The 116,558-nt window shown below is 34.9% G+C and overlaps 5 protein-coding genes, 3 long non-coding RNA genes, 1 other non-coding gene and 2 pseudogenes across 9 annotated transcripts; 5 read left to right on the top strand and 6 right to left on the bottom strand.

The window, feature by feature from the left end:
- Positions 1 to 3,297: 3,297 nt before the first annotated feature.
- LOC120154927 lies at positions 3,298 to 5,281 on the top strand (annotated as a pseudogene).
- A 748-nt stretch (positions 5,282 to 6,029) lies between these two features.
- Positions 6,030 to 24,037, bottom strand: LOC120154919 (delta(14)-sterol reductase-like). Its single transcript, XM_039166544.1, has 14 exons — positions 24,032 to 24,037; positions 11,156 to 11,269; positions 10,932 to 11,049; positions 10,771 to 10,841; positions 10,140 to 10,196; positions 9,631 to 9,722; positions 9,155 to 9,202; positions 8,851 to 8,971; positions 8,710 to 8,756; positions 7,956 to 8,037; positions 7,227 to 7,303; positions 7,022 to 7,141; positions 6,426 to 6,500; positions 6,030 to 6,332 (listed from the first exon to the last, which is right to left on the bottom strand). The coding sequence occupies exons 2-14, from the start codon at positions 11,201 to 11,203 to the stop codon at positions 6,179 to 6,181; spliced, it is 1,110 nt and encodes a 369-aa protein (XP_039022475.1). The 5' UTR covers positions 11,204 to 11,269; positions 24,032 to 24,037; the 3' UTR covers positions 6,030 to 6,178.
- LOC120154911 (enolase-like) lies at positions 14,955 to 18,337 on the bottom strand. The gene is made up of 16 exons (XM_039166536.1): positions 18,193 to 18,337; positions 17,830 to 17,893; positions 17,687 to 17,751; positions 17,561 to 17,608; positions 17,192 to 17,278; positions 16,999 to 17,079; positions 16,733 to 16,834; positions 16,499 to 16,654; positions 16,329 to 16,391; positions 16,161 to 16,238; positions 15,860 to 16,054; positions 15,706 to 15,756; positions 15,507 to 15,595; positions 15,360 to 15,411; positions 15,218 to 15,274; positions 14,955 to 15,128 (listed from the first exon to the last, which is right to left on the bottom strand). The coding sequence occupies exons 1-16, from the start codon at positions 18,259 to 18,261 to the stop codon at positions 15,048 to 15,050; spliced, it is 1,338 nt and encodes a 445-aa protein (XP_039022467.1). The 5' UTR covers positions 18,262 to 18,337; the 3' UTR covers positions 14,955 to 15,047.
- A 13,251-nt stretch (positions 24,038 to 37,288) lies between the features above and the next one.
- On the top strand, positions 37,289 to 39,799 carry LOC120154902 (the record flags this gene model as incomplete). The annotated part of the gene is made up of 9 exons (XM_039166531.1): positions 37,289 to 37,436; positions 37,555 to 37,633; positions 37,711 to 37,790; positions 37,904 to 37,970; positions 38,358 to 38,417; positions 38,737 to 38,775; positions 38,887 to 39,092; positions 39,170 to 39,354; positions 39,475 to 39,799. Coding segments are annotated over 9 exons (870 nt in total), but the record flags the coding sequence as incomplete, so codon positions are not given.
- Positions 39,800 to 42,918: 3,119 nt separating this feature from the next.
- Positions 42,919 to 43,949, top strand: LOC120153120 (peroxiredoxin-2E, chloroplastic-like). Its single transcript, XM_039165120.1, has one exon. The coding sequence runs from the start codon at positions 43,046 to 43,048 to the stop codon at positions 43,721 to 43,723; it is 678 nt and encodes a 225-aa protein (XP_039021051.1). The 5' UTR covers positions 42,919 to 43,045; the 3' UTR covers positions 43,724 to 43,949.
- Positions 43,950 to 50,066: 6,117 nt separating this feature from the next.
- Positions 50,067 to 58,107, bottom strand: LOC120154894. The gene is made up of 3 exons (XR_005518917.1): positions 57,983 to 58,107; positions 54,084 to 54,093; positions 50,067 to 50,077 (listed from the first exon to the last, which is right to left on the bottom strand). It is a non-coding gene; the product is annotated as an uncharacterized LOC120154894 (long non-coding RNA).
- Positions 58,108 to 59,340: 1,233 nt separating this feature from the next.
- Positions 59,341 to 78,255, bottom strand: LOC120154322 (annotated as a pseudogene).
- Positions 78,256 to 79,273: 1,018 nt separating this feature from the next.
- LOC120154888 lies at positions 79,274 to 79,794 on the bottom strand. Its single transcript, XR_005518916.1, has 3 exons — positions 79,733 to 79,794; positions 79,562 to 79,660; positions 79,274 to 79,287 (listed from the first exon to the last, which is right to left on the bottom strand). It is a non-coding gene; the product is annotated as an uncharacterized LOC120154888 (long non-coding RNA).
- Positions 79,795 to 94,134: 14,340 nt separating this feature from the next.
- On the top strand, positions 94,135 to 95,137 carry LOC120154054. Its single transcript, XR_005518849.1, has 3 exons — positions 94,135 to 94,200; positions 94,549 to 94,704; positions 95,058 to 95,137. It is a non-coding gene; the product is annotated as an uncharacterized LOC120154054 (long non-coding RNA).
- A 504-nt stretch (positions 95,138 to 95,641) lies between these two features.
- Positions 95,642 to 95,714, top strand: TRNAR-UCU. Its single transcript has one exon. It is a non-coding gene; the product is annotated as a tRNA-Arg (tRNA).
- Positions 95,715 to 96,943: 1,229 nt separating this feature from the next.
- LOC120153109 (MATH and LRR domain-containing protein PFE0570w-like) lies at positions 96,944 to 98,684 on the bottom strand. Its single transcript, XM_039165111.1, has one exon. It carries the CDS (start codon positions 98,375 to 98,377, stop codon positions 97,076 to 97,078), a length of 1,302 nt encoding a protein of 433 aa, XP_039021042.1. The 5' UTR covers positions 98,378 to 98,684; the 3' UTR covers positions 96,944 to 97,075.
- Positions 98,685 to 116,558: the final 17,874 nt, after the last annotated feature.

Here is a 116,558-nt window from a genome sequence, read left to right as displayed (position 1 = left end):
AATATAATCCAAAATATAATATTAAGTATGACTTTAAAAAAATAATAGTTAAATGAAAAAATAGAAATTAAGTAATAAATGAGTGACCTAAATAAATAATTTATCTTTTTTCTGAATATGAGGTGAAAGAAGGGATTGTTTACGCTTTACTAGGGTAAAACATACATTTTGATAATATCGTAGTCTTCTGTCACATCATGGAAAATTTTATAAAAATTGTTACAGATGGAATGCAAACAATGAAAATACTAAAGATGAAAATTAACTCAAAAAAATTTAAACACTAAAAAGGAAATATTTCAGGGATTTATTTTTTTATTAATTTCATATAAAAAATTAAAAATGAAGGGGTAAAAGTTAAAAGTAAAAAAAATATAATTAAATATTTTAAATAAATTTATACTTAATTTAACTCTTAATATTATAATGAATAAGTGATTAAAGCGCTTTATTAACAAATATTATTTTTGACTGGTCAAGTCATTTACTAAGTTGTAATGATAAAGAAAATTTTAATATTGATAATAATATATAAGGATGGGCATGGGTCGAGTTTCGGTCTACCCGACCCGACTCGAAAATTTTACATCCTTCACCTGACCTGATCGACCCAAAAATTTTACATCCTCCACCCAACTTAAACCCAACCCGACTTTTTGAGAAAGAAATCTGAACCTCACCCGACCCCACCCAAAATAATATATTTATTTAAAAATATCCTTTTTAATAAAAAAATAGGGATGTAATTAAAATAAGGGTAAAGTATAGTAATGGTCACTGAACTTTTTTAAAGCTTTCATTTAAGTCTCCCAACTTTTAAAAATTATAATACAGTCTCCCCACATTTAGTTTGTTGCAATATGGTCCCCCAACAGTTACATTGGGGACCATATTGCAAACGGACAAAATGTTGGGGGACCATATTATAAACGAACTAAATGTTGGGGGATGTATTGTAAGTTTTAAAAGTTGAGGGACCTAAATGAAAGCTTTAGAAAAGTTCAGTGACCGTTACTATACTTTACCCCATTAATTAACTCTAGTGATAGTTTAATTCAAATATTATTTATTTTATATTTTATTTTATAATATATCATATTCAAGTATTAATTAATCTTATATTCAAATTTAATTCGAATGATTAAAAATTTCTTGGTGATTAACTTTATTACGTAAGAATTCAATAATTTTACCCAAACAACATTCTTGCCCTCACTCTTAGAGGGCGACCTCAATAGCCCGACGTGGTCGAGTGTCTACTCAAGAAGGTGTCAGTTAAGGCTGTAAAATCAGGTAATCAGTCAGGTTTCAGTCGGATCCTGGCAGGTCGGGTAAAATCGGGTACATGTCAAGTCGGATCAGGTCGAGTATAAGTCAAATCAGTTCGGGTTATTTTCAGGTTGATTAACACCAGATCCATATCGGGTTCAAGTCGGGTCATTTTCAGTTCGGATCGATGTCAGTTCAGGTCAAAACAATCCAGGTCCGAAGCAGATAAAGACCATTTAATTCAGGTTCAGGTGGACTTCAGTCGGATCTCACATCATTGATAGATAAAATTCAGGTTGGTTGTTTACCAGATACAAATTGAGTTCAGCTCGAGTCATTTTTAATTTTGGATTAATTATTTTGTCATCTTTCGTGATTGTTGAATTCCAAGTTGTAATTATGATTTCGAGTAAATTACAAAAAAAATAATCATGGATCAATTTTGTAAAAAAATATAAATTTAAGGACAAAATTGAAGAAATGTAAAACTACAAATAAAATTTTAAATAAACTAAGGGTAAAGTATAGTAATGATCATTGAACTTTTCTAAAGTTTTCATTTAGGTCCCCAAACTTTTAAAACTTGCAATATAGTCCCCCCAACATTTAGTCCGCTTGCAATATGGTCCCCTAACATTTAGTCTGTTTGTAATATGATCCCAACGTAACTGTTGGGGGATCATATTACAAACAAACTAAATGTTGGGGGGTTATATTGCAAGTTTTAAAAGTTGGGGGACCTAAATGAAAGCTTTAGAAAAGTTCAGTGACCATTACTATACTTTACTCTTAAAATAATAATATATAGAGGTGTATTATTGTAATTATCTCTAAATATATAAGGTAAAATTATATTTTTTGGGTCAGGTTGGGTCAGATATTTTTCACCCTAAGCCCGAATCCGACTTAACCCGAACACAACCTCTAAAAACCTGACACAAGCCCAAAATTTTTAAAAAGCCCGACCTGATCTGGTTGAGTCGGGTTCTAGTATCATGCCCATCCCTAAATATATGTTATAATATGGAAGAGTTTTAAAGGGTAAATTACACCGTTCCTCACTATACTATGCTCTCTCTCCTATTTTCCTCACCCAACTTTCAATTTTTCTATTTTGCTCACTGAACTTTACAGATTGAATCATTTTGCTCATTCTGTTTTTAACTTTTTAACGACGTTATGACATGGCACATGAATCAAAATGACGCCATTTTGAAAAACTCAAATATACTCTAAAACGATGTCATTTTGGTGAGTAAAATATGAAAGAGAGTAAAGTTTAATGACTTATTGTGTTATTTATCATTTTTTCTTCTCTTCTCCATTTTCTTTTCGCTGGCCACCAAGTCATTTTCATTTCGTCCACCATCGACCATCGTAGATGGTAATCGTTCGATCCCAAAATTGAATGGGTTGGTTCGTCTTGACCTCTTAAGTCCGAATATGGTAGCTATTTCATCAGAAAATATCCCAAAACCCGTGAATTTATACTAAAATATTTTAGTTTCCTCACTTTCAAACTGAAATTCATAGACTTCGGAGCAACTTCCAATAAAATGGAGGTCGGATTCAAACTCACGATGTCGAGGAGAAGTAACACATCCCATTTTGGGACCAATGGCTACCATTTACGGTGGTGGCGTCCGGCCACCTTCTATTTTTATTTTATTTTTAAATTATTTTATATTAAATAATAATAAAAATGCCACATCATCATCCGTTAAAGAGAAAACGAGGGAGTGAGTAAAATGATTCAATTTGTAAAGTTCAGTGAATAAAATAGAAAAATTGAAAGTTGGGTGAGGAAAATAAGGGAGAGAGTATGGTACAATGAGGAACTGTGTAATTTACCCTTTAAATAATTGTGACCTTTTATGTTAATTATTAATTAAATATAAATTATAAAAAAAAACTTAATAAACATGAAAATAAAAAACTTCAGTCGGGCATGACCCGGTTTAGAGTGCGGGCCTATATGCAGCAATGAAACCCATATATTCAGCACTAAAAATCTTAAACCCTATTTCAACAAGCTTGTAAGAAGAAGAAGAAAAGCCCTAGCATCTCTATAACCAGCAAACTCTCCGCGTTTTCTCTTCTGTAAGTGACGAGCTCTTCCTCTCTCTATTGGTTTAGAATTTGGTTTCTAACCCAATAGATTTGTTTATCTTTATTTGTTTTTTTATAGGCAATCATGATCAAAATTAAGACCCCCAGGAGTGGAAGAGTCAAAAGGGCACTAGAAAAACGAGCTCCAAAGCTCGTACGTATTTAAGGAATTCTCCTTTTAATGGAGATTTATGCTATAAAAATGGGTTTTTCTTTTTAATTAAAACTGTGTTTGGCAGGTGGAAACGGGGAAGAAAATACTGATACTGCAAGGTACAAAGACGAGCGGCACATTGAATGAAGTTTTGAGTGAAATTTACCATTTAAAGAAGGGTGGAGCTGTGAGGTTTGCGAGGAAGAATGACAATATAAGGCCTTTTGAAAGTGGGGTGAAACTTCTTTGGAGTTCTTTTCTCTTAAAATTGATTGCAGCATCTTTGTCGTGAGTATACCAAACCCTAAAGTTCGATTTTCAACTTTATGTGCTCTTTCTCGGCTACCATTGTTATAAACTTATATTGCGTTGTCTTGGCTTGTGGAATGCTAATTTTGGTTTAGTAAACAAGGTTTAATGCTTTTAATTCCCCCGATTTGAAGACTTAAAGCTCTTTGAGATTATATTTTAGGATTGCCCTTGTTTTTGTTGGTTTAACTGTTTTAGGATAGCACTCTAATTGAAAAGTGCTTAATTAGTTTTATAAACCTGGATTTTCTAGAGGTTCTTACTTTAGGTGCTAGCTATTTTCTCATTAATTTTTGTTGATGCATGCTTTTATGTTGGCAGTATGGTTCACACTCAGAAACGACCTAACAACCTAATTTTGGGGCGGATGTATGATCACTATGTATATGATCTAGTCGAGGTTGGGGTTGAAAATTTTAAATCCATTGAATCATTCACTTATGACAAGAAGATGGCACTGCAGGTGGGATCAAAGCCTTTCATCGCTTTCGTTGGAGAAGGATTTGAGAATATAGATGAGCTGAAACATTTGAAGGAGGTTTTGCTTGATCTTTTACGAGGAGAGGTTTGTATGCACGGCTTTTAGCACTTCCTTTGTCTACTTTGAATTTTTTTATAAAGATGTCTGTAAATAATTCAGGTTGTGGAGACTATAAACCTTGCTGGGTTGGACCGTGCTTAAGTATGTACAGCAATTTCTTCAAATTAGGTATACCTTACACATTGTGCCCTTCGGTTGAAAAAGTCTGGCTCTGTAGTTCCAAGGATGGAACTCGTAGAAGTAGGCCCTTCCATGGATTTTGTGGTTCAGTGACTGTACAATAAATCAACCAAAGAAGTCTTGAGGAAAGAAGCTATGAAAGCAGCTAAAGATCAACCAAAGAAGAAGGTTCGATGACTATATACAATTAATCAATCCTTCTTTTAGTGTTTTCCGGTTAATTAACCCATTTTGTTGTTTCAGATTATAAATGTTAGCTCAGATGCAATAGAAGGTACAATTGGCAAGATCTACATTCCTGATCAGAAGGTAAGCCGATAGCTGATTATTAAGCTTATAAGATGTCAACCTGTATGTACTTGTTTTTCCCCACTAGTAGCGGCGATTATTTGAACAATACTTGTGGGTTATAGGTCGGAGATGTCGCCCTACCAAACAAAGCCAAAGGTGTCAAGAGAGAGCGACGTGAAGCTAAGAAGAAAGAGGCTAACGAACGGGCCTCAAAAAAGCAGAAGAATCGGAGTGAATGTATGGTATAGCCTTGAGGAAATCGAATGCTCTTTCCGTGGCTGGGACTAGCAGTCTCCTGAAGGGAAAACGAATGGAAGCTGATATTTTCAATGGTGTTTCAAGTATATAATCTATTAAATTTGTTTTAGGTTTCAATGTTGGATTGTTACATCCTTAAATTTTCATGGAAAAGAGAGAATTTTGTTCGATGTTTATTGTGTCCGATTTTGAGGCTGTTAAAGGCCATAAAGCTTTTACACATTTATGTCTGCTTTGACTACAAACTTGTGTATTATTAACAGAAGCAAAAATTATTGTACTCACGAATTCAAAGATCTGAATTTGTTTGAATCTGTTCTGTTTGTACCCGTTTACTATTTGAATGTTAACAAGTTCAAAAACAATATCCTTACTAAATGAATATCTAAAAAGCAAAAAGTTATTGAATAAGTGACGGTTATTTTACGGAAATTAACATTCAAGTCAAATTTATTTTATCATACTATTCATATGTTTCAAACTCATTATATCATCTACATTATGTCATTCGAGTTATTTGATGGATCAACACTCAGTTTACATTATGTCATTGAACAAGTGTTTGAAACATTACAACGTCGAGCTAGTACTTAAAAGTGACAGTGATGCCAATAGACAACATTAAAATGTGATTTTATCATATTCAGTCAATAGGTTAACATCCAGCTCAGACGATCGCTAATTTTTTTGACTAAATAGGATGAGTTTAGAATATATTAATAGCCAAATGACTATTTTGTAATTTCTAATAGCCGGGAAACTCAACAAAACATCACCCTATAATTATGAGACCATTTGAGTACTTTATACAATAATTAAAAATATATATAATTTAAACACTTCTTAGTCAAGTCTTTTGTCTTTTGTCTTGTATTTGTGTCTTACTCATATTGCTAGTATACAGAAAAAAATCCCTGACCCTCCAAATGCACGCAAAAACTTCTTAAAAGATCAAACAAACCAGCTGATATTCGACAAGTAACATAGTTTGGCAACTAATCCAATATTAAGCTACATTCATGACACAAGCTAAATCCAGCAAGGCAGATATTGCAGCATTTTTGTGACTAATACAGATATGGAAATATTCTCCATGGAACAAGTCTGCAATATTCAGCCCATATGTCTCTGTACTTCTCTGCGCATCGGGCTTCATCTCTCCTTTCCCTCCATAGCAATAGAATGAACAGATAAATCGGGTAAAAGTATGGAATCGGGGAACTGCAAAAACAACACGGGAAAGGGTTTTCACAAAACAGTCATACAAGACATAGGGTTCCATCGGCTTATCAGGCGAGGCGCTCGGAAAGTTACCTTATTCCACAAGGTAAACTGAAGGACAAAGCCAGCAACAAATCCCCAAGGTAATTCGAGTGCCTTGCAATTCCCCTTTAAAGAAATGCAAAAATCAGCATCACTTGAGAAAGATAGTTCGAGGGTTGTATTTGGTTATGTTTGGAAATGTCAATGGCAATAGTATAATGCAAGTGAAAAGGTTGTATTTGAAGCTTATACAGTTATATACCCCAAATACAAACTCGTTTGAGCTGTCCAACAAAGACTCACAGCTACAAATGTTATATATAACACTTCATCGAAAAAAACTCACAGCAACTAATGTTATATATAACACATTCATCGACAAAGATTCATTGCAACTAATATAACACATTCATCGACAAAGACTTACAGCTACAAATGTTATATATAACACATTCATCGACAAAGACTAACAGTAACTAATGTTATATATAACACATTCGTCGACAAAGATCCACAGCAACTAATATAACACATTCATCGACAAGGATTCACAGCAACAAATGCCATATATAACACATTCATCGACAAAGACTCACAGCAACAAATGTTATATATATAACACATTCAAGGATGATCAGAAATCTTACCAATATCCAGAAGCAAGCAGCTTTCCCTCGATAACCTTTGGAGGCTTACCCCAAATATTTGCTTTTGGATTCTGTTTGAAAATATGCTTTTGCTTATTCGCTCCTCTAAATACAAGATACCTGCCATATTCAAAGTCTCTGATTAAGATGCGGTAAAATGCCCCACAAACTGAGCAAATATATCCCACATGCTGAAGAAAGTTACCCAATTAGAAAAACAAAACAATTTGCTATCGCAGCAGCCATTGTCAGCTCCACTTTCTTATTCAAAAGCCACCAACCCTATAGCAAAGGTGAAGATGAGAAAATTACCAAAAGTTGAAACTGATTTTGCTTTCTTGATACAAAATAAAAGAAATTTCATTACTAATTTATCCATAATGGAAAAACCATTGGTAGAAAAATTAGATAAAGATTAAAAAAAATCTATCATTTTCTTGACACAAAGCACCGAGTGTATCCTCAAGCTGAATTGAGAACATGGTTTTCACTGCAAAGTTTCTTTTGTACAAATCATTTCTATGTTAAAAATCAACTATTGATCCACCGTACAGCGGGATAGCAGCTTTGAATAGCTGCAGCAATAATAGTGAAAGGGGAAACTGCTACAAATTAGCTTCTCACATGCCCCAAATTGGAAGGAACATGGTGATTACATGATATATACAGAATGAAGTTAGATGCCTTAGAATAGTTATTGGAATTCTATAAAGCATGAAAAAAAAATACATTAGCACCCATGAACTATATGTCTAAAGGCATTATGATACCATCACTTAAAGCATCCCAACAAGGACCAAAATGATGAGAATCCTAGATATACATTTGAGTAATGTATGGAAAGGAACCGTTCATTAGATTATGAATATCAGAGAGACCAATACATGACACAACTTGCTGATATATTTTTTTTTTCTAATTCATTGTTACATGCCTGGATGCTAAATGTGAAAGGAATCCACACAAGATCACCTAACACCAGCATGAAGCCTAATCTCTCAGCAATTATGTCCCAGCTGTAAAACAGAAGCAAATATTGATGGGTCAATTAAGTGAGATTCTCATATAGAAATGGCCAAATCAAAAACCTTACATAAATTGTTCAAAGGACAGGAGACGAGCATGCACAAAGAAATAACACAAATAGAACAAGAATGCACATGTGTCGAAATCTATGTAACAAAAATTGTTACCTTATCAAAATACATAAAATGATATTAATAAATAATTGTGACGTGAAAATACATTAAATGGTATAAATAAAGGGACTGCCAGGTCAAAACTAATATGAAGAAGGACCCTACTGAGAGAGAGATGGTCAAGAATGGATTTCCATCTCTGACATTTAATCAGACTAATGAGTTGCATGTGTTAAAACCTTCACTAGAAGCCATGTGAAGCATTGTAACAGTTGCTTAACAAGAAACTAAAAGACGAAGATATAAAAAAGAACAAGAAACATCAACAGAACTTTATTATTTGATAAAAAAAAATCTGACTCTTGAATACAAAGAATGTCCGTTTATAGTTCATATAGGATGATTAACAGACTTCTAACTACTATCCACCTAACTCTTAACAGATTGTACAATGAACTAATGTACAGAGAAGTATAACTCTTATAGCATGAGTCCTAGGAAAGAATGATTATTTTACAATAATTAAAGCATAAGGTTAATAGAACTTACGTGGAGAGCATGTACTCCTCGTGAACAAAATAGTCAAGGATGTATAGCTGGAACAAAGACATGTGAAACAAAAGCTACTTAGATTTGGTATAAAACATGTAAGATATTTTCTCAGCAACTTCATTAGAACAACCAGATTACATCACAGAATAACTGGTAGAGGATCATTGATTGGCTCAAAGAGCCGTCTTGAACACTTTTTGCAAGAACTGATAGGTTGATAAGTAGCCATCCCATCATCCCAGCTCTAACAAAGAAGAATCTATGGAGATGATTCCCCCATCAGTAAAAAGGAATATATTCATCATGGAATAGATATATAGATAGTATAAAGAGGCCAAACAACCAAGATATCAAATAATCAATCTAATTTTGCAAAGGAATGACAGCTCTAGTCCTATGAAGCAAAAAACATGTGGAAAAAATTGAAAAGTGAATCACATACTTGAGATCAATAGCCATAAACTGAGGATTTAGCTGTATCCCATACCACCTACAAAATAATATAAAGGCATGCATATCAAGATTACAATTGCCATGTTTTGTTTCTCAGAAGGCCACAAAGAAAAAATAAAGTAGAAAGACTTGAAATAGATCAAAGAACACAAAACCCAAATATATCATATTCAAAGTAAATTTATTGTATTTATTACAGAAACATAGATCCATAGTAATTTAATGGCAGTAAATAAGTATAAGATGAATGTGATAAATGCTAATTATCCTATCAAGTACAAAACAAGAAGGGTTTCAAAAATCTCGTGATCATAAGAAGCCTAGTATTTTATTTTTCAAGGGACATCAGAATCATAAATGAAGGAAATTATGATGGAAAAATAAAAATATTCCTTTCATGCAGGCTGTAAAAGAAGCTAAAAGAATAGACAGCAAAACATTTATGTTACTTGCTAACAAGAGTACCAGTCATGTATCAGGTTTCCAGTGATGTGAGGCTTTAATGAAGAACCTTTACTGCGTGACCTGCAGCCAGCAGCATAGAGTACTACCATTGTCTGAAAAACAGGGACAGAATGGTAAGTGGAGAGACAAAATGGAGAAAAAGAAGAAAAAATAGTAACTCTGAACTAAGGAAAAGAAGGAAACACAGAAGTCTAAAGTATAAACAATATAATATAGTTACACTTCAGAGGCTACTTTACATTCTATGCAACAATAAATCATGCCAAAGTCTTTAGGTGATCTATTTACACATGGAAATGATCTCCACACGTTTGATATTGTCGCTCTATAGGGAGGATCTCAGCAAGACAAGAAATTGAGTACAAGTCTCAAGATTCAAAAACATAAACCAAGTAGTATTTGAATGGATGAATGCTCCCAAAGTTCTATCAGTAGTTTTCAGTACTTCATGCAAATAAAGGCTTACTGTACGCCTAAAACAACCTATCAGAAAATCGACAGCAACTTACAAGAAAACTGAATATGAAAGTTGTTGATAACAGCTCAAGTCCTCTGTCTGATATTACCTGCAAAAAGTTTCATAACAGAACACGTAAATGCAGTCACATTAGAGTGCAAAAAACACCCAATGTAAAATTTTGCACTGTTTTAAATCCCAATAAATGTGTCATTTAAAACTAAAAACAGAATATCTCAAATATCTTGCTTGCAGACTTTAAAAGCAATATGTCCAGGTTAGCAGTTCAATAACATACAATGTGAAATGAAACAATATATGACCGTATACATATGAATCCCAAGCCAATCAGTTTTGATGCATGCCCTCCAAATCACTCTAAATATACAAAAATGGTGAATCCATGAAAAAAATTGGGGGGGGGGGGTTGGAAAAAGAAAGGTCCATATCTTTAACATTAGGTGATGAAAGGTAAATTCTAGCCTCAATTGATCAGTAGATTGCATTATAATCTAAAACAAAATTCACTGAAAGGGCATACTTTTCCGCATACTGATATTAAACAATATACACAGATAGATGCTTAATAAAACATCATTCAACCAAAAACAAATACATCGCAAACAGAGGAATCAGATTCCATTAAGAACATATATAAATTAGTAGCAGACAAGTATACATACCGTGGGTGATACTAAATTCATCTTAGACCCAACCCCAAGAAGCCCAACTAACAAAAGAAGTGCTAGCATTCCTATTAACAATTGGGGAAAAAAGATCAATTAGAAAAATCATATTGCATCAAAAATTAACTGTTCTAATGGTAATCAGCATATAAACAGACCATTACAGCGGTAATGGAGACGAGACCCGTCTTGTAAAATGACTCCAGGAACAAGTTTTCCAGGTAAAATGGATACAGAAACAGCTAAGTAAGCAAGGAATATTACCAATACAACAACCTAGAAAAAAAGAGAGAGAATAAAAAAAGTTTTTTTTATATATTTTTCAAAAGAAAAGCTAAAACATATTGAAACAAGGAGACTTAAGAGGGAAAGTGCTGGTTACAGAGTTCCAAGAGGGAATTAAAGCTTGTAGAAGAACACCCAGATCCATTTTTTTCTGTTGATGAGTGTTGAATCTGGTTTCGAAAACTTTTGAGCTCTGCTGTAAGTTTTTTGTCTGTGCTACTGCTAAGCTGCGTTTCTGCAACTGATGTTTAAATAGTGTAAACTACTCGTCGTGCTTTTTATATTTGGGTAAACTACAAAAATGACCACATAACTATGGGTTGGCTCGCGAAATGACCACTATTTTCAAATTTGTGTCAATATGACCATTAAACTATTTAAATAGTTTCAATATAACCCACCTACCGTTAACACTTAACGGAAGTGTTTACATGACAGTTAACGAAACTAGGCACTGGAACTCTGTTTTATTTTCTTCCATATTGGTCACTATTTGTGTATGATTTGTTTCTTTGAAATTTTATTTAATGCAATTTGATCTTGATTATGTTTTTTTATTTGTCTAATGCTTTAATTGAACATTAACTTTAAAATCTTTTATTATAGTAATATATTAAATTTGTAGATTAAATCTCCTAGGTTTTGGAATTAGTCAATTTGATCACCAAGATTAACTTTAGTTTTTAATTCTTATTTTGGTCCTAAATTCAATTTAATTTAATAAATTTATTTCTCCAATCAAATTGTGACACAAGTCACAACTTATAATTATAATTTGAATATTAAATATAATATATATTTTTATCATTAAATATAATATATATATTATAATTTGAATATTAAATTATTTTAATGGTTTCATGTATATAATATTTAAAAAATAAATATGAAAACAATAAATTTTGTTTAAAAATATTAGAACCTTAAATCAACTATATATAAACTATTAGATTTATTTTAATGATTTAAGTGTTGTCATATTCTCAATTGGCCTAATGTAAGTTCTCACTTATCCATTTTTATTATCATTAACTATAATATATATATATTATAATTTATTCCTAAATATTAGATTTAGCTTATTGGTTAAGGCTTGCTTGATTACTAATTAATTTTGGGTTAAAATCCAATTAAGTTATTTCAAATTATTGCTAAACTCGAACAAGTTATATAACATATGTATTATCTCAATAACAAGCGTGAGAATTAGTTCAATGGTTAAGACACGCACATGTTACCCTTGGGACCCAAATTGGATTCCTTTGGGTGTTAAAATTCATCATTATTTATTTTCACTTCAATTCAAAAAGGTGACATATGTCACCTTTTGATTAGATTAAAAACTTATTAAATTAATTAAATTAAAATTAAAAACCCTCTCATTAGATTGTGACATGTGTTACAATTTGATTGGAGAAATAAATTTATTAAATTAAATTGATATTAGGACCAAAATATGAATTAAAATTAATATTGGTGATCAAATTGATTCATTCTAAAATCTAAGGGATTTAATCTATAAATTTAATACATGACTAGAATAAAACGATTTTAAAGTTAATGCTCAAATTAATTCATTAGACAAATTAAAAATAGAATCATGATCAAATTACATCAAACTATTGAACTTTTAATTTTATCAATTATAGCATTGAATTTTGATTTTCATTTCAATTATACCAATTGGCGTTAATAGTGGGATTAGAACGACGTTTTGGTGAGGTGTTTACGTTGACAGATGTCAGCCATATCATGAAGTTAAAGATTTAATAGTTCAATGGTATGATTGAAACGAAAATAAAAGCTCAGTGCTATAATTGGAAAAATTAAAAATTGAGTGGTATAAACGATATAATACCTAAAGTTTGATAGTATCTGATGTAGTTTACCCTTTTATTTATATTTTGGTCTTTGGTCATTTAATTTTTGTTTATACGTCACTTTTTTTTATACTTTAGTACAAGATTAATTTATCATTGTTGTAGTCGTTTCTGGATAAATATTATTTGATACTTTTGTATTTAATGAATATGTAAATAAAAATAAAAAGTAGCATTTTTACTTCAATCATTGTCAATGAAATAATTAAAATAATAATTAAATAAATTTATATAATTATATGATCTTTATTATTTATATTATCAACTTAATTATAATTTTTAATTTAATTTAATAAAGTTTATCCTTCAATACAATGGTAGAGGACACGCCAAGCCATTAGTCTTGAAATCATTTGTTAACATCATCTATTAGGTTAGAACGATCTAAGGGCTCATTTTCTCAATTGTTTTCTCTAATTTTTAAGCGGTACATGCTGTGAGGGTCGTCTTAATTCGATTCATTATGCTTATTCTCATCTCTCGGATTGTTAGAAAATCGCAATTTGTTTTATCCATAGCCGTCTCATATATTTTCGGGACTCTGAGCGAAACTGAAATTTTTGTTCTTATAAAATGAAAGTATATTCTATTACCTTGAATAATTAATTTACATTAATAAATCATAAAAATGATTAAATTAAGGGCTTAAACTATAAAAGTAAAAAGTATGATTGAAAAATTAGAAACCTTACTTATAATGGTAAAAAGTTAAATTAAAAAAAATAGAGACCTCAATTTAAATGCTTAAAAGCGAGAATAAAAAACTTAAGAGACTAAATTATATTAGTAAAAATAGAATTGAAAAAATTATAGGACCCAATTATAAAAGTAAAAAATAAGATTAAAAAAATTAAGAGTCTTCTTTATAAATGTGAAAAGTAAGATTTAAAAATTAGTAGCTCAATTATAAAAGTATACAATGAGATTCAAAAACTTAAGATCCTCATCAATTATAAATGTAAAAGAGTGAGATTTAAAAAATTAAATACCTTAACTATAAAGATAAAAAATAAGATTATAAAAAATAAAGACCTCAATTATCTAAAATTAAAGAAAATTAAAAGACTCAATTATAAAAATAAGATTAAAAAACTTAAGATCGTCATCAATTATAAATGTAAAAGAATTAGATTTTAAAAAATAAGTACCTTACTTATAAAGATATAAAAATATGATTAAAAAAATTAAAGACCTCAATTATAAAAAATAAAATAAAAAAAATTAAAAGACTCAATTATAAAAATAAAAAATAAAATAAAAAAACTAAAAGACTCAATTATAAAAATAAAAAAATATACTAAAATAAATTAGAGCCCTATAAAAGATATAAGGCCCTATAACCTGATTTTATCGCGAGGCGCATCTTTTCTTCAGCTCTTACTCGTAGTTAGAGGTGCACAAAAAATCTGAATATCCGATTTTGGGTAAAAAATATCCGAAATCGAATTTTGGAAAAATCGGTTTTTTTAAACCGGATCGGATATTTAAAAACCGGATAGTATAACCGATTTGAGAAAAAATTGAACGACCGGTTTTTTACCGGATTAAAAACCGGTTTTTTTGAAACCGGATAAAAAATCGATTTTTTATCCAGATAAAAAATCGATTTTTTTAAAAAACTGATTTTTTTATCCGAAAAAATCCGGTTTTTTTTTTAAAAACCGGTTTTTTACAAACCGAAACCGGTTGTACCGGTTACACCATCCGACCCTCCAAACCGGTTAGGATCCGAACCGATTTTTTTAAAATCCAATTTTTGGGTTGGGAGAAAAAACCGGATCGATTTTTATCCGATCCGGATCGGATTGAAATCCGGCTTCTGTGCATCTCTACTCGTAGCCTACTTTCCCATGCAAGAGTGCATTCAGTTTATAGGGAAAAACAGTATCATTTAGTTTATGGGAAAAAGAAAATATCATTTAGTTTTATATGAAAGACGATTCATATTAGACAAAAAAAGGCCCATCATGTTTCTGAAAACAAGCAACAGTAACCGGGATCCAAATGAAAATAACAGAGAGCATAACAAAATTACAATCAAAATTATTGAGTATTGGTTTGGGTTCAACTATGGCCATAAATTAATTCAAATTCAAGTAAATAAAACTCTTAATAGGGTTCAACAGGCGCACGGAAGCTTGCTCCGGCATAGATGGCTTCCGCGCCAAGCTCCTCCTCGATACGCAAAAGCTGGAATGCAAGCAATAATGTCAGTCATTCATTTTCTTTACTTTCGAAAAGTTGTTCATTTATGTTCGTTCCAAGTTTGGCATGTTAACCTGATTGTACTTTGCTAAACGCTCGGACCTGCAGGGAGCTCCGGTCTTAATTTGGCCCTGTTTTCAAAAAAAATGTACAAAGATGTCAAGACATTTGTAATGATGACAATTTTCGATCTGGATCTCAAAGAGTAATTATTACCGTGGCCAAGCCAACTGAAAGATCAGCAATAAAAGTATCCTCAGTCTCACCACTGCAAGGAAAAAATTAAAACATTTAATGAATAACTAGAATCTAGATTTTGCGGATCATATCAATAACTTTAGCATTTAAAGGTGAAATTCGAACCTGCGGTGGCTGGCCATCACACCCCATCCAGCTTTCTTGGATATTTTGACAGCTTCAATACTTTCGGTAACAGATCCAATTTGATTCACCTGTTTGTTTCCCAGCAAAACCCAGAAAGAACCCAGATTAATATCAAAGGAGCGGTCCCCAAACTAATAATAATAGTAACAAATGACCTAAAACAGAGAATGCTTGGTACCTTGAGAAGAAGGGCATTGCATGTTTTTTCAGCAATAGCCTTTGCAACCCTCTGCACGTGTTAAAGGAATGTAAATGCCATGTTTCTTCAAAGAAATACCTAAGAGATACTTCCACTATAACTTGGGAAAACACAAGAAAATGCCAATTCCAACCTTAGGATTGGTGACCAAGAGATCATCTCCCACAATCTGAACTTTTTCTCCAATTTCATTGGTTAGTTTGGAGTAGTGCTCCCAATCATCTTGGTCAAATGGATCTTCGATTGACACAATGGGATACTCGGATACAAATGACTTGTACAAGTCTTTCAGAGCATCTCCCGGGATCTTTTGTTTGCCGTCATTGTTCTGAATGCACCAAACAACAGATACAAGTGAAGAAAGAACAAAGCAAGTGTAAAACATATAATGACAAAATAATTGAGAACATTCTGTGAGTTGCGACAGAGGTCACCTCTTCCTTGAAGTTCAGGTCGTAGGTTTTATCAGTTCCATAAAATTCAGATGCAGCAACATCCATTCCAATAACTACCTAAAAGCAATGGAAATTCAAATTTAATTAGCCATTTCCTCGCATTAGAAAAGGGGGGAAAAGAGATGAGGGTTACTAAGGGGCACTAACTTTGCCTGTGTAACCAGCTTTAGCAATGGCGGTTTTTAACAACTCGAGTCCTTCCTTGTTCTCCTGAACATGCACAAGAAAAAATTATATCAATAACTAATGATTAACAGAAATTAACACTTTAACCGGTATAAATGAGTAACCAAGAATTTCACTACAGAGGACTTGACCTGGATATTAGGAGCGAAACCACCCTCATCACCGACATTGGTTGCATCTTGACCATACTTCTTCTTTATCACAGCTTTCAAGTGGTGATAGACTTCAACGCCCATTTTCATGGCCTCCTTAAAGGATGATGCTCCTACAGGGAGAATCATGAACTCCTGCAGACATGGATGGAGGATACCATCAATATCAAGTGATGAACTAAGTTAACCAAAAAGGAATCTAAAGATCCATACCTGCATGGCCAGTTTGTTTCCTGCATGTGAACCACCATTGATGACATTGAAAGCAGGGACCGGAAGAACTAACTTCTTGTTGCCGGCAAGGTTTGCAATGTGCTGCATCAAAAAGTGGGTTCAGGTAACATTAACGTAAATCACCCATAAAAGATGAAGTGGTTTCAATACCACAATAGAAATCATTCTAACATTTACAAAGCAATAATCAAATACTTACATGACTCTACAAAGGGAAAAAAAGGGATAAAAATGACTAAATCTACATTGTAAAGGGGAATGTTCTTGACTTCAGCTCCAGCTTTGCAAACGGCTAGAGACACAGCAAGAATGGCATTTGCACCGAGCTGAAGGAAAACACACACGCACAAAACAAAATTCCATCAAATGAAAATGATAACGAGCTTCAGAAGAAAAAAGTCATTTGAAAGACATTAAAGAACCAAACGGATAGACTACCTTTTGTTTGCACCAACCCCACTCATTTTGTGTTCCGTCTAGTTGTTGAACCATGAAATTGTCAATGTCAGTCTGCTGAGTTGGGTCCTAAAGAATTCAATTAAAAGAACACTTCAGAACTAAGTATAGCATGAATAATTTCCTTGCTCACCACAACTAAATCCCAATCCATTCCTCTAACGCATGATTCTACTTGTATATGCAACAAAATTTACATATATTATATATACTCTAGTGCGAGTAAAAAATCCAACAGTCGCAAAGAAAAATAAAAACGGAGTTACAACTTGAAAGTTAATTAAAATAATATCATAGGTTCATGAACCTCAAAGAACATGAAATGAATGTTGAAAACAGTTAGGGACACACCTTTCCAACCAATGCAGGGCCGATGATTGTGTTAACATTAGCAACAGCCTATATATTAGAAAGAAGAACGAATTGTTAATAAATAAATTAACGCCAGTAAAGAGAAGAGACATTCGGATAACTGACCTTTGATACACCTTTACCAAGGTAATCAGAGCCTCCATCTCTCAACTCAAGAGCCTCGTAATTTCCTAAAACAAAACAAAACAATTACTAAAAACATAGAAATTTAATTGTTTAGATATTATTAGCGGATAAATCAAACGTACCAGTGGATGCACCGCTAGGAACTGCGGCCCTAGCCTTTATACCATTCGATGTTACCACATCAACCTATCATGTTGAGTCAAATAATTTCATTATAATCGAGTTAAAATGTTCCAAAAATAAGAACACTAAAAGTAAGTGAATAACTACCGGAATAACGTTTATTCTACAAAACGTTGGGAAAATGAATAGAAGAAAAGAAAGCCGCACGACCGGTTCGATTGACAAGTCAAAAAAATCCAGAACGATAAAGAATTAATCAGGAATTAAGTGACGACGATGCTATATACACAGATCGATAACATAACAAAGCATGGAAAAGAGGAATGGAAAATGAAGGGAGAAGGTCCGACGAGATGTCGTACCTCGACCGTTGGATTTCCACGGCTGTCGAAGATCTGCCTAGCTTTGACGGAGACGATTGTAGCAGCCATGCTTTCTTTGAGATCTGGAAACAGAGAGGAAGAGAGGGGAAGCTTTGATATTAACGACGGAGTTTGTGAGGAACGTGATGTGTTAATAAAGAGGAGAGTAAATCAATGAGAGCCGTTGATTCTGAGGAAAATGTAAAAAGAGCCGTGGGATTTGAGTTTTACCATGTCTCTAGAAGGGAAGGATGAGAAAAACAACGGCAGCAGTGTGTGCGTTTCGATGGATGCCCACGGCCTTCGGTGTCAAAGTAGATGGTTTAGTTTTAGTACCCACCATCATGAAAAACGATTTGAAAAATAAATTTTATTATTTTTATGATCTTTTTCAATCTAAATTTGACGTATAAAGCATGAGAATTTAGAGCATTGTAGTATTTATTTATTCAACTGATTTGTAACTCTAGTTAACGAGTATTTAAATTTTTAATTTGAATTTTTAATCAAACACAAATATTTAAAACTATTCGCTTAAGTTTATTTTTGCTAGTTAAATAATTTTTAATCAACCAAGTTTATCAATTAAACAAGTATTGTAGTTGTGAAGGGAGTGTCCGAAATCATTCTTCATCAATAGTGTTGTAGTTGGTGGTGATTTTAACAATATTCTTAACAACTCGAAAAATTAAGGTGGTCGGAGGAAGTCAGGGGTCCAAATGGAAGAATTTCGTCTTGTTCTTGAGCAGAATGGTTTATTCGAATGTAAACCGTCTAGAGGATGGTTCACATGGCAAGATGGATGGATGCCTACTCATTCAATTCGGGAGCGACTTGATTGTTTCATTGTTAACCAGACTTGGCTTAGTTTTTTTTTTTCCTGAACAATAAGGTTTTTTCAGAGTTTACTGAGGCTTCGGATTATTGTTAGTTGTTAATGGACATTTCTTGGGTAAGAATGTAATACCCCAAGTTTTTGCTAGTGATCAAAATGTAAGTTTTGATAGTTTAGTGGTCAAAGTATAAACTTTGTACAAATTCAAGGATAAAAAATGTAACTTTTAGAAGTTATATGTTTTGGCTTGTAAATGAATAGTTTGTCCCGAAATAAATATTTTCATGGGAATTAGAATTTTGATTCGGAATTGTATTAAAAGCTATAAAACAGTAAAGTCAATTAAGAAATCGGATAATCAGATCAAACCGGAATTTCACGAAAATTTGAAAGATGCTAGATAAAGGTTGAAAATATTATTTCCATATTTTAGAACAGTGAAATTTAACATGGATTAGTGGAATTTAAGTTAATGTTCCCTATTTAGCAGAAATTGAGAAAAATTAGTTCATCTTTGACTATGGAATATTATAATGGAAGATATTTCAATGACAATTGGTAATTAACATGATTCATTAATGACAAAGTTTTATTTTTTCATTAATTGAAATTTAAATTCAATTATATTAAAGTTAAGCCATGTATATTAGATATTATTTAAGAAATTTCAAGAAAAGTTTTAGCTCTTCTTCTTCTAGGCCGAAACTCGATAGCTCCAAAAGGTGAGGATTTTGCTTTGATTTTTGAAGCTACATGGTTGGTTTTTGGATTAAGCTATTAGATAGAGAATTAATCATCTTGAAATTCTCTATCATGCTTAGATGTTGAGTTTCATAAACTGGGTGGTTGAAGAACATGTTTGATTTTGAAGATTTGATGGAGGATTTTTATGTTATTAATGTTGTAGATTAATCCTAAAGCATGAGTGATGATTAAATTCAAGTGAAGGGGCTTATATGAAATTCAATCATACTAGGGTTTATGTAGTTAATTGAATTTTGATTGAATTTGATGTTGTGATGATTGAAATAGCATGAATTTAATGTTAGGAAGTTGAATTCCTGTTTGAAATTGAATGATTGGAATAGCATGAATTTAATGTTAGGAGGTTTATATCATGCTTGAAATTGAATGAAAAGTTTACCATAGTATGTTAAGGACATTCGGCCATAGGGAAGAAAATATGAGGAACTGTTAAAAATTTTCCTATGGTCTAGAATTGATATTAGATGTGTTCTACATGCTTTGGAGATTGAATTGAATCAATTTGGAACCTTGAGATAGTAGAAGGACCATTTTGCATGTTTTGGAAATTATGAGACATTGATGAGAAGTTGTGCAATTATGGGTATTCAATGTTAATATTTAATAATGGAGTGCTAAATTTTAAGTTAGAATGTTGATTTGGGACCAAGGTGCAATTTTGATGAAATTCCATAGTGGAATTCGAATGGTGAGGGGATATAGGGACTTAATTGCAAGTTTGTTAAATGTGAGGGTTCCATTTGAATATGATACTACAATGCTGGAATTTATTACTTGAATGATGAATTTCAAGTAGAAGTATTTAATTAGATCAAATTGTAAGTTTGGTAAAGTTGATTTTTGAATTCGAAAAGAATAAGAAGATTGAGGATGAAATTGCAAGTTTTCAAATGTTAAAGTATTGGATTGAGTGTATTATTTATATACCGGAAATTTTAGTATTTTGATTTGAAGTAAGTAAATTGGTGAAGGACCATTGTGAATTAAATGGAAAAGTTTATGTGAATTCTAAGAAGAATTCATAATTAGTGACTTAAATACAAAGTTTGTAAAAGTTGAAGGATTGATGATAGAAATAAATATTTATGGAATTGAATGGCTATTTTGAAAAGAATGAAGATATTACGAAATAGTGATTTGATTTTATATCGATTGAGTATTGATTTTGATTTTTATAGAAGTATATATTAGTGAGATTAGATTATGTTAGTATAATACTAACACATATTTTGAATATGGTGTTATGAATGTGATGTTGTACATATTACAAAAAATCTTGTGATCCTAGTGACTCAAAAGCGAAATGCAAAGCACCTGAGAAAAGGGATAACATAGAAAATGTTCAGTGATGAGGCAAAGGTGAGTGCAATATATTTATTTAATTATTCTGATTGAGGAACACTTGTGATAAGTCAACCTCACATGATATTATTTTTAAAAGTATGATTTAATCCTGATTATGGATTATTTTCATAATACTTATTGTAGACACCCGTTTTTGCCCGGGTTTTTTATCGTTATTTTATTATTATTATTATTATTATTATTTATTATATTATTAATATTACATTTTACATATTTTGCAGGCCAAAGCCCAATACAACAAGGCCCAACAAGACCCGGTTCAGGCCCAATACTCAAACCAGGCCTGGATTTGGCCCAAGTAATTAGGGTTTCAAAACCCTAAATCATCCAGCCGCCGCCAGCAACAGCACATGGACAGCCGCGCCGCCGTCACTGTTCCGGCCCACTCCGATGGTCCAGCCGCCGTTCCCACGTCACCAGCGTCATCTACAGTGCAAAACATCCCCAAATCAGTCCCAAGTTATCATTTACAGTAACCTATTTAAAACCCCATTTTAAAATAAGTTAAATCCCGATTTTTCGGGATTTAACATAGCAAAATCTGGAAAATCATTTCACCTATGTAGAGGCTTCATCATTATCACCAAAGATCCCACATAAATCAAAGGAAGCAAAGAGAACAGGGGGTCATTCGGTTGGTAAAAAAAAAACGAGAGAGAACAAGAGGATTCGGGTTCAGAGACAAAAAAAAAAAAGAAGGAAAATACCAAAAAAAAACAGAGGAAATCAGAAAGGAATCAGAAAGGAAATCAGAAGGAAAAAAGGAGGAACCGAAGCTTACCCATAACCGACCACCATTGCTTCATCGGGTGATTAGGCTCTATCTTTGGAGGTATTTTTTTACCTTTCGGATTTGGGGGTTTCGGGTTTGTGTGAGTGTGGGGTTTAGTTTCAGGTCTATTTTAGGGGGGAAACTGTGTAGTTTGTGAGACCCCGTGGCCACCGTTCTACGGTGGCCGGGGTCGAGTGCTCTGCTTCGGCAGCGAGGGGGGAGAGATTACAGAAGGGAGAGGGATGGTCGAACGGCTGAGGAAAATGGGGATATGGCAAATGATTTAGGGTTTCAAAATACCCTTAAAAGGGTTATGTATCAGACGCCAAACGACGTCGCGTAGGGAGGCCGAGCGCCTGGGTTTTGGGGTTAATATCCCATTTAGTCCTCGCTCCTTTGTAAACTCTTACCCGTGTCCTGGACTTTAGGGGTTAATGTTATATTTGGTCCTTGTAGTTTGTAAACCTTCGGTTTTCTTTCATGAATGGAAGTTTAATGGCCTTTCATTTTGAGCTCATATCTTGTTTAACGTTGCAATTTAGTCCTTGTCTGTTTTAATTTTTTTTTATGATAGTATTTCAATTTGGCCATACTATTTTAGTATATTTGTATTTAAGTAATGTATATTTTATGTATTTCATTCCAGTCCTTATTTACTTATATTATGGTGTTTTGTTTAAATTATAATGGTGGCCTGATATTTTATATCTTTTCATTTTGATCCCTATTTGTTCATTATTGTATTTTGGGTAAATACTTTGTTTTGAGCTCATAGTTGTAATTATTTCATTTTAGTCACTGTTTTATCTCATTGTGTATTTTTCTGTGGTATTCGAATCTGGCCACCATATTTATAAATTTTTTATTCACATTTTCTGATGTTGTATTAGTTGTTGTTGTGATTTGGGCCCTGTTTATTTTGTAATTACTTTTTAGCCCTGTAATTTCTGCTTTTACTAATTTAGTCCATTATGTTTATGTATTTCTATTTTAGTCCTACTAATGTATATTATGTCATTTTTGTGGATACTTGACTTTGGTCCCAATGTTTGTAAAAGTTTCATTTTAGTCATTGATTTTATATGTTAGGTATTTTTGTTAATGATCAAATTTATCCCCGACATTTGTGAATATTTTATTTTATTCATTTATGTATGATTTTATTGTACTTGTTATTCGGTTATTTGTATTATAAATAATGTTTTTAGTAATGTGAATATTTTGTTTTGTATTTCCAATTACATTTATTTTCATTATATTTTTATCTATGTATGAAATATTCGATTATATTTTCAAAAAACACGTATGCGTAGAATGGGCGTGGAAAGTACCACTTGATCGAAGTGGTGTGATCCGGTACGGCATTTTAACGACATAGAAACTTGAAATAAGTCGAGTATATTTCGTTAATTAATTTGTTCAAACGATGCAATGTGTGTTATTTTAAGTGACAATTTATTTTATTTTATGTGAATGTAAATTTCAAATTTTGCATTTGTATTCAATTCACATTTTAGTTAATCAATTTATTTTGTTGTATGCAAACATCAATTTTATTTATATTCGATTCACATTTTATCAAGAAGGAAATATTCTTTATGGATGAGAAATAGTCGAGTTAGCTTTTCCGATGGAGGATTACTAATTTCGAGATTTCTTTTCGAGTTAAAGAATTTTCTCTAATTAAATAATTCGAAGCAAATTAATTAATGTTCGATAAATGGATCATAAATTAATTTTATATTCGACTCATAAATTCCACCATTTACAACGATGTGTAAGCGACACAGTACCAATTTTGGGCGTTGCGGGGTGTTTACCCTTCCCCGCACGTAACCGACTCCCGAATCCATTTAAATGAATCTTTGGTAATGCAGACCGAATCTTGTCTTAAAAAATGATTTTTCTTAAAATTGTCTTAAAAGACGTTTTTAGGTATTCGACCTACCTAACCCAAAGGTTGATGGCGACTCTTTTTAATTTTATTCAAATCAATTCAAATCACCCATTTTTCCAAATTAAAGTCATAATTGTTCTTAAAAAATAATATTTAATTGTTTTACAAGAAATGGTTATGACAGCTTGGCGACTCTGCTGGGGACTTTTTTTTAGAGAGTCAAGCTGTATGTCGCTTACACATTGTCGTTATGGTCGAAATTATGAGTTCGAGTCTTTAGTTAATTTATGATCCGTTTATTGAAATTTTTAATTGCTTCGTTTTTTTGTCGTACTAACATTTTATTTTTGGCTTTCAGCTTTGTCAGGATTTTATCTTTTTTTCCTTGTTTTGTTTTCCTTTTGGGTCGAAGGTAGGTATGTTCCTCCTCACACACATCACTCGCATTGGCATAACATAAGCTCTAGACACGAGCTTCGATCCAAATTAGTTGGGGTGAATGCTTTACTCTCGTAAGAATTTATTCTTCGTATGAGTGTTAGCAAATAACTCATGGGATACATACCTTACACCTTCGTAGGAATTTATTCCTCGTATGGGTATAAGACAGTGAATCCCCTCGAATTGAACTCGTCCCGTTTGAAACCTGTAATGGGTGAGGATTGAGGGTTTGGCAGCCCAAGGGGGCACCGACATCAAGGACAATTCGAGTCCCTTCTTTCCGTTAGAGCCGAAACCAAGCATATAGTGAACCGTCGAACGACCACCCTAGGTATAGTTATATCGAATCTCTGTCCGTCAGTAGGTGCCCAAACTAGGTGTACACAAAGGAGGAGTGTTTCTAAACCCTTATCTTTTGTTTTAATTTCGTAGAATTTGTTTTCTTTTTGAATAAAAGCATGCGAACTAGATACCATGCGGTTAGGACCAATTTTTTGAAATTATTCATTTTGGGTAGATAACATGTCCGGGTAGGATTGTTATCTATTGAAAGCATGCTCGGGTAGATATCATGATGGGTAGGTGTTATATTCATCTTTTAATGACACTTTTATCTATATCGATTGTCTTACCTGTACTAACTAATTTCTTTTATTTTCTTTGTGTGCACTAACTTATTTATTTTCTGTTGTTTTTGTTTTTTTCATTCTTCTTTACATTGCATCATAACATAATGCGAAAATGTTGATCAGCAAGGGGATATTCGAGAGAAAATTTTCACAAGAAGAGATAAAAGTTTTCAACCAAGCAGTCGCGTACACAGACATGCACCGAAGGCTAAAAAGAAATGCACAGAGTACGAGAAGGAGACTTGCTCAAGACGATCGTGCAACGTTCGAGAATAAAATGATGAGCCACTGATCCGATGAGTGATCCAGCAGTCGATTTTTATCTACGATCATTTCATCGCTATTTATCAAGGAGCGACACACTGACTTCCGCACCACTGGGGTATTAACAGAGTTAGGTTACAGAATGTTTTAGGGGCATCAGTTCCAAATACAAAGATCCGAGACAAAGCAGTGAGCTCGAAGATCGTGCAACATTTAAGACTGAAGACTGGGGATTAATTCAGCAGTATATTATTATTTATGATCGTTCCGACGTTATTCATCGAAGAGTGATGCACTGACTTCAGCATCGCCGGGGCATTAAAAGAGTCTGTTTACAAAACGCTTGAGGGGCATCATTTTCAAGGATGTAGGTCCAAGATGAAGCAGCGACCCATTTCAGACTCAGCATCTAAGCGAATGCATGTCTGTAAAGTGGATTGTCTTGTGAGGCGAAGGCTTTTATCTCTGGTGAAAATTGTTCTAAAATATTCATCGTTGGGATCAACATTTCTGCATTTGCATTTGCATCATTGCATTTTGCACAATATCCATTTAAGCATGTTTACATGCATTAATCATACATTGCGGGAAACTTGGAGGAAGCACTTCTAACTGTGCAACTGCATTCACCAGTACTGAGAATGGATGCAAAATTTGAGGAATTGAAGAAAGAGCTGAACGAGAGTTTGCAAAAGTTGCAAGCAGAGTGGGAGGTTAAAATGGAGCAGATGCAAAAGACCACCGTGGATCGTATCTTGCAAAACCAAAAAGACCTAGTTGACCAAATGGTAGCAAAGATGGCTGAGCTCAACCAAGAAAAAGGCAAAGAAAAGATTTCATTGACCCGTGAAACAGTTAAATGTGTGAAAGCACAGGCTAGTTCGCAACCAATTATCTCGCCCAACAGGATTCCTAGTCACCTAGCGACGAGAAGAGCCAAGAACGAGATCCCAGATAATTTGAAACAGTGGCGCAGAGACATTTTCCATGGAATGAGAGGACAAAACTCTCACAACGGGATGGATGCAACAGAACTAGTACTAGTTCCTAACCTGGTGCTTCCGCCCAAATTCAAGATGCCCGAGTTTGAAAAGTATAGTGGAACCAGTTGCCTTAATGCCCACCTCACGATGTTTATTCGAAGGATGACTGGATACACTAACAATGATCCGATGTTGATCCACTGTTTCCAAGATAGTTTGATTGGACCCGCTTCTAGGGGGTATAATCAACTGAGTCATACTCAAGTCCGCTCCTGGAGGGATTTGGCTAGTGCTTTTCTGGGCCAATACAAGCACATGATTGATGTGGCCCCCGATCGAACAATGCTTCAGAATATGAAGATGAAGAATTATGAGAGTTTCCGACAATATGCTCAACGATGGAGGGATGTCGCATCTCAAGTGCATCCACCAATGACTGAAAGAGAGTTCATCACTCTATTCATCGATACATTGAAGTCTCCATATCGACTACATGATAGGGGTTGCCACTAAGAGTTTTTCTGACATTGTCATGTGGAGAAATGATCGAAAGAGCAGTCAAGAATGGCCAGATAGGAGGCACTAGTCATTCCGACAATGAGGAAAGAGATGATATTAACATTGAAGGATCTTATCTAGCTAATCTGGGGACCAAACCTCATAAGGCATTCTGTCGCATCAATCCAATCCCAATGACATATGAGGAATTGCTCCCAATGCTAGTTGAGAGGAACCTTGTGACTCCAGTTCAATCCAAACCAAGAGAGACCCCATATCCTGAAGGCCATGATATTAACGCCATATGCAGCTATCATGTTGGGAGCTCGGGGCATACCACTGACAACGGCAAGACACTAAAGCACAAAATCCATAATATGATTTATTCAGGGGTATCCTAATACTAAGCCAGAGAAGTCATTGCATCAACCACTTGCATCCATAGAGATTGTTTTGTTTGAACTCGTTTTTGTTCTTTCTTCAATGTTTGCTTAAATATTTTTAATCTTTGATGACTGAAATGATGCTACCTTCTAAGGTTAAATAATTGAACAAATTTTAATCTTTAGTTCTTTGAATATCGAATGAATTACATATTCTTTTAATTCTTCAAGAATTATAGATTTTTGACATATGGCAAGATTAGACCTATTTTATCCTGTCTAAAACCCAAAATAAAATCTCTCGATTTTTTTACCCGAAATAATTCCTGGTCACTACCAAATAACCAATTTTTGACATTCTATCTCTTTGAGACCTTGAAATATTCTTTTCGACCTTGAAACATTCCCTCTCTTTGTGACCTTGAAATATTCTTTCCACCTTGAAACACTGTATTTATTTTTTGAGACACAAAAGTCATACCCATACCTTTCTTTGAGCCAATAAAGTCACCATCGTCTTCTTAGACGTAAAACCAACATTTTCTACCAATAAAACCTACAGACATTGAGTACAAGATGTTCACTTGAACATAAACCTTCCTACAAAGAAGACACAGTGTGGGGCATCTCGCATCAATTTTCTGAAGACGAGCATGAGCAATTGAGACATGTTGAGAGCAAGAAGCGAAGAGAAAAAATACAATTCATTCAAAATAATTCTATCATGCATTAATTACTGTTTTCATTTAAATAAAAATTAATCCTGAAAATCTATCCCCCTGGGATACCTCTTCTGCAAGGACTTCTGTGTATGAGATGATGAACGGCTTTCTTTCTTTATCCCTTCACAAAAGGAGAAAATATATCCCTTGTGTCCCCTTTGAGCCTGAATGATATTTTCTTTTGATTCAACCCTAACCAAGGATCACCCTCCACACTGGGGGTCAATGTGAAGGAAATCTGAGTGAAGAAAATTGATCCAAATGAGATACCGAAAGGTGAACCAGACGCAGAGTGCAAAGATCAAACCAAAGAAAAAACAAAGAGCAAAGAGAAAATCAAAGCAAAAATCAAAGAAAAAGCAAAGAACAAAAAGAGGACAAAGAACACAGACAAAGAGTCTCCTGACTCAAATGACGCATTGAGCTTCAAACCGTGAGATTAATCAAACACAATCACTCTAGAATCGCTTAACTCGAAGATCATAAAACATCAAGAGAAGGACATGCGAGTAGATTCAAATTGAGCAAAACAAGATCGAAGGCCTCAGAGTTAATTGATCCTTGGTTCAAATACCCTTAAAACACATGTTGGGCCTTTTATCCCTTTCTTTCATAACCCTGAACTATGACTTACATTACGTGCCTTACAAGTCCCTTCTAATCATACATGGATTTCTAAGCGGAAGAGACTATCCTCATATTTCATCCCGCCTATCAGGATTAATATTTTACTTATAAAGATTTTCTAAAATCTTTAGTGCATGATAGAGAAAAATAACAAAGGGGGGTTAAAGACGTAAAATTCTGAGTAACGTCTTGAAACCAAAGGAGGATTCGAGTTGAAAACCTGAAAGGGCGGCTCGAATATGAAGATTATTACATAGGAGACGATTGCTCAAATCTCTTGATGAGGCATCACACAACATGAATGAGAACATGAGAGTTGGGAGTCAGAGAACACTTCCAATAACTGAGTACAGAAGCTACTCCATCAGATCAGAGAACATCAAATAAATGAGAACACTATACTTTTGACCAAAATTAACCACTTGAGACTTTTTATCCTTCCTTACTTAACCATCTCTCAAAGATAGCATTGACCTTGACACTTGTCAAATAGCTATAATTTATTGAAGGATTAAAAGAATAATTAATTCTTTGATATCCAATGAACTCTTGTTTTATGATTTGTCAATTGTGAAACCTTGAAAAGAGCAATATTTTCAAAACTTTTGATTAAACATTTTTCAAAACTATTGATATTTTCAGACTTTTGAAAATAAAAGAAGAAGAAAAAACATTTTCAAACAAGATAATCTCTCTGGAGGCGTATCTTGGAATTCAAAAATATCTATCTGAAGCTCAATATCGAAGATGGGGCAAGAGAAAGCCAAATTTTTGGGGCAAAATTTGATGGGGCAAGGGAAACAAATTGTCTCAGGTCTAAGTTTGCAAGAGTACACCCTAGTGGAAATGCATACAAGCTGAATCAATGATAGAGTGAAGACTGCTCTCGCAACCATCCTCCTTACAGATTGAGAAACATACATCAACTCATACATACATATATACATACATCAACACATACATGCATGTTACATGATTTTGCATAGTTGCATTGAACATTTATCATCAGGTGCATTAAAGACATTTTCCTCTTGAGGACAAATTTAATAAAAAAATCAAATAAATCTCATCTTGACATCCATCATAACCTCCAATATAGTCAGTCAAAAATGCATCCTTTTGATCTCTCAGGAAATCAAAGCTCGGAAATGACCAGATGTCTAACTTACAGAAACAATGATTTGGGCTTCCTGAAGTCCACAATCAAGACATTTCCTCAACGTGCATGAACAAACAGACTTTTTATCGCCTTTGAGGGTGTTTTTCTTGAAACAAAATTTTTGTCTCACTTGAGATATTTTTCCACAAATTTTGAGAATTTTAAAACAAATTTTTGTCTCGCTTGAGACAATTTCTTTCAAAGCAAATTTTGTCTCGCTTGAGACAGCTTTCTAAAAACAAATTTTGTCTCGTTTGAGACAAATTCTCTTAAAACAAACTTCGTCTCGCTTGAGACATTTTTCCTTTGAGATACAAATTTTGAATTTGATTCACTTAAAACAAAATTAATCTCACCTTAGATTGTTGTTTCTTTCAAAACAAATTTTATCTCGCTTGAGACCTTTTCCCTTTGAGATCCAAATTTCGGATTTGTTTCACATTAAACAAAGTTGATCTCACTTGAGATCGTTTCTCAAAAACAAACTTTGTCTCGCTTGAGACAATTTCTCTAAAAACAAATTTTGTCTCATTTGAGACTATATCTAAAAGCAAATTTCGTCTCGCTTGAGACATCATTTTCTCTCATAATACAAATTTCAAGGTTGTTGTACTTAAAGCAAAATTAATATCACTTGAGATTTTCAAAGCTGATTTGTCTCGCACGAGACATTTCCCCTCTTAACAAATCCTGAAATTGTTTCATTTGAAACAAAATGAACGCTTTTGAAAACACCTTTGAGATTATTTCCATATAAACAAAATCGACAATATTTGAATCTTTTAAAACGATTTTTTATCTCTTAAAGACAATTTCTTTTGAAAAAAATCTTTGAGTTTGTTTCCTTTGAAACAAAATTTTGTCTCTCGAGACAACTTCTTTTGAAAATACCCACATTTGAGATCGTTTAGACAATTTCTTTTAAAACTACCCACCTTGGAGATTGTTTTTATTAAAACAAATTTTGACTCCCTTGAGGCAGTTTCTCTAGAAATACAAAATCTTCGAGTTTGTTTCACTTAAAATAAAACCATTTTTGAGTCGTTTCACTTGAAACATTTTCTCTTAAAACAAGATCATCTTTGAGTTTGTTTCTCTGGAAACAATGTTTTATACCTTAAAACAATTTCTTTTGAAGAAAAATCTTTGAGTCTATTTCTCTGGAAACAAAATTTTGTCTCACTAAGATACCATTTTCTGAAAAACAAAGTTTTGTCTCTTATGACAATGTCTTTTCAAAAAAAAAAAAAAAAAAAAAAATCATTGAATCTCTTTCTTTGGAAACAAAATTTTATGTCTCTCGAGACAGTTTCTTTGAGAAAAATCTTTGAGTTTGTTTCTTTGGAAACAAAAATTACCATCTTTGAATCTGTTTCCCTTGAAACAAAATAAACATCTTTGAGAACGTTTCCCTTAAAAACAAATTTTGTCTCATTTGAGACAATTCCCTTTAAATGCCATCTTTGGGTTGTTTCCTTTGAAACGAATTTTGTCTCTTTCGAGACAGTTGCTTTTGAAAAACTTATCTTTGAGTTTATTTCACTTGAAACAAAGCAAATATCTTTGAGATCGTTTCTCTTGAAACGAATTTTGTCTCCCTTGAGATAATTTTTATCAAAATTCAATTTTTGAGTTTGTTTCTACTGAAACACATCTTTGAGTTGGTCTCCCTTGAAACCATTATTCCTAAGATGGCCAGTAGTCCTCATCACATAGGAACCGTGTCATCCCCAGACCAGATCTCCTCATCACGTAGGAGTCGTGTCAACCATGGATAACCAGCCGTCCTCATCACGTAGGAACCGTGTTATCACCTTAAGATGGCCAGTAGTCCTCATCACATAGGAACCGTGTCATCCCCAGACCAGATATCCTCATCACGTAGGAGTCGTGTCAACCATGGATAACCAGCCGTCCTCATCACGTAGGAACCGTGTTATCACCTTTAGATGGCCAGAACTCTTCATCACGTATGAGCCGTGCCATTCCCCAGACCAGATCTCCTCATCACGTAGGAGCCGTGTCAACCATAGATAATCAGCCGTCCTCATCACGTAGGAACCGTGTTATCACCTAAAGATGGCCAAGAACTCTTCATCACGTAGGAGAAGTGTCATCCCTCGATCAGATTTCCTCATTATGTAGGAACCTTGTCACTTTTAGACGACCAGAACTCTTCATCATGTATGAGCAGTGTCGTCCCCAACAACCAATATTATCCAATTTCTATGTATAAATGGAAGAGAACCAGACAAAAACGTGTTGTCTTATCATCTTTGCCCTATTCTTGTTAACACAAGAATGTGCAAAGAGGGGCAGCTGTAGACACCCGTTTTTGCCCGGGTTTTTATCGTTATTTTATTATTATTATTATTATTATTTATTATTATATTATTAATATTACATTTTACATATTTTGCAGGCCAAAGCCCAATACAACAAGGCCCAACAAGACCCGGTTCAGGCCCAATACTCAAACCAGGCCTGGATTTGGCCCAAGTAATTAGGGTTTCAAAACCCTAAATCATCCAGCCGCCGCCAGCAACAGCACATGGACAGCCGCGCCGCCGTCACTGTTCCGGCCCACTCCGATGGTCCAGCCGCCGTTCCCACGTCACCAGCGTCATCTACAGTGCAAAACATCCCCAAATCAGTCCCAAGTTATCATTTACAGTAACCTATTTAAAACCCCATTTTAAAATAAGTTAAATCCCGATTTTTCGGGATTTAACATAGCAAAATCTGGAAAATCATTTCACCTATGTAGAGGCTTCATCATTATCACCAAAGATCCCACATAAATCAAAGGAAGCAAAGAGAACAGGGGGTCATTCGGTTGGTAAAAAAAAACGGAGAGAAGAACAAGAGAGGATTCGGGTTCAGAGACAAAAAAAAAAGAAGGAAAATACCAAAAAAAAACAGAGGAAATCAGAAAGGAAATCAGAAAGGAAATCAGAAAGGAAAAAAGGAGGAACCGAAGCTTACCCATAACCGACCACCATTGCTTCATCGGGGTGATTAGGCTCTATCTTTGGAGGTATTTTTTTTACCTTTCGGATTTGGGGGTTTCGGGTTTGATTGTGAGTGGGGGTTTAGTTTCAGGTCTATTTTAGGGGGGAAACTGTGTAGTTTGTGAGACCCCGTGGCCACCGTTCTACGGTGGCCGGGGTCGAGTGCTCTGCTTCGGCAGCGAGGGAGGGAGAGATTACAGAAGGGAGAGGGATGGTCGAACGGCTGAGGAAAATGGGGATATGGCAAATGATTTAGGGTTTCAAAATAACCCTTAAAAGGGTTATGTATCAGACGCCAAACGACGTCGCGTAGGGAGGCCGAGCGCCTGGGTCTTTTGGGGTTAATATCCCATTTAGTCCTCGCTCCTTTGTAAACTCTTACCCGTGTCCTGGACTTTAGGGGTTAATGTTATATTTGGTCCTTGTAGTTTGTAAACCTTCGGTTTTCTTTCATGAATGGAAGTTTAATGGCCTTTCATTTTGAGCTCATATCTTGTTTAACGTTGCAATTTAGTCCTTGTCTGTTTTAATTTTTTTTTTATGATAGTATTTCAATTTGGCCATACTATTTTAGTATATTTGTATTTAAGTAATGTATATTTTATGTATTTCATTCCAGTCCTTATTTACTTATTATTATGGTGTTTTTGTTTAAATTATAATGGTGGCCTGATATTTTATATCTTTTCATTTTGATCCCTATTTGTTCATTATTGTATTTTGGGTAAATACTTTGTTTTGAGCTCATAGTTGTAATTATTTCATTTTAGTCACTGTTTTATCTCATTGTGTATTTTTCTGTGGTATTCGAATCTGGCCACCATATTTATAAATCTTTTATTTTAATCCTTGTTTTACTTTTTGGTTTAATCATTATTCAGCCTTCATGTTTCTGTTTTAATTTCAATCTAGTCCTAAGTATTATTTATGGCTTATTCACATTTTCTGATGTTTGTATTAGTTGTTGTTTGTGATTTGGGCCCTGTTTATTTTGTAATTACTTTTTAGCCCTGTTAATTTCTGCTTTTACTAATTTAGTCCATTATGTTTATGTATTTCTATTTTAGTCCTACTAATGTATTATGTCATTTTTGTGGATACTTGACTTTGGTCCCAATGTTTGTAAAAGTTTCATTTTAGTCATTGATTTTATATGTTAGGTATTTTTGTTAATGATCAAATTTATCCCCGACATTTGTGAATATTTTATTTTATTCATTTATGTATGATTTTATTGTACTTGTTATTCGGTTATTTGTATTATAAATAATGTTTTTAGTAATGTGAATATTTTGTTTTGTATTTCCAATTACATTTATTTTCATTATATTTTTATCTATGTATGAAATATTCGATTATATTTTCAAAAAACACGTATGCGTAGAATGGGCGTGGAAAGTACCACTTGATCGAAGTGGTGTGATCCGGTACGGCATTTTAACGACATAGAAACTTGAAATAAGTCGAGTATATTTCGTTAATTAATTTGTTCAAACGATGCAATGTGTGTTATTTTAAGTGACAATTTATTTTATTTTATGTGAATGTAAATTTCAAATTTTGCATTTGTATTCAATTCACATTTTAGTTAATCAATTTATTTTGTTGTATGCAAACATCAATTTTATTTATATTCGATTCACATTTTATCAAGAAGGAAATATTCTTTATGGATGAGAAATAGTCGAGTTAGCTTTTCCGATGGAGGATTACTAATTTCGAGATTTCTTTTCGAGTTAAAGAATTTTCTCTAATTAAATAATTCGAAGCAAATTAATTAATGTTCGATAAATGGATCATAAATTAATTTTATATTCGACTCATAAATTCCACCATTTACAACGATGTGTAAGCGACACAGTACCAATTTTGGGCGTTGCGGGGTGTTTACCCTTCCCCGCACGTAACCGACTCCCGAATCCATTTAAATGAATCTTTGGTAATGCAGACCGAATCTTGTCTTAAAAATGATTTTTCTTAAAATTGTCTTAAAAGACGTTTTTAGGTATTCGACCTACCTAACCCAAAGGTTGATGGCGACTCTTTTTAATTTTATTCAAATCAATTCAAAATCACCCATTTTTCCAAATTAAAGTCATAATTGTTCTTAAAAAATAATATTTAATTGTTTTACAAGAAATGGTTATGACACTTATATAAAGGTTTTATGAATGATTTAGGGTATGAATCGCTCAAGTAATGATTTTTATAATGATGAGTTGAAAATGATTTTGGTTTGGAAATGTTGATTATTAAATGAATATGATAAGATCTGAAAGCCCATTGTATGTTGCATTGAGAGTCGTAGGTACACTTGGCATGCCATTAAGTTGAGTAATTTGGATTTCGATTTGGTACATTCGTGTACATTATGTATTGCATCGTTGCTACAAATGATATAGTTGCACTTGGAGTGCATATTCTGATGATGATGATGACACCTTTGGTGATTAGTGCACACATTATGTCCGACTCACGCACCTTGCACTCTCTTAAATATACTTTGGGCTATGAAAATGAAATATGAAAGTTCTGAAATGTGTCCGAATTCAAAAGAATATGAAGTGATTATTCTTTCTGATATTGATTATCATGATTTTGATAAAATCATGAGATGATGATTTTCTAGGTTTCTGATGAAGAAAATGGCTTGATTAAATTGGTTTGAAAGTCTAATGTTTTTATTTGAATTATATTTTAATGTTTTGATGTGTTTATGATATTTTTATGTTTTATCTCACATTGAATTATTACTGCCTCACTAAGTTTTACTTAGCGCGTGATGATTTTCATGCATAGGTTCAAATAAAGAAAATAACATGTAGCGAGGAGCCTCTCAAGCATCTTCTCAGAAAAATTGTACTTAATATTAATACCAATAAGACATCCTGATGTTATTTTGGCTTTTTAGTGGCACGTATATTATATTTGTCTGCTTGCTTTACTAAATTTATTTAGAATGGTTTATAATAGTAAACTAGGACTTGTAATACCCCAAATTTTGGTTAGTGACCAAAACATAAATTTTGAAAGTTTGGTGAATAAAATATAAAATTAGGAAAGTTCAAGGACCAATGTGGTAATTTTCCTAAAAATAATTTTTATTTCATAAATGGATAGTTTACTCTTGAGAGTGAGGTTTAATGGAAAACATATGTTTGATCCAGAGAATATGTTAAAAACTATGTATTAAAGTCCGGTAAGAATTCGATAAATGGGATCGAATAGAAATTTTGAAAATAAATTGAAGGATGATAAATTAAGCTTAAAAATATTATTTCCACATATCTAAATGATTGAAAAATAATATTGATCTTTGGATCTGATTAATTATTGTCATGTTTAATTTGGAATGTTGGATGAAAAATGACAATATTAAAATTTTAGAAAGATTGCATGGGCAAAGTTGTAAAGGTTGAATTATTTTGTTCACCTTTGACTTTAGGAAGACGATAAGTGTTATGTAGTTTGGTATTAAGGTAAATATCAAGTTTCATTAATGACAAAATGAATATTTCTCATTAAATGAATATTTTATTCATTTAAGCTTAAATAAAGGTTAAATTAACATGAAATGACTTAAAAATTTCATAAAAGATAGGTCATTTTCATCTCCATTGCCGTGAGGTTCCAACCAAGGTAAGATAAACTTTATTTTTCATTTTTGAACAATTTCCTTCGGATTTTGGGTTAAGACGTGAAACAGAAAATTATTCTATTCGAAAAACGGTATAATTTGGCACCATTATTGCATGCTAATTTTGTTTGTGTTCAAAGATCCCAAATTCTAGGGTTTATGTTCATATTAGGGTTTCATGATTTGGTGAAGGATTTAGATGTTTTTAAGGTTGTAAAATCATTTTCAAGTATGATTGATGATTAAATCAATTGTACATGTCTATATGAGCTTATGAAGTTTCGGCCAAACCATGATCTTGGAGAAAAGATGTGATTTGAAGAAATTAAGTTAGGGGTTTAAATTGTAGAGGTTTTAAAATGAGGATTAGAGGTTGATTTCATGTTCGAATCAAGTGAAAACTATGAAGATTGAACCCTTTTAGCATTCGACCTCAAGGTAATTGTTAGGGAAAAATTGTGAAAAAATTAATGTTGTTTAGAAATTATATTTGGAAGGTTATACAAGTCTTAGAAAATTTTTTGAGCCGTTTTGTAATTTTTCAAAAGTTAGGGGACTTATTCGACAATTTTAAAAAGTTATGAGCTGAATGTGTAATTACTCAATAGTTGATGTATATTGCTGAAAATTACTGTTTGAGTGCTGAAATTGAGATTAGAATGTGAAATTTGGTCATTTTGGAAAGTTGACAAAGTTTAAATACAAAAAGACAAATATTGAAAAAGTTAATGACTTATATAGTAATAAAGAATTTGTTGAGGTACTTGCTGGAAATTTAAAATGTTGAAATTTATTGGACTTATTTAAGTTTTGAATCGAAGATAATTTCCCATTATGAGTAAAAAAAAATTTTATGATGAATTTTAGAAGAAGTTAAAAATATTAGTACATTTATTATGAACAAACTCGAGATACAGACAAAACGAAATGTAAGTAAAAAGTTTAAGGGTAATCGAATATTGACAGTAAAGGTCCGTTTAATTGTGAGAAAATATTTTACGAAAAATATTTTTTCCGTTTCCCCGTATTTGGTTTAGTAAAACTAGAAAGTCAAAGGATTTCATTTTATGGTCAACATAAAGCTCATCCATTTCCACCGTAAAATGAATTACGTTTGGGAAAGGGTAAGGCATTTTCCCTTCAAACGGTCCTTCATTTTCCCTTTCCTCTTTCCATACCGAAAATTCATTTCGGAAGGTCAGGTCCTCCCGATATCACCGATACGTACTCTCTTCTCGTCCTCAACATCACCTTCCGTAAGCTCCCCTATCTCTTCGTCTATTGCTCGTTCGTTAAACAATTTCTCTTTTATCTACGATTTTGTTTATACTGTGATTGAAACATTCGATTTGGTTTGATTTTGAATCTGTTTAGGCACGACTGCTGATGATTTGTTTCCACTCTTCGACAAGTACGGGAAGGTCGTCAACATCTTCATTCCCAAAGATCGAAGGTTCTTTCTCTTTTTTCATCTCTTTTTTGGTTGTTCGGAATTTATATAGATAACAATTTTTGTTTTCTTGATGGTAGGACTAGTGATTCATGCGGCTTTGCATTTGTGTGCTATAAGTATGACGATAAAGCTCAGAAAGCTGTAGATAGGCTAGATGGCACGTTTCTTCCCCTTTTTTATTTTAGCGCTTTTATATGTATTAAATGTGGCATTCTATTAATTTTATAGGTAACTGATTCAGTATGTAATGATATTTCATTGTTCTTTTAGGGAGAGTTGTTGATGGTCGGGAGATAACTGTTCAGTTTGCAAAATATGGCCCTAATGCAGAGAGGATGTAAGTTGTGTGATAGACTGCTACCCGACATTCATTCATTTATATATATTTCACTGGAACATATTTTAAGGCCGATGTAGAGAAGATGCATGCAGTAAGAAGTTATTTGATGAAAATATGAATATGACTCTTGTTTAAGAAGACATATTACGAAGGAAATTGGCTTGTTTTGCTTTAACAGGGAAAATGTCCATTTGCTTAAGTAATTTGTATCTACAATAGAAGTTTGGAATGCTTGTTTGGCATGCTCTATTAAAATTTGAGGCTATACGTGTCCTTTTTTTATGTGGACATCTCCTTATCCTTGTAATATTTTTATATTCTGAATAATTTTACTTAAAGTCTTTGCCTAACGAGTTTCATGTGCTTTGGTAATTTCCTTTGCAGTCAGAAAGAAAGGATTATTGAATCATTTCCAAGGTCAAGAAGCCGAAGTCCTCGTAGAAGGTAAGTTTTTCTGTGCATTTTCTCATTTTATATGATTGATATCATTTTTGTCTCTCTTGTGCCTACGTCTCTGAATGAATTGTGAGAGATATTGATGAAGGTATAATAACCATGGGGATTTTTCACGTATGATTCTACCTTACCAATTGAAGCAATCTATATCATTAGTCACATGAAGATGATAATGTTACATGGTAGTACATTTAAGATTAATTGGTTTACTTTTTTATCTTTCTGTTCCTGCATTAAGTAGCTAAATGCATTGATTGTGGTTTATTTTCCATTTATATTATAACTGTTTATTAGTTTTCTTTATCAGATTTGATTTCCTAGAGGGAACTCCAATTCTTCCTTTGTTGTATGTATAATGCCTTTTAAGCTTGTTTGTATAGCAAAACCCACGTGGATTGATTTTTTCCCTTTAGAGTCTTTTTGATATGTGATGTTTTCCATGTCAAATAAATTCAAGCACCGGGACGACCATTAAAAAGATAGGGATTATAGAAGAAGAGGTCGAAGTAGAAGTTATAACAGATATGAACGTGATTGATATCGTGGGAAAGACAGAGACTCTCGGCGCCAAAGCAGGAGCCATAGTGCTAGTCCTGTTCGTTCTAAAGGCCGGGGAAGAGATCGTTATGATGAAGATCGGCGAAGTAGCAGTCGATCAAGGAGGTTTATACTTTGCAATCCATGATGTTCAGTTTATTCCATTTCCCCTTATTTTCATTCGTTAACTCATTGTGATTCAGTGTTTCTCCTTATCGCCACAGTCCTAGTCCTCAGAAGAGTCCTTCCCCACGTAAGGCATCTTCCCCTAGGGGTGAAAGTCCTGATAGACGGAGCCGTGATGGGCATTCTCCAAGTCCTCGAAGTGTTTCACCACGAGGCCGTCGTGCTGATTCTCGGAGCCTGTCTTCTGGAAACACAGATTGATGTTAGTTTTTCCCCATCTTGTTTACTCACTCCCCTTCTTCTTTAGTCTTTACTTCTTGTGTGTGTGTAAATTTGTTTGTGCAACCAGGTATTCTGACATGTTTGCTTTTGTATTTTGTAGGAATGATCTTTGCAGATGGCATTGGAATTCTTGGAAACTTGACGTAGCATGTTTCATGTTGCTATTTTGTTAATGTTAGAGGACATTCAAATATCATTTGTTTCTTGTATTGGTAGGACTTTTTGGTTATAATTTTCTGTCCTGAACCTTTTGTCACTATTACCTAAGTAAGATGTGTCATGGTATTTAACGTTATGTAGTTTGTAGCTTGATGTTTCAGTACACATCAATGATTCTATGGTGTGAGTCTGTTTTCATATTTTGCTTCCTCTGCCTTGAGATATTATATTTGGCTTTTATTTTGCTTGATATTTGTCTTTCTGATCAACTCAGGGGTCCCAATTTGAAATGCTCCTTTTTAAAATCATTATTATTGTTAAAAACGTTGATTCATCTCAAACTGTCTGTTGGCTTTTATAGCAATGTTCGGGGAAAGAGTGAGTTGAGCAAATGGACATGATGTTGATGTTGCTGTTGATGATGTTTTTATCTATTGATGAATGTTCGTGATTGTGATGCTGGGTTATAGAAGTATGACGCTGATTGCAGGGGCTGTTTGTTAATTGTTTTTAACTGAAAGATATGGTGATTGGTAAGAGATGTCTTGGTTTCCAGAGCACTTTCTATCTTGTTTCTGATGTTTGCATCTGTTTTCTAAATATTGGTTGACGCTTAATTGTTGTGATGGTATTAAAGGACCCAACACTTTGACCCGTGGGATGATGTGTTTAATGGAGCTCTCTTGCATTAGATCTGATGCAGTTACTAAAAAAAAAAAAAAATGTAATGTTCGGTGAAAACCTTATTGCTGTATTAATTGAACATAATAACTGGTTTTAGTTTTAACTAGTTAACAAAGCTCCAATATCCATGTCTTACCGAGCATTAGGATAAATATACTTCATTTTTGGAGAGATTGTGCTCCCGTCGGTTTAAATGTATATTTTCATGAATCCTTTGGGATGTACATTTTGACAATATTATTATTATTACAATATTATGTACCATTGTTGTTTTAATGTGGTGAATTAATTAAACCTAGATAATATTTATAAACTTTTATAATATATTTTTAATAAATTGTTAATGTTATATCAAATAAACCTAAATAATATTAATTATACGTTGAAATTCATTTCTAAAAATACGAATGAATAAGCATCATGAAGATTTTAAACCTAAAAATAGTGTATTTATAACACAATCAACATAAATTATTAATATTATTTAAATATTTAGTTTGACGTACTTATAAAAAATACAATTTTCTTATAAAAAATAATTATATAAAAAATAAAATGAACCTTTAAAAAACTAAAAGGTAAAGAATAAAAACATATGTATGATTCTTTATTAAAAATAGATTCTGAAAATTGTTTTTAGAAAAATTAACTAAACAGTGTAAAACATTTTACAATGTACCATCCAAACATTGGAAAATGTTTTCTGGAAAATGTTTTCTGGAAAATGTAATTCATTTTTCAGATTTCATTTTCCGGAAACTGTTTTCAGTGAAACAAACGGACCTTAAGGCATAATAATAGTGAGGCATACCAGGTGAGTGCATTTATTATGTATTTATATTATATCAGAACGACTTACGATAAGTCCACCTAAAGTGTTTTTATTAAATATGTTTTGATATATAAATATTTTCACAAAGTTTATGAAAATGATTTTACGAGTGATTTTACTAACATTGGTAAGGGGCTTATTATTTCATAAATCGAAAATATGGAAATTTTGGTAGCATTCCGGTTACTAGAGGACAACCCACGCACCCATACGGGCCCACTATGCGTGTCAGACTGTTTTTCTAAAAATTTGGTTGGATCGATCTAACTAAATTGGACTTGAATCGGTCAGACTTGATAGAGTTGACCGAACTCGAATCAGACTGAGTTGACCTGTTTACTTTGACTCGATCCGTTGACTTTGACCATTAGTTGTTGGTAATTGACTTTGACCTTGACACATTGATTTTTTTTAAAGACCTCTACCTTGACTTTTTTCGATGTTATGAGCCCATGTCCTTAGTCAGTTTTGCCAAATTCTGATCCGAAAGGTATGTTTTGCATCTTTTAGTGTTTTACATTATAGTTATGTTAAGTAAATTTTGGAATCTATGATCTTACTCTTATATATTATGTTCTGAAAGTGATCACAAGTCTCCGCACCGCTCTCTAGTAGGTATGATTCATCTTTATTCAACTCAACTTGACTCTGCATGTTCGATTCGAGATATGCGACTAGTACTATTGATCGTGGGATGCGTAAAGCTTAGCCGATATAGATTAACCGATATAGGTGTGTCCTCTTGACATGTATGATGCATTTAATAATTTTATATATTTATGTTGTATGATGTTAACAGTACACATGCTATTATTCTAATTTTGTCTACCTATGATATGTATGATTTCTTATTGGAATTGTATCACTTTTTATCTGAGTATTGATATATTTATGTCATATACGTGGGTTCCTCTACGGAGGTTAACGTTCATGTCCTATTTCTGCAAGTGATCCTCTACGGAGGATAATATCCTCATCCTGTTTCGGCTTGGGATCCTCTTTGGATGGCTATATCCCCACCCTATTTTATGTTTTTGACTGGGATCCTTTTTGGAGGACATTATTCACATCCTAATTTTTGTTTCTAACTGGGATCCTCTTCGGAGGGCATTATCCCCATCCTGATTTCTATTGAGTTCCTCCTCGGAGGTTAACTCAAGCTCCTTTTCGGAGGGTCCATCTTAATTTCTCTTTTTTACTTTAGATCCACCTTTGAAGGTCTCAGGTTTCTTTCAGCATGCATTATTCTCTATTATGTTCATCTATAACTAAAGTTGTGAGAAACACTATATGATTTCCTGGTGATATATATATGTTTTTACTAGTGCTTGATTACTATGTTGTTTTATCATGTCTAAATTATTTGAATTTTTATTGGTATTTGTATTTTGAGGCACGCTGAGCTTTTAGCTCACTGTGTTTCTGATTACACTTTCAGATTGTCTAGATGTATAATTGATTTGACTATCGGTGAAGTAGTCTCGATTTTATATTGTGCAAAGTTAAATATTTGTTTTTTACTTCACATAACTGTGGCATGAGTTACTGGTTTTATAACTAGTAAATATTTTAAAAATGATTCATTAAACAAATTTCATTCGTAAACCATTTCTGTGATCAACAAAGCTATCTTGATTCTGATGTAACTTTTAAATTAGGTTTAAGAATAACAAAAATATTCTAGAAGAAGAAAAATCAAAACGATGACAGAGTTAATTTTAATATGATATGGGTTTAATTATATCTATTTACATTCAAAGATAGTTCACCCAAGGGGGAAAATAAAACATTATCATCGACGGTTATATGGTGGCCATTTCACCCATTACCAACCTCCCAACTAGAAGATCCAAAAAGAAATAATTTGTCCTCACATGTCATTCACCCATTTCTCCTCTCACTCGACTTCCCTTGTTCTTTTCGCCCTCAAACCTCTTTAACCCAACAAATCCCTCAAAACCTTCACCCTCTTGTCCCCTCCCCATCTTCATCAACAATGGTAGCTTCCTTAACAATCTCGAAATTCATCTCAGCAGCCTCCGCCATTTCATTTCCCAAAGCCACTGCCAAAATTTCCTCTAAATCCATCTCTTCAAAGCCCTATATTTCTCCCCTTTCCCTCAACCTCCGCCGCCGCCTTTCAAAACCCATTTCCTTTTCCACCAAGACCACCCAAATCTCCGCCGCTATCTCCGTCGGTGATAAGCTTCCCGACGCCACCCTATCCTACTTCGACTCAGATGGAGAACTCCAAACTACCACCATCTCCTCCCTCACGGCCGGCAAGAAAGCCGTTCTTTTCGCCGTCCCTGGGGCTTTCACTCCCACATGCTCCCAGAAACACCTCCCCGGGTTCGTTGAAAAATCAGGGGAACTTAAAGCAAAAGGAGTGGACACCATCGCCTGCATCTCGGTGAACGACGCCTTCGTGATGAGGGCTTGGAAAGAGGATCTGGGTATCAAGGACGAGGTGCTTTTGTTGTCGGACGGGAATCGGGAATTCACGAAGAAAATTGGGTGCGAAATGGATTTGAGTGATAAGCCGGTTGGACTGGGTGTCCGGTCTAGAAGGTACGCGCTGTTGGCTGAAGATGGAGTGGTTAAACTTGCTAATTTGGAAGAAGGTGGGGCTTTCACTTTCAGCGGAGCTGAAGACATCCTCAAGGTTCTGTGATTTAACATCTTTTGATTCCTCGAAACTCTTTCGTTGGCTAGTTTATAGTTTTGCTTTGCAAAAATGCCAATAAAAATGAGCAGGCTCCCATGAAATGTTGGCAGTGGAGAGACATGAATGATATTTTCCTCTAGACTATGTGTGTTTTTTCTTTTTTGCGATGCAATGTTTCGTGTATGTTATGTTTTCTTGGAAATGTGTTGGAGTTGGATCCATTTATATTTCAGATGCACAAAGAACAAGGTTATTTTGCCAAATTTTGAAGTATTATAAAACCAGTATACTACCAGAACAATACAAGGGAAGAACGGCGACCATTCAGGGTTCTTGTTTTACCAAAAAAAAAAAATGATTCATGGTTTTCTTTTACTTCAGGTCTTATTAGTTCGACTACAAATTGGGTTGTAAGTCCATTACGATGGTTTGGTATTTATGATTCCAAGTCTAACAAATTCCTGTAATCGCTCAGCTGACTAAACCCAACCGATTAACAGCTTAACTGATATCATGTTGAACGGAGAAGCTGCGTTTTGGGTTTCTGCAACCTAGCAGAAGAGCAATTCAAAGACTTGGGTGCAAAGCCCATTGCAAACACTTATATTTAGTCTAATGGCCCAAACCAGTTTGGGAATGCTTCTGACAATTAAAAAAATTGATTTTTCAATCTCACGAGTAATGTAAACACACAAAAATTGACTTAAAATTATAGTAGAAAAAGTGATTTTCAATCTAACCTCTGGCTAAATTTTTTAAATTTCAGGGTGAAATTATATTTTTTATCCTCAATTATTTAATTTTAATTGGTTTTTAAATTAATACACATATATGTATAATTATTTTTATTAATTTTTAAATTGATTGTTAGATATAGATTGATAAAACTTTAAAGATATTTTTACTAGTACATATATTATTTTTTATATCAAAATAAGTATTTAAATTATAACCTCGTAATAATTTTAAGTCTACATATTAAGAAGTATAGCTACATAATTTTTCTTAATAAAAGTTTTTATATATAAAAATATTATTAATGAGTTATCATAAAATACTTTTATATTTTTATTGTAATTTAAGTTGATATATTTAAAAAATCATAGTATTACTAAGTAAAAATATAATTCAAATATAATAAGAAATGCTTTGTAATTGTGATACACACGAAAGGTGAATTCTTAATTGACTTAAGTTTGTTTATATACAAGTTGCACAACCCGCCAATCATAACTGCCTAGCTAACAGACAAGCTAACCGCTTACCTACTCAATAGTAGAATCACTAGGATATTGACACGTGTATCTTTAATAACAGTCTAACATCCCCTACTTGTTCTAATGTTCTTGTTTGAATTTGAACCCGGGCACTACATATATCCTGATGCGAAAGTCTTCAAAAACAACTCTAGACAAAGGTTTGGTGAAATCATCTGCAACTTGATGTACAGCTGGAACATAGTTGACCTGCAGCTGTCTGGCAGCAACCTTTTCCCAAACAAAATGAACATCCAAATCTATGTGTTTTGACTGTGCATGGTAAACAGAATTGACACTTATTGCCACTGCACCTGTATTATCGAACCACACCACTGATTCTTGATCTTGCTGTAACCCTAGATCAGCAAGTAACGCTCTCACCCAGGTCACTTCAGCAGCAGTATCAACAATACACTTGTACTCCGCTTTCATCATTGATCTGAACACTGGTTTCTGCTTCTTAGAGCTCTATGCAACAAGGCATCGACAAACGAACAATCCATAGCCAGAGATGGATCACCTATCATCAATGTTAGCCCCCTAATCAACATCAACAAAAGCTGAATTTGTCAACCCTGTATTTATTGACTGAAACAAGAGACCATAGTCAACAGTTCCAGCCAAATATCACAATATTCTCTTGACTGCAAGCATATGCGTATCTCGCGGTGCATGCATATACTATGCCACCTTTCCAATGCTGTAAGCTAAGTCTGGTAGTGTATGGCATACATAGAGCAGGGAACCAACTATACTACGGTATTCACTAGTGTTCAACAACAACTCCCCCTCTTCTACTGAAAGCTTAGAAGCCAACACCATTGGTGTGGTGCAAGTTGCAACACCTTTCATTCCAGTTTTTTCAAGCAGTTCCAGTACAAATTTCTTTTGACTCGGTATAACAGAACCATGAGACCGATGCACTTCAATCCCCAAGAAAAAACTAAGAATACCAAGGTCCTTTAGTGAAAACCTATCACCGAGTAGTTGCAGCACCTCTTGAATTGCACTTGATGACTGTCAAGTGATGATAACTTTAATCTCAAACAATTAAATTTTAAACTACACTTTTCAAAATAACTTTCAAAAATAGTTTTTAAAAGCACTTTTAAATCACTTTTCAAAAGAAATATGAGTTAGTTTTTTTTGAATTGAAAGAAGCAAAAAAAAAAGGCTAGCGATTACATTGTCTTAGGGGAGACAACCTCCATTACATAGTTTCGCAAGTGTGGAATCAATGCAGCTGGGGGAAAATCGTGAATGAGCAATTGAGAAGAGTGCAATGGTGCCATCTGAGCTAGTATGTCAGCCACTTCGTTAGCTGCACGGGGAACCCAATGTAGTTTCGTCTCCCAGGCGCAACTACGAAGGGTTGCAATCGATCGGACAAGGGAATTGGGGCTTGTGTTGGAAAAGTCAAACAAAGGGGCTAAAGAATTAAACAAAGGGAGCTGCATTTTCAACTAAGGGAGGCCACCGAATTTGGTGGAATTGTGCACCGAATTCGGTGCAATAAATGTGTTGAATTTTTTTAGGGTAATTGTAACTTCAGTCATTGCAATTTTTAGGGTATTTACAAGATTAGTCCCTAAGCTTCAACTATAAATACCCTAGCCTATTTAGCTTCAAAATAATCCCAAAATCCCAAATCATTTCTTTCTCCCAATACTAGAGAGTTTTCTTGTGAGTAGTGAGTGTTTTGTAAACACCTGTAAAATTTCTCTTTAGTAAAAGATCTGCAGCAGTCCGGAGACGTAGGCACAATTGGCTGAACTCCATTATCAATTTCGGGTATTATTTTTCCGCTTTTATTTCACATTCTCACAAATTTGGTTATAGGGAAATTACTTGTACTCAAGTTTATTTCCCAACAACTGGTATCAGAGCTTTTGGTTGTGAATTTTGTCAATTTTTTGCTAGGTTACTATTCATTACTATTCATATGAATAGTGAATTTCGTGAATAGTAAAAAAAAATTTGTCGACGAGGGTGTTCTAATATACAGTGGTTCTTAAGAATTATATGAAACGATCCAAACGAAGCCAAATTCGAGTGGGAACGATGGCTGCAGACGAAGGGATGGTGAAAATTGAGAAGTTTGATGGTGCAGACTTTGGCTTTTGGAAGATACAAATTGAAGATTTTATGTACCAGAAAAATCTATATCAACCCCTCTCAGGAAAACAACCAGAGGGCATGAAGAATGAAGACTGGGCTCTTCTCGACAGACAAGCTCTCGAAGTTATCCGACTGACGTTATCCCGCAATGTTGCTTTCAACATAGCAAAGGAAAAGACCACAACGGGTCTTATGGCGACTCTCTCCAATATGTATGAGAAGCCATCGGCCTCAAACAAAGTTCTTTTGATGAGGCGATTATTCAATTTGCAGATGACGGAAGGGACATCAATGTCTCAACACCTAAATGAACTCAACACAATCAAAACCCAGTTGAGTTATAAGGAAATTGAATTTGATGATGAAGTTCGAGCTTTAATTCTCTTATCATCTCTACCAGACAGTTGGAATGCTACTGTTACAGCAGTTAGCAGCTCGTCGGGAAATAGTAAATAGAAATTCGACGATGTTCAGGATCTGGTACTGAGCGAAGAAATTCGACGAAGAGAATCGGGTGAAGCATCAACCTCCTCAGCCTTGCACACAGACTCCAGATGGAGAAATTCATAAAGAAATTCAAATCGTGGCAGATCCAAATCCAGAACGGGAAAATTAAGAACGGAAAAGAAAGATTTTACCTGTTATAATTGTGGCAAGAAGGGTCACTTTAAAAGAGATTGTCGAGCTCTGAAGAAAGATACCGACGTATAGGATTCTGCCAACATGACAGAGGAGACAGGTGATGCCATGATTCTAAGCGTTAACAGTCTGATTGAATCATAGATCTTGGATTCAGGGGCATCTTTCCACTCCATCCCATACTGAGAAATCATGGAGAACTATGTCAGTGGTGATTTTGGGAGGGTTCATCTAGCTGATGATGAAACCTTGAAGATTGTCGGAAAAGGAGACATCCGATTAAAGTTGCTAAACCAGACCAACTGGATGCTGAAAGGAGTGAGACATATTCCTAGCCTCAAAAGAAATTTGATTTCTGTAGGACAGCTTGATAGAGAAAGATATAGCACAACCTTTTCAGGCTGTGAATAGAAGATTACCAAAGGAGCACTCGTCATTGCTCATGGTAAGAAGACTGATACTCTCTATATAACCTCAAATTTAGAGAATATCATTGCAGCCGCAGATACTGATGGAAAATCAAACCTATGGCACCAAAGGCTTGGCCATATTAGCGAGAAAGGGATAAAAACGCTTTTATTAAAAGGGAAACTGCCAGATCCAAAGAGTGTAGATGTCGGACTATGCGAGGATTGCATCTTTGGCAAACAAAAGAAAGCCAGTTTTGCAAAAATTGGCAAGACAACCAAGGCAGAAAGGTTAGAGTTGATTCATACTGATGTATGGGGACCATCTCCAGTTCTATCTCTTGAAGGTTCGTTATATTATGTCACCTTCATCGATGATTCTACGAGGAAGGTATGAGTTTATTTTCTAAAGAAAAAATCAGAAGTCTTTGATACCTTCAGAAAATGGAAGGCCATGGTGGAAAATGAGACCGGTCTGAAAGTCAAGCGGTTGAGGTATGACAATGGAGGAGAGTACAAAAATAAGAGATTCAGAGATTTCTACGCAAATAATGGGATCAAGATGGAGACAACAGTTCCCATGACACAACAACAGAATGGCGTAGCAGAGCGCATGAACATAACTCTGAATGAACTTGCCAGAAGCATGAGGATACATGCCAGATTACCCAAATTTCTATGGGCTGAAGCTATCAACACTATAACTTACCTGATCAACCATGGGCCCTTAGTTCATTTGGATGGTAGAATACCAGAGGATGTTTGGAGCAAGAAAGAAATAAACCTTTCACACTTAAGAGTGTTTGGTTATATTTCTTATGTACACATAGACTCTTCTGAAAGAAGTAAACTCGATACTAAGTCCAATAAATGCGCCTTTGTTGGTTATGGCAGTGATGAGTTCGGTTACCAGTTTTGGGACTATGAAAATCGAAAGATCATCAGAAGCATATATGTCATTTTCAATGAGAATGTGATGTACAAAGATAGGTCAACTGTAGAATCAAGCAGCTCGAATACCAAAGCTGAAACAAATGAATTTGCTGAGTTCGAGGAGATTTCTAGAAATGATGTTCAGATCAGTCCTGAAGCAGTTCAAGAAGAACCAGGCACACTGGAACTAAGACGTTCCTCCAGAATTCCTAAACTAACCTAACGCTATTCTCCTTCTTTGCACTACTTGTTGCTGACTGACAATGGTGAACCAGAGTGCTATGATGAAGCAATGCAAGTTGAGGATTTAGTCAAGTGGGAGTCTTCCATGAAAGATGAGATGGACTCGCTTATGTCAAATCAGACATGGGAATTAGCTGAATTACCACCAAGCAAGAAAACGCTTCATAACAAGTGGATTTACAGGATCAAAGAAGAGCACGATGGGAGCAAACGCTACAAAGCAAGATTAGTTGTCAAAGACTTTCAGCAAAAAGAAGGTATTGACTACAGTGAAATTTTCTCTCCAGTCGTAAAACTATCTACAATCAAACTAGTGTTGAAAATTGTAGCTGCAGGGAATTTACATCTTGAGCAGTTAGATGTAAAGACAGCTTTCCTTCATGGTGATTTGGAGAAAGAAATCTATATGAGACAGCCAGAAGGCTTCATAGAGGCAGGAAACAAAAACCTGGTATGCAGGTTGAAGAAGAGCTTGTATGGTTTAAAACAAGCTCCTAGACAGTGGTACAAGAAGTTCTATAGCTTCATGAGTAGTAGTGGTTTTACTAGATGTCAAGCAGATCATTGTTGCTACATCAAGAGGTTCGACAACAACTTCATTATTTTATTGTTGTACGTTGATGACATGCTCGTTGCAGGCTCAAACATGCAAGAGATTTTACACTTGAAGCAAGAATTATCGAAGCAGTTTGCTATGAAGGATCTGGGCGCTGCAAAGCAGATTCTTGGGATGAAGATCAAAAGAAACACAAAGTTGGGGACTTTGATGTTATCACAGGCTGATTACATCAACAAAGTACTCTCCAGGTTCAACATGCAAGATGCTAAACCAGTAAGTACACCTTTAGGTGTTCATTTTAGACTTTCCAAAGAACAATCACCAAAGACGGAGGAAGAACGTGCACGCATGGTGAATGTACCGTATGCCTCAGCAATTAGAAGTCTGATGTATGTCATGGTTTGTACCAGACCAGATATTGCTCATGCAGTAGGAGTTGTTAGCAGGTACATGAATAATCCAGGCAAGTTACATTGAGAAGATGTCAAATGGATCCTCAGATATCTGCGGGGTACTACAAACAAAGCACTTTGTTTCAAAGGTGGAGATACGATACTGACAGGCTATGTAGATGCTGACTTAGCCAGAAATATTGACATCAGAAAGAGCACTACAGTGTATGTCTATACTCTAGGAGGTACTGCAGTGAGTTGGGTTTCTCAACTACATAAGATAGTTGCTCTCTCCACAATTGAAGCAGAATATGTCGCTGTTACGGAAGCCAGCAAGGAGATGGTTTGGCTCCAAAGTTTCTTGGAAGAGTTAGGCAAGAAACAAGAAAACAATGTCTTGTATTGTGATAGTCAAAGTGCTATCCATCTAGCGAAGAATCCGTCTTTTCATTCCAGGACGAAGCATAAACAATTGAGATATCATTTTATCCGGTCTCTTCTGGAAGATGGGATTTTGAAACTTGAAAAGATTAGTGGAGCTCAAAATCCGGCAGACATGTTGACAAAGACGGTGACCACAGACAAACTGAAGTTGTGCTCAACTTCAGTTGGCATGCTATAGTAACAAGACCAGAAATGCTGCTGCATTGATCGAGGTGTGAAGACAGATTAAAATCAGTCTTCAAGTGAGAGATTGTTGGAAAAGTCAAACAAAGGGGCTAAAGAATTAAACAAAGGGAGCTGCATTTTCAACTAAGGGAGACCACCAAATTCGGTGGAATTGTGCACTGAATTCAGTACAATAAATGTGTTTTTTTGGGGTAATTGTAACTTTAGTCATTGCAAGGGTATTTACAAGATTAGTCCCTAAGCTTCAACTATAAATACCCTAGCCCATTTAGCTTCAAAATAATCTCAAAATCTCAAATCATTTCTTTCTCTCAATACTAGAGAGTTTTCTTGTGAGTAGTGACTGTTTTGTAAACACCTGTAAATTTTCTCTTTAGTAAAAGATCTGCATCAGTCCGAAGACGTATGCACAATTGGCTGAACTCCGTTATCAATTTCGGGTATTATTTTTCCACTTTTAGTTCGTATTCTCACTAATCTGGTTATATAAAAATTACTTATACTCGGGTTTATTTCCCAACAGCTTGTTCCCGCCATTTCATCTTCAAGAAGTGTGACAGCCTGCATGCAATCCGTTAGGATTTCCAAACGTGTAATACCACTAGTCCAGGCCAGCCGAATGCCTTCATAGATACCCCAAAGTTCGGCTTGTAGGGCTGAGCTTTGGCCTACAAATTTGCTAAACCCGTAAAGCCACGTACCATCATCATCACGGAGCACTCCACCGGATACCCCAACTCCATTTTCAAGATTCATTCCCCCATCAGAGTTCAAACATGTCCATCCCTGATGCGGCTTCAACCAAGATTGCGGCTGGGGAGTAGCAATTGCAGAACCCGAGAGAGCTAATTACGAATTAGTTTGATATTGCTTTTCAAAAATAATTTTGAAAAATACTGAAAAAATAATTTTAAAAGTGCCTTTGAAAAGTATAGTTTAAAATTGCTATTAAAAATAACTTTGGAATGATAAAATATCTAGAAATAATTGAAAATAAAAGTATAACTTCACTCTAAAAGTGATTTTCTAACGTAAAAACTAGAAATTCAATCCTTTAAAATTATGATATTTTAGATATTATATTATAAATTACTTGTTCATAGCAGAATTTAAAAAACTGATCTCAGTTTAACTACTAACAATTTAGTTAATAGCTCAACTTTCGCAGGAGCAAAGTGTAAATCAAAATGCTTCTTCTTCGAACATTTTCATCCATCTTCCTTTTCTTCTTTACAGTACATTCTTCTTTTTCATCCTTTATTTTTATTCTTTGAAAGTTTGGCTGTTAGACTTCTATCCTTGAGGTGCACCTAAAGCTCATTCGCTATGCTATGTGGAAAGCATACCATTAAACAATTTGAACTTTCCCCGTAATTTTTTTCATTCTTTTAAAATTCGGTTTTCCTTTGTTACAACGACCAAGAGAGTTCGACTTGATTCAAAAAAAAAAAAAACTTAATTTGGTTTCACATAATTTCATAATTTTGATTAAAAAATCAAATAAATTTTGAGTTATAAAACATGACTCGTATAAGTCAAAACTTTTAGCAATTAATAGATTAATTTTAAATTTTAAGTAGAGTATCTCAACTCTACACGATATATCTATATCACATGTGAAAAATAAGATTAGTATCATAAAATTATGATATCTACAATTAATTAAAACATAAATTCGAAAAACCGACTCTAAAAAATTTATCAATTTTTAATATTTTCCTAATTTTTAGCTTTTTAGAAATGGGATGAAATTAACACTCAACATAAATGTTGTGGATTAAAAAATTTAAAATTATGACTAGATTAGTACGGATAAAATATGTTATTTTATTAAAGAAACAATTATCCCATTAGCGATTTAATGAAAATAACATAAAAGATAAAATCAACAAACTGAATGGCAATTTTATAGTTTTTATAATTAATTAACTAAAAAGAACTCATAATCAAGTGATTATTTATATATATTTTTTAATATACAAAGAGTTATCGATAATAGTAGAAAACATCATTTCCTAATAGATTTTACTTTGTCTTTGTTTGTGACTAATAATCAAGAATTCAATTAACAGGATGATTCAAGTGATAAGCAATTTAGTATTGTTTAAGTAAGGTCACGGGTTTGAGTCATTGTGTATGTAGAAAATCCATGTTGAGAGATCCACTCACCATAATCAAGTGTGCGACGCAGATCAATCGAATTAATCGAGGTAAAGCCTTGAACCGAGAGGACGTCTAAAAAAATAACAAGAATTCAAACTCATTATTACCAGGCAAAAAAGCGGATTGTGATTAATTTCATTATGGAAAAAAGTTGGCATGAGAGATTGATTACCAAGGACTACAAAGGAAAAAAACTGCAAACAATTCAATCCAAAATCATCCCTATACCTAAACCCAGAAACAACTTTCATTATCCTCTGTATGATGCATTATCATTACAACATTTGTTTTCTATTTTCCCTTCATTTCTTCCATATTCAGAAAGACAACTAACTTCTCGTCCTTAAAGAATAACACTTTAGTTTTTTTTCTGTATTTGTTTTTTTACACAGCTAAAAATTGCAAGAAATTATTGCTAATCACCACATATTCAGTAGCTGAAGTAGAGTACGACCTGCTGATGGCGTTAGTAGCCAAAAGAATTACGCCGACAACGATAAAGTTAGCCGCTCCGCTCCGTGTTAGAAATCAAACTTGAAAGTTGAAAGTCAAAAAATATGACTATGGAAAATTGAAGAATATTGTAGAAACAATCACATGGAAAATGAGGCATCAAGCAAAGTTTTATCACGGCAATCAATTAAGGAAACTTCTTGAATTACTTAAGAATTAAGTATGAATATTAGACGTGTACGAGTATAATTAAAGTAACACAAATTAATGTGCATGAAGGAAGCAAAATACATTACAACGACATTACCCCAATATTACAATACTATAACACTACAACACTAGTTGCAGCTAGTTTACAAACACAACCTCGCTATTCTAAGCTTTACTTAATTCTCTCTAGCTTTTCTAAGCTTTCACTCATTCTTATTTTTTTCTCACTTTCACTTATATTTTTATATACCTTTCATACATCACATATATATATAATAGTGTTTAACCGACTCAGTCGCCGCCTCAAACTTTCCTTCACAACTAAGCATTTCATTTATTTCTTCCACATTTCTTATCTACGTATACGTTGCTTCCTTCATGCACATTAATTTGTGTTGCTTTAATTATACTCATACACGTCTAATATCCATACTTAATTAAGTAATTCAAGAAGTTTCCTTAATTGATTGTCGTGATAAAACTTTGCTTGATGCCTCATTTTCCATGTGATTGTTTCTACAATATTCTTCAATTTTCCATAGCCGTATTTTTTTACTTTCAACTTTCAACTTTGATTTCTAACACTCCCCCTCAAACTTGATTTTCCATTCCGAGCTTTTCTCCGCTTATCATCTCCAATCGATTCTTCATTTTCTGGCAAGTGCATGCTGCTGCGGCTATGTATTCTTCTTTGCTTTTTCGGCACCTTGTAGAGATTTTTGCAAAATCTCTCACGTTTGTTTTGATTTTTCTTGCCATGTCAAACTCAACTTTGCAACAATATGTCAGAAAGAATTGTATAGAAGCTACTTGAATTTGCTTGTCGTGGTGGACATTTTTGCTGCAATCTTATCTTAATTGATAAGCACTTGGATTTGCTCCTGCCACACATTCCTTGTTGCTACCATAAGCCATTTCCCATGTGCTTTTTCTACAAAATTCTTTTCTTTTGTCCCCACCTTTTGTTTGTCACCTTGTTATGATTTTTCTTCCACGTTGAAATGCTTAATTGTTAAGCATGTACCTACTGCCACCATTCTTTGCAAATAACACATGCTAATTCAAGTAGCTTAAATACAATTCTTGCCGACATATTATTACAAAGTTGAGTTTGACTTCCAATACTCCCCCTCAAACTTGATTTTTCATTACGAGCTTTTCTTCGCTTATCATCTCCAATCAATTCTTCATTTATTTGGATTTATTTCCTTGTTGATATCTGCCTCTACCTCGGCCTCTGAATCCTCTTCCACGATCTAATGTTTGATTATTTTCACTTATTTGATTGCTGTCATATGACCAACCACCACGTCCACGAGTTCCTCGTCCTCCTCTGTATCTTTCACGATAACCACAACGATTTCCTCGACCTCGTGTATAGCTGCTGATAGCTTCTCCTTCATTGACATTCATCTTGCTTTGTAGAGCTTGCTCCAAATTTTCAGAATTTTCATTTTGTTTTATTTTCTTCTCATGGGCTTGAAGTTAACCCACAATCTAATCGATCGATATTTGAGATAAACCTTTCGATTCTTCGATTACCACAACCACATAATCGAATTTTCTTATCAATGATCGCAAAACTTTTTCCATCACTCTAACCTCGTCGAGTGATTCACCATTTCTTTTCATTTCATTCACGACCTCTTTTACACAGCTAATATACGATTTTTCTGTATTTTTCATTTTTAACTTCTCAAAGTCAGCTCTAAGAGTTTGTAAACATACCTTCTTTATTTTTTCGGCACCTTGGAGAGATTTTTGCAAAATCTCCCACACTTGTTTTGCGGTATTCACATCAGAAATTTTTTCATTGGTAGATTCATCTACTCATTGAAAAATAAAGAAAAACGCTCTTTTATCTTTTTTCGGAATTCCTTCAATACCTTCTTTTCTTTATTGGTCAAGACTGCTTCTGCTGCTGTATTTTCAGGCTCGGTGTAACCATCCTCGATGATATCCCAACAATCTTGGGAGCCTAGTAACGCATTCATTTGAATGCTCCAATTGTCATAATTCATCTTTGTCAATCTCAGGATTTTTGGTTGAATCATGATGGTCATCTTCTCCACCACGTTAAACTCGAACCAAGCTCTGATTCTACTTGTTGAAAGCGTTGATGGGAACTCAGTAATTTATAACTCGAACTATTTTTAATACGAGGTAAAATATGTTACAACGATGTTACCCCAATATTACAATACTACAACATTAGCTGCGGCTAATTTACAAACACAACCTCGCTATTCTAAGCTTTGCTAAGCTTTACTCAATTCTCTCTATTTTTTTCACTCGTATTACATTTCACACATTAAGCTAGAACAACCATATATATAGATGTAATAAACCGCCTCATATGCTTCTTCATTTTTCTTGCTGCCTTGAATTTTCTTGTCGTGGTGGACATATTTACTGCAATCTTATCTTAATTGATAAGCACTTGTATTTGCTCCTGCCACACGTTCCTTGTTGCTACCATAAGCCATTTCCCATGTGCTTTTTCTACAAGGTTCTTTTCTTTTGTTCCCACCTTTTGTTTGTCACCTTGTTATAATTTTGCTTCCACGTTGAAATGCTTGATTGTTAAGCATGTACCTACTGCCACCATTCTTTGTAAATAACACATGCTAATTCAATTAGCTTTTATACAATTCTTGCCGACATATTATTGCAAGAATTGTATAGAATCTACTTGAATTTGCTTGTCGTGCTGTAATTCCATGCAATTTTGACTTTTCAAAGTCTATTAATTCTTATTTGATAAGAATTACTTGTTGCTAACTATTTAATTCATTTTCCATTTTCCACGTTAAGCTTTGCCGCCTTAACCTTAATCTTTCATATGCCACGCTGCCTTCCATCACATGTTTATTTTCCATGCTTAATTTTTAAGTAATTCAAGAAGTTTTCCATCCATGTTTGTTTCTTGTCATGTCCAGAATTGTACTGTTCTTTATTTCTGCAACTCCATTTTGTTGTGGCAAATGGTTCTGGAAGGAGTTGTTCAAGTTGATGGGATCAAGCTTGAACTTCTCAATTTGTTGACATCAACGTTGCTGGCCAAAAATTGAGTGCACTAGTGAACACCAGTACCTCAGATTTATTCATGTCATAAGCAGTTGCCAAGAGACTTAGCCTTCATGTGGATAAGACAAATGGTTCCATCAAAACTGTGAATGCCGAAGAAGTTCGATTGCGGGGGTCACAAAGGGAATTGAGTTAATCGTTGGAGGTTGGTCCGGAAGGGAAGCCATCAAGGTGATTCCTCTTGATGACTTCAACTTTGTTCTTGGGTTAAGTTTCTTAGACTAGATCAATGCTTTCTCGGTATCTTTTACCGATTACTTGTGTATCCTGGATCTAAAGCAAAAGTTTATTGTTCCAGTGAGCCGAGGGCACGGAGTAGGGGCCAAAATTTTATCCACAATTCAATTCTCGAAGGCGGTGTTCAAGGAGGAACCAACCTTCTTAGCTGTCTTGGTGTGTGATGAGCCAGCCACAACCAAGGAAGTTCCCGACGTGGTGAGTGAGAAACCAAATCATCCAATAGTTTCAAGGTGTCCGATGATGTACTCAAATTCACAAGGAAAAAAGAGAGCATGTTATAGGTAACTTTTAGATTCATTCAACAAAACTGCTATTTATATTCAGGGAAATAAATACAGCCTCATCCCCTGGTAGAAGCTAATTGCCATGCCACTGTAGAGGCAGAGGATTTGGTTTGTTCGTTCATAAACCAACAATATTTTACAGTGTGCCTCGACTATTCAATCGAATTTATGCCAGAATCATTAACACTGTAAAGGCTTCTGGCATTGTAAAGGCTTCTGGAACTCTAAAGGAGAGACTATTTACGGTAGCCTACAATTCCAAAAAGGAAGCCATCATGAATGGAAAGAAAGCATCGCCAATTTGGGACATATTAGTTTTTAACAAAATAAGGGAAAAACTTGGAGGACGAATGCATTTTATGGCATCGGGTGCTTCCCCTCTTTCCAGAAGTAAAACTTGTGGATGTTCCTGAAATGAATTATACCTCTGACGATGAGATGTATCCTCATGGAGAAATTTGTGTGAGAGGTGCTATTGTATTTCAAGGCTACTACAAGGACGAAGCCCAAACGAGAGAAATGATTGATGATGATGGTTGGTTACATACATAAGACATTGGTTCATGATTACCTGGAGGCCGCCTCAAGATTATTGATAGGAAAAAGAACATATTTAAGTTGGCATCAGAGTTTAACGTGGTGGAGAACATGACATATGGAGAAAAAGCTAAAGCTCGGGAGGAAATCTATTATGGTCTTATGTATTATGGGTTGAAACAAGGAGCTTGTGTTGGACTTTATTTTATAAACCAACCTGAGAGGCTGATCGTTGATCATGCTTGTGCATCATATTCATATATCTCAGTTCCTTTATATGATACTGATCTGATACATTTAAGTATGTGGTTAATCATTCCACCATACAGGCTATTTTTTGTGATCGACAAACTTTGAACTCCCTGTTGGGTTTCATATCTCTGATCCCTTCTGTACATCTTATAGTGGTGGTGAGAGAAGTTGATGACCACTTACCTTCACTTCCTTCAACATCTGGTGTTAAGTTCATATCATATTCAACATTAGGTAGTCAGGGTTGCATTAACCTTCAACCATTTTGTTGTCCTAAACTTGAAGATATTGCAACAATATGCTACACCAGTGGCACTACTGAAATACCAAAGTTATATATCCTATCTTCCTCTGGCTCACATCTATGATCCATAGACGCTTCCAACAAGTGGTATCAAAGGTAGATTTTTCTTTGCTTTTCAAAGGTAGATTTGCATATGATGCAAAGACCGCAAAACAAGCGTGGGATATTTACAAAAATCTCTACAAGGTGCCGAAAAAACAAAGAAGAATACATAGCCGCAACAACGTACACTTGCCAAGAAATGAAGAATCGATTGGAGATGATAAGTGGAGAAAAGCTCGGAATGGAATATCAAGTTTGAGGGGGAGTGTTAGAAATCAAACTTGAAACTTGAAAGTAAAAAAATACGGCTATGGAAAATTGAAGAATATTGTAAAAACAATCACATGGAAAACGAGACATCAAGCAAAGTTTTATCACGAAAATCAATTAAGGAAACTTCTTGAATTACTTAAGAATTAAGTATGGATATTAGACATGTACGAATATAATTAAAGCATCACAAATTAATGTGCATGAAGGAAGCAACATATACGTAGATAAGAAAGGTGAAAGAAACAAATGAAATGCTTAGTTGTGAAGGAAAGTTTGAGGCGACAACTTAGTCGGTTAAACACTATTATATATATGTGATGTATGAAATGTATATAAAAAAATAAGTGAAAGTGAGAAAAAATAAGAATGAGTGAAAGCTTAGAAAAGCTAGAGAGAATTGAGTAAAGCTTAGCAAAGCTTAGAATAGCGAGGTTGTGTTTGTAAACTAGCCTCAGCTAGTATTGTAGTGTTGTAGTATTGTAATATTGGGGTAACGTCATTGTATCATATTTTGCTTCGTATTAATAATAGTTCGAGTTATAAATTATCAAGAGCTCACCTACGCTTCCAACAATACAGACTATGTTAGGGAGTCGCATTATGAGTTGGGGATAACGGTGCCAACATATCCGAACCCCACCATGAAAAAGGCGATTGCTTGTGCATAAAGGTATATGAAGTAATGGTTTTACCAAACACAACGTCGTAGCAGCCGCAGAAGAAGAGGAAAGCTCTGACGATAAGCTCCAAGACGTGGAGTCTGCCAGTAATCAAACTTTTAAGCGTAAAAACATCGAATGGAAAACAGCAGATTCAATTTGATAGCCTTTACCTTTCCCCAAACCGAAAACAAGGTTTTCAGGGTGCTTTTACGGCTGTTGCTTTAGCCTTGAGAGCATCTCCGAGTTTCTCAGTGACTATCCATTCGTTTACTCTACCGGCCTCCAACAGACCAATGAAGGTAGCCTTAGTTCGATGTAATGACATGACATTTCGAAGAGGATCCAGAAAACCAGCAAGTGAAGTGACCTGAACAGATCAACATAAACAAATTTATAAGCAAAAGCAGAAACATAGTACATTGGTTACAGATATTCGAACTCAACCGACCCATTGCAACAGATGAACTTGAAATTCGATTTCGAGTAACCTTGGAGTTCCAACAGCATTCAGAAGGGTAATTATAGAAGGAATATAAACGGCCCCCCACTTCGGGACTTCGACTTCGGGGACAAGTACAGTTGCAGGTAAAACAACGCAGTAGAAAATGAATGTAACAATATGTGCAACAAGCTTTCTAACAACAAAGAAGCTGTAAATTACGTGTACTTTTTTCCATGTCGAAACTTTCTGCAATAAAATGTTTACAAACAATCAAGGACCGATTCAACGGATTTTGAGTGTTCATAACTCGTTTTACGAATCGGTTTACGTTTAACTAACGTTGTTCTTTATGATCTCAATGACCATTTTCCTGAAAAGGTTAGCTGGACCACAAGACCATATGTGCTGTTGATATCGGTAAGCTTTCAAGGTACTCGGCAATTCATTTTTCACCTACATAACAAATACTATTAACACACGTCACTGATCGCCGGACGACAATACCTTAAGATTTCCGAGGTAGAGGAATTTCCAGCCCTTGAGACTTGCTCGAACGGCCAAATCCATATCCTCGACGGTGGTTCGATCTTTCCATCCTCCGGCTTCATTCAAAGCAGCAATTCTCCACACTCCAGCAGTATCATTGAAGCCAAAGAAGGCATAGGTGGAAGACCCCACTTCTTGTTCCACAGTGAAATGGTAATCCAATGACATTTCTTGCATTCTTGTCATCAAGCACTCATCAGAATTCACTGTAAATCATGTAAACAAGAAAGCTATCGCCCTTAGCTGTCATTTAATGAAGCAAATCAAGAAAATAAAGAGGGAAATCAAAAATGAAAATGTCGGTCAATCTACCATGGATAATGAGTTGTTGAAGGTCCACCACTTTACAAAGCTAGCACATGCAGCTTGCAGGGTATATGAGACAAGACTAAGATGACATACATACAAGGCACTAGATTTTTTTAAGCCCAAAATATGCCCTCCCAAAGGGCAGTGAAGGATACCATGGGACTCTCTTGGCAGTCTTTTTACAACTAAAAAGTGAATTCCAGATTAATTAGCACACATTTTGGGTCCATTTTTATTGAGTTTAGGCCTCCTTTTGTTCGAGATAAAACTTGTCAGATTAACTCATAAGACTGGCGATTTTCTCGATATATATCATCGGTGATCGGTAATATTATCGATCTAACACCGGTCAGACTATATTTCCTGATCTAACACCCTTAGCAGTAAAGCGCGCCCCCTGCACCGCGCTATACGATGATTTGGCGCCACGTGAGGTATAGCGCGCCCCCTGCACCGCGCTATACGGTGAGCTGGCGCCACGTGGGTATAGCGCGGCCCCTGAAGCGCGCTATACGCCACGTAGGGGTATAGCGCGGATCAGGTATCGCGTTATACCTTTACTGCATAATTTTATATAGCGCGAGGCAGGTACCGCGACATACCTTTACTCTTGACATAATTTTATATAGCGCGGGGCAGGTACCACGTTTTGTATAACTTTCATCGCTATAAATACCATTCTCTGCCGGTTAATTTCTCACATCTCTCATCTCAACTTATAAATTAATACAACAATTCCGTCAACGAGTCAATAATTCTGGCAATCTTCTCATATTTTATTTAGAAGTTCGTGCGATTTTTCGTTATAAGATAATTTTGTTATAATTTTTTATTATATTTATTGTTTATTATGATTATTTGAAAAAAATATTATACTAATTATTTTCAATTAATTTTTGTGTTTGTAAAATTGTAAAGCGGGAGCATACGTCGAAATAGTTTTGCGGTGCAGGTAATAATATTAAATTATATTATTTAATTTATTTATGTTGATGTGTAAAAATTTTATTGTGTTATATGTTCGTTCATATATAATTTATTAAATCAGGTTTGTTTCATTTATTGTTTTTGCAGATATAATAGTGCATCACTTTTAAACTCAAATAATGGCGCGACTTTCAGCTATTGTTTATTATGATGGTGAAATTCAAGAAGATGAAACCCGGCATTGTTTTCGTATCAAATGAGCGTGTTAAAATATCATTCAAGAGAAACATAACTCTTGAGGAGCTGATAACGAAGATTTCGATGAAGATTCATGTTGGAAGTAGTAGAAGAGTGTCGTTGTTGCAGTATAGATTTCCAACATCATTGTTGCCATTAACTTATACAGCGTTCGAACTTTCGAACAATGATGATGTTGAAATGATGGTTGAAGCTCAAAGTAATTATTCAGACGCCGGTATTGAGATGTATGCATATTTTGTTCAAGTGCGTGCTGTTCGAGGTTAATCATTAAGCTCCTATTATGGGCTGACTGAACAAGTTGACAGCCCGTCGACAGTAATGTGTAATGATTTTAATGCCATAATGGGGAGACATTCATCCGCAACTCCTTACGATATGTACCGAGGTAGGTCGACGAACAATCCGTATGGCAACATCGCGTCTAGTTCAAGGGGAAGGCATTCATCTGCAAATCCCTTTGACCTTAATATGGAGATGCCATCGACGCAACCATCTGTGCAGTTTCCATTTGACGCGATGGCTTCAAGCTCTAAGGGGAGGCATTCGACTGCGAGCTTTTTTGATCTCAATGTCAATATGCCTTCCAGTTCAAGGGGAAGGCGTGCAAGTAGTAGGTTCTTCGACCTAAATGTGGAGAGCATGGAGGAACCATCATCTCCACCAGAAGAACCGCTTCGTGAGCCTGGTGCGGATAGTGCTGAGACTGGACTATTCATTGACCCAGAATCACCGCAATTCAACTCCGATGATGATGAAGTTCCAGGAAATGTGGCACAAACTGACCCTCCTGCACACATGTATTAAGCTGATTATGGTGCAATGTACGGGCCAGAATTTGCAGATATGCCTCATCTCGGTGATTATGGGTATTACTCATCAATAAATAATGGTGAGTTATCTTTAGGCATGAAGTTTTCAAGCAAAGAAGAAGCGATGATGGCTATCAAATATTACAATATCCGTAATTCTGTTCAGTCCAGAGTAGATCGCTCCACGACCGAAAAATATGTATGCTACTGTGCCCAAAGCGAAAATGGATGCAATTGGATGGTTCGCGTATCGAAGAGGAAGAGGAAAAACAACAGATGAGTACTAACAGTATACAACGGTCCTCACACATGTTGTGCTGGAGGGGTCAACCAAGATCATCCGAACTTAGAATCTGAAGTGATATGCCAAGCCATCATGCCCATGGTCAAATCAAGCTCTCATATAGCTGTTGCAGTGTTGATTTCAGCTATACAATCGCAGTATGAGTACACTGTCTCCTATAAAAAAGCTTGGTTGGCAAAACAAAATGCCATTGTCAAACTTCATGGCGAATGGGATGCATCTTACAACGAACTTCCAGGTTGGTTTAGGCTGGTGCGAACGTTGAATCCTGGGACAATTGTGGACTTCGAAACCTCCTATGCATACCATAATGATCGAGTTCTTCGCGATCGATGCCAATTCTACCGGGTTTTTTGGAGTTACCCACAGTGCGTTAATGCTGTCAAATACTGCAAGCCTGTGGTCCAGATCGATAGGACTTTCTTGTATGGAAAATACAAGCAAGTTTTATTATTGGCAGTTGTCCAAGATGGCAATCGCAACATTCTTCCAGTTGCTTTTGCTATTGTCGAAGGAGAAGATACAACTTCTTGGGCTTTTTCCTCCGAAATTTACGGGCACATGTTATCACGAGGGAAAACATCTGTGTCATTTCAGATCGCGGAGCTGGGATCAAAGCAGCAATGGAGTCTTTGGGTCCAATGTGGCAACCACCCTTTGTCCAACATAGGTATTGTCTTCGACACATTGCCACGAACTACCATGGAAGTTACAAGAAGAATGATGAGCGTCAATTAATTGTGCGTATAGGTAAGTGAAACTTAGCAAGTTTGTTTTCTTTTGATCGTTTTAATTTTGCAAAGACAGCAAGTAAGTAAGTTATATATTTTTTTGATCAGGTTACGAACTACTTCCTCGAACGTTTGAATCAATGTTTCAAGAGTTAAGGGTGAAGAACGAGGAAGGATATGATTACATCAGCCTCATCGATAAAGAAATGTGGACGAACGCATATGATGGTGGATATCGATATGGACACATGACGACCAACTTGGCAGAGGCAATCAATTCAACCTTAAAGGGTGCACATCACTTACCAGTAGCGGCTTTGGTAAAGACTACATATTTTCGTTTGGGGGCGCTTTTTGCGAAGCTCGGGGGACAAGCTCAAATCTGGATACAAGGCGGTCATGTCTATCACCCTAAATTAGTTGCAGATCTACAGAAAAAAATTGCTGCATCAAATGGAATGTCTGTAACAAGCTTCTCTAGAAGGCATGAAATGTTTCGTGTCACAGAGTTACCGCGACCTCTTCAAGGGATTGAAGCTGTGCCGTTAAGAGTAAATCTAAGGGACAGAAAGTGCGACTGCGGGTTTTTTAAAGCTCTGAAGTATCCATGCTCTCATGTGATAGCAGCTTGCTCGCATACACGTCAAGACTATAACCATTTTGTGGATCCCGTATACCTACTATCTGAAGTTTTTAAGGTATACGAATTTGAGTTTCCCCCCATAGGTAATGAAGAAGACCTTGATGAGGTTCAAGATTGGCTTCCGATTGTACCAAATCCGAGTTTATTGAGGGAGAGTGGTCGTCCAAAATCCAATCGAATTCATTGCGATATGGATATTAGAGAAAGATCTAGACAAGACAGAAGATGTGGGCATTGTAGAAACCCAGGACACACTAGAAAAACTTGTCCACTTCTGTTGTCATCAAGTAACAATTGATGAGGAAATGATGTATTTTATCATCAAATAATAATTATTCTACTTTAATTTGCATTTACTTCAAGTTAATGTGATTTGATAATCACCGTTGAAGATTAAAAAAACAAACACAATCATTAAATTTTAACAAACTAATAACAATAAGTATTAAATGGTAAATGATAACCAAATTACAATAACTGATATTAAATGGTAATAAAAAAATGAACTGAAATACATTAAAAAAGTCCAACAAATTTAACAAAATAAAGTAAGTATTAAATGAGAAATAATAAAAAAATTACAATTTACCAAAATAAAGTAAATACAAATATAATTAAAAACAAAATCTATCGATGCATGAGACGCGAATGTGTTCCGCAGGGCGGTGGCTGTCGATCTCGAGGAAGATTTCTTCGTATCACTGGTTTTGACTCCTCGTTGTCATCATCATCACCATCGTCGTCGTCGTCGTCTTGCGCAGGTACATGAGGAGCTGATGACGATGAAGCACCTCCGTAGAATAAGGACCCTGGAGGTGTATGACTGACTATCCCACCGGCCTGCGAAAACTGGGAAAACTCATAAAACCCAGACATCGCTGAGTGTGAAAACTGTACAGGAGGCGGTGTCTGTGCTGCGGCCATGGGTGATGAGGCTGAACCTGCCAAATATCCAGTATATGAACCCCATGTCAGATCTGCAAACATAGACCCATAATAGCCTCCAGGAGGGGTCATCTGTGACGGTGGCGGTGGCGGGATCATAAAACCAAGTGAAGGCAGCGACATCTGGTAATGAAAAGGCGATGACATCATCATATATGGTTACGGTGGCTGATAGGAAGGTCCTGCTTGTGCAGCTGAGGATGAACCGGAAGCACCTGCTCTCCGTCCACGAGTCGGGGGATGATGGTGTTGTGTCGGTGAACGTCTCTGTCGACGTCGTGGAAATGTCTGCCCTCGTGCATCCTCGGGAAGTAGAAACGGTTTCCCGTTACTGTTGAACCACTCATAATAATCCTCAACATACATCAAGAAGTCAGTAAAAATGGGCTCTCTATGTGGAAGGCGCCGATGTCGATCCTCCCACAACACGACCCACCCATGATGCCTCACCAACCAATCTGTATCTGTCTTGCCGCATCTATCTTAGCTATGCAAATCGTCCATATTGCGAGGTGCTTCCGGAATTGGTTGAAAACAACCAAACTGCCGGAGCACGCGATCAGTAGAGTGCCACTCGACGGTCGCATAACAGATCAGAGAGACCATCGCCATCCAAACATCTAATTGACCCCTCAACTCAGGTGGGATCACTGCCCTCACATCATCAGTAGAATATGACACCCATTCAAACTAAAACAAATAATATATAATTTTTATCAAAATAATAATCTAATTATATAACTATAATCTAAAATCGATTTTTAAACATTAAAATTCATACCTGTGTGCCAGCCTTCTGATCGATTAGCACCCTACTCTTTTCTAAATCATCAGGTAGCTCCTGATGATTTTTCCTATCAGTAGACCACCTATTCAAGGAAAAAAATTTGTTATACGCTGTATAAAATTATTAATATACAAAATCAATTTTATAATTACCTCAGAAGTAGTGGAAATACGAATGGGTTCTTCACAACGGGACATAAAAAGGCAATCGATATCATGCCCAAGACTACAGCAGCATGAGACATCTGCCGATAGCATTACGCCTATAGTCAGTGGCTCCACACATCTCCCTGTACAGCAAAGCCAAAACTACCGAGCCCCAACTGAATGATCCAGCGAGACGAAAGTCGCTAAGATGTCGCAACCATATACAGTGAACTAGGTTGCGCGATTTATCCGGTATCAGCAACCCTCCTATCAGCTGTAGTATGCATGCCAGTGCATACATCTTAACCTCATCCTTAGAGGCGTCTGCGCTCAACTCCCGAAAATTGGCATCTAACCAATTTAACGGTATCCTACCTTCGATAAAATTTTCCGGGACACGTCCTAGACTATCCCGACACAAAGCAATCCAAGAACCGGAAGCTATCCCCGATATCACATCTCCATCCACTGGAAGCCCCAGGTGCATAGAAACATTGTTGAAACATTTTAATATTTCGATATAACAAATTAAGTTAAATGGATTTTAAGATTTTCCAAATGATTTTCTAAGTATATTCGATATAACTATTTCGAATATCAAAACATTACTCCAAATATTTCAAAAATCATTTTTGATCCTTACTTAAGTGTAAAATTAAGTTTTAATCATAAAACAATTTCAAAATATTTTACAAAGTATTTCGAACCAATTCAAAGCCAAAAAATTCCAGAATACTCAGAGGGAACCGATTCCCCCCCATAGGAGGAACCGATTCCCCCCTGAATGGTTTGGCTCCGAGATTTCCAGAATGCTCGGAGGGAACCGATTCCCCCCAAGGGGGTACCGATTCCCCCCTGTTCAACGGTCGAAATATTTGAATTTTACACTTAGGGAACCGATTCCCCATGATAGGGAACCGATTCCCCCCACTGTCCAAGCTGTTTTATTAAATGTTTTCACACTAAAACGGCTATAATATCTTCTCTAATTATCCCCAACGTTCAGAAGTGATTCAAGGTGTATTTAAGCAAGCTTAGAAGCCATTGATCAATAACAAGAAACATCAAGCAACTAGAATCAAGAGAGAATCAAAGAGAAAGCATCAAACCTCAAGTTTGAGCATTTCAAGCCCATTTTCATTCAATATTCATTTTGCTTTCAAGAACACTTTTTGTGCTCAATTGTATTCATCTTTGAGTGTTCTTTTCTTTGTTCTAGAATTGTGCAAACATCTTACCTTGTGAGGTTTTCTTGTAAGTTTGCAAATTTGTAATCTTCTCTTTGAGAAAAGAGTGTTCTCAAGAGTTGGGGTATACTCTTGAGGGAATTGTAAGGTTATCTCTTTGGCCTCAAAAGAAAGAACAAATTAGTGAATTTGTTGGAAAATCCTTAGTGTGGATAGCTAAGGTAGTGGACGTAGACTTTGTTTGAGAAAGTCGAACCACTGTAAATCGCTGTGCAATTGCTTTCAATTTTCTGCAAAAGCTTCCACAAAATTTTTATTGCCAATTCACCCCCCTCTTGGCCAATTTCGTCATTCGATTAACTCAACAATTGGCATCAGAGCCTAACTCATTTGAAGGTTTAATCGCCTCTTGAGTCGATCCGGGAAGAGTTACATCGATTACAAAGTCATCAATGGCCTCCACTTCAAACTTCGACTCCGGTCTTGATTCGATGCCCGTCAACAAGCCTCCTTTCTTCAATGGAGCTAACTATGCCTATTGGAAGAATAGAATGATGTACTTCATTCAAGCAAGTGACATGGGAGCATGGAATGCTGTAGAAGAAGGATACATCAAACCTCTCACTCATCCAAGGTTGTGGAGTGAAGGAGAGACAAGAATGTTCCAGCTCAACTCCAAAGCCATCCATATTATTTTTTGTGCTCTTGGACCAGATGAATACGGAAGAGTTTCATCGTGTACAACCGCCAAAGAAATATGGGACAAACTTCAAGTCACACATGAAGGTACAGATGAGGTAAAGAAATCAAAAATTAGTATTCTAACGCATAGCTATGAAAATTTCAGGATGAAACCAAATGAAGACATCAAAGCTATGACGGATAGATTTTCAACGATTGTCAATGGTCTCAAATCATATGGAGAGATCATCTCAAATGAAAAGCTTGTGAGGAAGTTAGTCTACTCCCTCCCAAAATCATGGCAATCAAAGAAGACGGCAATCATCGAGTCTAAGGACCTATCGTCTTTAACTCTTGAAGAACTTATCGGTTCACTCCTCACTCATGAGATGATGCTTGAAGATGAGGTGGACCTTGATAAAGTTGAAGAGACACCAAAGGAGAAGGAGAAGAAGAAAAACATTGGAGTTGCTCTCAAATCCACAAAAGATGAGAGTGATTCTAATGATGATGATGACGAGGAAATGGCATTGTTTGCCAAACGGTTCAGAAAAATGATGAGACCTTACCAAGGAAGAAAATTCAAACGAAACGAAGGCCTCAAAAATGAATCAAAAGAGAAGGACCCAATCATTTGCTATGAATGCAAAAAGCCGGGGCATGTCAAATATGATTGCCCACAATTGAAGAAAAAGGGTCAATCAAAGAATAAGCACAAGGCTCATGTGGCTACATGGAGCGATGAAGAAGGTTCCGATGAAGAGGAACAAGAAGTAGCAAACTTGTGCTTGATGGCATTCGGGGAAGATTCTAAGGTAACCTCTAACTCATCTGATTTTGATGATTTATCTTATGATGAGCTATTAGAGGAATATAATGGGTTGGCTTCGGATTATGAGAAATTATTTTTAAAATATAAAAATGATGTTTCAAAATTGAAAAATGAAAATAAACTCATATCCAAAACCAACAATGATCTTGAAAGTAAAAGTAAAGATTTGCAAATCAAACTAGAAGAGTTTGAAAAGAAAAATTTAGATTTGCAAAATTTACTTTCAAAGGTCAATGATGATCATCAAAAGAAAATTGATGATCTTAAAATCTCTTTTGAAAAAGTTGGAACAAAACGTTTTGAAAAAGGAGAAAATTCAAAATCCAACTTTGTTAGAAAAGATTTTAGAAACTACAATCATAGAAATCCTCAACGAACCTTAAATGGTAAAATATTTAGAAGTATATGGGTTCCTAAAGGACTCATTACTACTAAAGATAAAGATATCCTACAAAATGGATACCTAAGGGAACTAGGATTTTGGAAACTAATGAATATGGACCCAAAAGAATTTGGGTACCAAAAATCAAAAATTAATCTATGTTTGTAGGGAAAGGAGCATTGCTACAAGGCACGGGAAACAAATTCAAACTCATGGTACCTTGATAGTGGATGCTCAAGACATATGACCGGAGACAAAAGCCGGTTCATTGAGCTTAACGCCAAAAATGGAGGAGAAGTGACTTTTGGAGACAATTCAAAAGGTCACATTGAAGGTATTGGTACAATAGGTAATACCTCTTCCATACAAATTAAAAATGTTTTATATGTGAATGGATTAAAGCATAATCTATTGAGTATTAGTCAATTATGCGATAAAGGATTCAATGTCTTATTTGAAATTAATGGTTGTAAAGTCATTGACATTGCATCTAATCGGATTATGCTTGTTGGTCATAGAATAGGAAACATTTACATGGTGCATTTAGATTCTATTGATATGACTAATTTATGCCTAGTTGCTAAGGATGAGCATGATAGTTGGTTATGGCATAGGAGACTAGGTCATGCTAGTATGAGTGTTTTGCAACGGCTAATTCAAGGTGATTTAGTTCGAGGGTTGCCTAAGCTTAAATTTGATAATGATAAAATCTGTGATGCTTGTGCTAAAGGAAAACAAAAACGAGTTTCTTTTAAATCTATTAATGATGTATCAACTAGTAGAGTATTACAATTGATCCATTTAGATCTTTTTGGGCCAACTAGAACTACTAGCTTGGGAGGAAAACAATATGCATTTGTCTTGGTAGATGACTATTCTAGATACACTTGGGTTCTATTCTTAAGTACTAAAGATGAAGCATTAGAAAATTTCATCACATTTTCAAAAATAATCCAAAATGAAAAAGGTTACTCTATCACTAGTGTTAGAAGTGATCATGGAACTGAATTTGAAAATCTTGGATTTATTGAGTTTTGTAATTCTAATGGTATTAGCCACAATTTTTCAGCACCTAGAACCCCTCAACAAAATGGAGTTGTTGAGAGGAAAAATCGAACTTTAGAAGAAATGGCTAGAACCATGCTTTGTGAAAATAATTTGCCAAAATATTTTTGGGCGGAAGCCACAAATACCGCTTGTTATGTTATAAATCGAGTAATGATTAGGCCAATTTTAAAGAAAACTCCATATGAAATTCTCAAAAATAAAAAGCCTAACATTAGCTATTTTCATCCTTTTGGATGTAAATGTTTTGTTTTAAACAACGGTAAAGAAAATCTTGGTAAATTTGATGCTAAAAGTGATGAAGGAATTTTTCTGGGTTATTCCTTAAACTCTAAAGCTTATCGTGTATTTAATAAAAGAACTTTAGTTGTAGAAGAGTCTATACATGTTGTTTTCGATGATAATCCCCTTCCGAGGAAGGATTCTTCTGTTAATGATGATGTAGGTATTGTACAAGCAAATGACGTTAGATATGACGTTGGAGAATCATCATCAAAGGAAGAAACAAAAGATGAGGAAACTCATGATCCCCTCGAAAATCCAACCATTGAAGAAAGGGAAGTATCTTTTCCAAGAGAGTACAACTATGTCAAAGATGGTGAAATTATAGGTGATCCATCAAAAGGGGTAACTACTCGATCTTCTCTTAGAAATATCTGTAATTATGTTGCATTTATTTCATGCATAGAGCCTAAGAACATCAAAGAAGCATTAAAAGATGAACATTGGATTATGGCTATGCAAGAAGAATTAAATCAATTTGAGAGAAGTAAAGTATGGACATTAGTTGAAAGGCCTAGTGATAAATCTACTGTAGGTACTAGATGGGTTTTTAGAAATAAACTTGATGAAAGTGGTAATATAGTGAGGAACAAGGCTAGACTTGTTGCTCAAGGCTATACTCAAGAAGAAGGCATAGACTATGATGAAACATACGCTCCCGTAGCTAGGATGGAAGCAATTAGAATGTTATTAGCATTTGCATGTTTCAATGAATTTAAATTATATCAAATGGATGTTAAAAGTGCATTTTTAAATGGTTTTATAAAAGAAGAAGTGTACGTGGAACAACCTCCAGGTTTTGAAGATTCAAATTTTCCGGATCATGTTTTAAAATTGACAAAAGCTCTTTATGGTTTAAAACAAGCTCCTAGAGCTTGGTATGAAAGATTGTCAAATTTTTTAATTGAAAAAGATTTTTTAAAAGGAAAGGTTGACACTACATTGTTTTTAAAAAGAAAAGGTAAAGATTTATTAGTAGTTCAAATTTATGTTGATGATATAATATTTGGTTCTACTAATGATGTTCTTTGCCAAGAATTTTCTAAGCTAATGCAAAGTGAGTTTGAGATGAGCATGATGGGGGAGCTCTCATTTTTCTTGGGACTCCAAATCAAGCAAAGAAAAGATGGCATCTTCATTAATCAAGCTAAGTACGTCAAAGATATGCTCAAGAAGTTTGGACTGGAAAATGGGAAACCTCATAACACTCCAATGAGCTCTTCAACAAAGCTTGACTTAGATGAAGGAGGTAAATGTGTAGATGTTAAATTATATAGGTCAATGATTGGCTCTTTGCTTTATCTAACTGCAAGTAGACCGGACATTATGTTTAGTGTTTGCTTATGTGCTAGATTTCAATCATGTCCTAAGGAATCACATTTACTAGCTGTTAAGAGAATCTTTAGATACCTTAAGGACACTCCTAGTTTAGGACTTTGGTATCCTAGAGACTCTAGCTTTAGCTTGCATGCTTTTTCTGATGCGGATTATGGAGGATGCAAATTAGATAGGAAAAGCACCTCCGGTACTTGCCAATTCCTTGGAAATATGCTGATTTCTTGGTTTTCAAAGAAACAAAATTGTGTTGCATTATCTACCACTGAAGCGGAATACATTTCAGCCGGTAGTTGCTGTGCACAAGTTTTATGGATGAAACAACAACTTTTTGATTATGGAATTGAAGTAGGTACTATTCCTATCAAGTGTGACAATACTAGTGCTATTTGTCTCACTAAAAATCCCATCCAACACTCTAGAACTAAGCACATTGAAATAAGACATCACTTCATTAGAGACCATGTCACTAAGGAAGATGTAGTTCTAGAATTTGTTGATACTTTGCACCAATTAGCGGATATCTTTACAAAACCCTTAGACAAGGAAAGATTTTGGACACTTAGGAGAGAATTAGGTTTGACCAATCTATCTTCACTTAGTGTTTAAAATAATTTTAGCACTTTTAATAAATCTTGAAAAATGCTTATATTTTTTGATTGCATTCTTGCTATTAGTTAGGGGGAGTTTGTGATTCTTAATGAAAATTAATTTTATGTTCAAAAATCAATTAAAGATTAATTTAATTATTTGAACATAATTAAAGTTTGATATATGAGTTGCCAATACCACTAGAAAAGATTAATTTAGCATTTTGTGCTTAAAAATTCGGATTTTAGCATTTTTGTGCAGAGGGAATCGATCCCCCCCTGAGGGAACCGATTCCCCCTTTGAAGGGGAACCGATTCCCCCCACAGGGGAATCGATACCCCCCTGGGGTTCTGCTAAAATCGGACAGAATAACCTAAACTCTCCAAAAACCCTCTTCCTCTCTCTCTCTCCGCCGTTCTCACTCTCTAAACCCCTCAAATCTCCATTTTTGCCTCAAATCAACGATAATAATCGGATTTTGCTTCATAAATCATCTTCCAAACCTGTTGGAATCATTAAAATCGTGCAAACAACATCTAAATCCCCTCAATCTTCATATTTCAAGGTAAATTTTTCTAAACTCTTTATTTCATTATTTTTGAACATAGGATTAGTTTCAATTAGTTCTAGGTTGAAATAGTGATCGGGCATTGATTATTTAGTGATTAGAAACTAGATGTTACAACTAATTTCATCAAAAACACAAGAATTTTTCAAATTTTTTAAAATTTTCGAAATAAAAAAAAAAATGTTATTTTTCAAATTATTGTGTTTTGATCAAATTATATTGTTATTATGAAAAACTATACATATATTGTTTCTCAAAACCATATTTTTCAAAAGTTTTTCAAAAACTTTGCCCATTAGGATTGTTTTAGAGAATCTTGAAATATTGAGGACTCATTTGAGTTTTGGGATTAATTGAATTGCATACACTTGTTTTAAAATTGCAGGTTATTATATCTATTCCGATTTTCTTCACCATGTCAAATCCTAAACGTCCTAGGTCTTCATCTAGTCGTTCTAGTCGTCAACCAAATCCACCTCAAAATCCTCCTTCTATTCCAATTTCTAATCCCAATCCCACTGATCCTAACTTGACTATCCAAAATTCGTGTTTCAATCATCCTGGGTCTAGAAATCACCGATATTGGTATTATCAGTATTTCGATTCTTACAAAATCCGGGAAGAACGTATTCCTTCTCGTCAAGCTATGTTAGCTATCAATTTTAAATATCTTCCCATTTTACAAGAATGGAAATTTGATAAACTATTTGATCTTGAACCCATCGTTTACCATCAACTTGTTCGTATATTCTACTCTAATGCCGTATGTGTTAAAAACCAAGCTGAAACCGAAACCATAGGAATTCGTTCCTACCTTCTAGGACAATTCTTATATATTGACCCGGCATATATAGCCAATACTTTTGGATTAGATAATGATGGTATTTCGAATGAAAAACAAATCTTAGGTTCTCGTTATAAAAGAAGGGATAGTGCGAGTGTCTTAGACCTACATGAGCGTTTTCTTCATCTAATGATTTCTTGGTGGTTTCGACCATCCGGAGGTCGTTATTCTACTCTTAGAGCTTTGGATCTTTGGTGGTTACATTGTTTTGAAAACCGTATTAAAATTAACCTACCTCAGATTATTTTTGCTGAAATTGTTGAAACCGTAAATCTTGTTCCTAACAAGAAACACTGTTCATCTCTAGTTTACGGTTGCTTTTTGAGTAATCTGTTTTCCAAAGCTGGGCTTAGAGTCGGTCTAGATGCCGTTTTTCCTCTTAAGAAACAAATAAATCTTCTTTCCTTAACGAGAGCGGGATGGGTAAAGGACAAAGAAACCGGTGAATGGGTTCGTTCTTCTACTCCGGGAGCTAGTTCTTCACAAGCTCCACCCGAAGCTGACGAAGATCCCGAGTTTGAACAATTAATGAGGGATATTGATGAAGTTGAAGAAGAACCTGATCAGCCCGAAGAGCAGCCCGAGGAGCAAGCACAACAAACGCATCAAATGCCTCCATATTTTCAATCCTTTATGGAGACATTCGATTACCGATACGCTACCATGGACTCGCGTTTTTCCTCTATAGAGTCTCATTTATCCACAATGGGAGCTCAACAATTAGAGATTCTTCGGGAGATGCGTGCAAACAATGAATCAACCAACGCTCGTATAAATGAACTCACACACGAGATGGCCGCCATGCGAGCCCGTTTTCCTCCTACCGATCCGGATGCTTGATTTTATGTTTAGCTTTAAAACTTTGAACAAAATGAATATTGTTTCAACATTTTGATATGTTTGATTTTGTGGATTGTTGGATTTTGGATATATGAATGGTGTGAACTTATATGTTTGGTGTGTTTTATTCATTTTTGCATCATTTACATTATCATTAGCAATATGACCAATTTTGCCATATCACATTATTTATGAATATTGATTTATGAAACTAATGGCTAACCTCTCTTTTGATTATGATCTTAGCAGCTTAAGCTTATAATTAATAAATCAATTGGCTAAATGATTTACAAAACCTTGTTTTACAATGTCTTTTTGATTTAACAAAAAGGGGGAGAAGAATAAGTGTTAAAGTAAGGGGGAGTAATTAGTAATTTCTAATTTTCTAATTTCAAAACTTGATTTCAAAAATCTTAAAATTACTAAAATGTTTTGTTATATCAAAAAGGGGGAGATTGTTGAAACATTTTAATATTTCGATATAACAAATTAAGTTAAATGGATTTTAAGATTTTCCAAATGATTTTCTAAGTATATTCGATATAACTATTTCGAATATCAAAACATTACTCCAAATATTTCAAAAATCATTTTTGATCCTTACTTAAGTGTAAAATTAAGTTTTAATCATAAAACAATTTCAAAATATTTTACAAAGTATTTCGAACCAATTCAAAGCCAAAAAATTCCAGAATACTCAGAGGGAACCGATTCCCCCCCATAGGAGGAACCGATTCCCCCCTGAATGGTTTGGCTCCGAGATTTCCAGAATGCTCGGAGGGAACCGATTCCCCCCAAGGGGGTACCGATTCCCCCCTGTTCAACGGTCGAAATATTTGAATTTTACACTTAGGGAACCGATTCCCCATGATAGGGAACCGATTCCCCCCACTGTCCAAGCTGTTTTATTAAATGTTTTCACACTAAAACGGCTATAATATCTTCTCTAATTATCCCCAACGTTCAGAAGTGATTCAAGGTGTATTTAAGCAAGCTTAGAAGCCATTGATCAATAACAAGAAACATCAAGCAACTAGAATCAAGAGAGAATCAAAGAGAAAGCATCAAACCTCAAGTTTGAGCATTTCAAGCCCATTTTCATTCAATATTCATTTTGCTTTCAAGAACACTTTTTGTGCTCAATTGTATTCATCTTTGAGTGTTCTTTTCTTTGTTCTAGAATTGTGCAAACATCTTACCTTGTGAGGTTTTCTTGTAAGTTTGCAAATTTGTAATCTTCTCTTTGAGAAAAGAGTGTTCTCAAGAGTTGGGGTATACTCTTGAGGGAATTGTAAGGTTATCTCTTTGGCCTCAAAAGAAAGAACAAATTAGTGAATTTGTTGGAAAATCCTTAGTGTGGATAGCTAAGGTAGTGGACGTAGACTTTGTTTGAGAAAGTCGAACCACTGTAAATCGCTGTGCAATTGCTTTCAATTTTCTGCAAAAGCTTCCACAAAATTTTTATTGCCAATTCACCCCCCTCTTGGCCAATTTCGTCATTCGATTAACTCAACAAACATCCTCAAGCGTGATCGTGCACTCTCGGCACGGAAGATGGAATGTGTGGGTCTCCGGCCTCCACCGCTCTACTAAGGCAGAAATCAGGTCTGGCTCTATCTTACAGTGACCCTGATATCTACTTATGTAACCGAATCCAGCCTCTACTAAATACGGCAAGACACGGCTGTGTATCACTAACTTAAGATTCCTAATAAAATGATCTAATACACGGTCCTTCTCCTAAAAATAAATATTTACAAAAATTAATTCTTAATATAATAATCATGCATTAAATGAATCAACTAATTATTAATAATAATTTAAATTAAATTAAAACGTTAAAATATTACCGTATCAGCAAAGTGTAGAGATATTTAATTATTAATATAATAATCATACATTAAATAAATAACTAAATATTACTAATAATTTAAATTAAATTAAAACGTTAAAATGTTACCGTATCAACAAAATGTAGAGATATATGATTTCCATCCGAGCGAAGTAGACTGCCTTCCATTATATATCTGCAAAAGAATTATATTAGTAAAATATTAAATAAAGTAAAAACATAATAGTAAAAATATTATAAAATATACCTTAAAAAGAGAGTATTTGAGAGAAATTTAGAGAAATTGAGAGAATTTGGCGTGATAAAAGTGATTGAGGATGGGGGTATTTATAGGGAGGATGGGTCGGTAATTAAGGGTATAGCGCGCCCCCTGCACCGCGCTATACCCCACGTGTCAGATATACATGTATAGCGCGCTGCAGGGGTCGCGCTATACCCACCTGGCGTCAGCTCACCGTATAGCGCGGTGAAGGGGGCGCGCTATACCCTACGTGGCACCAAATCATCGTATAGCGCGGCGCAAGGGGCGCGCTTTACTGTTAAGGATGTTAGATCGGAAAATATAGTCTGACCGATGTTAGATCGATAATATTACCGGTCACCGGTGATATATCAGGAAAATCACCCATACTGGCCCTATGTTCGAATTCCCAGACACCAACTTAGCAAAAAATGAATTTCAATTAAAAAAATGGGGGAAAACCCACCATTGTTGGCCTAAAATATCAGAATTTAGGTAATAAGCAGGATTCTTTATGATCACATAATTTTATCAGCTTTTATATATATATATATATATATATATATATATATATATAAATTACGTATTTAATCATCAACTTATTCATGTGATTTTTTTAATCATCCAGTAATTTTTTTCAAAATTATACTTAATTTTACATTTTGATTTCGTCTTGATTATCTTCCGTTAAAAAAATTAACGGTATTACTGACATGTCACCCCTAAGATAATTTCATATCATCATTAAAAAATTATACATTATCACGTCAGTAATTCTATTTATTTTTAACAATAAATGACCAAAACGGAATTAAAAGGTAAATTATAATTTAAAAATAATAATTGAATGACTAAAACAGAATCACAGAAATAGGTGACTGACTAAATAAGTAGTTTACCCTTCTTTTTATATACTCGTTAGTTCATATCCTCACCGACATAAACCACGCACGTGTTCGAACCTTTGCTCAGCGACCCTATTAGATTAGACCCACCGACACACTCCAAATATAGTTAACAAAAAGAAAACGTTTTTTTTTTCATTTAAATTTTAAAAAAATAAAGAAAAAAAATTAATTAACGTAAGAGAAAATTACCGAATTTCCAACTGGCTTGAACCAAGGCTAGTTGAGGTTTGTGGAGGAGGAAAGGAACGGTTCGCCATAGGAAATCCGGTTCGGGGTGGAAATCAGCATCGAATATGACGACGTAGTCACAGTGTTTGACGTAACTGTGTTTCATCCCTTCCTTCAGAGCCCCGCTTTGTAGCCCTTTCTGTTGTCTCTTATTTCGTACTTTATGTTTATCCATTGCTCTATGTTTTGAAAATCGGATTAAATCGGTCGGTTTAACCGGTTCAATCAGAAATTATTGTTTAGTTTGATTTAATTTAAACCGGTTGAACCGCTATTAGTAAATCGGTCAGAACTGCTGAACCGTTCGAATCGGATCGGTTGAAAACTAGAAAAAATAGGGAAAAATAGGAATTTTTGTTTTTTTAATTAAAAAATTAAACCAAACAATGTCGTTTGTTAAACGAGCCAAGTTAAACTCGAGTATTGCTGAGCTCGACTCGAACTTGAAAACTTTAAAAGTAAGCTCAACTCAACTCAAACTCACAAGTTAAAAATTATCAAGTTCAACTCAAACTCGAAATATAATATTAAAACTTGAACTCAAAAAAAATTAGAAGCTCGATTGAATCCTAAAACTCGAGCTTGATTGAAGAGAAAGAATAGTTCACTCAATGCTCACCAAAAGGCTCCATGATTTTGAATGCCAAATTATCTCTATTATTTATAGAAGTTAGTTGTGATGTGCTTTTATGTTTCTTAGCAATGTGAGATTGTTTTGTTCTCATATTTTTACTCTTTAGACTTTTGGGATGCTCTTCTATGTTTCTTAGTCATGTGGGATTGTTTAAAAAAAAAAAATTAATCCAAACAATATCATTTTGTTATGATTTTTTTAACCCCAAATTTATTTTTTAATTATAGTTATATAATTATATTTATTATTTAATAAGTTTTACCTTAAATATTATGTTGTAGTTAATTTGAATTATTTTGTTTCACTTGGTTTTATGGTTTTTAACTTATATATGTTATGACTTGCTTTGAATATGACTTGTGATATAAAAAATTATTTTTTATTAAATATTTTTGGTATTTTTATTTAATTTTTTAAATAATTATAACGTCGTTCGGTTCTTCCGACCTGTCAGACCGATTCGATCGATTGAACCAATGAACCGATAGCATGACCGATTCGCTAACCAGTCCGATTCTGAAAACTATGCCTTTGCTCCCCCATCTTTGGCGCTCCACCATATCCTTCATTGTTTTTTCACACAATTCAGTCCTGTTTTGCAATCTTTCTTTTTGGGTCAAATTATGCTTTTGGTCTCTCTATTTTTATCATTAGTGGTCCAATCGGTTGATTCTTTTGACTTGGTTAGATAATGGTGGTCATTTGGACCAATTAATAATATCATAACAGGAAAACGATGCCAAAATAAGTTATAAGGATTAGATCACAAATATAATCATAATAGGGGACCAAAATCATAATTGAACCATTTTGGGTGGAGAGTGGTAAGAATTTTACCTTAATGGTTGGGTCAGTTGAATCATCAAGGACTTGAATAATGATCCGATCAGAAGGCCAAGAGAGGCCACATGCAGCTCCGATGGACAGTTTATAAACCTGCAGAATGAGTTATGGCAAATTTTGCACAATATAATATATTAAACATCGAAATCATGGGAAAAAAATGACCTCTCTTTAGTTGTACATAGGGATTTGAACCAGAACCATTGGATAAGCCGAGTATGGATCGGTATGGGTCGGATTTTTGGTCCACCTGACCCGAGAATAATGAGTCATTCACCGAGACCCGACCCGATATATAAATTAAAAATCTGACCCGAAATAATAAAAAAATTATTTTTATTCAATAAAAATAATGACTTAATTAAAAAAATAATATATATATGAATATTATTGTAATTATTCTGAAATATATAAGGTAAAATTATATATTTTTTCAGGTCGGATTGGGTCTGGTATTTTTCACTCTAAATCCGAACCTGACCCGAACCCGATTTTTTTAATAAAAAATCCGACACAATCGGGTCGGGTCAGAACCCATCGGGTTCGGATCCCATGCCATCCCTAAATCCATGCCTCTATAGCCATTTTCCCTCATCGCTCTTGCTTAGCCCAACAAGAATCAAACTTGAAATAGTCCCCGTATCTTGTCCTCGTAAGAAGACCTTTCAATTAGGAATGACAGAACGATCCGAACCCGACGGGGAAATCCGAAACCCGACTAAGTTTGGGTCGGGTCGGGTTTGAATAATATCGGGTCGGGTATCGGGGTAAAATTCGAGGATTTTTTTGGGTTTGGGTTCAGGAACGGGGCAAGGTATCCCCACCTCGCCCCGCCCCGATTATATATATATAATATTTTATATTTTTTAATATTAATTATTAAAGTAAAATTTGGTTGATTTATTGATAAATTTCTCAATGTAGTAAGCTACCAAAGAAAGTGACAAAAGTGACACGACGATTTTGGATGACTTTATTTGACTTAATATTACGTATGCATCTTCTTTGTATGATTTGAATATCGGAATAAGTTTGTATTTAATTATGTATGTGTTTTATTTTAGAGTTTAGACAATTATTTAGATTTGAGTTTTAATTTGTGACTGTAGTTTGAATTGTAAATCATGTAAACTAATTTTTCAGTTTTTTGTGATCGTTTTTTCTATTTTTTTTAATGAAAACTAGGTTTTTCTTGGGATCGGGTCGGGTCGGGTTCAGGTACGACATTTCGGGTCGGGTTTGGAGATGGGGCAAAAAATATCCCCGATGGGAAACGGGGCGGGGATGAGGATTCATTTTGGGGATGGGGATTCATTTCGGGGACAGGGACGGGAGAGCAAAACCCACCCCGAACCCGCCCCGTTGCCATTCCTACTTTCGATGCTTGAAAGTCAAGAATGATAGCTACATGGTCCGAGTTAGTGGTGTTCTCAGTGGTCACACAACAATCTTTAAAGAGATAAAACCACCTAGGTGAGGCGATAAATATATCGAGCCTTTCTATCAAGTGAGTATTCGTATGTCTCCCAAAAGTCTAGGTAAACCAACCCTTTCTTTGTTTCACGTCCCACAGGTCAGCACTTCGAAGGCCTTGTCTGGAATCCTTTATGTCCATATTCGATCTCTAATGCTCCATTATTTTTATTTTGGTGGATGATTTCATTAAAATCTCCCCCGACAACCCAAGACAAGTAAGAAGTTCTAACAAGCCTATTAATCAGATCCTAATACTCTTTTCTGAACGCTGGAACACCACTCATAGAACCTTGTGAAATGGAAATTATTGTTATCCCAAATGACTTCTGCATTACTAGAATAACTTGAGAAATCGAGTAAAGTCACTTGAACATCATGTTTCTATAAAATAAGCAACCTCGTACAACTATCGGTTATTTCCACTTCAAAATAGCTCGTCATCCCCATCCTAATCCTGATTTTCTTCTTTTTAATATTCCGTAGTCTAGTCTCACACAAGAAAACAAGTTTCGGACCCTTTTTGGAGACGAGTCTCAAAGTTCACGAGTTGTCGAACTGTCGATAGGTTCTTAAGCTTTCGATCGTTCCAAAAAAGAGTACTCATGTTGATTGGTTGGGTTGCTAGGCAACCATCATTGTTGGTTTACAATTTCCCATACGTTAACATAGTATTTCATTTGGGTCTTCTTCCTCACTAGTAACTGTCTTCGAATTCTTGGAGGTAAGAGTGTTTGAGTTCTCGGTCTTTCCATGGGTTCTCTTGCTACGTTTTTTCCATTTTATTTATCCCCACTCTTGCGTTTCACACTACTAGCCGATGTTAAATTCACACATACATCATTTTGGGGATGGTCTACTTCTGTACTTGGTCTCAGGTCAGTAACTGGGACGGTTATGTTCAGCCAATCATCCCTTGGGTCCGACCCTTTGGTGTCATTTTTAGCCACACACTTCGTATACTTTCTCGAGTTTCCCCTTCTAGTAGTGAGCCAACACAGACGTTTCTCCCTAGGCTCTCTATTGTTGATCCTTGGTCGTTCAAGGATGACATTGATCCTTGGTCAATTTAGATCAAACCACCTCGTTTGGAACTACTTTCTCCAATATGAGGTCTTACCGAATACACCCTTAACCAATCCTCATATTACAAAACTTCTTTATGACGAGATGAGTTTTTTGGGGAGTCTACAGTGACATGGTCAATCACCCCACACCAATGGCAAAATGTTGGTTTGCACTTGATGAGACATTGTCGAGGATGTCCATTCGTCTTCTTCCCTAGGTTAATACATCTCCAAAGAGCATTTCGTATCTTTTCCCCGGTTACTTGATTCATTAAACCCTATAGAAGATAATAAAGTCTTAACCATATTCTAAGAGAAGAAAAGTCTTATTATTCAATAGTAGGAGTATAGTCATTGTTAAACGTAAAGTCAAAAGGAGGGCCAGCTAAATTGTTTTCAGCTTAATTGTTTTCAAAAATAGGGGGCACCGCACATTTTAATTCAACGGTGTCCGAATTTTTAATTAAAATATTTTTAGGTTAATTACATTTTAGCCACTGTATATTTTAGGGTATTTACAAGATTAGTCCTTAAGCTTCAACTATAAATACCCTAGCCCATTTAGCTTCAAAATCATCCCAAAAATATTTCTTTCTCCCATTACTAGAGAACTTTCTTGTGAGTAGTGAGTATTTTGTAAACACCTGTAAATTTTTTCTCTTAGTAAAAGATCTGCAGCAGTCCGGAGACGTAAACAAGTTTGGCTAAACTCCGTTATCAATTTCGGGTATTATTTTTCGCTTTTATTTCGCATTCTCACTAATCCAGTTATAGGAAAATTACTCGTTACTCGTTTATTTCCCAATAACTGGTATCAGAGCTTTTGGTTGTGAATTTTGTCAATTTTTTGTGAGGTTACTATTGATTACTATTAACGTGAATAGTGAATTTCGTGAATAGTAAAATTTTGTCGGCTATACGAATTTATCGACGGAGGTGTTCTAATACACGGTGGTTCGCAAGAATTGTCAGAAACGATCCAAACGAAGTCAGATTCGAGTGGGAGCGATGACTGCAGACGAAGGGAAGGTGAAAATTGAGAAGTTCGATGGTGCGGACTTTGACTTTTGGAAGATGCAGATTGAAAATTTTCTGTACCAGAAAAATCTATATCAACCTCTCTCAGGGAAGCAACCAGAGGGCATGAAGAATGAAGACTAGGCTCTTCTCGACAGACAAGCCCTCGGAGTTATCCGACTGACGTTATCCCGCAATGTTGCTTTCAACATAGCAAAGGAAAAGACCACGACGGGTCTTATGACGGCTCTCTCCAGTATGTATGAGAAACCATCGGCCTCAAACAAAGTTCACTTGATGAGGCGATTATTCAATTTGCGGATGGCGGAAGGGGTATCAGTGGCTCAACACTTGAATGAACTCAACACAATCACAACCCAGTTGAGTTCCGTGGAAATTGAATTTGATGATGAAGTTCGAGCTTTAATTCTCTTATCATCTCTATCAGACAGTTGGAATGCTACTGTTACGGCAGCCAACAGCTCGTCGGGAAACAGCAAATTAAAATTCGACGATGTTCGGGATCTGGTATTGAGTGAAGAAATTCGACGGAGAGAATCGGGTGAAGCATCAACCTCCTCAGCCTTGCACACAGAGTCTAGAGGAAGAACTTCAGAAAGAAATTCAAATTGTGGCAGATCGAAATCCAGACGGGGAAAATTCATAAAAAGAAAGAAAGATTTTACCTGTTATAATTGTGGCAAGAAGGGTCACTTTAAAAGAGATTGTCGAGCACTGATGAAAGATACCGGCGTACAGGATTCTGCCAACATGACAGAGGAGACAGGTGATGCCATGATTCTAAGCATCAACAGTTCGATTGAATCATGGATCTTGGATTCAGGGGGCATCTTTCCACTCCACCCCATGCCGAGAAATCATGGAGAACTATGTCAGTGGTGATTTTGGGAGGGTTCATCTAGTTGATGATGAAACCTTAAAGATCGTCGAAAAAGGAGACATCCAATTCAAGTTGCCAAACCAGACCACCTGGACGATGAAGGGAGTGAGACATATTCCTGGCCTCAAAAGAAATTTGATTTCTGTAGGACAGCTTGATGGAGAAGGATATAACATAACTTTTTCAGGCTGTGAATGGAAGATTACCAAAGGAGCACTCGTCATTGCTCGTGGTAAGAAGACTGATACTCTCTATGTAACCTCAAATTTAGAGAATATCATTGCAGCTGCAGATACTGATGGAAAATCAAACCTATGACACCAAAGGCTTGGCCATATGAGCGATAAAGGGATGAAGACACTTTTGACAAAAGGGAAGCTGTTAGATCTAAAGAGTGTAGATGTCGGACTATGCGAGGATTGCATCTTTGGAAAACAAAAGAAAGTCAGTTTTGCAAAGATTGGCAAGATACCCAAGGCAGAAAGGTTAGAGTTGATTCATACTAATGTATGGGGACCATCTCTAGTTCCATCTCTTGCAGGCTCATTATATTATGTCACCTTCATCGATGATTCTACGAGGAAGATGTGGGTTTATTTTTTGAAGAAAAAATCAGAAGTCTTTGATACCTTCAGAAAATAGAAGGCCATGGTGGAAAATGAGACCAGTCTGAAAGTCAAGCGGTCGAGGTCTGACAATGGAGGAGAGTACAGAAATAGGAGATTCATAGATTTCTGCACAAATAATGAGATCAAGATGGAGACAACAGTTCCCATGACATTGCAGCAGAATGGCGTAGTAGAGCGCATGAACAGAAATCTGAATGAACGTGCTAGAACAATGAGGATACATGCCAGATTACCCAAATTTCTATGGGCTGAAGCTATAAACACTGGAGCTTACCTGATCAACCATGGACCCTCAGTTCCTTTGGATGACAGAATACCAGAGGAAGTTTGGAGCAAGAAAGAAATAAACATTTCACACTTAAGAGTGTTTGGTTGTATTTCTTATGTACACATAGACTCTGCTGAAAGAAGTAAACTCGATGTTAAATCCAACAAATGTGCCTTTGTTGGTTATGGCGGTGATGTGTTCGGTTACCAGTTTTGGGACTATGAAAATCGGAAGATCATCAGAAGCAAAGATGTCATTTTCAATGAGAATGTGATGTACAAAGATAGGTCAACTGTAGAATCAAGCATCTCCAGTACCAAAGCTGAAACAAAGGAATTTGCTGAGTTCGAGGAGATTTCTGGAAATGATGTTCAGATCAGTCCTGAAGCAGTTCAAGAAGAGCAGCATTCTCCTTCTTTGCACTACTTGTTGCTGACTGACAATGGTAAACTAGAGTGCTATGATGAAGTAATACAAGTGGAGGATTCTGTTAAGTGGGAGTCTTCCATGAAAGATGAGATGGACTCGCTTATGTCAAATCAGACGTGGGAATTAGCTGAATTACCACCAGGCAAGAAAGCACTCCATAATAAGTAGATCTACAGGATCAAAGAAGAGCACGATGAGAGAAAACGCTACAAAGCAAGATTGGTTGTCAAAGGTATCCAGCAAAAGGAAGGTATTGACTACAATGAAATTTTCTCTCCAAATGTAAAACTGTCTACAATCAGACTGGTGTTGAAAATTGTAGCTGTAAAAAATTTACATCTTGAGCAGTTAGATGTAAAGACAACTTTCCTTCATGGTGATTTGGAGGAAGAAATCTATATGAGGCAGCCATAAGGCTTCATAGAGGCAAGCAAGAAAAACCTGGTATGCAGGTTGAAGAAGAGCTTGTATGGTTTAAAACAAGCTCCTAGACAGTGGTACAAGAAGTTCGATAGCTTCACGAGTAGCAGTGGTTTTACCAGATGCCAAGCCAAGAAGATCATTGTTACTACATCAAGAAGTTCGAAAATAGCTTCATTATTTTATTGTTGTATGTTGATGACATGCTTGTTGTAGGTTCAGACATGCAAGAGATTATAAACTTGAGGCAAAAATTGTCGAAGCAGTTTGCAATGAAAGATCTGGGCGCTGCAAAGTAGATTCTTGGGATGAAGACCAAGAGAGACACAAAGTTGGGGACTTTGATGTTATCATAGGCTGAGTACATCAACAAAGTACTCTCCAGGTTCAACATGCAAGATGCTAAACCAGTAAGTACACCTTTAGGTGTTCATTTTAGACTCTCCAAAGAACAGTCACCAAAGACGGAGGAAGAACGTGCAAACATGGTGAAGGTGCCGTATGCCTCAGTAATTGAAAGTCTGATGTATGCCATGGTTTGTACCAGACCAGATATTGCTCATGCAGTGGGAGCTGTTAGCAGGTACATGAATAATCCAGGCAAGGTATACTGGGAAACAGTCAAATGGATCCTCAGATATGTGCGGGGTACCACAAACAAAGCACTTTGTTTCAAAGGTGGAGATACGATACTAACAGGCTATGTAGATGCTGACTTAGCCGGAAATGTTGACATCAGAAGGAGCACTACAGGGTATGTCTATACTCTAGGAGGAATCACGGTGAGTTGGGTTTCTCAACTACATAAGATAGTTGCTCTCTCCACAACTGAAGCAGAATATGTCGCTGTTACGGAAGCCAACAAGGAGATGGTTTGGCTACAATGTTTCTTGGAAGAGTTAGGCAAGAAATAAGAAAACAATGTCTTGTATTGCGACATTCAAAGCGCTATCCATCTAGCAAAGAATCCGTCTTTTCATTCCAGGACGAAGCACATACAATTACGATATCATTTTATCCGGTCTCTTCTGGAAGATGGGATTTTGAAACTTGAAAAAGATTAGCGGAGCTCAAAATCCGGCAGACATGCTAACAAAAACGGTGACCACGGACAAACTGAAGTTATGTTCAGCTTCAGTTGGCATGCTAGAATAACGAGACTAGAAATGATGCTGCATTAATTGAGGTGTGAAGAAAGATTAAAATCAATCTTCAAGTGGGAGGTTGTTGAACATAAAGTCAAAAGGGGGGCCCAGTTGAATTGTTTTAAAAAATATGGGGCACCACAGATTTTAATTCAACAAAGGGGGGCACCGAATACGGTTCTCCAATTTTTAATTAAAATATTTTTGGGTTAATTATATTTTAGCCACTGCATACATTAGGGTATTTACAAGATTAGTCCCTAAGCTTCAACTTTAAATACCCTAGCCTATTTAGCTTCAAAATCATCCCAAAAATCATTTCTTTCTCCCATTACTAGAGAGTTTTCTTGTGAGTAGTGAGTGTTTTGTAAACACCTGTAAATTTTCTCTCTTAGTAAAAGATCTGCAGCAGTCCGGAGACGTAAGCAAGTTTGGCTGAACTCCGTTATCAATTTCGGGTATTATTTTTCCGCTTTTATTTTGCATTCTCACTAATCTGGTTATAGAGAAATTTCTCGTTACTCGTTTATTTCCCAACAGTCATATAGTGCAAGGAGGTCCCCGTCAAAACTTCAAGTTGTGCGTCGTATGGTAGATTTCTTGTCATCCACTCGCTTACGATCAACCTCTAAATTGATTTAAAAACTTTGATAGCCACATCTTCATAAGTGGGTTTTAGAGTTATGAGTTTGGCCACAACCCAACAATCCATGACCTCTAGATCTTGCAACTCAAGTACACGAGGGATCTCAATCATCGTGGCCTCCTCATCGGTAAAATTCAGTTGGCTCATCAAGTGTTGCACCTTTTCAAGCATTGTGGAGTACGAGGAGATCCCAAACGAGGTAGTTTGATCTAAATTTTTCCTTGTTAGACCTACGAGGAGATTATTTTACCTTGCTTAGATTCACGTCATGGGTGACACCAATATGATTTACGGTAAAGGAGGGATTGCTGAAGATGGATAACTCTGATGAGAGTAAAACTGTCCTCATCATCACAGCCTGGATCGGTCTCAGGAAGAATCCTAATGAACGCTCGACCTTTGAAATACCATGAACAAAAACCTTGAGAGAATGGAGAGAAAATTCTCTCCCTAGAAACCAATATAATGCTGCTTATTTACTGGAGAGTACCTTCTATCATAAAGAGCCCTTTTCCAATGCCATGATAGATTTCTAGTTTGATCATAAGGAGGCAGTAAGAGACCATCGTCTATATAACATCCTACACGCTCTAAAATTAATATAATTATTATATATTTGAATGGACGAAATCTTATAATTCAGTATATACTATTTAAAATGAAAAAAAACATAATAAGATGTACCCCAAAATTACAAATGCAATCCAAATTAAATTTGGCTTTAATTTTGTGAATGTAGGAAAGAGGGCTTAGAAAGCTCATCACGTTTGCATTTCACCTTAATTTAATTTTAGAACATATTTAATTCAAAAACAAGTTTATTATATATATATATATATATATATATATATATTAGGTATTAGTTATTTTCAAAATATGTGTTAAATGTTTATTCTGCTACTATTTTAAAGTTGAGCCGTTAATATCTATTAAAAAATATCACTCAATTATTACTTGACCTGTAGTATGATTTTTTATTTTTCTTTAATTTTTTATTTAAAAAATTAAAAATTCTTAATTTCTCAAAATACCTAAAATCTCTAAATTCTCGTAAAATCTATAAAAGTCTACAATTTTCTCAACATATCCTAAAATCTTTTTTTAATCTCATCATTTGTCACTATTAATACCACCTTACCATTATTGAATGCCACCATCTCGTCACAATAATGAACTGTTGAAAAATGCATTGCTTCTAGATGGCTTTTGGTGGCTATATGATTTCAAAGGTGGTTAAATGGGGGCTGCTAATTTTTCAAAGTTAGGCAACCCATTATTTTTGAATTTAAGCAATGAGAAAATCATTTTTTAATCATTGAACTTTAGGGTATTTACAAAGATTGGTCCCTAAGTTTCAACTATAAATACCCTAGCTCATTTAGCTTCAAAATCATCCCAAAATCCCAAATCATTTCTTTCTCCCAATACTAGGGAGTTTCTTGTGAGTAATGAGTGTTTTGTAAACACCTGTAAATTTTCTCTCTTAGTAAAAGATCTGCAGTAGTCCGGAGACGTAAGCACAATTGGCTGAACTCCTTTATCAATTTTCGGGTATTATTTTTCCGTTTTTATTTCGCATTCTTACTAATCTGGTTATAGGGAAATTACTCGTACTTGGTTTATTTCCCAACAACTGGTATCAGAGCTTTTGGTGGTGAATTTTGTCAATTTTTTGCGAGGTTACTATTCATGTGAATAGTAAATTTCGTGAATAGTAAAAATTTTATCGACGATACGAATTTTTCGGCGGAGGTGTTCTAATACACGGTGGTTCGCAAGAATTGTCGGAAACGATCCAAACAAAGCTAGATTCGAGTGGGAGCGATGGCTACAGACGAAGGGAAGGTGAAAATTGAAAAGTTCGATGGTGCGGACTTTGGCTTTTGGAAGATGCAGATTAAAGATTTTCTGTACCAGAAAAATCTATAGCAACCTCTCTCAGGAAAACAACCAGAGGACATGGAAAATGAAGACTGGGCTCTTCTCGACAGACAAGCCCTCGGAGTTATCTGACTGACGTTATCCCTCAATGTTGCTTTCAACATAGCAAAGGAAAAGATCACGACGGGTCTTATGGCGACTCTCTCCAGTATGTATGAGAAGCCATCGGCCTCAAACAAAGTTCATTTGATGAGGCGATTATTCAATTTGTGGATGGCGGAAGGGGCATCAGTGGCTTAACACCTAAATAAACTCAACACAACCACAACCCAGTTGAGTTTCATGGAAATTGAATTCGATGATGAAGTTCGAGCTTTAATTCTCTTATAATCTCGACCAGACAGTTGGAATGCTACTGTTACAGTAGTCAGCAGCTCGTCGGGAAATAAAAAATTAAAATTCGACGATGTTCGGGATCTGGTACTGAGCGAAGAAATTCGACGGAGAGAATCGGATGAAGCATCAGCCTCCTCAACCTTGCACACGGAGTCCAAAGGGAGAACTTCAGAAAGAAATTCAAATCATGACAGATTGAAATCCACACGGGGAAAATCCAGAACGGGAAAGAAAGATTTTACCTGTTATAATTGTGGCAAGAAGGGTCACTTTAAAAGAGATTGCCGAGCACCGAAGAAAAATACCGGCGCACAGGATTCTGCCAACGTGACGGAGGAGACAGGTGATGCCATGATTCTAAGCGTCAACAGTCCGATTGAATCATGGATCTTGGATTCAGGGGCATCTTTCCACTCCACCCCATGCCAAGAAATCATGGAGAACTATGTCAGTGGTGATTTTGGGAAGGTTCATTTAGCCGATGATGAAACCTTGAAGATCGTCGGAAAAGGAGACATCCGATTAAAGTTGCCAAACCAGACCACCTGGACACTGAAAGGAGTGAGACATATTCTTGACCTCAAACGAAATTTGATTTCTGTAGGAAAACTTGATGGTGAAGGATTTAGCACAACCTTTTCAGGCTGTGAATGGAAGATTACTAAAGGAGCACTCGTCATTGCTCGTGGTAAGAAAACTGGTACTCTCTATATAACCTCAAATTTAGAGAATATCATTACAGTAGCAGATGCTGATGGAAAATCAAACCTATGGTACCAAAGGCTTGGCCATATGAGCGAGAAAGGGATGAAGACACTTTTTTCAAAGGGGAAGTTGCCGGATCTAAAGAATGTAGATGTCGGACTATGCGAGGATTACATCTTTGGCAAACAAAAGAAAGTCAGCTTTGCAAAGATTGGTAAGACACCCAAGGCAGAAAAGTTAGAGTTGGTTCATACTGATGTATGGGGACCATCTCCAGTTCCATCTCTTGCAGGCTCATTTATTATGTCACCTTCATCGATGATTCTACAAGGAAGGTGTGGGTTTATTTTCTGAAGAAGAAATCAAAAGTCTTTGATACCTTCAGAAAATGGAAGACCATGGTGGAAAATGAGACTGGTTTGAAAGTCAAGCGGTTGAGGTCTGACAATGGAGGAGAGTACAAAAATAGGAGATTCAGAGATTTCTACACAAACAATAGGATCAAGATGGAGGCAACAGTTCCCATGACACCGCAGCAGAATGACGTAGCAGAGCGCATGAACATAACTCTGAATGAACGTGCCAGAAGCATGAGGATACATGCCGGATTACCCAAATTTCTATGGGCTGAAGCTATCAACACTGCAGCTTACCTGATCAATCGTGGGCCCTCAGTTCCTTTGGATGGCAGAATACCAGAGGAAGTTTGGAGCAAGAAATAAATAAACCTTTCACACTTAAGAGTGTTTGGTTGTATTTCTTATGTACACATAGACTCTGCTGAAAGAAGTAAACTTGATGCTAAGTCCAACAAATGTGCCTTTGTTGGTTATGGCGGTGATGAGTTCGGTTACCGATTTTGGGACTATGAAAATCGAAAGATCATCAGAAGCAGAGATGTCATTTTCAATGAGAATGTGATGTACAAAGATAGGTCAACTTTATAATCAAGCATCTCCAATACCAAAGCTGAAACAAAGGAATTTGTTGAGTTCGAGGAGATTTCTAGAAATGATGTTCAGATCAATCCTGAAGCAGTTCAAGAAGAACCAGGCACACCAGAACTGAGACGCTCCTCCCAAATTCCTAAACCAGAGTGCTATAATGAAGCAATGCAAGTGAAGGATTCAGTCAAGTGGGAGTCTTCCATGAAAGATGAGATTGACTCGCTTATGTCAAATCAAACATGGGAATTAGCTGAATTACCACCAGGCAAGAAAGCGCTCCACAACAAGTAGATTTACAGGATCAAAGAAGAGCACGATGGGAGCAAACACTACAAAACAAGATTGGTTGTAAAAGGCTTTCAGCAAAAAGAAGGTATTGACTACAATGAAATTTTCTCTCCAATCGTAAAACTGTCTACAATCAGACTGGTGTTAAAAATTGTAGCTGCAGAGAATTTACATCTTGAGCAGTTAGATGTAAAGACAACTTTCCTTCATGGTGATTTGGAGGAAGAAATCTATATGAGGCAACCAGAAGGCTTCATAGAAGCAGACAAGAAAACCTGATATGCAGGTTGAAGAAGAGCTTGTATGGTTTAAAACAAGCTCCTAGATAGTGGTACAAGAAGTTCGATAGCTTCATGAGTAGCAGTGGGTTTACCAGATTCCAAGCAGACCATTGTTGCTACATTAAGAGGTTCGACAACAGCTTCATTATTTTATTATTGTACGTTGATGACATGCTCGTTGCAGGCTCAGACATGGAAGAGATTATACACTTGAAGCAAGAATTATCGAAGCAGTTTGCTATGAAGGATCTGGGCGCTGCAAAGCAGATTCATGGGATGAGGATCAAGAGAGACACAAAGTCGGGGACTTTGATGTTATCACGGGTTGAGTACATCAACAAAGTACTCTCCAGGTTCAACATGCAAGATGCTAAACCAGTAAGTACACCTTTAGGTTTTCATTTCAGACTCTCCAAAGAATAGTCACCAAAGACAGAGGAAGAACGTGCACACATGGTGAAGGTGCCGTATGCCTCAGCAATTGGAAGTCTGATGTATGCCATGGTTTGTACCAGACCAGATATTGCTCAACCAGTGGGAGCTGTTAGCAGGTACATGAATAATCCGGGAAAGGTACACTGGGAAGCAGTCAAATGGATCCTCAGATATCTGCGGGGTACCACAAACAAAGCACTTTGTTTCAAAGGTGGAGATATAATATTGACTGGCTATGTAGATGCTGACTTAGCCAGAAATGTCGACATCAGAAGGAGCACTACAGGGTATGTCTATACTATAGGAGGTACTGCAGTGAGTTGGGTTTCTCAACTACAGAAGATAGTTGCTCTCTCCACAACTGAAGCAGAATATGTCGCTGTTACAGAAGCCAGCAAGGAGATGGGTTGGCTCCAAAGTTTCTTGGAAGAGTTAGGCAAGAAACAAGAAAACAATGTCTTGTATTATGATAGTCAAAGTGCTATCCATCTAGCGAAGAATCCGTCTTTTCATTCCAGGACGAAGCACATACAATTACGATATCATTTTATCCGTCTCTTCTGGAAGATGGGATTTTGAAACTTGAAAAGATCAGTGGAGCTCAAAATCCAGCAGACATGTTAACAAAGACGGTGACTACGGGTAAACTGAAGTTGTGTTCAGCTTCAGTTGGCATGCTAGAGTAATCAAGACCAGAAAGCTGCTACATTGATCGAGGTGTGAAGACATATTAAAATTAGTCTTCAAGTGGGAGATTGTTGAAAAATGCATGGCTTTTAGATGGCTTTCCGTGGCTATATGATTTCAAAGGTGGCTAAATGGGGGCTGCTAATTTTTCAAAGTTAGGCAGCCCATTATTTTTGAATTTAAGCAATGGGAAAATCATTTTTTAGTCATTTGACTTTAGGGTATTTACAAAGATTGGTCCCTAAGTTTCAACTATAAATACCCTAGCTCATTTAGCTTCAAAATCATCCCAAAATCCCAAATCATTTCTTTCTCCCAATACTAGGGAGTTTCTTGTGAGTAATGATTGTTTTGTAAACACCTGTAAATTTTCTCTCTTAGTAAAAGATCTGCAGCAGTCCGGAGACGTAAGCACAATTGGCTGAACTCCGTTATCAATTTTCGGGTATTATTTTTCCGTTTTTATTTCGCATTCTTACTAATCCGGTTATAGGGAAATTACTCGTACTTGGTTTATATCCCAACCTGAACAACCTACAACTCTTCTCCTCTCGTTTAATCATAAATCATTCGTCAAAAGAAGAGTGGTGCATCAATCGTCGATTTATGCTGACGAATGTCGTTCGTCATTGATTTTAGTGTCTTGTTATTCGATTTGCAACGATGAAAGAATAAGATTATCAATAATGGGATTTGACGAATGAAGGATGGACAACGATGATTGATTTGAAAATGATAAGGGAATATATTTAAGGATTTTAAAGTTTTTTTTAAGAAATTGAATAATTTAAAGATTTAAAGATTTCATGTGGTGATAAAAGGGGGTGATCGACAGATAGAGTTTTGGCTATGGAAGACATGAGTGGTGGTGGTCAATAACATGGATTTTGAGATTTTAAGGTTTTTTTTCTTCTGGGCAGTGGCTAGGTTTGATTTCTCGTGGCATGGCCTAGAGTATCATCAGGAAACTTTAGAAAATCTGAAGGCAGCTGTTAAGCTCACTTAGAAGTTTTGTGCGGTATATTCTTTGTTTTTTGGTCTATTTTTGTTAGTTATATAGCTTTTGTTTGCTTCCTTGGATAAATGTCTGCCTTAATGTAAAATGTTAACTTTGTGCTCAGCAGGAAAAGGAAAATGCTTTCTCATTTTTTTAAATGATTTTTTTAGTATTACTTTTTTTCGGACATTTTTTAATGTGAATTGCCAGTAATATTGTGCCTTACTCCAGATAAAGGGAGTTGGCTGTTACAGAATCTCGAGTGAGGCAAACAGTGTGTTTTTTTGTTTGTTACTGTGGTGCAGATTGTGTTCTTTGACTGCTTTACTGTGGATCATGTAATTTAAGAAATAAAGTGACTTTTTCCAGGTTATGTTGGATACCGTAGGTGCTGAGATGCAGGTTGTTAATAAAAGCGAGAAAGCCATCTCACTTCAGGCAGATGCTATGGTTATTTTGACACCGGATGCAGGGCAAAAGGCCTCTTCAGAATTATTGCCTATCAATTTTGATGTATTGTCAAAGGTACAGAGCTAGTCCACTACGTCCCATTGCATTTTGTATATCCCATGTTATTCGCTCTGCAGATTTATCTGCATGAGCCTTGTTTTCTTGCATTTTGGATCTGAGGTTTAAAGCATTATTTGCCTTGGATGTCTGATTCTTTTGTTTTTTCACAGCCTTTATAAACTGGTTTTCCTCAATTTGGGGTTGTGAGACATGCATTGGCTGGTGCAAAATGATTATGGGTTATTTATACAGGAATCTTCGCTTGCCAATTTTTTTCCATTTGGCTAACAGTAATTCATACTTGCTGGTGGTTGTCCTGTTTCTTTGTGCAACTTTTATGATACAGTCATCCAATCTGATTTTTGCAGGCAGTGAAGAAGGGAGACACTATTTTTATTGGTCAGTACCTGTTTACTGGGAGTGAAACTACATCTGTTTGGCTGGAGGTGAGTAAAGTGGAACCAGCTACGAGTGCTTCTATCTTTTTGTGTTTTTTTTAAAGATATTTTGCTGTTAGTTTACTTCCTATCTGTTGGCTGATTAATTAGGGATTTGAACTTTACAATGAGAACTCTTATGCATGTATCATTGCCTAAAATTTGTGACTGAAATTGTGCAGGTTAGTGAGGTTAAAGGAAGTGATGTGGTTTGTGTAATAAATAACTCTGCAGCATTGGCTGGGTCATTGTTCGTTTTTGTAAACAACAATTTTTTAGAATCAGCCTTAAATTGCTTATAAATTACAAGGGTACTAAATTTAGCTTGGTGGTCGAAATCAATAAACAGTTACTTCTGAACCATAAAAAAGAAAAATACATAGCATTTGAAATACATACTCTCAAGAACCTGTCTCACTAGATGTGTTCTTCCCCGACAAATTTCATATACTTTAATTTTGGTAAATATAATAACTTTAGTAAAAAAGTTAAAATCTGATTAAATCAAGCACCTAGTACCTGTTGCCTAATGGATAAGGCGTCTGACTTCTAATCAGACGATTGTGGGTTCGAGTCCCACCAGGTGTGTTTTTTCCCCCCCTAACTAATTTAGTGAGATATAATATTTTCCTAATAACATCTGGGTTATATATATATATATATATATATATATGTACATATACCTTATTGTCAAGGTGTCTGACTTCTAATCAGTCGATTGAGGGTTCGAGTGTCATTAGATATGTAGTTTTCTAAGATAAGTGTAACACCTATACTTTAGTATTTGTAAATATATTCCTTCTACTAAATCTTAGTCAGTTAACTAGCATGGGCAATGAAAAAAGATTTGCTCATACAAGAGTTCGAAAATTTTATTTTTTATCAAGAATTATTGTTACAGTTTACTATAAACCATAGTCATTGAGACACATATGTGTATATAGCACATATGATTATAATGAAAATAAATAATTAAGTGTACATATAATATATAAAATTACTTTTCTAATATTATAAATCTATACCTTTTAATTTATATTTTAAAATATTTTTGAAGGTAATCAAATTAAAACATATTTTCCTATACAGTTAATTATTTTCAATGAAAGTTATTTATTTGTACAGAAAATATAATTTTTTTAAAAAAAGTTACAAATTTATAATTTATAATTATACATTTATCTCTAGCTTAGTTTCCTGTTTCTATCACTCAATTTAGTGGTGGCAGATCAAACGTTAATAAAAGCGTGAACTACTAGTATGACCGGTCATAACTATTTATCATTTTTGACTGTTATTATTTTGATTTTTTTAATTAGATTATCTAATTATTTAATTGTTTCAATCAGATAATTTTTTTGTTAATATTTAATAGAAGAGATGATGTAGCTGTTAAAATTATTAATATAATTATACATTTAATCTTTAATACTCCTATATTCTATTAATTTGAATTTAATTTTAATTAATTAAAAAATTAACCCTTCAATCATGTAGTGACATATGTCATGATACATGTCTCTAGCAATACATACATGATAGCAGTTTTTTTTAAAATTAATTACCGAAATCACAAAAATATAACATCCATAAGTTAAAGATCAAATCAAATCACTAATTATAAATTTATAAAAAATAGTTATCCAAATCCTATTTTATAAATTAAATTTTATTTAAAAAGATTTAAGTTAAATTTATAAAATGAGGAATTGAGTAAAATCGAATAACATTTTAATATCAAATCAAACTCAAATATTTATTTAAAAAAATAAGTCTAGAGTATTACTTATCTATTGAAAATGGATACACAAATAAAGGAAAATGAAAACCAGAATTCACATGTAGGGATAACTAAATTTCATAAACACAAGAGCATAACAAGCTATCTTTTTTTCTTTCTTTGTTCATACAAAAAGCTGACATAAAATCCGTAATAATATGTTACATTTTCAACCAGTGATGCTTGATGGGTCTCCCCTTTTGTTAGGAGAATGGTGGTGATAGGGTTGAATATCCACCATCTCCGACAGCTCCATCTCCTTGTGTCTTAAAATCAGGGCCAACCTCTCGTTTTCGATCAGCCTTCGTTGGTTATCGAGCTTCGCTTTCTCCATTTCCCTTCCTTTCTTCCCACTGAATCTCACCCACTTGAGCCTCTGACTCTCCAGCTTCAATGCCCGGTTTTGGTACCTCACTCGCCGCTCTTCCAATTGCATCGCCCTCTTCTTCATCCATTGTTTCTTCTCCCAACCGCTCTTCGATCCATCTTCTATCACCTTCACCACTTCACTGCTCAGTTGTTGCATCGATGGCGACAATGACTCTTCATCGTTTTCTTCATCCATTGCTTCTTCATCGTCATCATCCTCATCAACATCGTCCTCTTCGTCTTCATCGTCATCGTCATCCTCTTCACTGCCTACCACTTTAGCCGACTTCGACTCCGAATCGCCGCAAATTCGAGCATTTTTAGCTTGTTGGTGCTGGATTTGGGATGTCTCATCCGGTGAATGATTAGCACTCGAAGCATGGCCACAGCTATGATGGTAAGCACACATTTCTCTGAAGAACAAGTGCTTGGAGTTCAACAATTTCCGAACTTGTTCCTTCATTTTGGGGGACAAATCCATGGAATCAAGCAAGGTTTGATTCTCTACAACCTTACAAGCGGTCCCTCTACCAAGTATATCATTAACCCTCTTGTACCTCTTGTTCAAATCATTGAACTTGTCTTCACATTGTTGAGGCGAAACATAAAAGCCTTTCTCCATCATCGCCCTCGAAACCGATTTCCATTTCCCTTTCTTCTGCAACAATCCACCACCGACACCCTTTTTCTTTCCACTAGGATCGGTGGCGCCACCCTCCGGTCCAGCTTCATCGCCGATGTAGTGAACCGCCATTATCAATAGCCTCACCATGCCATCGGTCCATTTCATTCTTTGCCATGGCGAATCTTTTCTCTTACCACCACCGTCATCGAGAGTGAAACCTGCAGGCTCATCATCATCGCTAACAGCAGATGTCTGTCCGGTTTTGGAACCAAAAGTGTAACCTGGTTTAAGCTGTTTTTCGTTTTCATGGTTGGAGGAATAAGCAACCATTTGTGGGTGTTGAAGAAAACCATGCGGGTGTTGAACAGTTTGGGGATTTTGAGGTTGTTGTCGAGGAGGGGGTAAAGGCATTTCAAGGCCTAAAATTCCCGAACCAATCCCGGAAAACACCCCACCAGGTAAACCAGAAGTTTCCATTCATAAACAATAAAAAAGAAAGAAAGAAAGGAAAACAGCTCTTCTTCTTCTTCTTCTTCAAACACCCATTGGCTACAACTTTCTCAGAACTGTTAGACCAAAAAGAAGGAAATACCCATTAAAGAAGTGAGTGTCATGGAGACGTAACCAGGAATCTGCGAAACCTCTTCTTCTTCAAGCAGAAACAAAAGGCAGTGTAGTGTTTGAGAATTTTAAGGATGTAACAGAGGAAATACCAATATGAAGAGATCAGTGATATATAGCAGATAAAGAGACAAAGATGGAAAGACAGATACAGAGAGCGGAGCAGCCGGTTTTTCGTTAGGCAAAAAGGCTTGTGCTTTCTTTGTGCTGAGGCTGAAATTTGCCCATGGTTTTTGTTCTTGGTTTAGCCTACGACCGCTTTTGAAAATATTTAAATACTCATTTACTATTTCTATTTGATACTTTATTTCAACTTGATACTTATAAAATTTATCTTACAATATTTATCTTAACTTTAATTTTATTTATTACTTTTATTAATTTTTACTAATATGATTATATTATATTATATGATATATTAATAATGACATTTTCATTTATATTTTTAGTTTTGAAAAAGTTTAAGAATAACAAAATATTTAAAATGAAAACAACGATTTATTTAAAATTAATCCACCATTTTAATAATTTATCTTTAATTAATCATTATAACTTTATTTATTTATTTTAATCGAATATTCAGTGTGTTCTTATTTTAGAATGGGGTAAACTTTTATTAATTTTTCTTAATAAAAAATCAAAGTATTTTATTATCCTTTCATATTTTTATTTATTTTCATATTTTTATCTAATTTGACTAGATTTTTTTAAAAAAAGCTAAAATAGCTGTGTGTATTTTTTTTTTAATTTCCAATTGATGACTTTACTTTCTTACAATAATATTCTATTATGAAATTTCAACTTTAAAACTTAGATTCATATTTTATATTTTTAATATTTATACAAAGAATAAAATTCTAAGTGTTTTAGACATTAATTTATGATATTTGGGATTTTTAACTAATTTTTATAATTTTTTATACAAAATTTTTTAATTTTTAATATATTTTTTAAAACTTTAAAAGATTTTTATATAAAAACATATGTGATAATATTCTCATTAACACGGGATAAAGATTTATATTATCATATCATTAAAAGTTATCATTGTTAATAAAATATTAAAATAATATATAAAATTAAAGTTTCTATATTAATTATATTTTCTGTACAAATCTGAGAGCACAAATTCTGTAAGTGTTAATTTAAAAGAAATATATAATTTATGTACCAAATGTAGATTTAAACCAATACTAAAAAAATAGTATGTAAACCCACTGGATTTTGCAAAACTAGGTGAGCTAAAAGACTTTAAAATCTCCACGTTCCTCCATACACAGATAAAAATACAAATTATTGTATTTTATTCCATTTTTTTTGCCGATCTTTAAATTATGGTCCGAGTATATTTTCTCTTTCATGTTTCTTTAATCACACCGCTAAAAAAATTAGCAAATATATATTTAATTATAAATTAATATGTAAGGCAAATACCATCTGATGCGTGTTTAGGAGTGATACGTTCCACTAATGGCGTTTTTATCTAAAAACCACTCAAATATTATAAAGTTATATATTAAGTATCGTTTTTTCAAATTTTATCGATTTAACACCCTTTATAATAAGGTGTATTATGTGAAACACGTCTTTACTTAGGTGGACCGAAAGTGTATTCCCTGAAACGCACATTCTAAAAAAAATATTGACATGACACCACGTGAGAATACACGCTTCAAGAGAAGCGATGCCTTACATAGTTTTCTTGCCGCATCAAATTTCTTAAAGCATTTTTAAAAAAGTATGCTAATCACATTATCTAGAGACGTGGCAGTCCAATTATAGTTCTTGCTAATCACAAATTGAGTAAAGATGACGTAGTAAAATTATTTTCTTCATCAAAAAATACGTTTTCTTGTCTATTTAAAATGTCATTAAATCTTGGGTTCCACATGAAGGTCAAACCAAAAACCCAAATTCTAGAATTTGAAATAAAAGCTTGCAAGTTTCAAAAGGGAAAAAAAGGCATTACGGAAATATATAAAAATAAAATATTTTATTGAATGAAAGATGTTTTTGCTATCTGAGAATCTAAAATAATAAAGTAATTTATAATTAATTTATAATTAAGAACTTGTATTTTCGAGAATCTGATGCCACAAGAATATTGTTTTGCTACAAACTTGCTCATGTGAGGTTTCTAGGTTTTGTAAACTTAATAAAACACAACGAAAGCTTTAAACTACCACAAACGTAATATAGAAGGTTAAATAAGAACATTCAACATACATCTCTAGTACTAGTATCAATGTTTTCTCCCCCTCACTAACATAAATATACAAAACTTCCAACATACGATTGATACATGCATCAGAGGCCATAATGATGACAACGCTTGCTTCTTTGGACTAATGTTTCTACTTGAATCTATTAGAAGAACGAAGTCTCGAAGATTCAAAGCCTATCTATTTGATTTGAGGTCAAATCTTTTGAAGAGAGGGAGGATGATACATGCATCACAAGGCTCACATCAAAGGAAGATAGATCAACGCTTCAAATTGACCCACATGACCAAGCCTTGGAAAAAAAGACCAGCAGACTTACGAATGCTTTATAAATAGCATCCTGATGTTATTTGGTTGACATATCTTCTGAAGTTACTATCGGCTGTCTCTTATCTTTCCAACGATTCTTGCATCGCATCAATATGGGATTTTGTAAATATTACGAATTTTCAATATTTTTATCGATTATTTGTAATATAATTTAATTTAGGATGATGCATTATCTTTTAGGATTATATTTATTATTTTATTAGGAATTAAGATCGAGTAAAAAATTATTTGTAGTTTATTATTATTTTTATTCATTAGCTATTTAGGAATTTAGAACTCCTCCCATATATAAAGGAGACTTCATTCGACTTTGTAAAGACATCTTTTCTTGAATACAATACATTGAGAGTTTATCTTTGCAAGTGTTGATTACTTGTGCCTTCGGAGCTTTTTTAATTTAGTTTTTTTCAAGTTCTTTGGAGAGAGATCTTCAGACTCTGGTTTGCCTCTTCATTACGATTAGGAGGGCTGGTTAGAGCTATTTGTCTAGTTTGCCTTTTCATTACGAGTAGGAGGGTTTGATAGGATAATTATCCATCTATTTCTATCATATCCATCTTCATTATCAATATCATCCACGCCACCATCTTAACAATTTGGCCATAAACCCTAATTTGGCTAAGTCATTCTATCTTTATCAATTCTTTATTTTATGTTCATCTTCCTTGTTTTTATTTATCTTTATTATTTTAGTCTTATTATCTTAATATTTATTCTTGATTTTCCAGTAACTGTAATCCCTACATTATCCATCTTCCATAACTCCATCATATTCTTCTTCCATTCAAATCCTTCCACTTTCTTCATCGAGTCTAGAGCTTTCTAAGTTTGATTCCTTAATGAGAGCAACATCCATCTATCCGATGCTACATTTCTATCAATTGGTATCAGATTTAGGACAATTCTTGGAAATAATCAAAGTAATTTGACTTGTTCTTGAAGCATTACTCGCTGAAGTAACCAACAGAGCTTGTTCACACAAGTTCATCGTTTGTAGGTTCTTTTTCAATTTTTTTATTTAGTTTTAATTCTTTCTCGTTAGTTTGTTGTTTTTCATTGAAAATAAAAGAAAAAAAGGAAAAAATGAGAAAAAAATCCAAAAAAACTAGAAATTACAAACGAATGAATTTGGATCAGATTTTTTTATAGGTACATACTCAATCATAAGAGGATTGTAAAGTCCAAAAATTTAGCCCCAATCGGACTCTATCTGACCCTTCAAATACATCATATAGTGTTTTTTCCAATCTTTTCTTGATTCTTATTGCTTTAGGTTCCTTTGTTTTACCTTTTATTGTTCCTATACATTATCTAACACATTGTCTTCCTTGTGTTAGTAGGACTAAAAGAGTTTGCATACTTCTTCTTTCTTGCATTCTCGTTCACTTGAAGTCATACCTTTGTTTGACCTCTTAAAGCTTTTAAGTATCTCTTTTCTCTTTCTTAACGATCAAACTCTGACACGAACATTGAAAAGCTTTTTGATAAGAGAGTTTTAAAGAGTACAAGATCGACTTCCTTGCCTCTCAGAGTATTACTTCCTTGGAGTGACTTGTGAGGTTTCTTGTCTTCTTTGATTTTTATTTTTTAACATTACATGTTTCTTGAGTGTTGTGAATTTTCAGGATGTTTGAACCATTGCAATTTTTTAGACCTAGTTGTATGGTTATACTTTGGCCTTTAAACACTGAAGATACGAAAGATGCTGATATTCAAAGAATAAACTTATTCCATTCTCGGTGTTTGATACAAGGTAAAACTTACTCCATAATCATTGATAATGGAAGTTATATAAACATGGTGAGTAGCTACTTGGTATAGGCACTCAACCTACCTTGTCAACATCATCCAAAACCATATTGTCCACAATGGGTTAATGAAGGTTTCGAGATGAAAGTCACCAAATGCTTAGTCAACCTACATACGGGAAAGTATTTTGGCAAAATTTGGTGTGATGTGTTTAGACTGGAAGCTTCTCACATCATTCTGGGAAGACCATGGATTTACGACAATAATGCTACCAATTATGGCAAATCAAAAAAATACACTTTGAATTTAGACGGTAAGCCTTACAGTCTTCGGCAAAAAAAAAATCTTCAAAGATAAAAGAATAATTTGTGAGGAGGCTGGAAAAAAAGACAATGAAAAAGAGGCAAAAGCAAAAGATGTCACAACCCATAAAAGCAAAGAACATGACCTAAGGGAGGTGTGTAAACCTAATTGTGAGAAGAAAATAGTGATTAGAAATACATATGTGAGCACAAAAGAATTGATAGAGAACATTCTTCATAAAGAGCCTTGCATTATTGCGCTCTTTAGACAACTACTGATTTCGATTTCTAACAATAACACTAGTTTGCTTGGTATGTTTGTTCTTCCTTTACAGAGTTGTTGAATTGTTTTAGATGACCCTCAAGATGGGTTGCCACCGAAAAACCTTAATCACAGTGCCACATAAGTGGTGAATCATGAGTTATAAAAGTCCAAAGGTAAGCATGTTATTACTTATTTTAATGACATTCTAACCTACTTTTGCTCCTTTTTACAAGGTAAGGCTCTTGATAAACCCTTTAAGTTGTTAAAAGACCGAGGTAAGCAACACATAGTAGAAGATGCATTATCCCAAAGGTTATGTAGTCCACAAAGCTCTGCACGAGAATTCTCAACTCATGAACCACACTTAGGATACTCATGGATTACCTCACTAAACCACTTGACATGGTTTTTAAGCAATTATTCTCTCCACATACGAGTAAAACCATGGAGAAAATGAATAATGGCTGACAACATGTTGAACTTCAACCTAAACTCTGGACTACAAGACTTATGTGCAAAAGAGGATTTCAAGACATTAAGAAATCAATTCCAACAAGGAAAAATCACTTACTAAAGAGCATAATGACACATCACATCGATCTAGGTAAGCTTTTTAATTTTTCCTTTCCACACACCTAATTGTCTTTCTCTTGGAATTTCAGATTTGTGGATGAATCCATTTGAGGAATAGGGGAATGATACATGTAACAAAGTCCATAATAATGAAAAAGCATGCTAAAAGAAAAAAGTCTCAAAGATTCAAAGCATATATATTCAGTAAACATAATGTGAATGAATCTTTTAAAGAACATAATGTTTCTCCCTTTGATGTTTCAGATTCGAGGTCAAATACCTTTGAAGAGAATGAGGATGATACATGCATCACAAGGCTCACATCAAATGAAGATGGGCTAACGCTTCCAATTGATTCACACAACCAAGCCTTGGGAAAGAAGAACAACATAGCAGCAGGATTGCGACTATTTTTTGAATGGGATCATGATGTTATTTGGTCAAAATGTCTTTTGGATTTATGACCAGATGTCTCTTATATTTCCAAAAGTTCTTGAATCATATCAATCCGACATTGGGAACTCAAACTCATTTTAGTGAAAACATTGCATGTAGAAATTCCTATACGAGATTAATACGAGATTTTGTAATATTATGAATTTTTAATATTTTTATTGATTATTTGTAATATAATTTAATATAGGATAATGCATTATCTTTTAGGATTATATTTATTAATTTATTAGGAAGTAAGAGAGAGTTGAAACAATTATCTTTAGTTTATTGTTATTAGGAATTAGGATAATATTGTTATTATTATTTTCAAACATTAGTCATACTACAACAAGGACTTCTTCACCCTATATAAAGGATGCTCTTCCCACCATTATAATCACATATTTTTCTTGAATACAATACATTGAGAGTTTATCTTTGCAAGTGTTGATTACTTGTGCCTTCGAAGCTTCTTTTCATTAAGTTCTTTTCATGTTCTTTGTGTGAGAGATCTTCACACTCCGGTTTGCCTCATCATTGCGATTATGAGGGATGGTTAGAGCCATTTATCAAGTTTACCTTTTCATTGCGAGTAGGAGGGTTTAATAGGACAATTATCCATCTATTTCCATCATATCTATCTTCATTATCAATATCATCCACGCCGCCATCACTATGATTTGGCTATAAACCCTAATTTGGCTAAGCTATCCTATCTTATCTTTAATTATTTTTATCCTTTTATGTTTCATATCTTGTTTTGTCTTAATCTTCTACTTGTCTCAATTTCCACCAACTCTAATTCTTGCATACCATCTCCTTACCACCGCCCATAGTATCTCAATATTTCTCTCTTGTACGTTCATCAAGTCTAGAGCTTTCTAGGTCCGATTCTTCAACGACGAGCAACGTTCATCCTCATCAATCTCTTCAAAAGGATTCAGGTTCGAATCTGAAACATCAAAGGGAGAAACATTAGAACCTTTTAATGATTCATTCATATTACACTTACTGAATATATATGCTTTAAATCTTCGAGACTTTGTTCTTCTAATAGGTTCAAGTAGAAACAATAGTCCAAAGAAGCATGTGTTCTCATTGTTATGGACTATGGTGCATGTATCATTCTCCCTTTCCTCAAAAGTATTCCTCCATGAATATGAAAATCCAAGAGAAAAAGAATTAGATGTGTTGAATAGAAAACTTGAAAAATATTTACTTGGATCAAGTTGATGTGTCTTTATGAGATTGAATAGAGGTTTATTCCTTGTTGGAATTGAATTATTATAATCTTGAAATCCTCTTTTGAACGAAAGCCTTGAAAACTGATGTTTCAGTTGAAAATCAACATGACGCCGACCATTGTTGCCTTTGTCTGTGAGAAAATCAACATAAGTTACTCCCACGATTTCACTAGTGTGTGGTGAGAAAAAGTGTTTAAAAACCATGTCAAGTGGTTCGTGAAATTAATCCATCAAGTCTCCTAAGTGCGTTTCATGAGTTGAGAATTCTCGTGAGGAGCTTTGAGGATTGCATGACTTATTAAGTTGAAAATTAAACCTATATACAAAATAGAACTCATTAAAAGCACTTTTAAAATAATGGGTATATAAATCAGGAATCTTCGAGTCATCATGATGAACATCTTTGATAAGTTCAATTCTCATAATAGTAGTATGTGTTTGATAGGTAAGAATGTCCTTCAGGGTTATGCATCTTCTAATATGTTTTTCTTACCTCGATATTTTAATTTCTTAAAGAATTCATGGTATGGATGATAACCTTTGTTGGAAGTATATATAGTTTCCAAGCTTCAAGTATTTGAACCTGGTCAAAATAAAAAGAGTGGGTAAGAATATCATCAACATAGATAACAAATGTACTTACATGTGTAGTGGTTTAATTAATTTTTTGTCAATGAGATGGTACAATGACTAAGACTTTCTTGGATGTAGCCTTTTTGCAGCAAATCTAATTTTTTGGGTTCTCCGAAATTGTATGGTCGACTAGGTATGATAAAACCTTGAATTAGATCAATTTGGTGTTGTTCATCTCTTTCCAGTGGTATCCATCAGGTGGATCACCTAACACTTCTCGAAAATCTTGTAAGAGAAAAATAAACACAATAGGCAAATCCTTGTTAATATTAGAAATAAAAAAATTGATTCCCTAAAGCGAACAAGGATGCATGGCTTTTTGTGAAGAAGGTTTTCTTTCAATTCTTGGCATTTATGGGTTGTAACCTCTTTTTTTTTTGCCTCTTTCTTTAAGTTCCCAACCTCCTCAAAAAATTTCATCACATGAATTTCAAGTACATCTTTTGATTCTAATGGTGTAAGGCTAAGTGATTGAAGATTGGTATCTTCTATTATAATGTTAGTAGCATCGTATTCATCGATATTATTGTTCGATTTAGTATCATTAGTAAAAGGTGGATTAGAAGAAGAAGTGGAAGTAGATGAATTACCTTGGTAAGTAGATGAAGTGATGTTTTTTTCATTTTTTTCCAATTGTGAGGGCCCTTTGCAGTGTACCTTGAATATCTTCGAAGTATTGTTCATCAAGTTCATCATGAATATCTCGAATGAGACCTTTCACGAATTGGTAATAATGTCAATCTTCATTACAAATCCTAAACCCTAAACCCCAATTCTAGAATTTTAAATAAAGGCTTGTAAGTTTCAAAAGGGAAAAAGGCATTACGAAAATATATAAAAATAAAATATTTTATTGAATGAAAGATGTTTTTCTATCCGAAAATCTAAAATAATAAATTAATTTATAATTAATTTATAATTAAGCACTTGTTTATTGGAGAATATGATTCCACAAGAATATTGTTTTTCTACAAACTTCCTCATGTGAGGTTTCTATATTTTGTAAACTTAATAAAACACAATAAATGCTTTAAACTACCACAAACTTAATATAGAAGGTTAAATAAGAACATTCAACAATACATCTCTAGTACTAGTATCATTTTATTTCTTTTTCTTACTACGCACATTTTTTCCAACTCTCATAGATGCTCATTGAAATGAACATAAATATACAAAACTTCCAACATACGACTGGTACATACACCAAAGGCCATAATGATGATTACGCTTGCTTCTTTGGACTAATGTTTCTACTTGAACCTATTAGAAGTCTCGAAGATTCAAAGCCTATCTATTTAATTTGAGATCAAATATTTTTGAAGAGAAGGAGGATGATACATGCATCACAAGGATCACATCAAAGGAAGATGGATCAACGCTTCAAATTGACCCACATGACTATGCCTTGGAAAAGAAGACCAACAGACTTGCGAATGCTTTATGAATATGATCCTGATGTTATTTGGTCGACATGTCTTTTGAAGTTACTATTGGTTGTATCTTATATTTCCAAAGGTTTTTGAATTACATCAATCCAATATTGCAAACTCAAGATATGTTCATTTTAGTGAAAATAGTGCATGCAGAAATTCCTATACAAGATTAATATGAGATTTTGTAAATATTACAAAATTTTAATATTTTATTGATTATTTGTAATATAATTTAATATAGGATGATGAATTATCTTTTAGGAATATATATATTATTTTATTAGGAATTAAGATCGAGTTAAAATATTTTTTGTAGTTTATTATTATATTTATTCATTAGCTATTTAGGAATTTTAGAACTCCTCCCATATATAAATGAGACTTCATTCAACTTTCTAAAGACATCTTTTCTTGAATACAATACATTGAGAGTTTATCTTTGCAATTGTTGTTGATTACTTGTGCCTTCGAAGCTTTTTTCCATTAAGTTCTTTTCAAGTTCTTTGTGAGAGAGATCTTCAGAGTCTGGTTTGCCTCTTCATTGCGATTATGAGGGCTGGTTAGAGACATCTGTTGAGTTTGCCTTTTCATTGCAAGTAGGAGGGTTTGATAGGACAATTATCCATCTATTTCCATCGTGTCCATCTTCATTATCAATATCATCAACGCCACCATCTTTATAATTTGGCCATAAACCCTAATTTGGCTAAGTCATTCTATCTTTATCAATTCTCTATTTTATGTTCATCTTCCTTGTCTTTATTTATCTTTATTATCTTAGTCTTATTGTCTTAATCTTTATTCTTAATTTTCTAGCAACCGTAATCCCTACATTATCCATCTTCCACAACTCCATAATATTCTTCTTCCATTCAAATCCTTCCACTTTCTTCATCGAGTCTAGAGCTTTCTAAGTTTGATTCCTTAACGAGAACAACATCCATCTATCCGATTCTACATTTCTATCAATTGGTATCAGATTTGGGACAATTCTTGGAAATAATCAAAGTAATTTGATTTGTTCTTGAAGCATTACCCGCTAAAGTACCCAACAGAGCTTGTTCACACAAGTTCATCGTTTGTAGGTACTTTTTCAATTTTTTTAGTTTCAATTCTTTCTCGTTAGTTTGTTGTTTTTCATTAAAAAGAAAAGAAAAAACAGGAAAAATGAGAAAAAATCCAAAAAAACTAGAAATTACAAACAAATGAATTTGGATCTGATTTTTTGTAGGTACATACTTAATCATAAGAGGATAATAAAGTCCAAAATTTAGCCCCAATCAAACTCCATCTGACCCTTCAAATACATCATCCAACGTTATTTCCAATCTCTTCTTGATTCTTATTGCTTAAGGTTCCTTTGTTTTACTTTTTATTATTCCTATACATTATCTAACACATTGTCTTCCTTGTGTTAATAGGACTAAAAGAGTTTGCACACTTCTTCTTTCTTGCATTCTCGTTCACTTGGAGTCATACCTTTGTTTGACCTCTTAAAGCTTTTAAGTAACTCATTCCTCTTTGTTAACGATCAAACTCTGACACAAACATTGAAAAGCTTTTTGATAAGTGAGTTTTAAAGAGTACAAGATCGACTTCCTTGCCTCTTAGAGTATTACTTCGTTGGAGTGACTTGTGAGGTTTCTTGTCTTCTTTGATTTTTATTTTTTAACATTACATGTTTCTTGAGTGTTGTTAATTTTTAGGATGTTTGAACCATTACAATTTTTCAGACCTAGTTGTTTGGTTATACTTTGGCCTTTAAACACTGAAGATACGGAAGATGCTGATATTCAAAGAATAAACTTATTACATTCTAGGTATTTGTTACAAGGTAAACCTTACTCCATAATCATTGATAATGGAAGTTATGCAAACATGGTGAGTAGCTACTTGGTATAGGCACTTAACCTACCTTGTCAACATCATCCAAAACCATATTGTCCATAATGGGTTAATGATGGTTTCGAGATAAAATTCACCAAACAATGCTTTGTCAACCTACATATGGAAAGAATTTTGGCAAAATTTGGTGTGATGTATTTCCACTGGAAGCTTCTCATATCATTCTGGGAAGACCATGGATTTATGACAGTAATGCTACCTATTATGGCAAATCAAACAAATGCACTTTGAACTTAGACGGTAAGTCGTACAGTCTTCGCCCAATGTCACCAAAATAAATCTTGAAATATCAAAAGTCCAAAGGTAAGTTTGTTATTACTCATTTTAATGACATTTTAACCTATTTTTGTTATTTTTTACAAAGTAAGGCTCTTGATAAAACCTTTAAGTTGTTAAAAGACAGAGGTAAGCAACACATAACAGAAGATGAATTATCCTAAAGATAATGTAGTCCTCAAATCTCCTGACGAGAATTCTCATATGATAAACCACACTTAGGATACTTCTTGGATTACCTCACCAAACCACTTTACATGGTTTTTAAGCACTCATTCTCACCACATACGAGTTAAACCATGGAGAAAACCAGCAATGGCCGACAACATGTTGAACTTCAACCTAAACTTTGAATTACAAGACTTGTATACAAAATAGGATTTCAAGACATTAAGAAATCAATTCCAACAAGGAAGAATCATTTACTAAAGTGCATAATGACACATCACATCGATCCAGGTAAGTGTTTTTCAATTTTTCCTTTCCACACACCTAATTCTCTTTCTTTTGGAATTTGATATTTGTGGACAAAGCCTTTTGAGGAGTGGGAAATGATATGTGTAACAGAGTCCATAATAATGACAAAGTATGCTAAAGAACAAAGTCTCAAAGATTCAAAGCATATCTATTTGATAAACATAATGTTAATGAATCTTTTAAAGATCCTAATATTTCTCCTTTTGATGTTTTAGATTCGACGTCAAATCCTTTAGAAGAGAATGAGGATGATACATACATTACAAGGCTCACTTCAAATGAAGATGGGCTAACACTTCCAAATGATCCACACGACCAAGCCTTGGAAAAGAAAAACAACAGAGCAACAGGATTGCAACTACTTTTTGAATGGGATCATGATGTTATTTGGTGGACATCATTTTGAGGAGTGGGAAATGATACAAGTAACCGAGTCCATAATAATGACAAAGTTTTCTAGAAGAACAAAGTCTCGAAGATTCAAAGCATATATATTCGGTAAACATATTTTTAATGAATCTTTTAAAGATCCTAATGTTTCTCCCTTTGATGTTTCATATTTGAGGTCATATCCTTTTGAAGATAATGAGGATGATATATGCATTACAAGGCTCACATTAAAGGAGGATGGCTAACGCTTCCAATTGATCCACATGAAAAAAACTTGGAAAAGAACAACAGCAGAGTAACATAATTGCTACAACTTTTTGAAAGGGATCATGTTGTTATTTGGTCGAAATGTCTTCTGGATTTACGACCATATGTCTCTTATCTTTCCAAAAGTTCTTGAATCACATAAATCCGATATCGAGAACTCAAATTATGCTAATTTTAGTGAAAATATTGCATGCATAAATTCTTATATGAGATTAATACATGACTTTGTAATATTATGAATTTTCAAAATTTTTATTGATTATTTGTAATATAATTTAATATAGGATGATGCATTATCTTTTAGGATTAAATTTATTATTTTATTAGGAATTAAAAGAGAGTTAAAACAATTATCTTTAGTTTATTGTTATTAGGAATTAGGATAATATTGTTATTATTATTTTTATTATTATTTTCAAGCATTAGTCATACTACAACAAGGACTCCTTCACCCTATATAAAGGATGCTCTTCCCACTATTGTAATAACATCTTTTTCTTGAATACAATATACTGAGAGTTTATCTTTGCAAGTGTTGATTACTTGTGCCTTTGAAGATTCTTTTAATTAAGTTCTTTTTCATGTTATTTGTGTGATAGATCTTCACACTCCGGTTTTCCTTATCAGTGCGATTATGAGGGCTGGTTAAAGTCGTTTATTGAGTTTGCCTTTTTATTGAGACTATGAGGGTTTAATAGGACATTTATCCATCTATTTCCATCATAACTATATTTATTATCAATATCATTCACGCCACCATCTTTATGATTTGGCCATAAACCCTAATTTAGTTAAGCTATCCTATCTTATCTTTAATTATCTTTAGTTATCTTTTATCCTTTTATATTTCTTAACTTGTTTTGTCTTAATCTTCTATTTGTCTCAATTTCCACCAACCCTAATTCTTACATACCATCTCCTTACCACTGCCCATAGCATCTCAATCTTTCCATCTTGCACGTTCATCAAGTCTAGATATTTCTAGGTTTGATTCTTCAACAACAAGCAATGTTCATCATCCTCCCTCTCTTCAAAAGGATTCAGCCTCGAATCTAAAACATCAATGGGAGAAACATTAGAACCTTTTAATGATTCATTCATATTACACTTACTGAAAATATATGTTTTTAATCATCGAGACTTTGTTCTTCTAATAGGTTCAAGTAGAAACAATAGTCCAAAGAAGCATGTGTTGTCATTGTTATGGACTATGGTGCATGTATCATTCTCCCTCACCTTAAAAGTATTCGTCCATGAATCTAAAAATCCAATGGAAAAAAGAATTAGATGTGTGGAATGGAAAACTTGAAAAATATTTACCTAGATCAAGGTGATGTGTCTTTATGAGCTTTAATGGATGTTTCTTCCTTGTTGGAATTGAATTCTTATTGACTTGAAATCCTCTTTTTGAACACAAGTCTTAAAATCTGGTGTTTTAGTTGAAAATCAACATGGCACTGACCACTGTTGTCTTTTTCTATGAGAAAATCAACATAAGTTTCTCCCATGGTTTTAGTTATGTGTGGTGAGAAAAAGTGTTTAAAAACCATGTCAAATGTTACGTGAACATTAAGTCTCCTAAGTGCGTTTCATGAGTTAAGAATTATCGTGAGGAGCTTTGAGGATTACATAATCTTTTCGGTTGAAAATTAAACCTATCTAAAAAATAGAACTCATTAAAAGTACTTTTAAAAGAATGGGTATATAAATCAGGAATCTTCGAGTCATCATGATGAACATCTTTGATATGTTTGATAACTCCGTAAAAAGATCATATTTGGGACCTTTTCACTTAAGTTATTGAATGTCTAAGAGCACATTTAGGACCATTTAGATGCATTTAGGCGTATATAGTTGCATGTGGTGGAATTCTATTTTGCCGCGGCATTTTATTTTGTTATCAGTGCTGTTTTATGGGGAAGGTGTTTGTTTGATGATGTGTAGGATTTGAGAGCAAGGAAAAGAAAAAAAGGAAATGCCGTGGCATAAGAAGATTGCTGAGCAGAATGAAAATGCCGAGCTAGATTGGCATTTCGAGAGCGAACAAAATGAAAGAAGATATTTTTGGAGCCAGCTGTCCCTATTTTCATGGGATCTCTGATCATGACCGAGAAATCTGGATCTCTGATCATGACCGAGAAATCCGCCTGGATCAGCGCAGATCCTTACCTGCCCAGTCAACCACCCAGGCTGGACCATTGCCAGCTGCCCAGTAGAATCACTGCCAGCTCTACCCGATCATCACGTGAATTAAGCATGATTTGGGGTATTTTTGGAATTTTGACATAAATCTTTAGGGTTTTTCTCCCCCTATAAATAGAGGATGAAGCCACAATGGAAAGGGGACTTTTAACAAGCCACCAAGAGCCTAAAATTCAGAGAAAATGTTCTCCGCCAATTCATTTTACCATGGTATTTCTCCGTGACAAGCTTGAGGGAGTGGCGTTCTAGGCCTCCAAGAGGAGCTAGCTCGCTGGAAGCAGTTCGTGGTGGCTGAGGGAAGCTCTGGCAGTGCACGCTGAAGGCTTTTTCTCCTCCTCTTAGTTCTTTGCTTTCATATTTTGTTATTCGGGTTGTAAGGAACGAATGATACTTGCTTTGTGCTTGGTTATTTCGAACCCCACCATGAACTAATCCTATTTGGTGGGAGTTCGCTTGGATGTTTAAGTTTTTATTTCAATGAATGGTTGCTTTTCTATGCTTTATTTTGTTTTGTTTATGAAACTTAATGCCTTTAGGTTGTAGGAGCTACGAGAGTAGCTTTTTCTTAGGATGTTTTTAGGGTTCAAGAGAATACCTTGGCAAAAACATCCTTAGTGTTCGAGAGAAACTAGGGAGGAACTACATAAACAAGGGGTTCTAGGTAGTAACTAGGCCTAATCCACCTTAAAGATAAGGATAGGATTTCATTCAACTAAAAGGAGTGGTGCTTGAATGATAGGTTAGATGTTAATGCTGCCGTGAAAAGGTATTGCCGAGACATATCCTGTTATCTGGACCAATAGGATCACTGCAGGGGTTTACGCCAATCAGTTTTACCAGGGCATCTTCAATCTGTCGAGTCCCTTACTAGAGATAGCTTAGGGCACCTTAGGAGAATCTATTGGGTAGACTAGGCATAGAAGTAAAACCATTATGAGAAGTAAACTTAGGTGACAAAGTAAAGTGCCGTGACAAACTTATTTGATTTCCCCTAATCCCTATGGAGAACGATACTCACTCATCACTTTATTACTTGTTCGATTGTGTATACTTGCACACATATCCGCATCATATTTTAGTACTCATACCTAGCGGACAATGTTTAATTCTTAGAATAGTAGTACGCGTTTGATAGGTAAGAGTCCTTCGGGATAATGCATCTTCTATTATATTTTTCTTACCTCGATCTTTTAACCACTTAAAGAATTCATGGTTAATATGGATGATAACCTTTGTTGGAAGTATATCTAGTTTCCAAGCTTCAAGTATTTGAACCTGGTCAAAAGAAAAAGAGTGGATAAGAATATCATCAACATAAATAACAAATGTACTTACCTGTGTAGTGGTTTAATTTATTTTTTGTCAATGAGATGGTACAATGACTAAGACTTTCTTGGATGTAGCCTTTTTGCAGTAAATCTAATTTTTTGGGTTCTTCAAAATTATATGGTTGACTAGATATGATGAAACCTTGAATTAGATCAATTTGGTGTTGTTCCTCTCTTTCCAGTGGTAATCCATCAGGTGGATCACCTAACACTTCTCAAAAATCTTGTAAGAGAAAAATAAACACAATAGGCAAATCCTTGTTAATGTTAGAAATCAAAAATATTGATTCCCTAAAGCGAATAAAGATACAAGACTTTTTGTGAAGAAGGTTTTCTCTCAATTCTTGGCATTTATGGGTTGTAACCTCTTTTGTTTTTGCCTCTTTCTTTAAGTTCCCAACTTCCTCAAAAAATTTCATCACATGAATTTCAAGTACATCTTTTGATTCTAATGGTGTAAAGCTAAGTGATTGAAGATTAATATATTCTTTTACAATGTTAGTAGCATCGTATTCATCGATATTATTATTCGATTTATTATCGTTAGTAGAAGGTGGAGTAGAAGAAGAAGTGGAAGTAGATGAATTACCTTGGTAAGTTTCTTTGAAATGATTTTTTCATTTTTTTTCAATTGTGAGGGACCTTTGTAGTGTACCCTGAATATGTTCGAAGTATTGTTCAGTAAGTTCATCATGAATATCTCGATTGAAACCTTTTACAAAATTGTAACAGTGGTAATCTTCATTATAAATCCTTGATCGTTGAATTAAGGGCCATATCTCTCTATATTAATCCTCAACGGATATTGTATCTTGTCGTAGTCTTTGAAGTTTTTGTATGTTTTCCTTGCTGTAGGAATCTAGAACAAACTATTCTCTCATCTAAAATTTGAGCTCATCCAAGAATTGATTGGATATTTCCCAAATCTAACTTGTATACTCCAAAATAGTGCCTTTATGCTGAGTCCATGTGTAGCTGCAAAGAATTTGTCTTATTCAGAACCCTTGTAGTCGTGTAATATGAATTCCATCTTGGTTTCCCACTCATAGTAGGCTTGTGGGTCTTCCACGTCATAGAACTATGGAATGCCTGACCGTAGTATCTATAATTTGAACATCATGAAAACCAAAACACTCACAACAATATGTAAAGAGAAAAAAAAAGATAAAAACCAAAAAAAAATTCAGAAATTTCAAATAAAGGAATTTGGAGCTAATTTTTTTTATAGGATCATATCTCATCCAAAGAAGATCATACAGTCCAAAATTCAACCAAATTGGAGTTCGTTTGATTTTACAGTGGTATGTTTTAGAACCACTTGTACGATCCAGATTCGGGTTAAAATTCTTGGTTGATGCGATATGTATGAGATGCATGTTTTTTTGCTGTTTTTCGACGAGTATGTATGATATATGCATTCGATTCAATGGCTATCACGATTAATATATTAATCCAATTAAACCAATAATTATAATTACTGATTAAACATCAATCATATATTTGTTTATATACGATTTGGTGTCAGTATATTAATTGTTAATATCATAAACTCACGGTTGTGATGGAAGATCAGTTTTAGCAGAGGAACAATGGTTGTTCCAATATGAAAAACACTGGAATTGAAAAAAATATTAAAAACACAATTATGTTGACAAAAGTTATCAAATCGTGAGGTTTTTCACAGAAACAGTGAGTGTTGTTTTTGCTAATAAACTCGTAATGGCATATGTATGATATGTTTGATATGCATGGTGTTTGACATGCATGGTTATAGCCCTTTTTTATGTACAATAGTTGTAACTTTTTAAATACATCCTATGTGTCTTGCCTTTATATACTTCTATTATATTTCCTTTCTCATCTTACTCCCTCGTAAGTAAAATGAGTTTCTAAAATTGTAATCATATGAAGATTTTGAGGAGTAGAAGAATGGATTGACCAAAAGCGTGAAGATGCTTGAGAAATAGTCTTTGTATTTAGGATTCAGGGTTCTCCCATTAGCT

This window comes from Hibiscus syriacus, unplaced genomic scaffold (assembly GCF_006381635.1).
Source record: "Hibiscus syriacus cultivar Baekdansim isolate YM2019G1 unplaced genomic scaffold, ASM638163v2 tig00002840_pilon, whole genome shotgun sequence".
In the NCBI taxonomy this organism is placed as follows: Eukaryota; Viridiplantae; Streptophyta; class Magnoliopsida; order Malvales; family Malvaceae; genus Hibiscus; species Hibiscus syriacus.
Note: the sequence above shows the minus strand (reverse complement) of the source record. Positions and strands in the feature narration are given on the sequence as shown.

What these genes read in the sequence shown, in the direction of transcription:
- LOC120154919 (XM_039166544.1), bottom strand. Translation starts at nt 11,203, where the DNA reads ATGGATCTGGGTGTTCTTCTACAAGCTTTAATTCCCTCTTGGAACTCT. An exon ending in TCTACCAGTTATTCTGTGAT is followed by an intron (nt 8,757 to 8,850) that starts GTAATCTGGTTG and finishes TCTTTGTTCCAG; the next exon opens with CTATACATCCTTGACTATTT. An exon ending in CTTTCACATTTAGCATCCAG is followed by an intron (nt 7,304 to 7,955) that starts GCATGTAACAAT and finishes CCTTTGCTATAG; the next exon opens with GGTTGGTGGCTTTTGAATAA.
- LOC120153109 (XM_039165111.1), bottom strand. Translation starts at nt 98,377, where the DNA reads ATGGAAACTTCTGGTTTACCTGGTGGGGTGTTTTCCGGGATTGGTTCG.
- LOC120154911 (XM_039166536.1), bottom strand. Translation starts at nt 18,261, where the DNA reads ATGGCTGCTACAATCGTCTCCGTCAAAGCTAGGCAGATCTTCGACAGC. An exon ending in GGGGTTGGTGCAAACAAAAG is followed by an intron (nt 17,080 to 17,191) that starts GTAGTCTATCCG and finishes GTTTTCCTTCAG; the next exon opens with CTCGGTGCAAATGCCATTCT. An exon ending in TTTCAGTTGGCTTGGCCACG is followed by an intron (nt 15,275 to 15,359) that starts GTAATAATTACT and finishes TTTTGAAAACAG; the next exon opens with GGCCAAATTAAGACCGGAGC.
- LOC120153120 (XM_039165120.1), top strand. Translation starts at nt 43,046, where the DNA reads ATGGTAGCTTCCTTAACAATCTCGAAATTCATCTCAGCAGCCTCCGCC.